At 43.2% G+C, this 120,454-nt stretch overlaps 2 protein-coding genes and 2 pseudogenes across 10 annotated transcripts; 2 read left to right on the top strand and 2 right to left on the bottom strand.

Moving 5' to 3' along the window:
- The first annotated feature begins 859 nt into the window (after positions 1 to 859).
- Positions 860 to 1,693, top strand: LOC110286098 (phytanoyl-CoA dioxygenase, peroxisomal pseudogene; annotated as a pseudogene).
- Positions 1,694 to 1,947: 254 nt separating this feature from the next.
- On the bottom strand, positions 1,948 to 3,255 carry LOC110285845 (tektin-5 pseudogene; annotated as a pseudogene).
- A 14,947-nt stretch (positions 3,256 to 18,202) lies between these two features.
- On the top strand, positions 18,203 to 70,259 carry Cdc37l1 (cell division cycle 37 like 1, HSP90 cochaperone). Of its 9 annotated transcripts, none has more exons than XM_029472789.2 (7): positions 18,203 to 18,518; positions 22,921 to 23,202; positions 27,105 to 27,195; positions 32,247 to 32,362; positions 32,849 to 32,971; positions 37,408 to 37,572; positions 70,136 to 70,259. In XM_029472789.2, the coding sequence occupies exons 1-7, from the start codon at positions 18,387 to 18,389 to the stop codon at positions 70,223 to 70,225; spliced, it is 999 nt and encodes a 332-aa protein (XP_029328649.1). In that variant the 5' UTR covers positions 18,203 to 18,386; the 3' UTR covers positions 70,226 to 70,259. The 9 variants fall into 9 exon arrangements, with proteins under 9 accessions (XP_029328649.1, XP_029328648.1, XP_085690386.1 ...); XM_029472788.2 differs by lacking the exon at positions 70,136 to 70,259 and adding an exon at positions 57,203 to 59,223; XM_085834260.1 differs by lacking the exon at positions 70,136 to 70,259 and adding an exon at positions 56,951 to 57,149.
- On the bottom strand, positions 46,426 to 73,977 carry Ak3 (adenylate kinase 3). Its single transcript, XM_021152180.3, has 5 exons — positions 73,653 to 73,977; positions 63,684 to 63,803; positions 52,812 to 52,984; positions 51,831 to 51,949; positions 46,426 to 48,544 (listed from the first exon to the last, which is right to left on the bottom strand). Exons 1-5 carry the CDS (start codon positions 73,801 to 73,803, stop codon positions 48,424 to 48,426), a joined length of 684 nt encoding a protein of 227 aa, XP_021007839.1. The 5' UTR covers positions 73,804 to 73,977; the 3' UTR covers positions 46,426 to 48,423.
- Positions 73,978 to 120,454: the final 46,477 nt, after the last annotated feature.

The following is a 120,454-nucleotide window of genomic DNA, read 5'->3' as shown; positions in this document are numbered from 1 at the left end:
CCTTGCCTACGGATTCCATGGCACACAAACACCATGCAAATGTGTCTTCCCTGTCTACTTCCAGGGCAGGGGATTGTGGCCTGTGGTCTCCAGATGTTTCAGGAGTCACACCCCCTGAAGTAGTGGGCAACCTTTCCTGTATGTTCAGACATGTGTTGTTCCAGAAGAGAGCCTGCTGCCATGATCAGAGAGCTGCAAAGAATTGTCACATCTGGGTTATAGGACCACTGTTGAGTGCTCAAAGAGCTAACAAACAGCTCCTGTGTGAAGTATGTGGAGTAGAGAGGCCACCTGGGTCATTGGACAGTGTTAGGAGAGAGGCCGTCTCTGTTCCATCACGTTGATAGCTTCTTAGTAGAACTTGATGTCTCTCTGGAGGCCATAATAATTGATTGAAAGACCCTTGAAGCATTGTTGCAATCCTTTTATGTCTGGACTCTGTGGGCTGATTTGTTAGGCCCCACTGTCTTCCGGGCCAGTGAATTATCCTGTGGTAAGCATAAATAACAGCAGAAAGCTGAATAATAATAATAATAATAATAAAAGCTATTATCAGTATTTGTGAGAAATGCCTGCTAGGAAGGAAGGAAGGAAGGAAGGAAGGAAGGAAGGAAGGAAGGAAGGAAGGAAGGAAGAAAGGAAGGAAGGAAGGAAGGAAGGAAGGAAGGAAGGAAGGAAGGAAGGAAACCAAATTAATGAGACAACCTGATAGATAACCAGCAAGCACCCTTCTTCCATGGCCTCTGCATCAGCTCTTGCCTCCAGGTTCCTGCCCTGTTTGAGTTTCTTCTCTGAGATTCTTCCATAATGAACAGTGATGTGTAATTGTATACTTTGGGCCTGGAGCAGAGAAAAATTTTATGAAGAAAATGGGTTTCTCGTCATTAAAAATCTGATATCTGGTGATATTCAACGTTTTTGAGCTGAGTTTGAAAGAATCTGCAGAAAGGAGGTGAAACCAACAGGGTCATTGTAATGAGAGCCATAACCCTTGCAAAACGGGATTTTATGCCAAGCGAAAGAGTGGTTATGAAGATCCAGGATTTACAAAAAGATGAGGAGCTCTTTAGATACTGTGCCCTCACCCTAGATTCTGAAATGTAGGGTGCTTCCTGGAACCAATATTATGACTCTGCATGGGATACTGATAAACTTCCAGATTCTGGCTAGTAGACGCCCTGCCCCCGCCCCTCCCCACCTCCCTGCCTGCATCCCTTGCATCAGAATCTACACTATTTCCCATTCCTATCCAGCGATCAAATTGTGCTTGGGCAGCCACGGTGCTCATTGACAGAAACAGTTGTCTGGTTGTGCTCCCAGGAACCCACAAACACACTCTGAAGCTACATGATTGCCTCAAGTGGGAGGGAGGAGTTAAAAAATGTACCATGGCATCCAAGACTATGAGCAGAACAACACCCAGGTGTACGCTGCGATGGAGAAGGGCGACACTGTTTTCTTCCGACCTCGGACAGATGTCCGAACAGAGCTCAAGGATCCCATAAAGCGATTTCCTGCCACTGTCAGTTCTGACTGCAAGTATATCAACAGGAAGGGCACCAGTCAAGAAAACATCACCAAGGGAGTTGTCAAGATAACGGAGAAACAGTACGGAGTTGAAGGAATCCTGGACTTTAAGGATACTTGGGTGTTTCGATGCCGACTTGTGAAAGGAGATAGAATAAACCTTTGAAACAGCCCTTCAAGTGTGAGGTTTGGCGGTGAGAGTCTGAGACAGGAGAATAGAGTTTTCAAGTGCAGCCTGGGCTACACAGCAATGTGCTATCTCCTCCTCTTTCTCCCATAAACAAAAGTGAAAAGAATTGGCTCTTCATTATAATTCTTTTAAAGAGAACATCAAAGCAAAGCAAGACATCGAAGGAATTTTTTTTATTGAGATGTTATCTTTATCACCTGTAAAGATCAAGACACATGTATTTGGGATGCATCAATTTAATTAGTGTGGGGCTATTGCTTTAATGGTGTGAAATATTATTATTTAAAAAAATAACCTGGGGTATAACTAATAAAGGTGACTGAGTATAAAAAAAAAAGAAGAAAAGAAAAGGGCTGGAGGTCTCTTCAGATTTGAACTACAACTGCTGGTTCACTAGTGTGGTTTCTGCCTTTCTAGAAGACTGCTCTGCAGCTGCTGGGTCTTATTTGGTGTTTGCCGCACCCCTGTAGAACTCCAGGTTGGGCAGACTGGTAGGCCAGGTTGATGTTGGTGAAATGCCTCCACACCTGGGCTGTCAAGGTCTCAAATAGGTGCTCTACCTCCTCCCGCAGCTGGACGGACTTGGCCCGCATAGTCTGAGCGTGTCTGATGTTGTTATTGCTGAACTTGGCCCAGGTTTCAGGAACGGAGACCGTTTCGTCAAACTTCTCCATGCCACGGAAGAAGTTGATGGATTCAGATGTGTTTTTTAGGTTTAAACATCTCTCGTCAATAGACTGTGCAGAGCTCTTGTCTGCGATGTCTTGCTCAAGGGCATGTTGAACATTTCGATTATCTTGCATCTGGGAATCAATTCGTTTAGCTAATTTTCTCATCTGATCTTGGCAACATTTTAGTAAATCTGCTTCCTGGAGAAGGTTTTTCTCCCAGTTGTCATGGACCAGGTTAATCCCGATCCTTTTCTCCTGACTGTACAGATAGTCCAGGGTCACCTGCAGGGGACAGTTCACCTCCTTAGCGGCGCACTCCAAGCGCATCTTGAGGGTTTTCAAGTTGTTGATCTCCGCCATCAGCATGTCCCGCTCATGGCACAACCCGGACTTCCAGAAGCGGATGTCGGAGAGCCTCTGGCCCAGGTTCCGGAAGGTTCCCTCTTGCATCTGGCGTGTCAGCTGTTCCTTATCCTGCATGATCCGCAGGGAGTCATCTGACAGCCGGCTGGCGCGGAGCCGCGATGCCTCTGCAATACTGATCAGCAGATCATTAGAGCGGTCCCATTCGCGTTGGGTATAACGATTGGAGTGCGGGGAGTGGAGCGAGGGCAGAATTGTGGACAGCCCCTGGTCGCCTGCGCTATCCTCCTGGCTTTTCTGGGTGGTGGCGACCTTGTAGAAGACTCTGGGTCTCCACGCAGAGCGGCAGCGGGGCAGGTGAAAGGATTGGTAGCACTCCTGTACCTCAGGGTCCTGCCCAGCAGGGGGCGGCCACTGCAAGCCACAGTCTTTCTTGGAGCCACAGTAACTCGCTGTCTGAATGGTTCCAAGAAATTCCATCTTTCCCCATCAGACCCACGCGGGCAAAATTTTGCCCAAGGGGTCAAGGCTTCTCAGGAGCTAGGAGCCGCGGGGCTTCTGTGACTCAGTGCTGGTGTCATAAAGCGCGGGGAAGGGTCTTTGTGCCAATTCAGCAATGATGAGTTTGTAGAACACTAATTTTGTTTGATTTTTGTGCACAACTCCCGGCCTTTAGAAACAAACAAACAAACCCAAAACTATATCTTATGTCTATCCTTTTCCAACGTCTTTCTTTAAAACTCTAACATTTCAGCTTTTGCACAGTTTAATATTTCAAGAAGAAATTGTACCTTTCTTTTACTAATAATGAATAAATAAATGAACTCTTCCCTTGTTTTTAACGAACCGTAAACATGACATATCTTAAAAATGACTAAAATTGCATCCTTTGGGGAACTCTCCCAAAAGGATCAGGCTACTACTATCTATATGGACCCACTGAACAACTTTAACTACATCACTATGGTAGTACTACATGCGCACTTGTATTATTCAAAAGATGGATCTGGAGGCATTTAAGACTAAAAAAAAAAAAAAGAAGAAGAAATTGACATTAAGTTCAATCAGAATACTGGTGTTGCATTGTCTAATATAGTGGCTACATATAACTAAGTTAGCTAAAGCAAAATAAATAAATAAATAAATAAATAATAAAGTCTAGCTCCTCGCTTGCTCTCGCCACATTCCTAGTGCTCAGTAGCTACGCATAGCTAGTGGCTATTACGCAGACAATGCAGAGATTGTTCCCATCATCAGAGAGTGTTTTAGGTTGCAATATTGCTCTAGATTTCACTGCTCTTCAAGCAGTTATGGGAGCTAAGCATGTTTTCATTATGTTTTGCTTTGTTTTACAGTGTCAGGGATAGGACCTAAGTCCTTGTACTCTACCACTGAGCTACACGGCCAGCTGAGAAACACACTAATGGCACCACGAAAAAGGCATCCTGTCACACATATGACGTTGAGCTTTCTACATGACAACCAAAAGTCAATGGCATTGTTAGAACAAAGGAAGAGTTGGCAGTAACTGGTACAGATCTTAAAAATACCAATCACCAAATATTATAGGTGAGCTATTTTTACACCTTGATTTTAACAAACCAACTCAGTGTTTGAGAATTACAGGACATTTTTATAATGCTTGGAGATTGACTATATAATAGCCATTGATTAATTTTGGTAGGTATGGAAGCTTTTTTTGTCTGTGTGGGGCGAACATTAACTTTGTTTAGAGATGCATATTAAGATGTTGCATTACCGTTTTATAACTGTGTAAGCACGTGCCTGCCAGAGTATGAGAGTCAGGCCTCTCAGTGGTGGGCAAGATGAGGCAGCAGGTGAGTGACCTTACTGTCCACTTTGCTGTGTCCACAGTCAGGAAGCTAAAAGAGAAAGGCTGGAGCTATAACCCCATTGCTAGCCAGCTTGCCTTGCCCAAATGAAGCTGTAGGTTCCTCCTCGATGGTCCCTGGGATGGGGCTGCCCACATCCAGTATGAATCAATAAAGGCTGATCATCATAGGTGCATAGTGGTAAAATGACATAATGCTTAGATCTTACTTTCAAATATTTCAAGAAGCGAGTGTAGCAAAATCCTCACCATGGCTGAGTTTGGGTGATGGAGTTTAGGGATCTCTGTAGCTCAACATTTGTGTGTTTAAAATATATACCTTCGCTGGACATGGTGGCCTTTAATCCCAGCACTTGGGAGGCAGAGGCAGGCAGATTTCTGAGTTCCAGGTCAGCCTGATCTACAAAGTGAGTTCCAGGACAACCAAGGCTACACAGAGAAACCCTGTCTCGAAAAACAAAAAACAAAAAACAAAAAAATATATATACCTTCCAATCTATAAGATGCTTAAATGGAAACACTACCACATGCTTACATGGGCTTCCTGTCCTACCATAGCTCATAGCTTAAAGGGATTCTTGGTGACGTCAGTCTGAAATCTTTCATATCAATCTCTCATTCATATAAAATGAAAATATGGTTATATATTCAATGAAAATGCAGACAATATAATTACCACGGGGTATAATTAATACCTTGCAATTATTTCAGAAGGAAATCCATAGAAAGGGGATACAGCCCTGCACTTTAAGAACAGTGTTCTCAATAAAAATAGACAGCACATTATGCTTTATTATTTTTAGCCTTATGAGATATTTGGGTCTATAAACATCACATTTATCTACCCCTCATTGAAGTGTATTCTGAAGGTTGGGGAGACAGTTCAGTCAGTAAGGTGTTTGCCAAACAGCATGAGAATCGGCGTTCAGCCCCAGAACCATAAAGAAGCTGCCACAGTGTGCAGTGGCATGTGCTTACCAAAGTCCCCACCACTGGAAGGTAAAGTCAGGAGGATCCCCGTGGTTCCCTGCCAGCGAGGCTCACTGAGCTGGCAAGCTCCAGACCAATAAGATCTTGTCTCAGAAAGCAAAGTGAAGGCTCTGGAGGTATGATGCCTGAAGAGTACCACACGCATACACATGTGCATACAAACACACATACACACACATGCACAAGCAAAAGGTGAAATTAAGCCTCGATTTTTTTGTTTGTTTCGAGACAGGGTTTCTCTGTATAGCCCTGGCTGTCCTGGAACTCACTTTGTAGACCAGGTTGGCCTCGAACTCAGAACTCTGCCTGCCTCTGCCTCCTGAATGCTGGGATTAAAGGCATGTGCCACCACACCCGGCTAAGCCTCTATTTTTGGCTATCGTGAAAAATATACAATTAACTCTCCTTACTCATATTTCCTTGTGCCCCTAAGAGTGCTCATGAGAAAGCAGAATCATTAACTTGTAAGTCTTCTTTATTTTTCAGAAACGTTTCTAATGAAAGGGCAAAAGTTAGAAGTTCATCTTAACCTTCAACAAAATGAAGGATGGCAATCAATTACAATGTCAGAAAAGATAATAAATTTACAAAAAACTAGTGGTCTCAAGCCGGGACACGGTAGCACACGCTTTTAATCCCCACACTTAAGAGGCAGAAGTAGGCAGATCTCTGAGTTCAAAGCCAGCCTGGTCTACAGAGTTCCAGGAAAGCCAGGGCTACACAGAGAAACCCTGACTTGAAACAAAGAACAGTGGTCTCAGTGGCCAAGCAGAACCTGGCAATCTGAATATTTAAGAATACATAGTTCTCACCCAGAGCTATAAAAGAGACCTAGTCTCAAAAAACCAAAACCAAAACAACAAAAAGGAATACTCAGTTGTTCAGATCTCCTTCCCCCTGCCCCAGTTTTGGGAATGCTTCCAAGGAAAGAGTAAATTAAAACCAAAAGGTTTTTTAACAACTTTGAAGCCATTTGGAATCTGAGCCTACACATGGGATCTATTTTATATAACTGCATTTGCATTTGGTTTTGTTTATTGGGGGGGGGGGTTGTTTGTTTGTTTTTTGGTTCTTTGTGTAGCCCTGGCTATCCTGGAACTCACTCTGTAGACCAGGCTGGCTTCGAATTCAGAAGTCCGCCTGCCTCTGCCTCCCAAGTGCTGGGATTAAAGGTCCAGCTCTGCATTCACATTTGTGAGGCAGACTAGTGCTGCTTGGTTTTGAGCTGGACTTCCTAGCATTTTGTGATCTCAACACTGGCACTGACAACACACACAGCGGCTGGGAATTTATAGAATATCCTGTTTCGGGAATATTATAAAACTTCATTACCATCCCTCGCTAAGGTCAGCTACTTTCTGCCCCAGCAGTCTCGCCGCCTCTAGACCAGCCCCTGGTAGCAGTCTTCCCAGCTCTGATTTGCCTGCCTAAGAGCTGCTTCTACCTTCTCAGTCATCTACCCACTGTGGTCAGCCGTCCCAAATCCCCTTAACCCAGTAAATCAAAACTCTAGAAGCTTATAATCTGACGGCAGCTTTACATATCAATACATTCTCAATTCACAAGATGTCCACACAATAAGTTCAGAGTCAATTGATATTGATATAAATTGCCCACCTAGATAAGACAAATTGTCCTGTAATTATCTGTCCCTTATATGAAATTCATAGCTACCTGTGGCTATTTAAAGCCACCCGACATCTGGATTGTCTTGGTCTTCCTTCCTTCTCCTCTCTGTCCCTGTCTTTCCCCCCACCTCCCGTCTTTGAAACTCTAAGCTCTGCTTCCCTTTTCCCTGTCCAATCACAGGCTTCTTGTTGTATTAACATTTAAATTAATTGGGGGATAATTCTGCTACACTATCTATACTATCCTCTGCAACTGGAAAGTCACTTCTTTCAGAAAAAGGTAGCCTTCTGATTAGTAGGCAAATCACAGCATAAGCCAATCTGTAACAGATATAAGGGAGTATGATGAGTTGTTTTATTCTTTCTTAAGTATTTATGGCTCGTGAGATGACTCTGTGGGTCAAGGCACTTGCCGCATGAACCTAGCAACTTGAGTTCAATCAATGGAACTGAACTTCTGTAACGGAGGAAGGAAAGAGCTCATTTCACCTTTGACTTTCACCTTTGACTTTCACATTTGCACATCTTGGCATACACATACATACACACACACACACACAGAGAGAGAGAGAGAGAGAGAGAGAGAGAGAGAGAGAGAGAGAGAGAAAGAAAGAAAGAAAGAAAGAAAGAAAGAAAGAAAGAAAGAGAGAGAGGATAATAATTTTAAAAATCACTATACTTAAGTCAGCAGTGGCTCACAGTGAGACTTCTCATCTGTCACAGTCAACTCCTTCATCGTTTAGGGTTTTAAATATGAAATGTCCCCTGACCGGCACATGCGTTGAAACCCCTGAAATACCAGTTGATTTCACTGTTTTGGAAGCCTGTGAACATATAGCCTAGCTAAGAGAACTGGGTCCCTGGGAGAGGGCCCTGAAGGTCATGCGTGTCTCTGGTTCCAGTGTAAGCCATCTGCTTCCTGTTCTGCCAAGATCTGAGGAATGGCAGCGCCATGCACCACCACTGCGTGCTGGTTCAATGTGATGGTCTGCTGCCTCCAAAATGGAACCAAAATAAACCCCTTCACCCTTCAGTTGCTTCTGTTGGGTATTTTCTAACGTCGATGAAAAAGTAATCCAGTCATCTGTCAACAATATAAGTCTTTATGTCTCTCTCCTGCCTCATTCATCTCTATTTAGGCCTGTTTCCATCCATCCTTTGCCATTCCCATTCATTTATTCACTGCATATGTACTCAACAGGCACAGATCTGATCCTTACAGGTATGAATAAGAAGCTCCACGTGTGGCCATGTGGAGCTTACATTCTAGTGAGAGAAGAAATAAGAACGGAAAAGATAATACAGTGAACAGCAGGAAATATCTATACCTATACCTATACCTATACCTATACCTATACCTATACCTATACCTATACCTATACCTATACCTATCTATATCTATCTATCTACACACACAAAGTGGTAAGATGGGGGAATCACAGGTTAGAAAGGGAGTAAGAACGTAATTTAGACTCAGTGGCTGGGCTGGGCTCTCTAGGTGAATGACATTTGACCAATGAGAAGCAGAGTTGAGGTGGACGGGTTTCCCTAGTGATTACTATCTTTGTCAGTTTGGGAGCCGGTACCTGTGAATCTTATAGCTTTTTGAGTCTTAGAACACACCTCCTTTTTTTGGAAGAAGGGAATATTTGAATTCTAAGAGAAGAGCTCACGTTTGGACATGTCAAATTTTAAATGTGCATGATACATTTAATGATGATGTCCAAACTGCAGGTACATGGTATGAGGCTGAAGCGTGGGGGTTTAAGGTCAAGGCTTAGATTCCAACTTGGGAAATGTCTATACCCAGACGTTGTTGAAAGCTACAGTAATTGACAAAGTCCTTCCCCCACACATAAAATCTGAAGGTTTATAACATTAGGGGTCAACAAGAAGAGAAGAGAAGTCAAGGAGAGCATCTTAGCAGTTGACATTGCTCTCTGTCTACATTGACATTGTCTACATTGACATTGCTCTCTGTCTACATTGACAGAGAGCTGGTTTCTTTGCCGGGTGGAGTGGAAACGTAAGGGTTCTTTGGAAAATCGGTTGGATGGCGGTTTGCTGGGGCTGCCTGGTGAAGGGCGTTAGGCTGACTCACAAGGAGAAATCGAATCTGATGACGGTGTAATTGAACAAGGTTGTGTTGCTGCTTTAAGGGCTTGGGATTTGGTTGAAGAAAACTGTGTGTGTGTTGGGGGGGGGGCGGGAATCTACCTCATTTACTAAAATAATACAGCGTTCTGGAGAAGCCGTCACAGAATTCTTACAGAAGTTGAGTTTAGCTGTGAATAGAGCCATAAGAGACGCTGAAACCTGTAGTAGGAAATATTTTTAAAAGCATCATCCCACACTGGCGCAGGCTACTCTCTGGCGATCTCTCTACTTCCATGGTGAGCCCCGTGTAGCAACTGCCTATCTGGCTGTTCTCTTGCGGCAGATCCTGCTCACATTCCCAGCCATCCACCCCCTGTGGTCAGTGGTCACACATCCTGGTAATATGGTAAAATCCAAATTCTAGAGGCTTGTGATTTATCAGTCAGATTTATATCAGTAAATTCTCAACCCACAAAAGGCCCACACAATGAACTCAAAACTCAATTGATACAAACACAAGCTACCCACCTAGATGGGGGCAGACACACCCTAATTATTATTTAATTATCTAAGAAATCCCCAGTACTTATGGCTCCCAGGATTGTGTGGTTCTGGCTCATCTTCCTCTCCTACAGGTTCCATCTTCTCTCTTCTTCTTCTTCACTTCTTCTCCACTCTCTGTCACTCTGTCTCTAAAATTCTCAGCCCGCCTTCCTTTTCCACTTCCCAAGCACAGGCTCTCATCTTATCTTGTACCTGCCTTCATCTGTATATATACAGCAACCCACAGAAACCAGACAGTCATTGATAGAAATTTTGGCATTTGAAAATGCAAACACTGAATGTAAGAGAGCAATCAGACCATTGAAAGCATGAGGAGCCCCCAGTAGATGAACGGATAAGGGAGACAATTGGTGCTGGTTCTCAGGAGTATAATGTCAATATCATAGGGTGAACCACAGCTAGAAATATCAGGAATCAAAATGCTTGATGTTTTAATTGTGGTGAATTTGATCATCCCTCCCCCTCAAAAAAAAGTAAGGCTAAAAGATTTGGAGCTCAAAGTAACATTGACACTAGGGAATTTGGTAATCGTAGGGGAGAACAAGCAAGTTCTGGTGGCTTTGAGCCACAAAGGCTTCCAGGGTATTCTAGCTGCTGTGGAAAGGGTAAACATTGGTCAACGGACTGCTTGTCTGAGATACATAAGAGGTAACCTCTTGTCATCAGGAAAGGCACCGAAGGGCCTGTCAGCTCGAGGCCCAACAGCAAACAATACGAGCCATTTTCCTTTGGTCAGTCAGGAGGTATCAATAGGCAAGAAAATCAAAATCAGGTATTTCTGATCTTATGCATGCTACAGAAGGAAGTGCAGCTTTGGATCTAACTACAGACACCTTTTTTTACATTATCCCCAAAAGTTGAATGTTACAAGTTAACCACTGGTGTGCATGGTCCCTTCACTTCGGGGAGAGTGGCAATCATCTTGGGAAGGAGTGGATTAACTTCTCAGGATTTATTGTGCATCCAGGTGCAGTAGATGGGAATAGCAAGGAAAAAAATAAAAATTATGGGGTATGTGAAAAAGGAGATGCAAATTGATCCAGGGGATAGAATTGCTCAGCTCTTGTTTCTTTACATCAAGGGCAAGGCTGCTCCAGTAGAAAGGACAGGAGCTTTTGGGAGCACTGGAAAATGTGTGTTCTGGCAATCAATGGTTAATGATCAGAGACCCAAATTAATGATACAAATGAATGGTGTTGACATAGAAGGTTGGGTACAGGAGCTGATGTTAGCGTACTTTCCCCAAAGTCTTGGAATCCAGATTGGCCACACACAATTTATAGGAATTGGAAAGTTATCAGGAATAAGACAAAGTGTCCAATGGGACCAGAAAGGCAAACAGGGAAGCTGATACCTTTTGTGGCTGACATACCCATAGACTTATGGTGAAGAGATATTTCACAATAATGGGGTTACTCAAATTAATATTTCTGCAATTCCAGGGAAAACAAATGAAGGATATAGAGGTGATCTTGGTAGATCTTGGGAACGGTATTGATGCAGGTGATAGAGAACAATCACAAGCTGTGCCCATGGTCAAAAACAGGGGCCACCGAGGACATACCAAGAGCTTTGCCCCTTAAGCGGTTATCCAACCAGCCTCTTTGGCAAGAGCAGCGGCCCATAATAAAAGAAAAATTGCAAGCTCTTGAACAACTGGTACAAGAGCAGCTGGCGGCTCAACATATAGAAGAGTCTACCAGCCCATGGAATTCTCCTGTGTTTGTGGAATTCTCCTGTGTTTGTTGGGAAAAAAGAAATCAGGTAAATAGAAGATGATAATGGATTTAAGAGCAGTTAATAAGGTAATTTTACCATCATTGTTACCAAAATCATGGCCTATAATAATAATAATTGACTTGACTTGAAGGGGTTTTTTTTTGGTTTTTGTTTTTGTTTTTGTTTGTTGTTGTTGTTGTTGTTGTTTTGTGTGGTAGTGCATGCCTTTAATCCCAGCACTTGGGAGGTAGAGGCAGGCAGATTTCTGAGTTCGAGGCCACCTGGTCTACAGAGTGAGTTCCAGGACAGCCGAGGGCTACACAGAGAAACCCTGTCTCGATAAACAAAACAAAACAAAAAGGTTGTTTTTCCTCAATACTCTTGCATGCTTGCATGAGAAAGATAAGGAAAGGTTTGCTTTCTTAGTATCTACTTCAAATAATAGTCCTCTACTAAAAAGATACTACTGAAAGATACATACCACAGGGAATGGTAAATAGTACAACTTTATTTCGTGCAATAACCATTAGAAATAATTTGTAAACATTCCCTCAAGCTATCATTTATCATTATATGGATGACATTCTGTTGGCAGATTCTGGCAAAGATGTTTTAAAAAATATGTTTAAGTTAACACAAAGAATTCTGCCATGCTGGGGGTTACAGATTGTTCCAGAAATACAGAGAGGAGAGATTCACTTAGTTACTTGGGTTATAAAATCAGTTAACAAAAAATTTGACCACAAAGGGTAGAGATCTATAGGGGACCAATTGCAAACTTAAATTTTCAAAATTAATGGGAGATATTAACTGAGGCCTACAATGGATTAAGCATATATGAGTTAAGTAATTTGTTTCAAATATTAGAAGGAGATTCCAATTTAGACAGTCCAAGATGTCTAATGGTCAAAGCAGAAAAAGAGTTAACTCTTCTAGAACCAAGTCTGCAAAGAGTAGTGTGTGGATAGAATTGATCCTAAACTCGAGTGTATTCTACTCATTTTACCTTCAACTCATTCTCCTACTGGGCTCATCATACAAAAGGAAAACAGTATTATAGAATGGATCTTTTTAGCTCATAAAGTAAAAAATTGAAGACATACATAGAAAAGATTTCTGAATGCATTATAAAAGGCAGAACGTGACTGCATCAGCTGGCAGGACCAGATCCAGCTGGAATTGTGGTACCTCTTACAGATGCTGAGATTAGGTCATTATGGGTGATTAATGAAGATTGGCAAAAAGCTTGTAGTAATTTCTTAGGAGAAATTAATAATAAATATCCAAAAAGCAAACATATACAGTTTGTGAAAAGAACTAATTGGATTCTTCCAGGTATAGTAAAGAGAACACAAGTCCAGAGACACCAACATTTTATACTGATGCAAAGAAGAAGAGGATGGCAGGTTCTAAGTCAGATAAAATAAGCAAGGTGATCAAGTCTGTATACATCGGTTCAAAAATCAAAATTCTATGATATCCTTACGATAGTATTAGATTATTCTGAACCTCTTAACATAATTACTGATTCTTTATATGCAGAAAGAGTTGTTTCCAATAGAGACTTCCGAATTTATGCTGGATAACTTGGAATTAACTTTGCTATTTATACAATTACAACAGGTCATCAGAAGTGGAAATTATCCATTATATATTACTCATATTTGACCTCATACAGGTTTGCCTGGTCCATTAGCTCAAGGAAATGACAAAATTGACCAACTACTAGTAGACAATACGTTAGCAGCTTCAAAATTTCATGAGAAACATCATGTTAATGAAAAAGGTTTAAAGAAAAAGATTTTCCATTACTTGGCAACAAGCCAAAAACATAAATTAAAAAAAAAATGTTCTACATGCTCTTTATACAACCAAACTCCATTATCTACTGGCGGTAACCCTAGAGTACCAAAAGGAATGACATCTGGCAGATGGATATTTTCCATTTTGCAGAATTTGGAACGCAAAGGTATATGCACCATACCATTGACATGTCCTCAGGATTTCAATGGGCAACTGCTATAAGGTCTGAGAAGGCTGATTGTGTAATTACATGGTTGTTGGAAATAACGGCACTTATCATGGGTATACCTACACAAATTATAACTGACAATGATCCTGCATATGTACCCAGTAAGATGAAGCAATTCTTTGCATAGTATAAGCATGTTATTGGTCTATCACATAATCCCATAGGACAAGCAGATAGAGAAAGAGCCAACTGTACCTTAAAAGAGATGCTTATTAAACAAAAAGGGAGAATAAAAACCCTCAGGGACAGACTAAATCATGCTTTGTTAACTCTCAATTTTCCTAATGTTGGTAAAAAAAAAAAAAAAAAAAAGGAACAACAGCAACTGAGAGACACTGGGTTACCAAAAAAACTGAGGAACTAAGCCAAGATGGAGACATGGATGTGGTTATGCTTATGTATCTACAGGGAATGAAAAAATATGAATACTTTTCCATAATAGATCAGACCAATAAAACTTGTAAAAATCAGATTTGACCAAAGAATCCCTCTTATTACTGGAGACATGAATGTCTTCACCAAGAAAATAATCCAAATAATTCACAGACTGTCTCAGTTACTGATAGCTCCACAAAAAAAATGCACACAAATCAACTTCAAAAGGGCTAGCCCAAGTGATCAATCACAAAGAGACAAAACATAGACTGGACAGACAATACAGAGACTGGATTGTTGTGGGAAATATTTTAAAAGGCACTGTCCCGTGCTAGTGCCAACTACTGTCTGCCCTGGCAATCTTGCCACCTCCATGACTAACCCCAGGTGGCAGACTAAGGCAGACTCCTGAAGGGATATTTAGCTGAAGCAGACACAGGAGAGAGGATTTTCTGCTAAAGCATGTGAAAGCACACGTGATGAAGGATTCTTTGCGAACAACGTGTACGTATTGGTCTGCCTTACATTGCATAGTTGAACTGCATTTGTCTTCATTTCCATAGAGAGAAATGCACCAAAAAACCTTCTGGTTGTGGTGCTGCAGTTTCTTGCTGCTTCTGAGGAGTTGGGCTGATTGGCAGAGTGAAGTCAGCTGAGACAGATGCACCGGACTGAGGCAAGACCCGTGGAGGACACAGGATGTTTGGAAGCTATAAATAAAACTCCAGGGACAGTGATGGGGCTGAGCTTGGCTTGCTTATAGAGCTATCTGTGCAATGCTGGTGGGTCTCAAGTCTTTGCTGATCTTCACTTTCTGGAGAGAGGCACAGCTGAGAACTTCTAGCATTCCTGCTGGTTTCTCCTGCTGCTTTCTCCTGCTGAAGCTGGAGCCTTGCTATCTCTGTTAGGCAGTGCTACCGCTGCTGATTCTTATTTGCTATCCCAACTCTAGCAAACTGGACTGCTGGTGTAGCCGTAAAATGTTTGCAAGCAGATCGAGCTGCCACTGCTAACCTGTGAACTGAACTGCCGATTTCCAGATGACACAGACTGGAGTTGCTCCAAAGAACCTTTCTAAGCAGGTCCACTTCCCCCATATCCTTTCTTTTCCAGTACCTCTGGAGGGTGGTGGGCCTTACATAGGAAGTGAAAGCATTGGAGAACCATCATTGAAAATAGGATTTGAAAAATTAAGTTTCCAGCCAGGCACCACTCAAAGCACTTTGTGGTTTCAAATAAAGAGGGGGAAATAAACTGTTTTCATTTTCTCTGACCTGTTACACTTCCCCCTTGACATTTACTACCTGACTGCAACAAGGGTTGCATGAAAAGCTTTTCAACTTTTATTTCTGATTATAAAGTTATACACTTGTAGAAAAATCTTCTACCAACTGTAATATTCCTCCTTTTAAATTTACTTAATAATTTATACCCATAAAGACACAGAAGGTGGGAGCTGTGGTAAAAATCTGCTAACTCATCGATGTAACTTTACTTTCTTAACAAAATCTCTATTTGCAAGCCTGATCTTACAACTCACCTGCTAGCTCTTTAGAAATCTCTTTCTATCTGTGTCATTTTACTGAGCTCATCTTCCTGTCTCTTGAGCTCCTCCAAACGCAAGAGAGCTCCTTAGCTCTCTTTCCTAGAATACTGTTTTACCTGCGTCCTCTGTTGCGTCCTCTGTGATTTCCAAGTCCAAAAAGAGAATCCCTATCTCTTACCCAGAGCTTCTTTCAGGAAGGCTCTTCCAAGCCATGAGAGAGCGCGCTCAAAGGTCCAATTGCTATAAAAGCAGTCTCCAGCTCCTCCCCCTAGAACTTGGCAGGCTGAACCACGTCACTATCATGGTGGGGGCTCCAAGCCAAGTGAGTAGGGGCTGAACCACTCCAGCTTTATGATGGGGCAGCTCAAGGCCACCCAGCCCACTTCGCCTCAGGTCATAGAGCAGATTGGGTCACAGAGCAAAGACCACTAGACCTCTCCCAAGCAACTTGCCTTACAGTAGGCAGAAACTTTTTATTCCTTAGCATGCTTATCTATTGAGACTTTTAGCGGCACATCAAACCGTATCTAATTAGGACACACCCAACAGCATCTAACAAACAGTATCTGTAACAATATGGGTGTTCTATAAGCAATCATCAAATATCCTGTAACAATCAGCACATTACGGGAAGGCTAAATAGAAATCAAGACCTTTAGAATTTTCCATCCCTGGCCTTAGCCACCAAAGTGATTATTACACTTCTTCTAGCTCTTCCAAGACTTTTGTAAAAGTATCTTTTTTTTTTTTTTTTTTTTTGGTTTTTCGAGACAGGGTTTCTCTGCGTAGCCCTGGCTATCCTGGAATTCACCAGGCTGGCCTCGAACTCAGAAATCCACCTGCCTTTGCCTCCCGAGTGCTGGGATTAAAGATGTGCACCACCACGCCCGGCGTAAAAGTATTTTTTATTCTCCTGAATAATTGTCATCTCTGAGGCTTACTGCCATCTGTTAACCCAGACCTAGTCCTGGAAGCTTCCAGCCTCCAGACAATCTAATCTAAGCTGAGAATGTTTTCAGCTTCTGAGACTTGCTGCTGAGAAAGCTCACTCTTTCTAGTTCTTTCTGAGCAGTGGCTGGCTGGTTCAGGACAGTTGTTCTGGCTCAAACACTTCTTCAAGCTAACTGACTCAATTGGACTTCTCTTTCAACCTCTGACTCTTTTGCTCTGCTGGGCCTCTAACTCTGGCAATATGCTCTAATTTTCTAGCTTGCTCTTTCTCTGCCCTGCTCCTTAAAACAAACAAACAAACAAACAAAAAAACCCAAATAAACTGTAACTTCTCACTTTACATAATCTAATTCTGTAATTTGGTTTCTTTAACCCAGTGAGTGCCCCTTCTGTATAGCCCAGGTTGGTGGTGAACTTGGAATCCTCATGTCTCAGCTTTTCCCAGGATTACAGACTTGTTCATTTCAGAGATATTTCCACATCAGCACGCTGAGATCTACTCTTCCATTGCTTCTACTTACTTATTTTTAGCTTTCTTTTACCACCCCAAAACCATCTTTGTATTAGATACCGCTGTAAAAATACTGTTGGGTATTTTCCTAATCATGAAAGAGCAGAACTGAATCACATAGGCTTTTCATGTCATCCCTCTTCCTTAAATGTTACACAGCATGCTTAACAGCATTTTTCTCATGTATCGCTCGACCATTAGGATTAACGAGCCTTTAGCGTTTGCCAGTCAGGGCTAAGGCAGATGACTCAGTAGGTAAGAATGCTAGCTGAGCAAGCACGAGGACCTCAGTTCAAATCCCCAACAAGCCCACACCTCTAACCCTAGCTCTCTAAGTGGGCTGCGACAGAAGACTTGGTGTCAGTTCTCCGCGCTCAGTGAGAAGAAACTTTGTCTCAAGGGAATGCTGTGAAAAATGACAGAGCGGGAGAACTGATGTGGTCCTCTGGCCTACCCCTGTGAACCTCACCCCCCCCCCTCAACCCCCTCCACCTACAGTTTGCCAATCATCAAGCAAAGCTTGAAAGACTGATCACTGTTGTCTTATCTGATCGCGAATAGACAACAAGCCAGATTGTTAAACGTGCAGGTTGTGAAGTTAGACTTTCCTAGTTCCTAGGTGTCTCTGTTTCCCTCTCCCTGGTCCTAAAAACTAAAATCAGGGCCTTGCCTGTGTTAGTTAGATGAGCACTCTACTGCCAGGGTACATTCCCAATCTTTGGGGTTTTCTCTTAAAATGTGTTCTCGGGCTATGGTGGGCCATTTCGTCTCAAAAAGTAAAGGGACAGTGAGCACACGGATCTTCACGATTCTAAAAAGACACGAGGAACAGAAAGCCCTCTGATGTGTCTACTACTTGTCTCAATTCTTTACAAATGTGCTTGCCCCAGTATTTTATTTTTAGTGTCCTCCTCCGCTGTAGCAGGGTTTGAAGAACAGTCTTGTCGCGGGTAATTTGAAGTTAAAGGAAAGTTGGCTGTGCTTTCTAAATCGGTCCCCCTCGACTCCGACTTAGACTGCTCTACACGAAGGAGCTGCAGTTTAGAAACAGAAGAGGGACAAGTCAGAATACCCTTTGACCGCCCGGATCCGAACCTGCAGAAACCCTAGTTAGCTTCCCTGGACTTAAACTCCAGACGTGGCCACGCCCGGTCACGCCCACCGGAAATGACGTCCCGGCCGGCTACTTCTTCTTCCGCAGTCCGCCGGCGGCACAGTCCAGGCCTGCTCCGGGGGTGCATCGGCTTCGCCAGCGGCAGAGGGATTCTGGGTAACGACCGTGGCCGGCGGGGCGGCTGGCTCCGCCCAGCAGGTTCCACTCACGCCAGGGCCGTTGGCACTGGCGGTTGTCGGGCCCGGACCAGTGGGACATGGAGCAGCCGTGGCCGCCACCGGGCCCCTGGAGCTTCCCGAGGACTGGCGGGGAGACCGAGGAGGAGAGTGACTTAGACGTGTCCCCCTCTTCGTCCCACTACTCTCCGGTACCGGACGGCGGCGCCCAGGTAAGAGCGGCCTGCGTTCTGCCGGGGGCGGGGGATGGGAAACGTCTGTGGGCATCGCGGGGGAGCCTGATGCCAAGCCACAGCTCTGGCAGCATCTTCCGCGAGAAAAGGAGGCGATCACGCGCGCATTCCCGACCTCCACGTCCACGCACACTTGTCCCTGCACTGGGGCTGGTTGCCCCTCACCTTTGCAAGAGGTTCCTCCTCCCCCTCTCTGCTGCTGTCTGCGTGGAGCTTTGGGGGCCGCTCAAGTGTATAACATTGACCCTTTGTCCTCTGGTGCGTGCTTTCATCCGAGCCTTTATTACGAGCTCCAGCTACTTTGTGCACAGTTGATAGGAACAGAGAGTGATTGTACTTCTAAAATAGTACACCGAGTCCTGACATAAACATCTCACGTGCTCTTTGCCGCGCTGACATCTCAGCAAATTCTGTAAGCCTTGCCTTTGACGCTGGCACACACCTCCGTTTCTATCATTGGTCCTTTGCTGTATTCATAGTTTGATTCCGCGTCAGTCTCCGGTGAAAACATACAGCCACCGAATTGGCTTTTCTTTCAGGCTTCTTCCCGAAGTTTCTGATAGTACATGTGTTTTTCAACCCAGCTTTCTTGCCTCGGAAACTGTCAAGTGTGATATGCCAGTTATGGCTTTTATAGGGGTGGTGTGCTATGCTACGAACATCACCTTCTCCCGACTTCTCACCTGGGTGTGTTTTGAACCAGATTTCAAAAGCATAGACTGAACAATAATCTTTTCAATGAAATTGATTGTAGGTGTATGATTTCCAGGCATTTTTGCAAAAATGTGGTCCAATATTATAACAGCTTTTCTTAAAGATGACCGGTTTGAATTGTCTGCCGGCAAGTGTGGGCCAATTCTGCCAGTCAGCGGAGTTGATTGGGCTCACCCACAGTATGCTGTTTCATAACCACAGACTATGGTCAGCCAACTACTCATAGGGAAAGTAAGGGAAAATGAGAATTGATGGGTCAGTAGTCACCTAGTTACGGGTCACTAGTATCATCTGTGTATACTTAGTATTGCCGAGGGAGAAAACGAAAAGTTGCTGGTGTCAATTTGGACAGGCAAATTGAGGAAACCGCCTCAATTTCAGTGCACTGTGCTTGACTCGAAGAAGTAATCCAAGAAACCCAGCATTTTAAAACGATTTTACCTGTGCATTTGTTTAGGTGATGGAGGTTAAGGAGGCTTCTATTGCCTTCACTAAAGGAGATCTCCCAGGGTCATCTAGTTAGACAGTGCAGGGTCCCCACTAGAACTCATGACTCCCAGTCCACTGTTCTTTTCAGGACGCTTCTGCACTGCCTATCCAGAGAAATACTATAGCATTTTATTTGGATGAGAAGGCTTTTAAATGGTGATAAAGTTTACAAAGTCATTACGTCTAAGAACATATAATTATTACAAGCCTACTTATATGTTTTGCTAGCTTTAGGACTTAAATTTGGGGGGAGGTTAGAATATTTAAAAAAAATTTTTAATCAATCAACAGAATTTTAAAAATTCATCTTAAGTTACTGGCTTAATTTTTATCAAATATGAGAGACAGAGAGCTATCTCAATATAACATGATGTGTGAAAAGGCAAGCCAGAATTTGAGGATTTAAAAAAAGATAGTTGTATTTTTTTAAAGATTTATTTTATTTATATGAGTACACTGTAGCTGTCTTCAGACACACCAGAAGAGGGCTTCAGATCTCATTTTAGATGGTTGTGAGCCACCATGTGGTTGCTGGGAATTGAACTCAGGACCTCTGGAAGAGCAGTCAGTGTTCTTAACTGCTGAGCTATCTCTCCAGCCCGCTTTTATCTTTTTTTAAATTAAATTTTCATACAATATATTTGCATCTTGTTTTCTACTCTCCCAGATCTTCCCCAACTCTCCTCATCCCACATTATGTTCTCCCCCTTTTAAAACAAACTACCCAAATGAAATAAAAATAAACAAGCAAAAGGCTAGTAAGACTAAATAAATAAATTTTTAGAATAATTAAAAATGCTAAAATGGAGCAAAAAGTCCACAAAAACCCCACAGAGTTCATTCTGTGTTGGCTAGCTACTGCTCAGCATAGCACCGCCCGCTCTGGAGTAGGAGCGATGGAACTTAGTGATTTCCCCTTTCTAGCAGGTACCAACTGCACACTGCTTCTTGGTTAGGAGTGGGCCTGTGCCCACTTGGCCCTCTCAGTGCTGGGATCCTGTGTGGCTGCTATTTGAGAGCTTTTGTTGTAAAGTTGCTCCAGTAGACTTTAACCATCATAGTTTCTTTGCAGAGTTTTTGTTTACTAAAATTATGGCCTTTTAAACTTTTATATGATCACAGAATAAAATAAGAGTTGATATGGGCTCAGAATGCAGCTCTGTGGAGAATGCGTGCCAAACATGGGCTCACGCCCCTGGGTTGCTTCTTTTTCTTAAAGACCCAATAGTATACTTAGTCATCTCTGTCCATGTTGGTCAGTATGACCAAATGGTATATGATAGTCTATGGGGAATAATTTAAATATACATAATTCTGGTAGTTGGCTTGATTTGAGAAATATTTGCTTTTGTATAATTAGAAAGGGTGAGATCCTGCACCCCACTTCTAATAATTGCCTTTATTGGAATAACTTTGTTTTTTACAAATTGTTTTACAGCTTCATTTTTCTCCTTTTTCTGGCTTTCTCCCCACTCCCCCCACCCCCCTTGACATAAAAGTTTCTCTATGTAGCCCAGCTATCCACTCTGTAGATGAAGTTGACCTTGAACTCACAGAGATGCCTGCCTCTGCATTCCAAGTGCTGGAATTAAAGGTGTGCAACAGCATTGATAATTTTTCTTTTTAAAAACTCAATTTATTATTTTATGTGTATGAGAATTTTGCTTGCATGCATGTGTGTGCATCCCATGCATTCCTAATGCCTGCCAAGGTCAAAAGAAGGCATTGGATGTCCTGGAGTTGCGGATGATTGTGAGTCACCATATGGGTGCTGGAGATGGAGCCCAGGTCCTCCTCAGGAGTAACAAATGAGCTCAACCACTGAGCCAGCTCTCCAACATCTTCATTTTCTAGTGTATCAAGAAGTAAAAATAAATGTTTTACTTGTTGTTTAGAGACATGGCAGTATATGGGCTTGAAACCCAAATAACTACTAAATAAGGAAACAGGAGAGCAATGTCCACAGACAGCCAGTAGAAATCGCAAATGTCCTAGAAAACTCAGGTTTACTCCTGTGCCAGAAGAGTTTGTTACTAAATTCTAACTCCTTACAAAGCCTGGAATCAGGGGAAAAAATAAGTATATATTAATGTTATAGTTATAGTATATAGCAATGTATATACCTTGGGTTTGGAGAGAGTGAATAAGAACAGACTTAGGGATTGGGCAGGAATCGGATAGAGGATAGAGCGTTATCAGTGAAAAGGGATAATAGGGTTCTGAGGGTGGGAAGAATAAGCCAGTAAGTAAAACTGACAGGAACTAAGGGGTCTGTGCTTTATAATAGACTCTTGGAAAAAGCATGACTGCCCCCTCTTTTTGAAGCATCATTCTAGTAGTGAATGGCTAATGAAGAACAAAAGGTATGATTATATTTATACAGTTGAGATGTAAATTTATAAAGGCTTCAATAATGATACAGTTCTGGCAACAGATTAAGAACAGTGATTCTTAGTAAGTAGTATGAAGTACATCTAACCAAGAAATCCTTAAAAAAATGCCCTCCACTTTTGTTGTTGAGACAAGGAATATAAGGAACTAAACACCCATTGCATTTACATGAGTAGTTATAGAAATATTGAAAGTGATTTCTCCTGAGGAGAGCAGAGTCACCAGTTGGCACTTTTCGATTTCACTATCACTGTTTCGATTAGGATTGAGGTAAGGTGTGCCTGTGTGACATAATCATTTAAGTAGCATTTTTTATTAAGAACTCTCACATCGTCACAGATTATGATGACACAAAGAAACTAGGAGCCATTAAATGGGTTCTTTGACGTGAAGACCGGTCACTGCAAGAAGATCTTACAGGTCAAAGCTCTGGTTTTCAGGATGAGGAGCCATGACTGAAGCACTGGATGTGAGCTTTGCTTTGCTTTCCTCCTCCTGGGGAAGGAAGGATTCTGGAGCCTGCACAGCTGATGTGTGTTGTCATCGGTCAGCTCTGTGAGAATCACTGGCAATTGCCAGCCTTTGTAGTGTTAGTTATCAGGGAGAGGTATCGATGAACAAAGAAGCTCAGAGTTGAACTGATGGATGCAAACTGCAATTGTAGACAAAGAATACAGATATGCTGTGTACCAAAACGTCCTACAGAGACCCTTTGATGGGAAACATTGAGCACTGTCATTGCTGCTGCCTTCTTTCCTTACTAATACAGTTGTTACTTTTTATTTAGATGTATAGCCACGGGATTGAGCTGGCTTGCCAAAAGCAGAAAGAATTTGTGAAGAGCTCTGTTGCATGTAAATGGAATCTTGCTGAAGCCCAGCAGAAACTTGGCAGCTTAGCACTGCATAACTCTGAGTCCTTGGATCAGGAACATGCCAAAGCACAGACCGCGGTGTCAGAACTGAGGCAGCGGGAAGAAGAATGGCGACAGAAAGAAGAGGCTCTGGTCCAAAGAGAGAGGATGTGTCTCTGGAACATGGATGCCATTAGCAAGGATGTTTTTAATAAGGTATGATCTTTGTTGGACCATAAAAAAAGAGGACAGGGGCTGGGTATGTGGTCAAAGGTAGAGCATGCAAGAGGCCCTGGGCTCCATTCCTAGCCCTGCAGATAAAAATGAAGAAGGAGAACCAGAAGTGTCTGTAAGTAACTGTTGCGAAGCACCAGAGTCCTGCTAAACAGCCAGCATCTCCAAGTCTAGCTGGGAAGAGGGAGGCAGGTAGGAAGACCCCAGCTCACAAGGTGATGTGATGCACAGGCCTGTGTGCTGAAGCTGAGATGTGAGTACTTCCTGATGTGGCTGGGCTGTCGGCTTCCTGTCGGTTTTGTAACACATGCAGTTACTGAATTTGTAAATAAAATCCTTCAGTTTACCAGCATGGATTTAGTAAACTCAGGAGAATCTTTTTTTTTTTTTTTCATTTAAATTTTATCATACTGGATTACATAAAGCCATTTTTGTGCAAGTATACAGTGCACTTTGAGATGTCCAGCCCCTATGCCCTTCCATTCTCCCTTTCTCACCCATTCCCTTCCTGTTAGTTGCCTTTGTGCCCCTCGATAGTTTCACATACTTCACATACTTCTATATTGTGTTCTCTAGGGACTTTGTGCATCTATAGAAATAGGATTATCTATATTGTCTGTTCTCTAGGGACTTTGTGCATCTATAGAAATAGGATTATGTCCAGGTGCAAATCATTTTTCTGCAAGTCACATAATCTCATATTTTTTGTGGCTACAAAATATTCATATGTGTGTGTGTGTGTAGTGATGTACATTTAATCTTACTTTGGGCATCCATGCATCCATGTTAGTCCTATAGCTAATAAAATAATGATGCAACAAATTTTGATGTGTAAGTATCTCTGATATGTTAACTGCCAGTCTTTCAGGTAAATACCCAGAAGTAGTATTTGTAGCTGGGCCATACGGTGGTTCTATTTTTAGTTTCTTGAGAAACATACATACTAACATTCATAGTAGACGGGCTCTCTTACATTCCTGCTAGTGTATAAGTGTGCCATCTTGTCGGCAACCTTGAGCATTTGTTATTTGGTTTTGTGGTGACTCCTATTCTGATAGTGGCAAAATGGAATCTCAGTGCAGTTTTGATTTGCGTTTCTTGGGTGGCTGATAGCAGACATTTTCCCGTATATCTATTGGCCATTTGTATTTAATGTTTGAGGATCGTCTGCTCACAACATTAGCCCATTTATTGAATGGATTGTTTGATTTCTCATTATTTAGTATTTAGCTTCTTTGTGTAGTGTAGTAAAAGATATTAGGGTAATGAGATGGTCCAGCAGGTCAGGATGTTTGCCACCAAGCCTAATGACCTGAGTTTGACCCTGAGGACCCACATGGGGAAGGGAGAGGCACTTGCAAGTTATCTTCTGACCACCACACATACTCTATGGTATGTTAACCCACAAATGTTCACACACACACACACACGACAGACATACACATCTGTACTCATGCAAACTAAAGAAGTAAATGTAATAAAACAGTCAATCTTAAGCAGGTATTAGAGGCACAGCTGACAGATGTTCTCTCACTTTGCAGGCCATCCTTTGGTTTTTGCTATGAAGCGACTTTGCATAAAGTCTCTGGTTAATTGTTGATGTTCTTTCTTGAGTGACTGGAGTCCTGCTGCTCAGAGTCTCTGCCTATGCTGTTATCGTGAAGCATTTTCTGGACTTTCTCCTTTAGAATACTGGAGTTTCAGGTGTCACGTTAAGGTCTTTGATGCATTTGGATGAGATAAAGATCCAGATTCTTCTGTGTGTGGCTATCCAGTTGGCCACTACCACCTGAGGAAGCTGCCTTTTCTCTGATAAATAATTTATCTTGACATCTTTGTTAGCTGTGGCTCTCTTCTACACAATTGAATTGAAGTCAAGTACATTGATACTTCTAGTATTTTCTTTTAGCTCAGCTTGTTTAAGCTATCTGTGGTCTTTTATGGTTCCATTTGAATTTTTTTCTTCCTGGTTTCTGTGAAGACACACCTTGGGATTTTGATAGAGATCACATTGAATCTGTAATTGGTTTTGGTATCATAGCCATTTTTGCAATATTAAATCTTGTCCATCAGCAATGGAGATCTTTGTATTTCCTATTTTTTATAGTTTAGTGTTTTTACTATAGATGTTTTTCACTTCCTTGCTAGAGTTAGGTTTATTCCAAGGTCTTTTGTTTTTATTTGTCTATATTTAAGGTAATCATGAATGTGATTTTTTTTATATATTTCTCAGCATGTTATTAGTTTATAAGCTACTGATATCTTTGTTAGTTTTGTATCCTATCACTTTGCAGAAAGTGTGTATCAGATAAAAGATTTTGTGGTGTAGTCATTGAGGTCTCTGGCCTGTAGAATTATATTATTTACAAATAATATATTCACTTCTTCCTTCCTATTTGTATCTCTTTTGTCTTGCTGCAGAAGTCATCAAGCACCATGTTGAATAAGAGTGAAGGAATCAGGCACCTTGTCTTGTTTTGGGTGCCAATCTTGTCTTTTAAATAACGGTATTGAAACATTGAATCAGTCCTTTAAATTAATACTCTAGAGAGTAGAGTCTCTTAAATAGTACAGTACTTCTGCCAGATTGATCGGGTTTTTGTTGTTTTAAAGACAATCAGTTTTGTTTTAGTTTAAGTTTTACTGGGGATCTCATGCAGCCCTGGCCCGTCTGGAACTTTCTTAGGTAGCCCAGGGAGACCTCAGACTCAAAGATCTGTCTGTCTGCCTCTGCTCCCCCCCAAAAGACATGTGGCACTGTGCCCAGGGATGCATGCCTGAATCTTGTAAAATATATACCAGATTCCATTACTCCATACCAAACACACCAGAAGGGAAGTACTTTGTTAATTTTGTGTGTGTTTCTTCCATTTTAAATGATATGTTCAATCTGCTATGAACTTCATCTGTATCTCTGCTTTTTAATGCTTCTACTAATGTTAGTAGAAAATTTTAAGGTATATTTGTGGCTCGAACAGTATTGATGCAGGTAACAAAGTACAAGGTGCTTTTATTTTGAAATGCAAGCTGGCAGGGAGCTAGTTTATTCATTTCATTTTTGGCAGTGATAATATCAATGTATAAGTGTATCGGAGAATACTTTGGCAAACTGTTCTGTTAGTTTTGCTGGTTAGATGAGAAACTTCTTGGTCTGTTTTATGACTTATTTCACACATGCAAAGTCTTCCTTACTAGAAGTTGGTACTTAGTTTTAAGGAGGATTAAACTTTTTTTTTAGAAATGCAATCAAGCTATATTTTTTGTTTTATCTCTTCTCAAAGAATTTATAGTAAATATATTTGACTTTTTATCTATTTTTTTTCTTCTTCTTTTCTCTTTTCTTTTTTTGAGACAGGGTTTCTCTGTATAGTCCTGGGTGTTCTGGAACTCTATCTGTAGACCAGGCTGGCCTCGAACTCAGAAATCCGCCTCTGCCTCCCAAGTGCTGGGATTAAAGGTGTGCGACACCACTGCTCGGCTATCTTTGACTCTTATGTGCTTGGATTATTGAGTTTGCGTCTATCAAAAAACCCAAAGAGTAGGCTGCAGTTGCAAGTATTTATTGGAAATGAATAATGCAGATGTAAATTAAATTATACATGGAAAGAATCTATTCTTGTCTTTGATAGGGTAATCAGGTTAAAAAAAGATTTCATTGAGATGTTTTTCTGTGTGATATCTAGATAAATTTGTATTTTAAAACTAATGAAACTACCAAATGAGAATGTTTACATTTTTAATGATGAGCTTAGCAGATTAATTTAATGATGTATAGTGCTTTGCCATAATTCTTATAGCATCATGTCTATAGGAAAGATTACTAAGCATTCAATATTTGAAGAGTTTTAGTTAAAATATTGATTTTAGTCACTTAATTTTTGTAGAGTTTTATTAATCAAGATAAAAGAAAAACAGAAGATGAAGATAAATCACAATCATTTATGCAGAAATATGAGCAAAAAATCAGACATTTTGGTAAGTCCACTACTTAAATTTTCTTCTTTATTGTGTTAGAGATCATTGGTATGTGTGTAACAACGGACCTATAAAATGAGGGCCCCAAACTACTCGTGGCCAACCTGCTTATGCTGTGCTTCTGGTCGTGTCACAGACCTGCTTCTGACCTCTCTTGTGTCAGGTTGTGAAGAGAAGTACTTCATTAATGACGGTATCACTTTTTTGTATTTCTTTACTGTTCAGGGATTTTCTTTTTTGATTCTTTTTTTTTAAACATAAAAAGGTTAGCACTCGTTTACAAATGTATCTCATCTATTTCATGTGCAGTGGGAGAGATCAGGTGCACATGCATGGGGGCAGGGTACAGCTTGCTGGAGTTCCTTCTTTTTCATCATGTCGGGTGGGGAGCGGGTTCTTTGTCCACCAAGCCATCGCTCCAGCTCCGATGCTCAGTTCCTCTTTCAGGTTTGCATATGATGCTGTGTAATTTGGAGTTCCTTGTCATGTTACTCAGATAATAGGACAGAAATGTACAAACATCTAAGCTCTTTATATATACGTGCTTGTGCCTGTATAAGTATATACCACGTCTATAGGAGGGCCATGGAGACCACAAGATGGTGGCAGATCCCCTGAGACTGGAGGTCTGGGTGGTTGTAAGTCACCCCAGTGTGGGTGCTGGGATCTGAACTTAGGTTCTAGAAAAGCAGGAAGCACTCATAATGGCTAAGCCATCTCTCCAGTCCCAGAACTAGCTGTTTCTAATGGGTGAAGGGGGTGAACTTGGTGTAAGTGAAGGATTCCTAGAGGAGGCAATGTCTGGGTTTGTTTAGGAGGGGCAGATTTTCAGGATTTTCCATAAAGATTAGGCAACAGCATGAGAAGTGCAGAGTCAGAAAATATATGCAAGGTGTATTCTGAGGCCTAAACAATGTGATGCTGTAGGACTGAAAATGCTCTGTGGAAGTGTGAGGAGCTGAGGTTCACACTTATTCAAATATCATGTGAATGAACAGACATGGCTCTTGTTTATGTTTTGTTAATCAGTGGCATGTTGAAACCTTTTCCCATTTGTGTTCTCTCAAAGTAGTTTTGCTTCAAAAGGAGAAATTGTACATTTAACTCAAGAATAGTACCCAAAAAAGCTGGGCATGTTCACACGTGCTTATAATCCCATCACTGGAGAGGCTGAAGTTGGGGGAATCGCAAGTTCAGGGTTAGTCTGGACTATGAGACTCTGTCACAAATAACCAAGTCAAAACAACAACAACAACGACGACGACGACGACTAGTACCTGAAGAGCTAAACACACAAGTTCACATTTCTACATATGTCATGTCGTCTCATACATAGAAGTAAGAGGAATGGGCATCCCTCTTTTGGGTAGATTTTAAAGTCTTTAAACCAGGAAGGACAGAAGGGATAGAAGCAGTAATTTGCAGATGAGTCCTGTGTTGTCAGTTTCCATTCCTTCCCAGTCCTTGTTACCACAGCCCATGTGTCCTCTGCGGGAGAATGATGCGCCGGCCGCTTGTACTTCTTTCTAGACACACAGAACATTTGGTAGAAGAATGGCACTAGTGCTCTTGGGTTTTGAGTTTGGTTTGGTTTTGGTTTTTGCCCACCTGGCATTCCATGTGCCAGTTGTTTTGGAGCCATGCCACCGAGTGAGAGAGAAACAGTATTTTCTTTTGTTGTAGAATGAGTGCTTCAGTTAAATGGCAGTTCTGTGTGAGAAAACATCCCAGTTAGTGGACTAATTTCCAGTTACATGGGATGATGAGGTATCAAATGTACGTTTACAAGTGATAGCACAGTTGATAGTGGTCTGAGATAAGAGTCTGAGGGTTTGATGTGATTCAACTTTGGATAAAGCAAATATCTCTGCTAGTGTGTGGTCATTTGTAAAGGAAAGAAGTATTTGCCAGACTGATGAGATATTTTGATAAACTCCTTAAAGGACATCTGTAATGGCAGCTATAATTAAAGCTTCCAAGTGAGACTTTCCAAACTTGGATTCCATTCTCATCTCTTGAAAAAGAGGGCCTGGTAGATGGGGACTGTCTGTGTAGGCTGCGGGGACTCCACACCATGTCTCAGGTGTGCCTGTGTTCTTCTCTACTCTCCATGAGTCTAGTGATGGCTCTTTTTCCTGTCCTTTACCCTTACACTTAAATGAAATTTACCAGTTAATGGTTGCAGTGTTACGGATTATTGAAATCTGATTTTCCTTTACATTTGTGTTGATTAGTGCTTTGGAAATATAAAATGCTGATTTAGACTAGACACAGAGCTCATTTATTTACTCTTAGACAGCCCCCACAGTTGTGTGTATCTTTAACATCACTGTGGTCCTATGGCTGCTGTTTGAATTGTGCAGTGGTCTTTCAGAGCTCGATGTTTTCCCTTTCAGCTGGAGTTAGCTTGGATTCTGCATTCTCTGAGTCTATGCAGGCTGGTCACTTCTCTGAGTCTATGCAGGCTGGTCACTTCTCTGAGTCTATGCAGGCTGGTCCGCTCTACGGAGGAAGATGCCGATGTATATGAAGGGACCTGCCCAAGCTGAAGCTGAGGTCCAGACCGAGTCTGTTTGGGTCTAGAGTCTGATTCCCTGTCCGTTAGCCTCGGCTATGTTCCTCTGTTTACAGATTTTTAAGTAAGGGTCATTTCAGATAGGTTCTACTCTTGTAACTGTGGGTTCTCTTTAGATATCTTCCTATAAAATCCCACACGGTTTCTCTTACGACCTGTATGGACTACTTCTTGATTTCATACTAATTCAAGATCTAATTTACTTAGATACAATCCATGGCCAGTCTCAAGTCCTAAAGTCTTAGGCATTAAAAAATAAAAACTTTGGCATGTAATCTCACCTGTGTGGCTGTGAACAAGTGTTACTTATGTTTTTCATATTATCTTTAACTCGGAATCCAAATGGAAGGGTTTTGTTCATTCAGTTATAATGCTGCCTTGTTGAGGTAAATAGATTATTGGAGATAAAAACAGAAGGGATTGCCTCTCTAGAAGTGTGAACAAGCCAGCAAAGGGACCTGGTATGTAGCTCATTTGGTAGAGTGCTTGACAGGTGTGCCTGGAGCCCTAGATTCCATCTCTCAAACTCTATAAATCAGGCCTGGTGGCTAAGGTCCTATAATCCCAGAAATGGAGAGAGATAGGAACAAAGCCAGCCTGGGTTCTCTGGGACCTTCTTAAAAGAGAGTATGGGGGAAGGGGGTGGGCCGAGGCCATGCATAGGAATCATTTTATGTCTTTAGGTATAAGAAAAGAGGATTGTGCTTTTATCAGCTCTGACTTTCAGCATTCATTCATTCATTCTGCAGGAAATAGTTTAAAATAAATTTGCATAATCACTCAAATGACCCAATTGTCAGAAAAATATGGTGCACACTTATAATCCTGGCACTGAGGGGCAGAGATTGAGGGATTGTTGAGTTATATAGGGAAACTCTGTCCTCCTTGGGATTTTTTTCTTAATTAAAAAAAAAAAAGCTGAAATTACCTACAACCCTTTTCTAAAGATAGTGTATTTTTAATTGGTTCCCATGTGTTGCTGTGTATTCTTAAGTAAGATATTTGTCTTTGGTTTTGATGACATGTTTGCATGTGAAATTTAGTATGTAGGAATTCATTTTGTGTTGAAAGCAAAGTTTTATTGTCATACTATCAAGAAAGTCCTGTGAAACACCATGATGGCTTAATCACATCCGTGCTGTTGGCTGCTCCGTGTAAATCTAAAGTTTGAAACTTCTGGCGTTGCAGTACTCAGTACATGCAAGGGTAACCCTGAGCAGCACATTGCAGATGCTGTGTGACTCAGTCATCTTTGCTTTGCTAAATTAGGTAAAGATGCAGACGTACGACTTGGTACTATTTGGAGTCATTTATTATCTTGAAATAAAATGGCAGCCTTTGAAATATGTTCAATTAGTTTTTAAAAGAATGGTTGTTTACTGTACACAACTGACCAGATGACAGCATTAGTGAATGGCTAGTATGACTAACATGACAAGGGTATCAGTGATTACAGTACCGGCTAGTGTTTCCCAGCCAATAACATTTCCTGAAGTGGTAAATTTTACTATATCCTGGACACTTTAAAAAATAAGTTAGAGCCGGGCGTGGTGGCGCACGCCTTTAATCCCAGCACTTGGGAGGCAGAGGCAGGCGGATTTCTGAGTTCGAGGCCAGCTTGGTCTACAAAGTGAGTGCCAGGACAGCCAGGGCTACACAGAGAAACCCTGTCTCGAAAAACAAAAAAAAAAAACAAAAACAAAAAATAAGTTAGAGATAATATAGGCCTCAAGCCTCATGCATAATAAGCAAATTCTTTATCACTGGACCATGCCCTAGTCTGTTTATTCGCTTGTTTTTGTTTTGTTTTTGAAACAGGTCTTGCAAAGTTGCTCCGGCTGTCATTGACCGGCCTTTGTGGCCCAGACAGCCCTTACATTTGCAGTCTTTGCCACAGCTAGGCAATGGCAGAGATTCTTACTCATCTCTTTATAAAACCCAAAACCATCCTGTTCTCTTAGTAAATGGTACTGAGTTGTACAAGCTTTAGGGGAAGATCAAGTGTCTCAGTGTACGTGGAACTTTGGGTATTCCTGTAAGCAGGAGACATCAACTGGCCACTCTTGTTAAGCCGGACTAATTATCTGAAATAAATCGTGCTGGCCATTGATTTTAAGAAGTTCAGCTTTCTTTTATTTATTTATTTATTTTTTCGGTTTTTCGAGACAGGGTTTCTCTGTGTAGCCCTGGCTGTCCTGGAACTCACTCTGTAGACCAGGCTGGCCTCGAACTCAGAAATCTGCCTGCCTCTGCCTCCCAAGTGCTGGGATTCAAGGCGTGCGCCACCACTGGAAAAACCAAAAAAAAAAAAAAAACAGGAAGAAGAGGAAGAAGTTCAGTTTTCTCAGCTTGCCCTGTCATGTATCACATTGGTCTGGAACTGAATTGTCTCTAAAGAGTAACATTTAAAATCTGTGTCTTGCCTCACAGGAAGAAAGGAAATATTTGACATTCGTGATTGAATTCTTTTTTACAGGTATGTTGAGTCGATGGGATGACAGTCAGAGGTTTTTGTCTGACCACCCACACCTCGTATGTGAAGAAACTGCTAAGTATCTTATTTTATGGTGTTTCCACCTAGAAGCTGAGCAGGTACTGTATTGAACCTTGAATGTCTGCAAACCTCAATAGACTCCTAATTTTTATTTTATTTTCTTCCATTATTTACCTTAAATGAGAGGAGGAAGGTTCTTAGAAGGAATTAGAAAGTTTTATTGTTTGTTTCCAACCTTCGCACTCCCTGCAGGGTTTGTGCTCGCTTGCCTCGCTCGCTCACTTTGCCGCCTCTGATCATCCTTCCTGTGTGCTGTGAGCACTCCTCTTCTCTTGCTTACTAGTTAGAAAGTCATGCTTTCAATTGTCCATAAAGCAGTCACAATTTGAACTCTGCCAGCAGTAGGTAGTTATTCTGGTCCATGTAATAGCATTAAGATGTTCACTTTATGTTCACAGAATATTTTACTTAACAGTAAAGAGAATAAAATTAAAAGTACTCTAAAGACACAAAGTTTGCGATCAGAGCCAATTCCGTCTCTTTGCAGAAGTGTTTTAACTTCGGTGCCTGCCCGTGTTTTTCAGAAAGGCGCTCTGATGGAACAGATAGCACACCAAGCCGTGGTAATGCAGTTTATTATGGAAATGGCCAAAAACTGCAATGTGGACCCAAGAGGCTGTTTTCGTTTGTTTTTCCAGAAAGCCAAAGTGAGTAGTGACCTGGTGCTGTTAAAGGAGAAGGTTGGGCAAAGCTGAGCTTTGTCCTGGGCTCATTAGCAGGCTGCTAACGTTGTAGCTTTTCTAGTGAAAGGAAATGCCTAGTGTTGGCACTTACACTATATGTAAGCTAGTATAGAGATTACGTAGTGTAAATATTTATGATGCAACATAGTTGTATTAGTTAGGGTTTGCTTTGCTGTGAAGAGCGGTCATGACCACATAAAGGAAGACATTTAATTGGGTCTGACTTACAGTTCAGAAGTTTTGTCTATTATCCTTCTGGGAACATGGCATCATGCAGGCAGTCGTGGTTCTCCATCTTGATCTGCAGGCAGCAGCAGAAGATTATGTACCACACTGGTGTACCTTGTGCATAGGACACCTCAAAGCCTGCTCTTACAGGGACACATTTCCTCCAACAAAGCCACATCTCCTAATAGAGCCACTCCCTATGGGCCAAGCATTCAAACACTTGAGTGTGGGGGCCATACCTATTCAAATCACCACAATAGAATTGAAATTTTCATGCTGATTGGCACTTAAAGGGTAAGAGGCTATACAGACCTTATATTTAAATGGAAACACATTCAAATTCATGTGACTGTTTTGAGTACTTCATCTTTTACCTGTTTACTGTATAAGGAGTATTTACTACCACAAAGCCTGGCCATTTCAATTGTTAGGATGCAGGGTTGAGCAAAACAGACACAGCATCCTCCACAGGTACAACTCACTGTTTAAGAAACCAAACTTGTAGCTGATCGGTGTTGGCAGCAGCAGTGGCGTTGGCGCATGCCTTTAATCCCAGCAGTTGGGAGGCAGAGAGAGGTGGACCTCTGAGTTCAAGGCCAGCCTGATTTACAGAGGGAGTTTCAGGACAGCCAGGGCTACACAGAGAAACCCTGTCTCACAAAACAAAACAAAAAAAGCAGAGAAGAAAAAGAAAGAAAAGAAACCAATTTTTTAAATGAAAAAGAAACTGTAGAAATGAGGCGAGTGGATATGAGTTGCGTTCTGAAATCGGCTCGGCGTGGGCTGCAGGAGTGAGAGCCTGCTGAGAGACAGCAGAGGAGGCAGGACAGGGAGGAAGAGGGAAGCCAGCAAACAACCAAAACACTTCACTTCGTATTCAAGGGATGACTTTCAGAAAGCACTGGGGGTCATGGGATAATATGTGGCTAATATCTATCTATGGAACATTTGTAATAATCTAAGAAAATGTTTGTTACAAGTTTAAAACAAGAGATGCATGTTCATATAAACATAAGAAACTAGATATGAACAGAGAGATTACTGTTTTGTGTTTTCTGAATCACTAATAATTAGAAATTTCCTAAAAGGCCAAGCAGCAGAGCAGTGAGGATCTGGGTCTGCTAGTGGAAGCGCACATTAGGGCAGCCCTTTGGAAGTACTGTATGGGACTGAGCAGTGCGCGTCTGGATGGAGAGCAACCCCATCGCAAGGGATGTAACACAGCACGTTCTCAGCGAGTGCGCAGGAGCCCTGAGAGTCAGAAGACCTCAGGAACACTCACCTCCATATCGCTGCAGTGAGATTAGTGGCGACCTGATTCTCATTCACTCAGGAGATGAGTGTAATTGATGCTGAGTCAGATGAAAGAACCTGTTCTCTTCTCTTGTGGAGATGAAAAGCAGATATCACTGTCCTACCTTTACCAGGAGAGGGGGTGCTTTAGAGAACAGTTTTGTCTTTTAACTACTATGTGTTGTGTGTGCACAGACTTACTTATATATGCAGTGTGGAAGGCAGAAGTTGATGATGAGTATCTTCTTTTATCATGCTCCATCCTATTTTCCAAGACGGGGCCTCTCAGTGAACTTGAAGAGCCCACCATTTTGGCTAGGCTGGCAGGCCTGCAGGCTCCAGGATCTTCTTGTTTCTGGCTTTCTTTCCCTCCTCAGTGCTGGGCTTACAGATGTGCCATTGTGCTGGGATTTTACATGGAACTGAGGAGCCCAACTTAGGCCCTCATGCTGCAGAGTATGTGTCACTGTTGCCCAGACTTGTCACATTCTCAGACTTTACGGGTCACTTTCTGAGTCTCAAGTAGTCATATTTAGCTCTGGAAACACAGTAGTGTAAAATTAAAGTACACTGCTAGTGGTATCGTGGAGTAGACTTGTTCCTGGGTCTTTTAAGTTTGTATTTCAGAATTCCAACACAGTAAATATTGACCCATGTAACCCACGTAAAGAGAGATTGCTGCGTGCATGAGTATTTAGAGTGTAGGTGAGGCTTGAGAGTTATGTCCCAAGCAACTCCTACGTCTGCACTCACTGCTGTGCTGTTTATAGATATCGCAGCCTAACCCTAAGAACAATCATCATTATAGATGAAAAAACAATGAATGAATGAATCAAGCTAGTTGTATAGCCAGCATCAACTTTAAATATATATTTTATAAGGATGGTAGTTTTAAATGTTTTATATTTTAATAAAGCATTTATAAAGGCAGAACTGCATATACATATTTTTGCACATTTTAACATATGCAACCGGAAGTTAAAAGGAAGTATATCAGAAGTTTAACTTTGATTATTCTTGAGTATAGAATTATTTTCATTTTTTTTCATGATACTCTACAATGAACATTTCCTATTAGAAACAGAAAACAAAAAATGAATTTTATTTTTAAATGTAAAAAGATGGTTACCTTAAATGCTATAACCTCTTTGAAGTTGTAGTCTAATCTTACAGTTTCCTTCAATCTCATCCTTCAGTTTCCAGTAGACTTTTAATGAACAAATGACTGAGTTATAATTTTAGCTAGGCTTATGCTAACTAAATTTTTACTTGATTCATCGAAGCAATAAAAAGTATACCTTTTGGTGATACCTTATTGGATGTGATTCAACTGATACTTAATTTGGTAATGGGACATTGCCACGCTATGCTTTGATATTTATCTTTGATAAAACAACTGACAATGATTAAAGTCTTTAACCTTAACAGTTTTAATATTAAAAATTAGGCAATAATGTTTGCAGATGTTTCTGCAATGTTTAAAGCATTTTGTACGGATTTGCTTATTAAATCCTTCTGTGTTGTAGGTTACTTCTTTAAACAGTCATGTCTCTGTTGATTTAAGCCTGTAGGCCTTAGGGTTACAGTAGAGTGTGCAGTCTGATGCCTTTGACAGCGTTACTTTTGGATGTGGACACTGCACAGTAGCATGGATTATACTAGTACTAGCTAGTACTAGAATATGATGTTACGCCTAACTGAGCAAGTTATTCAAGTAGATGGGATATCCCAGAACATAATTTTCATTATTTATGTAACCCTGAACTAATCTATAATTTCAACCAAGTTGTACAACCTAAACTCCCTTTACAAGGTCTTTCTAGCTCCTGAACTGAAAGCCAGCATACAGGGCGTGCACCCTGCTAGTTACACGTAGAAGAAATGTCTATAAAATGAGGCCTCTGTCAGTATAGAGGGGCTTTTCATGGAGAACTTAAGACTCCTACATCACTGAATGCCAGAGATCCCTTCCTTCCCTCAGTCTAAGTTATCATACTTGTTTGTTTCCAGATGCCACAAAGACACTTGCTTAGCTAGGGCACTGAGATACAATAATTAATTTGAATGCTGAGTTTGTTTCTTAGGACATTTACAAAGAGAATTGTACTGGCTGGTTTGGGGTGTCAACTTGACACAGGCTGGAGTTATCATAGAGAAAGGAGCTTCAGTTGGGGAAGTGCCTCCATGAGATCCAGCTGTGGGGCATTTTCTCAGTTGGTGATTAAGGTGTAAGGGCCTATTGTGGGTAGTGCCATCCCTGGGCTGGTAGTCCTGGGTTCTATAAGAGAGCAAGCTGAGCAAGCCAGAGGAAGCAAGCCAATAAGTAACATCACTCTATGGCCTCTGCATCAGCTCCTGCTTCCTGACCTACTTGAGTTCCAGTCCTGACTTCCTTTGGTGATGAACAGCAGTATGGAAGTGTAAGCTGAATAAACCCTTTCCTCCCCAACTTGCTTCTTGGTCATGATGTTTGTGCGGGAATAGAATCCCTAAGACAAGAATCTAAAAAGGCCTGAGGTGTACTAGATGGTGATATTGCTCCACTTCCGAGAGTTAACTTGAGAGGCTGGTGCTGCTGTTTTGCAATGCTAGGGACTGAGCGAGGGCCTTAGGTTGCCAAGCACAAGAACTTGGCTTTCCTCTTGCCTTCAACTCCTGAGTAAGTGATCTTATTAACTGTACCACCAGCTAACTCCTACTTTGTGTGTATGTATATGGAGTGTTGTCAGTGTCCCTGTAAAAGAAACAGCGTGTGCTGCTCTGCAGGGAGACTGCTGGCTCGTGCATTTGACATTCTTTCCTGCCTCTGTTCCAGCTCTGCTGGGTGCTTCTCAGAGTTGAGTGTGGTTTAGCTCATTCTGTTTGTTTTCATGTTCTAGGCAGAGGAGGAAGGTTATTTTGAAGCATTCAAAAATGAACTTGAAGCTTTCAAGTCAAGAGTAAGACTTTACGCTCAATCACAAAGCTTTCAACCTGTGACGGTTCAGAATCATGTTTCCCATTCTGGTGTTGGATGCATGGGCTCCTTAGAATCCTTATCACAGGTAAGCTGGGAAAAGGGATATTGATTTCATAAATGTAGTCACATAATTTTGTTCTTTAGGACCACTGTTGAATAATATTTTGTGACCACTTAAAATTTTCTCACCTCAAAAAATAAGTGTTGGCCATGGCGGAGGCAGATGAATCTCTGAGTTTGAGGCCAGCCTGATCTCTGTAGTGAGTTCCAGGCTAGCTAGGGCTATGTAGAGAGACTTTGTCTCAAAAGTAGTTAGTTGATTGATTGATTGATTGATTGATAACCCTTAGTCTTATTTCATGCTTTGGCATTTAGTTTCTTCTATTAGACACACCATATTCTCTCATTTTAATATGTAAAGGATAAGCTGTACAGTCTTTAGGTCAAGTGTCACTACCTATTGGTCATTTCAATTAAAAACTCAAGGTGGCTCCCCATAAACATGTCATTAAAACAACACTGTTGGCAGTTTGTTTAGCTTGAGGCTGGCCATGTGAGTGGTGGCTAAAGGGATCTGTTGCACGGCTTTTTCGTAGTTAATACCTTGTTAAGTAGCTCTTTTTGTATGTTATCTATCCAGTTAATGGTAGTCATAGTATTGAGAAAAAAAACAGTCACTGAAAGGAAGAGGGAGCCGAGCACTAGTGTTGCTGATAGAACGTTTTAGAGCTGTGAGATGTTTCAGACAGACCCTGCCCATTGTAACTTTAGAAGTAGCAGTTTAATAGAGCCCAGTTATCTCTCATTTCCAGGCTCCAAGATTTTAAGAGCAGCTTTAGCCAGTTTATTGTGTTGTCTACACTGGGACATGGGAAGTGTCATTCAGAAGACAATATGAGGAGAGTCCTGTATTTATCTATAAGCCTCATAAAATGGTAAAAAAAATTGACATTTTCAATTTCTTGACCTTAGGTCACTATAATTTTACCATTTTAGTAACATGTATTTAAAACAGCTCTTAAATTTACATTAACCTTTAACCTAATATAGTATATAAAGTAGTAAAGAATGCAGATGATCACATTTAACACAGCCAGCAACATGTTTAAGGATATAAATATCTACATTCTGGCTTTAAATAATTACTAGTGTTCTCTTTTAATTAGACACATTAGGAAATGCCCCCTAAAGAATGTCTGCCTGCAGGGCTCCTCTTTATTTTTAATTTTCTAAGATTTATTTTATTTTATATGTATGAAAATACTTTGCCTGCATATGTGTGTGTGTGTGCACCACATGTGTACCTGGTCCCCACAGAGGCCAGAAGAGGGCTTTAGATCCCCTAGACCTGTTCCAATGGTTGTCAGCTGCTGTGTGGGTGCAGGAATTAGACCCTAGACCTCTGTAAGAGCAGCAAGTGCTCTAAACTGCTGAGCTGTCTCCCAGCCCCCAGTCAGTTCTTTAATGCTATTTAAATACAGTATTGAAGCAGCCCATGAGAAAGCAGGTTTCCCAAGGGAGTCTTATGATGATGTTTAGAGCAATAAATATATCTAAAATTAGTCATCTGGTGCGTCCAGAGGAACAAGAGATTTGTAGGGTGTCATTGGTTCTTTACATAAAATGAGAACATTAAAATACAAGCAGCCTATATTATCAGAAAGATGCTTCTGGTTTGTGAGAAGTAAATTAAAAGCTGACACCAGTGGCCAGGCCTCCATTGCCATTTGTGGTAGAGAAGGCTGGAGTCATAGAATTTTGTCATTTGCATTATTTCTATTATGGGGAATCTTCATAATGAATCAAGAATAATAGACCAGTTGTTCCCTACAGGGTGAGAATTTAAGCTTCCTGACTTAGACAGCCTCAGGGGAGGTGTGGTGTTCAGGAGTCTTTCTAGTTACATAAAACTGTGACTAGATGAAGGCAGCGGGGCTAGGAGAGGCCACCTGAGGGACCAAGATGTCTGAAAACAACAATATTACTACATATTACTACAATAATGGTATACCATTTTTATATCACTTTATGAGTTATATAATATGTTATGTATCATTTAATCCTTATAAAAATGCTATGATTATATTAATCCATGTTTTCAGATAAGTAAATTGAAAATTATGAGGTTAAATTACTTTGCCTAAAGCCAACACAGTAAGTGATGGGGCTGTTACTCTAATTTTGACTCTCCTTTCCCACTTTCCCACTCTTGAGTCTTGTGAGTCATACATGAGCAGCAGTCAAGCGCTCGTGAGAACTGTGTGCTGAGAACTGCGTGCTGAGAGTGCTGGTGGGCACACACAGTCAGGAGGCTTTCAGCATCAGATAGGGTAAGGATGCTGATTCTCCATGACTGGTGGGTCTGTGAGCTCTGGAGAATCTCTTCAGCCAATACTTGATACTCAGAATTCTGTCATGATAGAGTTACTGTAAGTTTGATCTTGAAGGACCCTGAAATCTAAAATGGGTGTCAAGAAAAAGGACTTAGGACTACTTTGTGGAAGTAGACTAATATAACAGGAGTATTGATTGTTTTATAAAGCTTAGAATTTGGTAACACTCTTGATTTTAGTTTTCTTACTAGTGAAGAGTCCTGTGAAACACACTGTCCACACCATCCTTAGCCTGGATGAGACTCGGCGCTGGCTCCTGGGAGAAAAGGAGCAGTTGCTTCATGTTCACTCTCTGGCCTTTTCCTCCTTGAGTAATACCAATACTAAATAGAAACATTAAAACACAATAAAAAGGACTGGGAAATAATCAAATTCGACCTAGCTTTTGCCTTTTACTGAAGAAACTGCAGTGTGGCAGGGTTTCCTCCCTTTAGTTTTTGTTTGTTTGTTTGGGTTTTTGGTTTTTTGGCAACTTTGACTGTTGTAATCAAGGTTGGTCTTGAACTGCTAGATCCTCTTGCCTGCTAGAGTTATGGGAGAGTCATTGTACTTGGCTTGGAAAGCATTGTACTTTATTAGGATTAAGACAAAAACAGTTCCCCTGTGAGATGAGCCATTTACCATCACCTTTGTCTTCCCACTCTCGGGAGGCTCAGGCAGCAGGAGCTCAGACTAAAGGCCAGCCTGGGTGAAGGAGAAAAAGCCCATCTCATTTGGATAACTTTGTCACTAATGTTTATTAAAATACAAATGACATTAGGTAGAAAAAGTAAAAAAAAAAAAAAAAAAAAGTAGTTGCTGGAAAATGTTCAGAATAACTGAGTAGGAAAAAAGTCACTTCCAAAGGAGGCCATTGCCATGTAATGTCATGGGTTTTACATCTTAAACTCTTTTCCATGGAAAATTTAAAAAGAATGAATTTGATTTTGCATTAATTAGACAATATTTTATGTTATCTATTAGCTTTAGAAAATAAAATCTGATTTTCCTTTAGTTTTCTTTACTCAGTAAGTGTATTTTGCCTTCATCTAAATGTTTTACATTTATAGTTCTTAACTCTTGTAATTAGATGGTACTCTTAAGAATACATTGCTGGCTAAAACCTGTACTTTAACAAATGTAGTTTTGAAATTTTATGTGTCTTGAGTGTTTTGCCTCAGTCTGTATCTGTGTGTCATGTGCATAAGTGCCCACGGAGGCCACCTGTGTGTCATGTGCATAAGTGCCCACGGAGGCCACCTGTGTGTCATGTGCATAAGTGCCCACGGAGGCCACATGGCAGCTCTCAGGTCCCCTGGAACTTGAGTTTCAGATGATTGTGAGCTGCTATGTCTGTGCTAGGAACTAAACCCTGGTCTGCGGGAAGAGCAACCAGTGGTCTTTACTGCTGTGTCATCTCTCCGGCCTCCTAAAGGCATGCTTATTAAATGTAATGCTTATGAGGAAGTTTTACCTTGTATGGTTAAAGAATTCAAATTATAGTTTTGTTAAAAGAGATAAGAGAGGTATCTGTAACATTTCTGTTCCTGTATATGCACTCGGTCTGGATAAAGAATAACATTCTATCTTTAGTTCTTCAGGTTTCGGTCTGTGTGGACTCCACAATTCCACTTTCTTTCCTAGTATGCTCTGCTGCAGAGGAATAGAAGGTGAAGCCGTGTGCGCAGTTGCATGTGTGGTGTGAAGCTGCTTTTCAAGTGTTGTTCCCCGTCTGTCTTTCTTTCTCTCTCCCCCAGAATCCAGATTCTCTTCAGTGTTGTACCCCTGCCCCTCTGTGCAGTGTAGACTCAGTGGTACACAAAGAAGATGACGACAGAATGATGGACACTGTCTGACTCAGCTAGACTGCTGAGCCCAAGGACTAGTTTGTTACAAGAAAGGAAGAGCCTGGCTATTTTCTTGACACTTTTATGGGTGCTGCACTTTATTTTTGTTTGGTTTTATGGGAGGGAAAGAGTACTGAAATGTTTTGCAACTTTTTTTTATGTGCTGCTAGGGTTTTTGTTGTTGTTGTTTTGTTTCTGAAGGGAGGAGTGGTAACCATATGTGGCAGGAAGTCAAACTGGACGGACTCTCCCCCACCCCTCAGTTACTAAATTTGCCTTTAACTGTTCTTATTTTTGGAATCAAAGTATGAAAATCTGCACAACGCAATGTTTACAAGACTGGTTGACTGAGGAGATGTCTGCTACACGGTCTTTTTCTTACATGGATATACATGTCCTACTTCGCGGAAAGAATTCAAGATAAAAGTATGCTGTGTCCCACTGCAAAGTTCAGCTGTCAAATCTGGTATTCATCACATTAAAAGCAATAAATCCGCAGTGGTAACCTACTTTACTAATTAGTAAGCTGGGTGGCACAAATTGCTATTTTAAGACTTTACATTTGTATTTTCGGCACCACCAGTTAACTCCTTGGCTAGTATAAATTCGATATTAAAAACATTACATTTATCCCTAAAGTAGTCTCAAAACTGTTCAGAAGTTGACTTTGTCCTGATGACTGTTTAAATATTAAGCAGGCAGTGAGTGTAGAAAACGATACAGTTTTCTGTTTTTCCAAGAAGATAAAATGCAAGCTTACTCTAATCTACTTGACATAGTCCGGGACCTCTCAGGGAGTAAGTTTTAAAAGAATAGTAACGGCCTGTAAGAACAAACAGGAAGAGTAAGGTCCTTGTCCAATCACAGTCACTGTGTTCCATGTGGCGAAGCCTTGAGAAATGGAGAGCTGAGCTGCCAACCATCCTAAGGATTGTAACAGTCCCTTCAATGGCGGTGATGGGTCTCACTATCTGCTACTCGCTTCTAGCTCAGTTACTAGAGGATGCTTCTGAGTTTTACTTCTTCCTGTGTAATTCATTGCAGATCCACCAGGATGTTTGATTATTCTTTTATTTAGAATTAGATGACAGTGCCAATTATGATATCCTTATTATTTGAGGATTAATCTTCCAGCATACAGGAGCACTAGCTTTGGTTATTTTTGAGTGTGATTTTTGGCTCAGTACCCACTTCAATTTGTAGCAAATATTTGGAAAGTGGGTACCTGGGGTTTGGAAATGCAGGTCTCAGTTTGAGTTAAGAAATCATGCTAAGGGGCCATGGGGGCTCAGAGCTGTGGCCTCCGCCTCAGCTGTCCTTTTCAGCCAATGGGGCACCTAACTCTGTGGAAATGGACTGGAATTGTTGAATCATACTCCTGTAATGTCACAATCTTCCTAGTTCCCAGAATAAAAGTCTTTTTGTGCTTTTGATATAAATATATATACTCTATAATAAAATGTCTGACTAATTTATATGGCAGTGCTCACTGGCCTGTAAGTTTCATTTAAATCAGTGACCTAGTCATTGAAGTTATTTGTTTTATTTTTTTCTCTCTTCCTTTTTCTTCTTGTCTGGAGCATGCTCTGAGTTTCCCTCTGATACCAAGTGGACAGAATATAACATAGTAAATCCCTGATTTCACAGAAGTAGCACTTGACTGACCACTTTCCACTTCACTTCTGCCCATGACTTGTCTATGGTCACCCAAGTGGCCGTAGCTTTCATTTTGTCTTCTATAATTTAAAGCTCTTAATGGCCAAAACAACAACAACAAAAGTATTAGCAAAGTAAGTATATAATTTTAAAGTTTATTTTGGTTTTGTTTTCTAAGACAAGAATTAAGAAAACTTTTTTAATACTCGGCTGGAACTTTTTTACCAAAGGAACCACTGATGGATGTCATAATTTGCACTTAAGGATGGGAACTTGACCACTAGCAGGACTTTAGTATGAAGGTGATATGTTAGGCTGTGTGTGGTAGTGCATGGCTTTAATCCCAGCACTTGGGAGGCAGAGGCTGGTTTATCTTTCCGAGTTCAAGGACAGCCAGAGCTACATAGAGAGACTGTCTCAAAACAAAATGACAGTCTATTGGAGTCCTTCTATTTCCTTGATTTGAATGCCCTCTTAGTATTGAGCTAGCTATCTCCAGCAAGAATACTCCTCTCTTTTCTTAATAAAGAATAATACTACTTAGCAAATAGATAACTCATATTTCAAGTGAAAAAATTTTCCCTATCTATGAGAAATTCAAACTAATCAGTTAATCAATGAAAAATAGTTGACATCAAAGTTATTTAACAAAGACTATTGTGTTTTTTCTTTTGATTTTTAATTTATTTATCTGAGTACACTGTAGTTGTCTTCAAACACACCAGAAGAGGGCAATGGATCCCAGTACAGATGGTTGTGAGCCATCATGTGGTTGCTGGGAATGGAACACAGGACCTCTGGTAGAGCAGTCAGTGTCTTGACTGCTAAGCCATCTCTCCAGCCCCCAAAGACTGTTGTTTTAATGAAATAGCTGAGGGCTTAGAATGGTTCAGTTGGTAGAGCTCTTGCCTAAGATTCAGTGAGCCCTTGATTGCATCTTCAGCACCACATAAACTGGGCATGGTGGCACATACCTGCTGCCTTAGTGCTGGGGATGTGAAGACAGGAGGGTTAGAGGTTCAAGTTTCCCTCAGCTACATAGCAAGTTTCACAGCCAGCCTTCTGCCTAGATGAAACTCTGTCTTAGAAGGAGAGAGACAGAAAGAAATAGCTGTAACTCCATGTGTCCTAAGAGCTGTTGTTCCATCGAATGGTAGTGGAGAAAATACTGGTTAGAATTATTACTCTGAGATTCGCTTTTAATTACATCATCCATGGTTCTTTCAAAATTTTTGCCTAAGGAACTTATAATAGCCTTTAATTTCTCTTCAGAAACATTAGGCCTTTTTTAGACTAGCATGCATATTATTTTAAAAGTGAGTAAGAGCTCTTGAGATGGCTCACTTGGTAAAGGTGCTTGCTGCCAAGCCTGCCAATCTCTGGGACCTAAATGGTGGGAAGAGAAAGCCAGCTTCCTCAAGCTTCATCAGACCTTCATATATGTACAGAGCATACACACACGAGTTTTATCTTTTAAAAAATGTATTAAGTAAATTAACATGCTTCCCCCGAGAGCACACATCTCTGTTAATAAGTGGTGCTCCTTACAGTGGAAATGTCAGCAAGGTGTTCTCAGAGAAAAGTCAAGTCGACTTACTGTTCTCAGAGGGAGACACATTTCAGTTCTTAAATTGGTGAAGAGCAAAAGTGGTACTTGTCTGGACTGGGGTGGGTTTTTACTTCCATTTTTCCAGCATACCATTCACATTTTAGCAAGAAGATCCTTACATCCTGCAGCATTCTGATTCCCCTCTATAATGGGTGGTGTTGTACTATTTCATAGCTTGTCCAGAAAAAACTGATCTGTATTAGTTTGCTTACAGTGTCATTTAATGGGAAATTACAAAGAGAATTAAATTTTGACTATAGATTGGTGCTGTATACAGAGAACCCCATGATGTTAGGGAGCTATAAAAAGTAGGGGCTATGGGTGGAGAGATGGCTCAGTGCTTAAAAATGGTTAAAAAAAACTCTGGCTGCTCTTCCAGAGGTCCTGAGTTCAGTTCCCAGCTATCACATGGTGGCTCACAGCCATCTACAGTGGGATCTGATGCCCTCTGCTGGAGTGCAGGTGCACATGCAGATAGAGCACTCATACATAAAATTTATAAACAAATTTAAAATTTATAAGCAAATCTTAAAAACTATTAAAAAGGAAAAACCAGCAGGGGCTAGAGAGATGGCTCATTGGTTAAGAGCACTTGCTGCTCTGGCAGAGGCCAGAGTTTGATGTCCAGCACCCCTGGCTGATGGTTGACAAGCTCCTGTAACTCCCATTCCCTCCACCACCCTCCCATAGCTTCTGCAGGTACCCATACATATGCACAGAAGCAAATAAATAATAAAATCTTTTTTCAAAAAAATTGTAGGGGAATGCTAAAACCTTATTGGCTTTTACTAATACTTTTTAAACCCACCTAGACGATCTTAATTGTTTAAAATAAAGTAAAATAAAATTGAATCCAAGCTGTAGTTATGATTTTGTCAGTGAGAAGGTAACAGTGCTCCTGCCTGGGGCCTTCAGCTCCATGCATATTCCATGGGACATGAAAATAAAACTCTCACTGGCCGTCACAGCATTTTGCTGCTTAGCAGAATGTATGCAATAATGATCCTTTTTTTCTTTTAAATGTTGTGTGTACACGGGTGTTTTGCCTGCATGTGTGTCTGTGCCTGATGCCATAGAGGCCAGACACATTGGGTTCCCTGGAACTAGAGCTACAGATAAGTTCTGAGCTGCCGTGTGGATGCTGGGAATCAAACCCAGGTCCTCTGGTAGAGAAGCCAATGCTCTTCTTGCTGACCCACCTCTCCAGCCCCAGCAACGATCTTAATCGGTGTCTGACATAAGCCTATCCGGCAGCAGAAGAGAAGCGCCTTTTGTTGGTTTTAATAGAAGCCATACAAGTTTCCCAAATGGAAAATCTTGGTTGATCTGGTCACAGGGGAACAGTTTGTCACTTCATGTTCTCTAACCCTCTTTAACCTCCATGTCATGTAACAGCGTCTAGAAAGTCTGTTGACTCTTTCTAAAGCCGAAGATCAAAATGGAGGCAGCCTGGGTACTGTTTGAAAACCATTTATTAGAAAGAAGCCAGTGAGACATTGTGGCAGCAGACAGGATGGGGGTTTGTGAAGGGCCAGGGGTAAAGGGCAACAGCCACAGTGCTGAGATCGCCCGCAGATCAGGCCTAGCTTTAGGTAATTCACAACAGGTTTTAGGAAGTGGTTATCAGCATCCAAATAAGGCAGTAGAGAAACGTTGACAAAGGACAAAGTTGTTCATTGTAATCCTAAGGCCTAGTCTATTTGAAAGATCAACAGTGAAATTTAAAAATCAAACATTCCTTCCCGCTCCCAAATATATAACAACCATTTGCTGTCTGAAATAAAATAGGCCAAAATTTCAAAGGCTTGAACAAAGGCTTGATTCTTTGATTTAGCACCAAGTAAAATAAGAGAACATCTTTCCTGAAAGGGGGAATTGTCTTTTCATTGATCTTCTCATATTTTTTCCCTTCAGGCCACAATATGTAAGGGCAGGTCCTTGCCCCACTAAGAAATCTAAAGTGACTGACATTTGGGTTCTTAGGGTTGGTTTAATGGTACACACCTGTAATTTAAGCACTCAGGAGACTAAACCAAGAGGATTGAATGTGAGGCCAGTTTGGACTACATAATAATCCAAAGCCAGCCTGAGTGTGGTGGTGGTGCACACCTTTAACTTCAGCACTTGGGAGGCAGAAACAGGTGATCGCTCTGAGTTTGAAGCCAGCCTGTCTACAGAGTTCAGGACAGTCACAGTGATATCCTGTCAAAGCAACAGAACCGAACCACCACCACCAGCAGCAGCAACAGAGGGGGCTGAAGATAAACCACAGTATAGGGTGCCTGCCCAGCACACAGGCTGGCTGGATCCCACTGCTGTAAGTAGAAGCGGAGGCTGCTTAGATGGTACCAGAAGAATCGTTTCCCCTTAAATTAGGGTGGGAAGTGGTAGCACGCAGTGATCCCAGCACTTGAGAGAGGCCGAGCGAGACAAGAGGATCTTTAATTTAGAACTTCAACACAGGTATAATGTTCTTAAGGGAACTCCCTTACAGTGCTTTTGAATCCACCATGCAAAATCCTATGACTACACCTGTTGTGTAGTGGATTAGTCAGTCTTTCTCCTGGGGGGCTGTCCCCAGCATGTCCCGTCTAGTTGCACAGTGGCAAACTCCCATGGGTGTCGTGTCACCCTTTAGTTTTCTCTTTACTGTCTTGCTCATCAAGGCAGACAGTCCATTTGGATCAAAGAGGGAAACAAACAAGCAGGGCCTAAAACTTGGTCCTCACGCTGAGTGACACGGGAGAACTTAGGACTTAATGCCATTGTCAGTGCCAGTGCTCCTCCTAGAACTTCAGTCAGTTAACCTAAGTCATACACCTCGGTCCATAGCCAAGTCACACGTCCCTACATGCCAGTGGCTGCATTTTTATAGCAGATTGGATAAGTAGAGGACACACAGCATGGTGGCCTGTGCCCTGGCTTTTCCTGTAAAGGTAGCAGTGAGTTTACATTTAGCAACATCTGTAAAGCCTGTTGCTTTCTTTCTGGAATCTATAGACAGTGTCTTCTAATACCACATCCCTTCAGGCCAGAAAACATCTTCCTGGATTGCAGTGGGCATTGGTTTATTGAAAAGCCTCGAATGAGATTATCTGCCTTGAGTGGTAATTTTTTTTTAACTTTTCCAGAAAAACATGAAAATGTGATCAACCACTTTGACTAACTGAACAGAAGGTTAGATGGTCACCAGTTGCTCGCTTAATTGTGCTCTCAGTTAGTTTGTTTCAACATGTCTGACGTTTTCGAATTGCACGTCCACAGAAGACAACCAGGGCCTAGATTAAACATATGAGGCTATTTTAACAGATCAGGCTAAGTATCTGACTCATTTGGCTTAGCCATTAGGAATAAATCATAATTTTTAGAGAAGTCTTAGGAAAAGAGCTTTGAAATACAGAGGCAAGAAGAGGTGAGGAGGCCCCGCCTCATCCTGCCAATTGCTGTCCTCTTCAGGGAGTAACAGAGGCCTTTTGGGTAGTTTCTGGAACTTTCGTCTGTAGGAAGGAGTATACGTGGGGCCAGATCTTGTTGGTTTCTGTTCCGGAGAATGTTTCCAACACCCCTTTTTTCCTAAAGATGAAAAACAAAATAGGTAGGTAGATTATACAGGTCTGACTGTCCTAATGCGCTTTCTCCAGACAGTTTGTAAGGTTCATGTGAGCTTAGAAGTCCTGATGTGTATTTAGGACTCTGATCCAGGGGCAAGAAACTTGACTGGACAATGCAAACTGTAGACTGCAGTTCATGTTTTGCCTTCTGGCATCAAGAAAGGGGCTCTTTAAAAGGCTGTCAGCTGTCATACTGAGACTTTGTTGTTGGTTAAGCCTATACTAACACTTTACAGCGTGCCACAAGTCCAGATGCTCCCTCCTGCTGGCAGATACACTTGTCTTCTGGGAAGGTACTCAGCCTCAGTCCCCAGGTTGGCGGATTCAAAACAGGGCCACCAGCCACCAGGACATCACCTTGGCCTTGCTTTGTCTCTAACACTCATTATCCTATCTTTGACCGAGTTCTCTTTTCTCCACTGTTCTGCCTTCCTGTCCTGTTTTTTTCTGTCAGGGTTCTCTGTTTATTCTTTCGGGTTATCTGACTTGTCACTATACAGACCAATGGTTGAATATTTATTTTGTTCCAGTGATCAATAGGGGAACGGATGAAGAGTGGTGCTCAGAATCCCGGGATTTGCTTCTCAGAACCACCTTAAGGTTCTGAACACCCCTAACCCACACACATTTCTTGGGTGTACACACTGGTTCGCAAGTCACCCATGGGCCAGATAAAGAATGCTTGATTTATTACTTTCCAAAACCAGGCTGGGATGGCTCTGCTGCCTTTCTCACTGGGCTTTCACTTGGACAGAGGGGTCCCTTTATTGACACCTTGTAACATTTGTGTGGTTAACTTAAATAATAGCAGCTGCTTTCTAAGTAAACTCAGTAAGCATTGCTTACTGAGAAGAAATGCAAAGGGGTTATTTGCATAGTAGTCGCCCTTTAGCATGTAAAGTCACTGGCAGTTAGAGCTTTCAGAGAGAGCAAGCTTTGAAGGGGAAAGCCTCAGAGTGACACTTTAGTCCTGAGCACTGGGGCCAGGAGTGCACTGTTGCCTGACTGTTCGATCCTTAAGATGTACCACGTGAACATTTGCCAATTATGATTGCTCTGCAATGGAATGGAACCAGCTACAAAAAATTAGCCTTCTAAAGAGTAAGAACATCTCCAATCAGATGAACATTCCAGGCTGGAAAGAATAGGGCTTTAAAAAAAAAAAAAAAACAAAAAAACGTGGTTTAAAATAACAATACTGGCTACTATGTAGCTTCTTTTTAAGGCTCTTCCTGTTTTCCTGTAAGCCCAGAGGTAAATGCATGGGATCTTAGGCAGAAAAGCTCGAATTTGTATGGAAGAAGTGGCAAGAGCCCAAAAAGAAAGACACCCTCCACCCAACCGTGGGCTCCCCAGTCGCTGGTTTCTATAGTTTTTCTCAACTTTTGCCACATTTTGACAGAACTAATCCCTACGGGTACTTCCTCTCTTCACAGACCCTTAGTGGTGCTTTTTATCTGCCCAGACAAAGCATTCTCTGTTCTGTGTCCTGTGAACAATCACGCTGACCACACTTGGTACATGAGGTTCTAGTGAGATTGTTCCCAAGCCTCACAACAGTGCGTGGCTGGAGCTAACCACCATCAGCCCCATGACTTTAGCTGGGCCGTGGGGAGGTGGGGCGGACTGTCCCTACTGTTCAGTTAACTGAAGCTGGCAGGAGCTGAGCTAAAATCAGAAGACACTGCAACCTCTGGTGACTGAAGTCCCAGGGCCACCCGGCTGTATTTGGAGCCGCCCCACCACCACCACCACCATTTGCTTAAGCCAGTGTGAGCAGTTTCTGATGATAATAGGCACATGTTGTATCTCACTGCTGATAAATCTTGTTCGCCCAGTTCTCATTCTTGGAGGCTCAATGGAACTGAGTCTGATTGTCTGCATGGACAAGGACCTGGCACAGCGCCAGCAGAGCACCCAACATCGATTCAGTAGCCGAGGATTCCTCAAGCCTTTCCCAGGCGTCTCACTTCAAGTCTCTTCTGGTTCTCTAAAGCAATACACTATATACCGACTGACGTAAGTAAGGAGTCGGTGACACGGAGATGAAAAGCCTTGTCCTAGAGCTGCCAGTCTTCAGAGACAAACTTGACAGACAAACACAAACTTAAGTGATGGCTGCTGTAGAAAGTGAATTGGCAACTCTTGTAATTTCACCCTCCAGAAATAAATTATTAGAAGTATTGGGACAATTCAGAGGCTGGCTATGAATTTTCCTGCATACTTATCCCAGTGCAGCAGTAATGGCCACAACAACAGCTAATATATGTCCAGTGCGTATTGTGCACCCGGGACAGCTCACTTTCAAGCCTCCAGCCTCACCCACGTTTCATGAGAGAGAAATGAGACAGAGATTAAGCAAGAAGTGAAGGCCATGTTTGCTAAATACCAAGCTGGGGTTTGAACCTAGGCCTTCTGACTCTGGCATCAATGCTAGTTTTGCAACCGCTGGTACTGCTTTGTACGGCAGTATCGTTAGCAGGATACAATGAAAACAAAGAGCAGCAGGCATTTCCTGGAAGAAGGAAGGGCAGAGGAGACCAAACTGCTTCTTGGCCTGAGTCAGGTATCAGCTCTAATAGTTCTCATCGTCTCTAAGATACAGCTGTCCTTGTAGAGCAGACAAAAATGTAAGCTTTCAAAGACATTTGACCACATACGTGATCCTAAGGCTTGCTGCCATCTGAAATTCTATGCTTCAGCGTCCTCTCAGCACACTTGGTGGGCACTACTGTACCTGGTGCCCAAGCACTGCTTCCAGCCATCCACTCCATGACAGAATGTGGGTGGAAATGGAGCCTCCAAGCCTTGGATGTGGACTAGTCTGTACCGACCCTCCCAAGCCCCAGGACTGATGTTGAAACTGGCAGGAGCCCAGCCCTGCAACAGTAAGTATGAGGTGTCCTGAGCGTGGCTGTTCTGTCTCATATGAATGATGTTCAAAGCAAAAGTTTGTTTACTTAATAAAAGGTCTACTCAGCCCTTCACAAAAGAGGATGACATGGTCTTTCTGGCAAAACCAGCAACCACGCAGGAATGAGGAGGACAAAGCCGGTACACAAAAGCAGGCGAACCTAGGAGACTGAAGCCCTGCCTACTTTCTAGTCGTCTTTTCTTTACAGAAGCCTAGAAATGTCCTTATTGCTTAAACCAGCTGGGATCAGGTCCTCTTGTAGCTTAGTATTTCAGCTGTGAAGTATGGAAAGTCAAAACCTTGCTTGTGCAAGCTGAGAAAAGCAAGAACTCACTGGTAATACTGCAGGACTGGCTCTGTCTGGGCTTCATAGGCCTTTAGTCTCTTGATCACTGTCTCTGGTTTGTCATCCTCGCGTTGAATCAGAGGTTCTCCTGTCAGGTCATCAATGCCCTAAGCAGCAAGCAGAAGAATGTCAGCTCGGCAGGACAGAATCCATTCAAGCAGATCGCTTCTGTGGTCAAGCACCAATCACAAACCTGTGCTCAAAGCAAACAGGATCCAGTAAACAGGATCCAAACTAAAGGCAGAGCTTTGCAGCTGTGATGAGACTCCAGAGTCATTTCCATAGTGCTGTATGGTTTGGATTTGGAAGCCTCTTCCTTCCCCCATCCCTCCCCACCCCCAGGCCCAAGTCCTCAAGGGTTGGCTCCCAGACATGGGATACTGGAAGAAATCCCAACTGTGAGCCAGTGTTGCAAATCCTCACAGCCTCTGCCCTTCACTCACACTCTGGCACAGAGTAAAAAAAATAATATATGCTTTTTTTCTGTGTTAGGTTTCTCATTGCTGTAATTAATACCTGAGAAACACAACAAGGAGGGGGGCAACTGTTTATTTGGGCAGATGGTTTCAGAGGGTCCAAATCTTGGCTGCTTGGGCTCATTAGTCATGGTTGGAGTGGGTGTGGGGTGGGGTTTTATCACAGGATGCACAAGCAGCAGAGTGGAGAAGGGACTAAGGGTCATTCATAGGTTGCAGATGTCCCAGTGACACACTTTTTCCAGTTGTGATGTACCTCAAACATTATGCCACCATCTGGAGACCAAGTGACACCACACTGAGCTGTTGGGGCCATTTCCTATTCCAACCTTAGCACTTCTGAATGACTAACAAGCCTATTAGCACAGGAACACCTCTTACCACCAGACTGCAGGAGATAGGACCCGTGCAGTAATCTTGGTCAGATAGGATGAGAAGTTCACAGCTATGCCTGTTAGAGTGGATGTCAGCTCAGCTCGCTACAGTCACTTACCACAGTCTTGGGAGGGTTGAATTCAATGTTGTATACTCGACCACTGGCAGGATGTATCCATCGAGCAGTAAGGCGCTGTTTAATGACCTCAAAGGGCACGTTGAGATTTATCACTGTGTCTATCTGATAAACTTTATCCAGGGCTTCTGCCTGTGGAAGTGTCCTTGGAAATCCTTTATATGAGGCAAGAGAGGAGACAGGCCAGCAAGAAAGAAAAAGTGTTAGGCAAATTGAGCCCAAGGAATGACACCAGGCATGTTGACCAGGGCCGTAATATAACTGAAATCAAATTTATTGTCTACTTGACTGGGCTGTAGAGTACTCAGGTATTTGGTCAAACATTCTGAGTGCATGTGACAGTATTTCTGTATCAATAGCACATTGCCCTCCCAGGGTTCTCTACTCAAGCCTGAGTAGAGAAGGGAAGACGGTCTGCCTGCCATCTTACTAGAATCTCCGTGTTTCCCAACCAAACTGAACTCCAGTCAGGGTTGATGGCATGCCTGTAATCCCAGCACATAGGAAGTGGAGGCAAGAGGTCCCAGAGGTCAAAGCCTTGGCTATACATTAGTGGGGTTAGTTAAGGGCCAGTCTGAACTACAGGAGATTCAAAAACAAACACAAGGAGCCAGAGAGATGGCTCAGTGATTTAAGGCACTTGCGGCTCTTACATAGGACTCAGGTTCAGCCCCTGGCCCCATATGGCAGCTCAAAGCCATCATAACTCTAGTTGGAGAGTTCTGATTTTACCTTCTGGCCTCTGAGGGCACCAGGAACGCACATGGTACACAAGCATAACATGCAAGCACAACATTCAGAAAACGCATCTCAGGTTAAGACTCATCTCAGGTGAAGTCAGAGTTCTAGGCTTGGTTCTCTAAAACAACAGCCAAATACAAGACCAAAAAAATGCTACAAAATAACAAAAACCACCCAAACACAAAGTACCCTCATCGTGTGGCTCACAACCACCTGTAACTCCAGGTCCAAGGGATCTGACACCTCCTAGCCTCCAGCAGCCCACACACGCACAAAATAAGGCAGGAATGGTGACTGACTCCTTTAATCTCAGCATTCGGGAGGTAGAGATGCAGACTGATTTCTGAGTTTGAGGCCAGCCTGGTCTACATTGTGAGTTCCAAGCTAACTAGAGCTGCACAATGAGACCCTAGCTTAAAAAAAACAAAACAAGAACAAAAAAAGGATGAATCAGGAGGACACTGTCAGTTCCACTCAAAACCTCAGGAGGCTGTGTTCAGAATATGACAGCAAAGTACAGGGCAACATGGCAGCCTGTAAAACAGTTCTTGCAGTGTGAACATCCCTAACCCAGAAATCTAGATTCGAAGACATCATAAAATGTCTGATTTGCGATTTAGGGTGTTCCGAAATGTTCAGCCGGTAAAGTCTACACAGCCCAAACAAAGTATGAAAACTCTGATAGGAAACGTGTGCTCTGAGGCATTTGAGAAATAGGATACTTGGCCAGTGCAGCTAAAATAGTTTAAACAATGTGGTTGAAAAATAGAAAAGCAACTAGAACTGATAGCTGAATCCCCAAGTACGTTGGGGAATTTGAAATAATATTCTGATCCAAATATTTTACTTTGTAATGCTATGACTCGGGACATTGTGTCCAGAACACATGGAAAAGCTAACACTGACAGAAATAATACATTTTTTTCAAAAGTGATAAAGGTTAAAATGCATTTGCGATGATTTATTGGAGCTAAAACCACATCTTGCTAATAAGTAAGCAGGGAAGCTTTGTTCACGACTTAGACCTTATAAGGTGATAAAATAACAATTAAGAAACCTGGGTGGAGAGAAAATTGCCTCCAAAAGAAAAGACGTTCAAACTGTAACTTTTTATATAGCCCCAAGTTGAGGGGAAAAAAAACAAGTGCCTACTCTAAATTTTGTAATAAAATAAGTCATCTGAGAGAAAAAAATGCAATATGTTTAATAAGAATAATAGACTATCAATCCACAGAATGCTTTCATATGCCAATACATATTTTACAGGGACCATTTCTTTCAACTGCCCTAATAACCATAAGACAGGTGCTGTTACTATCCAAATTTACAAATGAGGAGAGGTGACAGAGCAGCAGCAAACGCCTTGCTTTAGCTCCTAACGTTGTGCAGCAGTGGCAGTGAAATGTGAACACTGGCTGCCTAACCTAATGCCTAAACCCTTGTAACCAAGGAGCTTACACTGAAAAAGGCCTAACAAATACCTCCCTGTTGGCCCAGTTCTTATTACAATGCCCATACTGCTGCTCTTGCAGAGGACCCAGGCTTGGTTCCCATCACCCACATAGCACCCACAACTACCTGTAACTCCACTTCCAGGAGCTCAGACACCCTTTCTAACCTCTAAGAGCATCCCACACATGATATACATACACAGGTTCAGGCAAAGTGCTCTACACATTTTTTTTAATGTTTATCTTCAATAAATCAGAACAAAACATCCATTGGGATAAAAGACCTGAATCAAAATACCCTGTTACAGGAGAAGAACCATTCTTTTATATCATCATTCCAAACATTGAAAACACAGCTGCACCCCAAGCAGTAGCCAGGTCAGCCTTGGTGAGCTGAAGTACATGTTATTGAGCCTATGCATAAACTCAATCTCTGCCACCATGGCCACTTTGTTCATGTGCACATCGGGCAATAACAGAGATATGGAAAATGTAAATACACACACACACGTATTACAAGGGCTTTTAGACTATGTTCCAGCTAGTCAAACAATGGCTGTCAACCAAAGGAAGGTCCAATAATCCAATAGTTGTTCAGTTCATGAGGCTAGATGTCTCACTCTTCAGTTTATGCCAACTAGGCTCCAATGCTAGTGAAGGAATGGACTTGCCAGTGGGAGAGCCAGGGCAAGCAGGCAAAAGAGAGGAAGCTTCCTCCTCCCATGTCTTTTATATAGGTTGCCAGCAGAAGGTATGGCCCAGATTAAAGGTGGATCTTCCCACCTCAAAAGATCTGGATTAGAAGAGGGTCTTCACACTTCAAATGAAGCAAGAAAGAAAAAAAAAATCCTTTGCAGGTATACCCAGCCACTTGGGTTTTAGTTAATTCCAGATATCATCAAGTTGACAACCAGAATAGGCATCACATGTCTACCCTTTCTCAACTTTGCATCATGTTTAATTTCCAAATGAAAACAATAACCAGGTCATAATAATGCCTAGACATAACTATCCCACAAACACACTATATATTTAACCAGGTCATAACTAACACAATATAACTATCCCTCACACAACTGCAAACACATTCTAAATTTAGAACAGGTGACAAATGTCCCTTAAGGGACATTTTAGTATCTTAAAACTTAAATGTGATAACCAGTGGTATTCTCTTAATGATGTTATATGATAAAATGGAGGAAAGAAAACAAATATCTGTACAAACATTCTTAATAAAATTTTATGGGAGCATTCATGTCAGTTATAATCCTCACTTCTGTAACTGGTCACGTGGCTTTAGCAGGTATTTATTACCACTTCCCTCTGCCACCCATTCTATCTCCTCCTCCCTCAGTAAGCACCTCAGCAGGTCTTGGCTCTTTTCCTGGAGTAGTGATCCATACCTCCATTCCTGATGGGTCTGTTGTGCCCTTTGTCATCCTGCCTGGATTAAATTGTTGGACTTTCCCCTTGGCTTTAAATACAGGACATGATGGCACCAAGAGAGCCCTAAGAAGGATCTCCAGCATTCCAGACATTTTTCTTACCTCTATTGTGGAGAAGCAATCCAATTGCCCCATGGTAATCTGGATCAGTCACCCCTCCTAACACAGTTCTTTAGCCTGTTGATTTAAGGACATCAGAAACCCAAAGTGGCCAGGGGGGAAGTCTGAGCTTCCAGTTCAATGGAAGGCTTGTTTTGTCTCCTGGCAGGAGCACTCCCCCTTCTGGAACCAAATCTTCTAGGCCAGGAGAACTTAAGATCATAGGAACAGGAAGCAAACATTTTCCTAGTGGGTCACTTGGGGTGATAGTGGAACTATCCCCTTTTCCACCCCTTGATTCCTGGGCCTGTGGATCCTGGCTATTGGGACTCCTAGCAGAAAGCAGCTGTCATCTCTGCAGCCATCTCGGGCTATTTACTTACAGGTGCTACTTTTCCATCCTGATGAGAGACTTGTTTTCCTAGCATGATGTTTTTGCAAGAAGCCCACCACAGATGAACACATCTTGTTTTTCTCCTATACATCCTGGACCTGTGGCTAAGTGTCTCCAGCTGCACTCCCCAGCAAGTGCATATATATCCATCGTTGCCTTTCAATAAACAAGACTCGAGCAGATAGCCTGTGTTGTCTCCATTCTTCCAGTCTCTTGCCCCTCAGACCCCACTCTCTCTTGCAGACCCTGTTGACTGACCCGTGGACTGGGTCACCTGGCTATGGGAGAAACCATACCACATATTGGACACTGATTCAAAGCATATACTGCCTTCCGGAGAACCCAGCCCAGCCACCTAGGCTGCTGCCACCTAGCTGACGTTGTGTCTTCAAAAGGCCATTCCATCTTTCTATCTTCCTAGTCGCTTCAGGATGGGGGGAAGCATGGATTCCATGATTGTGAGCCCACTAGTGCACTTCTCTGCCTGTGAAGTGAGCTCCTAGTCTGTTTGGAATACCATTGTGGTGGGTAAGGATTCTATCTGTTTGGAATACCATTGTGGTGGGTAAGGATTCTATCTGTTTAGAATACCATTGTGGTGGGTAAGGATTCTGTCAGCCTTTGGATAGTAGTTGTGGTGGAAGCATTGCATGCAGGAAAAGCAAACCCATAACCAGAATAAGTATATTCCTGTAAGAACAAAATGTCCTTTCCACAGAGGAAGTGATCCAGTGTAGTCAGGCTGCCACCGGGTAGCTGTCTAGTCACCCCTGGGAATGGTGCCATATCTGAGGATCAGTGTTGGTCTCTGCTGTTTGCAGATCCGGCATTCAGCAGCAGCTGTAGCCAGGTCAGCTTTGGTGAATGGAAGTCCATGTTGTTGAGACCAAGCATAACCCCCATCTTTGCCAACACGGCCACTTTGTTCATGTGCCCATTGGGCAATGACAGGGGTAGCTGGGGAAGAGGTTGACTGCCCACAGAACGGGTCATCTTATCCATTTGATTATTGAATCTCTCTGCTGAAGTTCTCTTTTGATGAACATTTACATGGGACACAGTATCTTCACACCCTTCATCCATTTGCAGAGATCTAGCCACATACTTCTTCCCCAGATGTCTTTCTCACCAATCACGCCTTTTTCCAATCCATGACCATCCAGCCAATCTGTTGACTACAGCCCATAAATCAGTAAACAATCATACATTTAACTACACCTTCCAAACAAAATGTATGACCATGTGTACTGCCCTAAGTTCTGCCCACCGTGAATATTTCCCTTCACCAGTTTCTTTTAGGGTTGTCCCAGAAAAGAGCTGTCATGCTGCAGCTGTCCATCTCTGGGTGTATAATGTGTCCAGTTCTGCCCCTATAATGTGCAGAACCAGTGGTAAACTAGGCCCTAGTCTTTTCTTCCTTAGTCAACCAATCATATGTCATACCCCATGAAGCAACAGGTGCACGCTTAGCAGCAGGCAGCATTGTTATGGAAGTAGAAACCATAGGCATTTGGACAACTTCTTCATTTAACTTGATTGTGCCTTCAGGACTGCTTGGGCCAGATGACATATAAACCACTTCCATTTGATAATGGCTTGCTGCTGGCTGTGCATGTCCTACTTTATGACCTGGTGAATCAGATAACACCCAGCTCATGATGGGCAGCTCAGGTCACATGGTAACTTGGTGGCCTACTGGCAAGTGTTCAGTTTCCACTAAGGCACAAAAGCTCTCTCTCTCTCTCAAAGGGGGAATTGTTGTCTGAGATGATGCCTTGCTCTAAAATCCAAAATCTCTTCTGTGATTCACCTAGTGGGCCTGCCAAAGCTCCAAACAGCATCCATATCTGCCACCAACACCTCAAATACCATCAAGTCCAAGTGGTGGAGCATCCTACACAGCAGCCTGGACCTGCTGAAGAGCCTTCACCTGTTCTAGGTCCCATTCAAAGTTAGCAATTTTCTGAGTCACTTGGTAAATGGGCCAGAGTAACACACCCAAGAGAGGAATGGACTGTCTCCAAAATCCAAATAGGCCCACTAAACGTTGCACTTCTTTCTTGATGGTAGGAAGGGCCAGGTAAAATAACTTACCTTCCACCTTAGAAGGAATATGTCTGCATGCCCCACCCCACTGGACTCCTAAGAGTTTCACTGGTTGAATTTATTTCCCATCCTCTGATATGTATGTATGTTACCAACAAGTCCAAAGTGGTTTATTGCAGGGTATTTAATCACACTGAACACTAAAATTGTTATTTACTGAAAAACAAAAAATCGGACTGGTGAGATGGCTCAGTGGGTAGGAGCACCCGACTGCTCTTCCAAAGGTCCGGAGTTCAAATCCCAGCAACCACATGGTGGCTCACAACCATCCGTAACGAGATCTGACTCCCTCTTCTGGAGTGTCTGAAGACAGCTACAGTGTACTTACATATAATAAATAAATAAAATTTAAAAAAAAAAAAGAAAAACAAAAAACCAACTTTCAAGTTGTAGTGTGGCTTAGCCCTTAGCACACACCTTTAGTCCTTCTGGCTGGAATACAGGCACACCCTTAGTATACACTAATCTCAAACAATGAAGGTAAATTAGTAGAAGGAAGCACCCTTGTTTGAAAGTGATGTCTAATTGAGTGGCAGAAAAAGTGATGAATCAGAGAAAGATTTAACAGAATGAGTCAAAGATAGGATATGCCCAATGAGAGGGGAATGGGGGGGGGTGTTAATGTGGAAAGAGAAGCTGCTTAAGAGAGCATTGCAGAGAGAGAAAAAAGAAGAGAAGGAGGCAGTCTTGCCCAAAGAGTTTTACAGAAACAGGGTGAAGACAGAATGAGCCAGAAGGTTAGAACATATTGCCAAAGTTACTATGAGGCCAAGCAGAGCAATTGAGAAGAAGCCCAGAGAAGCCAGAGTTGAACCAGCCAGCCAGAGATCAGAAAAGAACAAGAAAGGGGTGAGCTTATTCAGCATGAAGACTCAGAGGCTGAAAACATTCTAGGCCTATATTAGATTGTACAGAGGCTAGACACTACCAGAACTAGGACTAGGTTAGCAGACAGAGGCAGTAAGCCTTCAGAGATGACTATTATCAGGCACATAAAAGTTATTTTTATGGGCTGGAGAGATAGCTCAGTGGTTAAGAGCACTGACTGCTCTTCCAGAGGTTCTGAGTTCCATTCCCAGCAACCACATGGTGGCTCATAGCCATCTGTAATGAAATCTGATGCCCTCTTCTGGTGTGTCTGAAGACAACTACAGTGTACACAAATAAAATAAATAAATCTTTTAAAAGAATGATTTTTACAGTGGTTGCTACCTCCTACTCTCTTGGTTTAATCACCAAACTGTTGTAAACCAATAGTCACATTTTATGGATGGGACATACAATCAGGGTCCCTTCAAACTAAGTTATGACACATGGCTGGAGAGTTCATCTGTCCTTGGGGTAAAACTATAAAGATAAATGGCTAGTCTTGCAAATGAGAATAGATTTCTTCTGGTAGCCCTTACAAATGGGTGCAAAGAAAAAGACGCATCTGCTAGATCAAGAGCTGCATACCATGTACCAAGAAATGTCTTATTCTGTGTACTGGATGGTTTTGTGTCACCTTACACAAGCAAGATTCATCAGAGAAGAAGGAGTCACAGATGAGGAAACGCCTTCTTGAGATCCAGCTGTAAGGGCATTTTCTTAATTAGTGATCAGTGGTGGAGGGCCCAGCCTATAGTGGGTGGTGCCATCCCGGGCATGTGGTCCTGGTTCTATAAGAAAAGCTGGGCAAGCCAAGGGAAGCAAGCCAGTAAGCAGCACCCCTCCATGGCCTCCGCATCAGCTCTGGCCTCAAGGTTCCTGTCCTGCTTGAGTTCCTGACCTGACCTGACCTGCCTTTGGTGATGAACATTGATATGGAAGTGTAAGCTGAATAAACCCTTTCCATGGTCATGGTGTTTCCTGGAAGCAATAGAAATCCTAAGACAGTCTGCCTAAGTAAGGACACCACATCTGGTACAACAGCTGCAACTGGAGTCACTACTTCATTTAGTTTTTGATAGCAGTCATTCTCCATAATCCGTCTGTCTTCTGCACTGGCCAGATAGAGTTATGGGACGTGTGATGGGACCATCACCCCTGCCCCTTCCTAGCCTTTGATGGTGGCACCAGTTTCTGTTATTCCTCCAGGGTGTGTTACTGCTTTTGATTCACTGTTTTTCCTGGGAAAGGCAACTCTACCATTTACCCTTTGCAGCCATAGCATTCCTCAGTCTACAGGTAAGAACAAGGGGCTCTGGGTCTGCAAACTGCCTCAAGTCTGAAAACTGGTTCACGGTCCAAGAGTCTCTTTTGCCATCAACCAGTGTAGCCTTTCTTATTGGTTTGAGAATTTTTCCAATTATACAGATCAAACGAAAATGCAGTAGGTTTCTTACCTATTTCATACCTGTAAACCCTGTGATTGATTTGCCAGCACCAAAGGTCTATCTGAGTCATGCCTCCATAAGTCACTTTGCCTGTGCTGGTCCTAATAGGTCAGCCATTATGGGCATTGCTTTGCCTAGGCTGCCCATCACAATAACTATGACCACCTTGCTATTGGCCACTCAGTGCTGCTGCCTGACTGCTCTTACTTTGGGTCCCAGTTAAGTCCACTGCATTTAATTCATACAACTCAGCAACAGCATCTCCAGCCCTAAGGTCTGGCACAAGGAAAAGGGCAACAACAAACCTCTTCAAATATGCTGGCACCCCTCTCACTATTTTGCAGCTTACAGGATTGGTGAAGGGCTTGTCTTCTGGGCCTTCCCATTGTGAAGGATTAGGTTTTATACAGTGTACCCACTCTAGCATTCTAATTTCCCTGAGACTTAAAATCTTCTCATTGACACTAGGCCAAAGGCACCTCTAACTTCTTTTTAGTAAGCTATTGTTTGAGAAACGCTGCAGCCAGCCATTCAAATAAATGTTGACACCCTTTTCTACTGTGCAAGCTCCCATATTTAACCTAGAATCTCTCACTCAGAGGGCCCATGCCAACAGGCTCAGCCTGATCCAGTGTTATGCTCCTTCCACCATTATCCCACATGCTTCAAATCCATTCCCATACATATTCCCCAGCCTTCTGCTTGAATGAATTAACAGGTTCATTAAGGTGTTCAGTGGTATGGTGTACCTCCTCACAGACTACACTTCCTTGTATCTCCAGGAGTCTACTTAGCCTTAAGTCTGGTTATAGGCCTAGCTATATAGTTGTAGGCCTAACCCAGCTGTGTGGGTTTTGGATAATTCCAGATATAGTCAAGTTGACATGCAAGAATAGCCATCACAGTTTCTCTCTCTCTCTCTCTCTCTCTCTCTCTCTATATATATATATATATATATATATATATATATATATATAATTTAGGTAATACGTTTTACTTCCCAAAAGCTTATGTGTTGAAGTCTTGGTCCCCAGTTGGCAGATCCAATCATTGAGAGATGGCTGTGATTTCATTCATGACGTAATCTAGGTGCAGTCAATGTAAGAGGTAGGACCTGCTTGGTGTCACTGCGGTCGTGCCTTTGAAGGTTGTACTGTCCCTAGCTACTTCTTGTTTCATCAGAGCTTCCTGGACACCACGAAGAGAGCAGGCTTGACTCAGTCACACTCTCAACAGGGCCCAGAGACAACGGGCTGCGTGCCACATGGACTGAAAACTCTGAGCCAGGAGCCCAAATAAATCATTCCACTTTCCAGTTGTGAAGTATTTGTCACACCAGAAAAAAAACAAAAAAACAAAAACCTAACAACCTAACTAACATACTATATAAAGAAAAACAATATTAGATATTACTTCATAGGGAGAGAAAAACTTATATCTAATAGTGAATGGAAGTTTATATATGTTACATGTGTGTGTTTATCACTGTAGAGAATGCCTGTTTGAATTAATAAGAGGCAATACAAAGCAGTGCCGGGGAAGGGTGTGATCACTGAGGACTCCCAGGCTGCTTCTCTTATACATTTTCATCCGCTTCAGTTTTTCTAAAGGAAAAGGCATTGTTCCAGTACAACAATGAAGAAATAAAAAACAAATATTCCACATTCCAGGCCCTTCCCCCTGGTGCCCTGTCTTTGGCCCAGTCCCCAGATATACTCCCTTGGTGGCCATGGGTTGCTCTCTTGGAAAGTTTGCCGCTTCCCTGTGCTGGGCAGCGTCTATACTCAACCTTCAAGCACCACATTCCTTCAGCTAAACAGGCTGCCTATCACCAGGAACGCTTCTAAATCCCAATATCTCACAGAAGCAAGGCTTCATTAAACCCGAGAATAAAATGTTGACCTATGTATCCATAGTTTCTCTCAGAAAAGGAAGCAAGCAGCTACCTGCTCAAACACAGGTTTGGGTAGAGCTCAGTTGGTAATATGCCTGCCTAGCATGCAGGCAGCCCCGAGGAATCACAACACCACATATGGCCACCCCTTCCTGTGATGCCAGCACATGGGAGGCAGAGACCAGAGGATCAAAAGTTGTAGTTCACCATGAGCTCCATGGCAAATTGGAGGCCAGAGTGGGATACGTCATACCTTGTCTCAAAAATAAAATAAGTTGGTCGGTTAACTAGTTAAATTTTAAAGACAGACTCATAGGTGACTGGCTGCCCATTGTCCCAGCTGCTCATTCTCCTGCCAGCACTCATTACACCAACTGCAGAGATGCTCAGGGCACTGCACTTCACTTACCATCCAACAGCCAGCTACACTGGGTAAGGGTTTTGAGTTCATGAAGGGCCAGCCGAGTCATGACATCATCTGGGATGAGCTTTCCTTGGTCAATGAAAGTCTTGGCCAACACACCGATTTCTACAACAGAGGGAAAAGCCATTAAGTGTGTTTACTGTATCCCATTTCAGGTCTCAGGAATTAGATATCTACAGGATGCTTCTGGACCCCGGGTCCACGGTAAAGTGTGCAATCAATGGCTTTTTTGCTATAAGCAGAGGCTATGATGGACATGTAGTACCAGCAGGTGGGGGGAGGAGGATGAATTCAAAGCCAGCCCTGGGCATCTTAATAGGTTTGAGGCCAGTTTGTGCTACAGAAGACCCTGTCTTAAAACAAGCAAACCAAAGAGAACCAAAGACAGTGGGATTACCCCACACTCAACACCCATGTGTTCTTCAAGGCCTAAGCTATTCAGAGCTCTATAATGAGATTTTATCTCAAAAGAACAACAAAACCAAAATGGAAGTGGTACAGTCAGAAGGCCAAGGCAGAAGGATTTCTGCAAGTTTGAGGCCAACTTCAAATACACGGTGAGTTCTAGACAGCCACAGATACATAGAAAGACCATGTCTCAAAAAATACAGAACCAATAAAAAAACAAACAACAACAACAAAAACCTAAGAAGCAGGAAGAGGTAAGGGTGTAGATTTAGCTGAGTTTTAAAAGTGTTTGCTTAGCGTGAGTGAAGCCTTGGAGTAGCTCTCCAGCTTAAGACTGACCGTGGTAGGTGAACAAGCCTGTAACCCCAGCATCGGGGGTAGTGGAAGCAGGAGGGTCAGAAGTTCAAGATCACCCTCAGCCACAGAGCTCAGGACCCACCCAGGCGACAAGGGACCCCGTCTCAAAAAGATTTTTTTTTTTTTTTTTTTTTTACAAAAGGCTTTTCTTTTCTTTTCTTTCTTTCATTTTCCGAGACAGGGTTTCTCTATATAGCCCTGGCTGTCCTGGAACTCACTCTGTAGACCAGGCTGGCCTCGAACTCAGAAATCCGCCTGCCTCTGTCTCCTGAGTGTTGGGATTAAAGGCATGGGCCACCACTGCCTTGCAAGGCTATTCCTCATCATATAGGGTCTACAACTATTATTTCATTTTCCTACAGCTTCTAAAAACTTTTGGGAGGCAAAGATTACAGAAGGGCTAAAGAGGGTGGTGGCTCTGTTGGTGAGCGCTTGCCTGGAAGGCATGAGGGTCTCAGTTCAGTCCCCAGAATCCACACAAAACAGAAGCTGCTGTGGTGGTTTGGGCACGTGATACAGAAGGGAGCCAGCAAGAGCAGGTGGATCTCTGGGTTGCTAGCCAGAGAGCCTGCCTCACTTGGCAGGAGATCTCACCCCAGGCCAGGGAGAGGCCCCACCCCAAAGAAAAAGGTGGCTGATGCCTACAGTATGAATTTTAACCCAGAATTTATCATTGCAATATCAGCTGCCATTTGACAAGCAGACCATCAAGTTTATAAAACAATGGCCGGGTGTCTGAGAGTGTTTTCCAAACTTGTAGGCAGCCGCGCCCTAAAAGATGGCGCCGGCCTGCAGTACACGGCGCCATAAACAACGCCATTGGGCAGGCACTAGCCCAAATGTGGCGCTAACCCCACCCGAGGAGGTGCATACGAATCAAAATGCCGACAGACTGACCAATCCCAGGAGGACACATAGCTCTCCCCAGTGCTGGGGTGTATATAAGCAGTCCTCCCGGGGTTTCCAGAGTTCCCCTGTAGCATGGAGGTGTTCCTAAAATAAAAAAGGCTGTTGAGAAGAATCCGACCGTGTTGCGTTTTTTCTTGCTGGATGAGTTGAGCGCAACACAAACTCATTAAAGTAACTCTTTTTCTGGTGGGGGTGGGGGGTGCCTGGAATTGTGGATCTGCTATTCAGAGCACTCAGTTCACAGCACCCACACTGAGTGGCAAAAACAAAAAACAAAAACAAACAAACAAAACACCCCAAACACTTGTAACTCCAGCTCCCAGGGATTCAGTGCCCTCTTCTGGGCAATAAGGGAATTGCATTCACATGTACACACACACACACACACACACACACACATAAAAATAAAAATAAAAAATTAGAATAACTAAATAAAATAGACTTTAGAAAGGTCCATGTACATAATATATGTAGACCTCATTTGTCTCTTTTGACTATTCTTTTTAAAGAGGGCCTCAGATCCCCTGGAACCGGAGTCACCAATGGCTGCCATATGGAGCTGGGAATCAAACTGGTCCTCTGGCAGAGCCGCAGTTCTCTTACTCACAGAGCCATCTCTCCAGGCCCATGAATGTTCCTTTAAATTTCACCCTAACCCTACATAATTATTATAATTCTTCCAGGAATTGAGTATTTCATGAGAATTACATTAAAAAAAAAAAGTAACAAACACAAAAATCTCCCTGGGCCATGGTTCCTCCCTCCAGCTGCTATACGCCCTCTCCCCTCAAAGATGACACAGCTTGGAAGGCTTCTTCTTCCAGACCTGTCTCCTGCTTCCTCCTCGCTGTGCTTCAGGACAGAATTTCTCCCAGTTCCACGGGTCTGGCAGTGGCATGATGCTTGCCTTGCATGCCCATGGTCTGTCTTCATCTTACCTCTTCCCTGGCCCTCAACCCCTTCCCTCCAGGCATACCCCTTACCAGGAGACTAACACAATCTGGCCCTCCTAACCTCTGCACAATTAATTCCCTTGCTCCTTCTTTTGATAGATAATCCGATTCATAATCATGTGGTATGCCCAGAATAAACAAATCAAAACACACGGATATGTGTTGGGTGGCCAGACGTTCATGAGCCAAAGCTCATAAAATCTGATGCCCAGAGAAACAATGTTGAAACCTTTGAGAGGTTTGGTCCTAAGTCCACCCTCATACAGAGATGAAGGATGTTGGATGACTTCTAGGTGACTGCTTATTGTGGTTTCTCTCTTCTTCACTCACCCACTTGCCTACAAGGTATAACACAGCACAAACCCAGGTACAGTCCTGAGATTGTAGGACTTCCAATCCCAATAAGTGTGCACTACATAAACTTTGTTTTTTTATATATATGAATTATTCAGTGTCTAGTCTTTGATTACACCAATGAAAACAGACATTATTTTAAAGGACTTTGTCTTAGTGTTTCCATTGCTGCAAAGAGACACTATGACCCAGGTAATTCTTATAAAGGACAACATTTAATTGGGGCTGGCTTACAGGTTCAGAGGGTCAGTCCATTATCATCATGGCAGGAAGCATGGCAGTGCCCAGATAGGCATGGTGCTAGAAGAGCTGAGAGTTCTACATCTTGTTCTGAAAGCCAACAGGAAAAGACTGTCTCCCATGTGGGTAGAAGGATGGTCTCAAAGCCCGCCCCCACAGTGACACACTTCCTCCACCTAGTAATGAAACACCCCTAATAATGCTACTCCCTGGGGCAAGCATATTCAAACCACCACAGACTTATGGTAAGACATCCTCGACTTCCTAGGGAACCAAAAGTTCTTTAGGCTTCCATATGCCACAAGCTCCTCTCTCTGTCTCCCCTCTCTCCATCTTCTGAAACCATCATGTCTACATTCTGCTATGGACTGAGATATTTCAGTCCCAAGTCCATATACTGAAACACTAACCTAACGCCTAATGTTTCACTATATTCATAGACTGTATTTACCTCAAGAAGAAGGTAATTCAGGTTGAATGGGGTCATAAGGTGGGGCCTCAATCTGACAGGAATTGTAAACTCTGAGGAGACAGTGGGAGTGCCTGACAGAAGAAAGGTCGCCCGAGGAGAAAGTCAGAAGGTGGCGGGTGACCTGCCTGACAGGCAAGCCTCGACAGGAACCAACTCTTCCAGAGCCTTGATCCTAGACTTCCAGGCTCCAAAAACAATGCTATTCCAGCCTTCCAGTCTGATGTGCTGTTATGACAGCCACTGTGACTAACATATCCAGATGCCTGCCTGACCCCATGCTCCTACTCCCATTGTGAGCACCTTCAATGGAATCTCATATTCTGTGTGTCCACCTAATGGACCCACAGATCACTGGGTGGGTGGATGGATATGTGATCAGACAGACAGACAGACAGGGGTCAGGATTCTCCTGAGTTCTAGCTGTGGTGTGTTTTTTTTTAAATGATCTATGAAGGGGGTGGGACATGTGTTGTGGGGGGTGAAGGAGAACAAAGAACAGTGACATATGCATAAAAACACCAAAGGAAACACATTGTTTTCTGTACTAAAAATGAAAAAAAAAAAACCCTAACAATTTAGCCTAAGCTTATTTTTTGTAGTAGCAGTCATAAACCAGTCTTTTTTTTTTTTTAAAGATTGCTCTGAATTATTTAGATACAAAATAATGGAAAAAGAGAAGCTAATTCAAACATCAACTGAACATTTTAACATATCCACATAATACAAAAAAAGTAATGAAGTCCTAGTGCTATAATATGACAGAATCCTTGAAAGCCTAAGCTGGGAACAGTGCCATTCACCCCAAGTTTCAGCTACCCAGGAGGCCGAGGTAAGAGGGTCACCTGAGCCCAGGAGTTCCTATCTGCCTAGGCTACACAGTGAGACACTCTGAAAACAGCAGATACAGCTTAGGGTCAAAGGCTCTTATGACTGAGCATTACAACCTGATTGGACCCACGTGATAGAGAGTGACAATCCACCCACTCTCAAGTTGTCCTCTGACCTCCACATACACAGTGTGGCACGTGTATGCACACATACACACACACACTCACACACACATACTTGGAGGGAGGTAAGAGGCCATGCCTCAAAACTCTCCTCCTTAGCATTCCCCAAGTAGCCCTAAGAACATGCTAGAAGTAAATATGACCATGCTAAGTCAAAACCCACAGACCGTCATTTCATTTCTGCAACATGTCCAGAATGTGGGCATTGAAATATACAGCAGTGTTGCCAGAGGCTTGGGTGGGGTGGGTGGAGATGGGAGTGTCTCTTAGGTATGAGGTGTCTTTTGTGGGTAATAAAAATGTCCTAAAATCTGTTGTGGTAACAGTTACCCAACTCTGCGGCATACTTATGCGCTGGATTTTACATACACTTTAAATGTGGACGTTGCATGAATCATCTCAACAAGGCAGTGCTGGGGAGAGATGAAGTGAACTCCTGGAAGGCACGCTGCCAAGGGTTCTGAACATTACGGACCTGTGCTACCACTTACAGAAAAACAGTGGTTCTCAGCCTTCCTAGTGCTGTGACCCCTGGATACAGTTCCTCATGTCCTCCTGGTGACCCCAACCATACAATTATTTTTGTTGCTTCTTCATTACTGTAATTTTGCTACTGTTAGGAACTGTAATGTAAATATCTGTGTATCCCAATGGTCTTAGGTGACCCCCAGTGAAAGGGTCACTCAACCTCCCCCAAGGGGTCTTGACCCACACAGGTTGAGAGCCATCATACTAAGGGAAGACAGATTAGCATCAAGTCATGTGTGCATAAATGTTTGTTTGTTTGTTTGTTTGTTTAGTTAGTTAGGTTTTTAAAGACGAGGTCTCTTGTAATCTTGGTTGTCCTGGAATTCGCTTTGTCACCCATAAGTTGAGAACCTGCCCACTAAGGGAAGACAGATTAGAACCAAGTCATGTGTGCATGAAAAGAGTTTTTAATTTTTTTTTTTTTTTTAAGATGAGGTCACTCTGTGTCGTCTTGGTTGTAGTGGACTTGCTCTGTAGACCAGGCTGACCTCAGAGTTACTGAGATCCACCTGCCGCTGTCTCCCAAGTGCTAGAATTAAAGGCATGCGCCACCACCACCTGGCCTGTGCATGAAACATTGTACAAAGCTCTCATGGCTAAATATTCATTTAGATTTTTTTTTTAATTTCAAGCCACGTAAATGTGTTGACTATTACAAATTACCTTTATAAAAACCACCTGTTTTACCCTCAGTCTGAGCTAGTTCTCCACACTTACACTTCCCAAGATGACCTACTGAGTTAGACTCTCCCTCCATACAGATGATAGCAAAGGAGATATAAAGGGTTGGCTCTCTAGTCTGGCGTTACAGATGAAGCACCCACCAAGGAGCTAGACTAGATTCTGCGCTCACACGCTGAGGCTACTATGGCTGCCATAGATGAAGTATTTCTATTACTATTTCCCTTACGCAACACACCTTTTAAATAAGTAAGCTAAAATGTTCATAAAATAATAAGTTTTTTTTTGCAAATGCACTTTGAAATAAATTTTTTAAAAATCTACCTAAAATTACATTATGAACCTCAATTCTGGAAGTCCTGATCTGTGGGGGAAAATGCATAATTGACTCTCAGGGCCTGGGTTTCCACCCTGGTACCTCAGAAAATGCAATTTATTCCCATTTTGGTTTTTGTGTATATGAGAGGGATTTGAATCGCACCCTCGTCTAGGCCCATACTAATGACCCTGTATCATCCACTTCAGGATATGTGCTGCTCGGGTCCGGTGAACACAGAAAGGCTGTTTATCACTACGGGAATTCTTCAACCTCTGTGGAACTCGGTTTTCTCATGAAAGGAATGAGAGGATTAAATTTCATTTAAACCACGTAAGTCTCGATTGTAGTTCTCTGACTGCTCGGTCCTGATTGGTAGTCTAAAGTCTACAGGTCAACTGCTGTCAACAGGGCAACTGGTGTTTCCCGAGTCATTCTCAACTCTTCCGAGATGACTGTTTTTCTCACATAGACTTTTTATCTTAACAAATACTATTCACATCTTGCATGTTAAACCCAAGTAGGAAATAGTGATGTGATTACTGCTGGAAGGAATGGATGCTATCACCATGGCCACCGAACACATGCTAAACTGTATGGTCAGGGTTATAAAGAACACTTACTAAATGATGAGGAGTTTCCAGAAATTCCACCCCTGGAATTTACTCAAAGGAAAATAAGCAAAGTTGCCGCCAGCTCTTCTGATTCATAGAACTATTTATTATAGCAAAGAACAGTGAGGAACATAAACCCCGGCTGATAGGGGTCCAGGGTACAGTGCTTGATTCGCATGCACAGGGCTTGAGATTCAGTTTCTGGCACTGGAAAAAAATGGAATAGCCGATATCGGGCAAAATATAAATGTCTTGTTCAGTCTTGGTGAAATTAAATCTGAGATGATCTATAAGCATGCTCACAACTCATGAGGATACAAAGCACTAATAACAATTGTACAACTGCATACAAGCACAACAGAAAGGGAAAGGAGAACACCAAGGGGTTAATCCATGATCTCCAGGTGAGGCCCGTCTATGCAGGATGTCAGTTCTCCTTCTGTATTCTTCCGTCTTTCCCTCCTCCCTTCTCTCCTTCATTCGTTCGTTACTTTGTTCCTTCCTTCCTTCCTTACGATTTAGTATCAGAAAACATGAAGCACTTTTTCAGAATTTGTTTTCGGGTTTGTTTTGTTTTGTTTACGATTACACCTCCTTTGCTTCATTCTGTGGGAAATATCTAATCCATTCACAAATATTTATTGAGAATATATTCTCAATGTATAGAGAGAATATAGACTATATTCTCAATATAAATTTGCAAAGGCCCTACATGGGACCGGCCAGACGCCACTTAGTAAAGACTACTCTACATGATAAACCATTAACATCTGTGGGAACAATCTCACGATGCCTCCCAAGCTTTGTGTTCTGCCCTTACTAAGGGATTGTTGTTACTTCTTTGAAGAACAAGTGGCCCCGACATCCCAGGACCTGCAGGATTTCAAGTATCAACTAGCTGAGCCAGGCTCCGTGGAGAGCATCCCAAGGGGCCTGGCTGGGGCTTCCCTCTGAGATCTGTAACTTTTCCCAGCTGAACAAAGACCTAGCTGCCTGTGTGGACCTTGAACTTTGACCTGCAAAGACTTCTCTCATGAACTTTATTTAGTTCTAGCAGAGCCAGAGCATTTGCAATTCCAACCCTGATGAAACTGAGTCAGGAGGATTACTCCAAATTCAAGACTAGCCAGAGCAACTGTCTGAGACCCTGTTAAAACAAAACAAAAACAAAAAACCTACTTCCAATAATGAATCTTCAAAGTTTGTATTAAGAAAGTATTTGTCTTTCTGTGTCATAAAAAAGAACTGACCATTAAAACTGCCGAATGGGTGGCTGAACAACTTTGTGTGTTCAGCTCCTTGGTCTCTGTAGTCTCTTTCCATGTTTCAGAGATGCAGTCCTGGGCACCCTGAGGCTTAACAGGGGTTAACGTGTAACTCGAAGCATTGTTTCTTCATTTTTTCATTTTTCAGAAATGTATTTAAATACCCTTTCATTTACTCTTTTCAAATGTTGTGTTTTCCTACCCATGAGCATTCTTTGCCACCCACAGTCAGGCCAGCTCTGAGTCGGGTATGCAGGTCACCCCTAAAGACTTCTTCTGTACTTTGGATAGCAGCAAAGTCTTCAGGACTTGGGACTGTTTGCAGTAACTCACATTGCAATCTGTTGCACTAAGAACATTTAGCAAGAGTCAAACAACTTAACCTTTCGATAAAGTTTAATTAGCTGCAGCCTTTATTATTTCTTAAGGTCAACATTAGACGAGAACAAAAACATGCTTGAGGGGTGCAAAGGATCGAGCCAAAGAAAAGGAAAACAGTGGGTTTTCACACACCCCCACCCCCACGCACACACTTGAATATCAATGTCTTTTAAACAAACAAAAAACACCCTTTCCTAGAAATTAGCTATACACCCACCAGGAGGGAGTGGACAGGTAAATAAATCGAGGTAGATTGAGCAGACACATGGTAAGCAGTGCAGTGGGGACAGGACAATGTCTCCATATGGGATGGTGGGCTGAATGCATTTGTGCGAAAACACCCATGTGGAGTAAGTAGATGGTAACTTGATACACTGAGGTTGTACTAAAGAGCTTTACCCAAAGACATTTCCAGAAGGAGATAGACTGTTTCTCTCCGAGGCTCTGGGCTGAGGTAGGGACTAAGAGAAAACTTTGCTTTTTACTCTATGTATTTCCATCTTCCCTCCTCTCCCGGATCTTTACTTTCTTTTTTTAAACCTTGAACAGGTATTATTTCTGTGTTAATAACCTTCAAATGAATTTTCAAAATAGGCACTGGTTTGTAATTGAAGGTCAACACTATTGTGGAGAAACACATCTGGTGCAAGCTTTTTAAAAATAGTTTAGCTGTTAGTTGGCTGGCGCCTGGAATCCCAGCACTCACTAGGGAGGCTGAGACAGGAGGATGTCAAACTTAAGTTAAAGTTATCCTTAGATACATCGAATGACACTGTCCCAAAAAATAAATGAAAAAAAAATGCTTTTCTTAAAATAGAACTTACCACAAACCCACCCTTTGTAAAGTGTTGGCTAGCTTTTTTGTGCTGAGTTAGAAGACTTTGGGAAGAGAAACACAGCAATCGTTTATGTAACTGTTACAAGGACAACTTTAGTGCCTAAGAAATGTCTGGGGGCATCAAAATCTAAGCCAACTTTGTGACTGCAATGAAAATAAGTAATACTTGACCTTGCAGAGAGAAAGGTCAGAATTACAAGATCCCATGGAGCTTACCATGAGCGGGAGGGGGTGTAGGAAAAAAAAAAAAAAACAAAAAAGAAGCTAACCCTGGCAGAGCCAAAGCCTGCCTTCTGCATACAAGGACACGTGGAGAGACAGGCACAGCTCCCCCCCCCCCCCCCCCCCCCCCGGCTGGACCCCCACCGCAGCTGCCAGCTGTGCGGAATGAGCTTCTAAAAACAAAGCCAAAGGCTTTCCTTCAGTCTTTGAACTTCCTAGTCCTTTCCTTCCCCCTCCCCCCATCTACCCGAAGCTGCCCACGGAGGCCAGAGGATTCGGGGCGCAACGGCTCTTTCCCCAGGCGAGGTCGGGGAGCTCTGCACCCGCGTCGCAGGACCCTCGACCCCGGCCCGCAAAGCCCAGCCGGGACGATCGCACGCCGCCAGCCCTCGGTCTCAGCTCCCACCTGTGCCCTGCAGCATGTTCTGGCGGAGCAGGTCCCCGCTGGAGAGGTGCTTCAGCTCGAAGTGTTTGGTGATGCGTGACGACACGGTGCCCTTGCCGGAGCCCGGGGCCCCCATGATCACGGCGCGCAGCAGCCGCCCCGACGCCCCCATGGTGGCTGGCGGTGGTCCGAGCTGCGCAGACGCTGGTCTGTGGCCTGGCCTGCGCGCTCACAGGCTCCGCGGCCCTGGAGGGCTGGCAGCTGCAAGCGGGCGGTGGCCAGGACGCCCGGCTCTCCCGGAAGTGAGCGACGGCCACCGGGGCCGCCCCGCCGGCTGCTGCACCGCCCCTCCGCGCCCCTGCACCCCACTCCCTTGAGCTCCACCCGGCGCCTCTTGGCATCCCCAGACCCTCGTGCCCTGTGCTGCCTGGTCCCAGCCTGCAGGCTGCGCCCGTCTGCATTCTCCCCAGTGGACAACCTCTGAGCAAGCCGTTCTACTTCTAGTCTCCCGCTGGCATCTCTGAGTGCCTGGATTTCTTTCTTTCTTTCTTTCTTTCTTTCTTTCTTTCTTTCTTTCTTTCTTTCTTTCTTTCTTTCTTTCTTTCTTTCTTTCTTTCTTTCTTTCTTTCTTTCTTTCTTTCTTTCTTTCTTTCTTTCTTTCTTTCTTTCTTTCTTTCTTTCCCCCTCTGTGTTCATCTTTTCACCCTTAGTCTTTTCTAAGAGCCAAGTTATGTCCTGCTCAGACCCAACAGGAAGCAGCATGCCCCCATGTTGTGTCCCCTCGGCTCCCCTGGTTCACCAGGTGTTCCCCACCTTTTCACACCAATCCTCCCTTGACCTTCTTCCCTCTGCCTTTTCACCCCATTTCCTTCTCCTCCAGGGGTGACCTGGAACCCTCCTCACTGAAGTTTTCATCAAGTGAAATATGTGTCTCATCTCCCTAAATCCACTTTCAGAACCAAAAATAGCGGTCACTGTTAACTTTCGCAGAGGTCAAACATACTAGCTCCTTCAGAAATGCATTCATTTCAGGAAGAGCTACCCAGTGCCTACCCACTGTACTTAGAGGCCTCCGAGAATGCTATGCTGAACAAACCCGAGTTTCTACTGCTGTCGGTTTGTTTTCTTGCTTGTTTGTCCAGGGGTGAAACAGTACTGTGAATAAAAACAATAACAAGCCAGCAGGCAGCGGTGATAGACGCCTTTAAACCCCGCACCCAGGTAGAGGCAGGCAGATCTCAGGATTCCTGGCCAGCCTGATCTACAGAGTGAGTTCCAGGACAGCATGGGCTACACAGAGAAACCCTGTCTTGAAAAACCAAACAACAACTAAGCAGAAGGTGTGGGAGGGAGCAGTGATGCCCTGGCGTGGGCTCTGAAAACTGAAGTACAGAGGGAGAGTGAGGTACGAACGGATGCAGAAGAGAAGCGATTGAGTCTTATTTTATCTGTAAAATGGACGCAGGAGATTAGTGTAGAGTAGAACGGTGTGTGGATTGCCTATACAAGACCAACTACAGGAAAGTGCTCCGTAAACGTTGCCCACTGTCCGCCTGATACGGTTTCCTTGTGCCAGGCACGGGGAAAACAGAAAACTGTCTCTAAAGGAAACACCATGTGTGCCCCCTCAGAGGCTGCCAAATGACTGGTTCAGAACTTCTTGCAGTTTCCAAGTAATTATTTCGGGGGTGATGGAGAGGGTGGCAAGGTGGCAAGGTAGGTTTGCTTGCTCAGAGAGAAGACGTGGTCTCTGTGGCAGGGTGAGGCAGACATCCCTGTACTTAAAAAAGCAAATGAGTGGCTCTCCCGTTGTTATTGCTGCACAAGAAGGAGTTAGTAAATAAGTAAATTACACAGTCAGTGCCTGTGTGTGGAGTTAGGAGGAGAGCATGAGGGTACCCCGAGGAAAGGAAGGGAGGGAGGGAGGGAAGGAGGAAGGAAGGGAGGAAGGCAAGAATGGAAAGGTCTGGGCAAGAGCAGGTTACGCAACACCAGAACCAGAAAACCTGGTGGTGGAGAAAAGCATTTCCAATCTCCGCAGTCGGGAACATTTGTGGTTTCAGCCTTGAAAATAGATCTTTGGAAATTTCGATTATGGGGGTGGGGTGTTCAAACAATCTTGGAGCAGCTAAGAATCCCCCTCCCAACACCACAGCAAGCAAACACACAAACCCGAACAGAGAGGTCCATTGCTTGTTCTCTTGGAGCTAGCGTTCGTTCTACTGGGGAGAGAAGGCAGAAGCAAACACATGAGTATGTAAGACGTAAGGTGCTTAGAGACTTAGGGTGGGAGGCAGCAGGGTGTGTGGTCACTTTAACAGGCCCACGGGAGCTGGCCAACTTCGGCTTCGCTCAAAGCTGTTGATTACAGAGGAGTAAGAGGCTGCCAAACTGGGATGTCTCTTGGCAACAGGGCCCAGGGCAGTCATTTCGACACACACAGGTAGTTATTTGTGTGAGGTTTTGTTTTCCTGTTTAAGTTACACTATTGATAATATTGGAACACAAAGTTAATTTGAATTTTAATCTCACAAGGGTGCCTGAACTACCCATGGCCAAATGTTTATACAGGTCCATTTGTATTGAAGAAAGCTCAGAGGAGTGCCCTGTGTGTAGTAGGCAGTCAGTCAGTAAATGCCTGTTGGTGAGACACTAAGAAGTACTGTTTTGTCACATTAAACTCCAGAATATTTTAAGTCCTTAGAATGGACAGAGTGGATCAGGGATTATAGGTATGTGGCGTAGGTTGAACTGTCTCCCTAAAAATGTGGGGGTGTGGCTGGCACTAGGTCTCAGTGTGTGACCTTATTTAGAGAAGAGCTGTTACAGGAATAGTTAGGGAGGTCACGTTGGGGTGATCAGTCATCGTCTTTACCAGATGTGATATGAAGACACGAATAGTGTGTGGTAACAGGCCAGAGACTGGAGCTAAAAGGCTGCAAAAAGGATGCCTAGAGAAAGACAAGGCACTGTTCTCTCTTAGAGACCTGATGAGAACTCCCAACCCTGCTCATTCCTTGTGTTTGGCTCAAAGTTTCCCAAACTATAAGAGAAACCATCCCTTCCCTTTAAGCTCGACATTCCTGGCTGTTTGTTATGGCAAGGCCTGGGAAATGAATATACTCTTCCAGAAGTCTGCCTGTGTGCGCATTGTCTCAGCATGAGCTAGGGGAGTGAGAAGGGAGGCTAGCTGGAGTCAGTGTCTGGGAATCCCTGACTAGCATTGGAGTTGGGAAAAGACAAAAGAACCCGGAAGAGAAGGGCGTGTCTGGTACCTATTGCAGTAGAAGTGGCCCAAGCCTTTGTTGGCTTAGTACACACAGCGTGATTTAGCTTCTCACACTGGTTCCCTATGACTTACTCACTGGGCCGGATGGCTAGAACAGACTGGAAAAGTGGGTGTTTGTCCATCTGCTCTTCAGTCTCCTGATCTGCAGATCTAGGGCACCGGGTTCCTGGAGGGGAGTGTTTTATGTAAATCCTTATATCTCTTCCTGCCTGACTCTTGTGACACCTCATTGGCCAAGCAAGTCCCATGACCAAGGCTGTGTGTGTGTGTGTGTGTGTGTGTGTGTGTGTGACACTTTATAAGAAACCAGTAGTAAAATAATCTAGCTTAGAGATTATTAATTACCAATTACAACTTAGCCAATTATCCCAAAACTTAGCAACTTAAAACAATAATAGCTATTATCCCATAGTTAGCATCCATCAGGAATGCAGACACCAGCGCAGCTCAGCTAGGGGCCTGTGGCTCACGGTCTTAGAAAATGCTACCGCAAAGGTATTGACTGGAACTACTATCTTCTCCAACCTCAACCCAGAGAGGATTTACCTCCATGCTCCCTGATGTTGCTGTTGGTCAATCTCAGGTCCTTGGTGATTGTTGGCCAAAGAGTGCTGCTTCAAACCTAAAACGGGAACTGAGGATGTAGCTTGGTGATAGAATCTTTATCTGGTGAGGATGAGGGCCTGGATTTGACTCCCAGCAGCACAACAGACAAGCACACACCTAAACAAAGGAGATGCATTGCTTGAGCTAACATTCCGCTGGGGAAAGAAGATGGACACAAACATAAAAATACATGGAATGGCGGATGTTCAGTGGTGCCACAGAAAAAAATATAGAAGGAGAGGAGACGTGGGTGTTATGAAACGAGAATAGGAGGTATTGTCACACAGGTCAACATTTTGAGGCTTGAGAACAAGCCATCCAGATAACCGGAGGAAGAATGTTCTGGAGAGAGAAAGGAAAGATCCGAAGAGAAGGCGCTGAGGGGAGGAATGCCGGGAAAGCGGTCTGAAAGTCCCGGGTCTGGAGTAAACAGGGGAGGAGATAACTGGAGAGCGTGGGAGGTCGAGAGCGTCCATGTCCCACAGGGCCTTATCAGCTGCTGTGGCCAAGTGGGATTGTCTAAAGATGGCAGCGGCTCACACCCAAGTTAGAGACTCTGTGATCTTCCCGAGTGCTGTTTCGAGTGCTGTTTCTGCGTGCTGTTCCTGTCACTTCCCCACCGAAGAAGCCAGTCTGTGTTGTGTTCCCTCAACCTCTGAACTGGGTAGGCTCTTGTGACTGTTCTAACGAGCTGAGTAAGGGTAGGCCCTGAAGAATGAAGCAGCTCTGGTTTTCTGACTGTTGGCTGCAACACTCAATTTGGAAACCTGCAGTAGCTGCGGAAGGCATCTGACTACCCTGGGACACAGCAATGTAAGAGCCTAGCCCACGTGGAGAAGCCGCTTAACGAGAGTAATACACAAACCACCTCTCGTTTAAAGCCATCCAGCTGAACCCTTCCCAAACGACCCGTGATAAAAGAAAATGATCGGGATGGTTTTAAGTATTAATGTCAGCAAGAGTGCAGCCACACAGGTCGTGAGAACTGGGTAGCCAGATGCGACAATACCCACCTTTAATCCCAACACTTGGGAAACAGAGGCAGGCGGATCTCTGTGAGTTCCGGGCCAGCCAGGACTACATAGTGGGATCGTGCCAGACAAGATGTGCTCCTGGGACAATAATGGAATAATTGTTGTGGAAGGAACCAACTATTTAATGTTTGATTTTGAGACTAACTCTACAAGGAGGGGATTCATGCCTGCTTCTATAAATCTGGTCAAAAGCCCATGGCCGAGGAGGTTATAGGCCCTACTTAGGGAAGCTACTGCTGCTCATTTGGTAAATGGACATGTGATCAAACTGCCTTCTAAGTACGCTTGTACTCATAGATTAATGATGCTCTCACCATTGGTCAAAGAAGTGTCTTTGTGCAGTAAGCAGCAGTCCATGCCAGCACGAGTAACTACTTAAACGTGCTGAGGAAAGGTGTGTTGGGTGCTCACCTCTAATGATGACCTCCTCAAGGCTCCAGGAACATCGTGGAAGACAGGAGAGAAAGCACGTCGCAGAGCTGGAGGGTGGGGAAGAATGCTACAAAACGCTGCCCTCTGGACACAAAGTGACCGTTGTACTCACAAAATGCACAGCAGCTGTGCTTATCTGCGTAAGACCTGCTCAAGATTAAGCCAGTCACAATGAGCTGGGGGAGGGGTCATAAGCTTCAACCCCAGCTAAGAAACTATTAACAGTTAATGCGGGGGTGGGGGAGTGCATGTGGTGGGGTGGAGGGTGGGCAGGGACTTTCTTTTTTTTTTTTTAAATGTTTTTTGAATTTATTTATTTATTTACTTATTTCATGTATGTGAGTACACTGTAGCTGTCTTCAGACAGTCCAGAAGAGGCATCGGATTCCATTACAGATGGTTGTGAGCCACCATGTGGTTGCTGGGAATTGAACTCAGGACCTCTGGAAGAGCAGCTGGTGCTCTTAACCACTGAGCCATCTCTCCAGCAAGGGGCAGGGACTTTCTAGTAGGCTGTTGTCCATACCTCTGGTGAATGGCCCAACCCCCAGGCATTTTCGGGCAGTACTAATTGAAGTCTGCGGGGGCCATGAAAGTAGGAAGGGGACATGTTAGTGGTAGGAGCCGGGAGAGGTGGGAAAGGGGAGTTAGTTGTTCTAAGATACATTCGAGATTCATTGTAAAACATCTATAACGTCATCAAAGCACAGATTTAAAATCTTCTCCCCGCCCCATCCCCCTTTTTGAGATAGTTTCTCTGCGTAGCCCTGGCTGTCCTGGAGGCAGGTTTATCCCTGGATATTGCTGGGCAGTCAGCCTACTTGCTACTTGCTGAGCTCCCAGTCTCAAAAATAAGGTAGACACTGTCACATAAGTGATACCTGAGGCTGTCCTCTGCTTCCATCATGTTCCTGCACAGACGTGTCCACGAACACACACACACAAATGCACACACACATGTACACACACACACACACACTTGCACATACTTAAAATGAAAGGTAGAAAATGCTCTCTTTGGGGACAGGCTTCTCTGAAGATGGAATTGATACGATGTAGAATCAGAATTCCAGGGATGGGAGGGACAGAGAATGTATACATCAAAGCAGGGGAGCAGAACAGAGGAGGCAAACCCCAAACGCAACAGAAGGGGAACCCAAGAAATTAGAGAACTTTATCTTAATATTTACCTGAAAGGATAAATAAGTAAAAATACATAGGCAATTACTAAAATATACAAAAATGAAAAGAGGTTATGAAAACATTAGGAATTCTGTAAGATAAGGTAGTGTCGGCACACCTGACACTATTTTGTGAGGCTATAACATACTGCTTGAAACTAGATAATTTATAATGAAAAGAAATTTGTTGTCTCACAAATCTGGAGATTGGGAGCTTCAAAAGAAAGATGCCAGCATCTGGCCTGGGCCTTCCTTTTATATCTTGCTCTGGTAGAATGACTGGCAGTCCACACAGCAGTTGCTCTTTATTAAGACTTTAAATTCACCTAGAGAATGGGGTCCCGCAGCCAAACCAATTCCCAGCACCATCACAGTGGCAATTAAATCCCAATGTGAGTTCTGTGGGCAGAGCCCTTCAAACCATGGCACGCCGTCTGCGTGTTCTGCGCCCTTCTGAAAGCTCAGGTCCAAAACGCATTCATTCCCACCTAAGTAGCTTCAAAAGCCTCAATTCATTTCAACTTCAGCTTTCCCTCCAGCTCTGATCCTGTGAAATCAGACAAGTTACAAGCTTTCAATGCTCAGTACTGAGGCAGAGATGAGGTGAGTTATTCTCATTTCAAAAAGGGAAACACAGAAAACAAGACAGGGTCAACAGGTTCCACGTAAACCCAAAACCCCAAAGAGCAAGCCACATGAGATCTCAAGGCCTAAAACTAATCTTTGGCTCTAGGTCTCACTGTCCCACCATGGGACAGCAGCACATTGAGACTCTGGACGGCTCTTTTGGGTACAGTCCGCACACCTCTCTTGGGCTGGAGTCAGGACTGTGGCTTCTCTAGGTAGTCATTTCCCATCCGTGGGTCTGTAGGTCTGGGGTCTCAGAGAGCGGGTCTGATTTCACAATCCCACTATGAGTTCTTCTAGCAGAGGCTCTAGTCTGAGATGCTGAGGCAAGCTGGAAAGACAGACAGAATTCAGAGACCATGAGAAGGGCCCAAAGCTCCTGGCTCCAAAATCTGGTCTACATTTCTCACTGGCTAAGAGTCAAGAACCACAACACAGCTGACCAAGTCAGGAGGATTGCCTCCGAGGCAGCCATGCTTTCTCCTCAGAGAGATCTCCAATAAGAAAGTTCAGAAAAACAAATGCACCACTGCTGGTTAAGGCCAAAAATATCCTGTGACCTTTGAGTTTAACTTTATCAGCGTTCCCCATGGTCCTTAAACCTGAAAATCCACCCCAGAAACCTCCTCGGGATTGCATTTAAATTAGGAAATTCTTTACGATAAAAGGAGGATAGAAGCCAGTTCATTTTCTACCTTAATTTTAAAACTTTACTACGTTTTAATACCTCTTAATCTTTGAACCTGGTTATAAGCTGGTTGTCAATTACATCCTTTGAGCAACGTCACTTCCAAAACCACAAGATCATATACATATGCTCAGATACACATAAACACATACTTAAGATGATCAGAGACATATATTCAGATATACATACAATACTTAAGGTGCTTCACTCTAAATGCTCATGCTTAAATTTAAAGTGCATACTGCCATTGCCTAATAAATCCGACTCTGTTTCGTGCTGACTCATATTGAAACACTTGGGTTCAATCCCTGAGACCCACATGGTGGAAGAAGAGAAGCGAGTCTTAGAATTTGTCCTCTGATCTTTGAAATGTTGGTGAGGAAGCTCTGCCTTGACAGCATTTGCAGCCTGTGAGCCTGCAGGATTGGCACCAAGTGGCCATAGAGGTTTGCCATGTGTGTTTCTGCAGTTGTGGCTAGGACTACATGTACCCCAGCTGGTCCAGGAGACCCGGCTCAGAGTCATGGCACTGCCTTGGGCAAGGAGCCAACCATTCTACCCACAGGAGCTTGCTCTGGTGAAGCTGTGACGGGCAGGGCACTGGTCACCTCTGTGCGACTGTGTGTGTGTGGGGGGGGGTGGAGGGACACTGGTCATTCTCCCAATGCAGGGGGGCTTAGCAACTGCCTTCCTTCTAACCCTGGCACAGCTCTTGCTCACCCCAGACCCACTTTTTTTTTAAGCTTACTTTTCCATTCCTCACTTGACTAGGCTGGCAGTTTGCCACATCTCTATGGCCTGCCTCTTTTTCTTTTCTTTTCTCTGGCTTTTTAAAATTATTTTATATATTCACTTTACATTCTGCTCACTGTCGTCGTCCCCCCCCCGACACACACATGATCCTTCCCCCTCTCCCTCTTCTTTTTCTCTTCTGAAAGGATGGACTCCCCCTCCCATCCTCTCACCCTGGCACATCAAGTCACTGTGGGGCTAGGCGCATCCTCTCCCACTGAGACCAGACAAGGCAGTCCAGCTAGAACAGATCCTACAGTCAGGCCACAGCTGGCTTGTCTCTTATTAAAAGATAAATTTCCCCCAGCGATGGTAGCCCACACCTTTAAAATTTTTATGTATTTATTTGTTTGTTTGTTTGTTTGTTTGTTTTGAGACAGGGACCACACCTTTAATCCCAGCACTCAAGAGGAAGAAGCAGATGGATCTCTGAGTCTAAGGCCAGCCTGATCTAGAAAGTAAGTCCCAGGACCAGCTAAGGCTATGCAGAGAAACTCAAGCAAGCAAGCAAGCAAGCAATAAATTCCGTATTTAAATTGCTTTTATTTTCCTCTGTTTCACCTTATGAAGTTAAAAGAAGTTACACAGCTCCCCAAATGACTGATGACTCTTTTGGCCGATCCTGGGACAGAGGTGCAATTCAGCTAAGTTCTTTGCCACTCGATAAAAAGATGGCACATCCTTCAGTTTACAATATGCCTTAGTGTGTGGCGCCTCGTCCAAGTAGTGTCTCCTGTCCGTATTTCCACTTAATCTCTGGTCACAACCATTTAAGGAATCTCCAAGAAGAGTAGAAGTCCCCGACACCCTCCTCTTATACTCAGGTCTCATCACAACCATTACAGCAGGACAGGCTTTTCCTAGTGTTCACCGAAACAACCCAGCCTCCACCATCCAGTTCCACTCGGTGCGTGTCCGCTCCGTGGTACCTCTGGTCACCTTAGTCCATCCATTTCGTGCCTCCATCATACAGAATCTGAAACTGGGCTGCTGTGACTCAAATATTGTGGTGGCCCACAGCTCTGGAGGCAGGGAAATCCAAGATTAAAGTGCACAGGACAGATAGTGCAAGGGCAAGGTGGTAGCAAAGAGGCCGTGGGGAGCACTGGTTCGGAAGCCCTTATAAAGGCAGCAAGCGCATCCGGAGAGCGGAGCTTCTATGGGCCAGCAGCTTTGGCATTTCCTTCCCCCAAAAGCCTGTAATCTTAGCACAGAGAGGCTGATGGAGGGCAATCTGCATCCAGCTTGTGCTACATGGCAAGAGCCTGTCTCAAAATAAAATTAAATGGTGGCGCACACCTTTAGGAAACCAGGACTTAGCAGAGAGATCCTGTTTGAAAAAAAAAAAAGTTGTCATGTTTTTTTTTCCCCCCTGGGACAAACAGTCAACACACATGAATAAAGGCATAGGAAATTCAAAAGTTAAACTTAATTAAATCTGGAAATTTAATATGTGATAATGGCAGTAATATATCTATGGGGCGAGGAGGCCTTAATAAACCTCGAGTGAAGGGGCAACTAACAGAAAGAAGCGGGGTTTTTTTGGGGGGGGGTTGGGGGGGTTGTTTTGTTTTGTTTTTTGAGAAAGGGTTTATCTGAATAGTCCTGGACTCTGTAGACCAGGGTGCCCTTGAACTCAGAGATCTGCCTGTTTCTGCCTCCTGGGTGCTGGGACTAAAGGCGTGTGCCACCACCACCCAGATAAAGAAGTAGTCTTATCTCATTCTCCATTATAAAATGAATTCCAGTGAATCAAAGACTATATATGTGTGTATATATATATATATATATATATATATATATGTGTGTGTGTGTGTGTGTGTAATATGTATGCAGGTGATTGTGCACACACAGGAACATGTGAGGAAGAGGGCATTAGGTGTCAAGCTCTATACATAGCCCTTTGAGAAAGGGTCACATGCTGTACTTGGAGCTAGGCTGGGTCCCAGCAAGCTCTAGCAATCCTCATGTCTATACCGGCTGCAGCTCTAGGATCACAGCTTGCATGTAGGTATGCCCAGGTTCTTATGTGTGTGTGTGTGGGGGGGGGGAGACTAGGATTCGAACTCAGATCCTCATGCTTACATAGTGTTTGCTAACTGAGCTATCTCCAGAGGCCCCTTATTTTTTTTAAGACATGAAATTACATAAATAAGAAAAGCTAATGAAATAAAATTTCTAGGGATGGGGTAAATGGTCAAAATTTGAAGTATAAAAACCAACAGAACAATATAATTTTTTATAGCAAAATACATCCTAAGCAAAATCAAAAGACAGGAAAATCTGGAGGAAAAAAAATTCCAATGTATGTTATAGAAAAGGGGTTAAACATCCAGGGGTGTGGTCCTAGTAGGGGCCATTATCGTTTTCCAACCTCCATAGAGTAAACAGTCCCACCACAGGCAACTGTGACTCAACACCAACTCTACTGGTGCTGCAGGAGCTGGAACAAAGTCTCTGAAACTGTAAAAGTGGCCCTCGTGCTCTGGCACGCCGGGTCCAACACACTGCTGCTGCTGGCTCTAAACAGGGCTTTAAAACCTGGGAGAAAAGAAAAGGGAACACAGCTGTGGAAAGCAGACCAGAGAGACAAGCCACCATCTACAATCCAACTGAAGAAAAGGAAGAAGAGGAGAAGGGGAAGAAGAAGACAAGCCAACAATCAGGAAGGAAGGAAGGAAGGAAGGAAGGAAGGAAGGAAGGAAGGAAGGAAGGAAGGAAGGAAGATTTCTTGGGGGTGAGGGTAGGTCAGTTGTCAGAGGGCTTGCCTACTGCGCATGAAGCCCTGGGTTTAATCCTTAGTGCCACATGAAAACTGGGCATGGTGACACACAGAAATAAAGGGGGTCAAAAGTTCAAGGGTTACAACTGGAAAAGATAAACTCTGTGGTTAAAAACACTGGCTGCTTTTCCAGAGAAAGAGGACCCAGGCTCAGTTCTCAGCACCCACATGGTGGCTTACAAACATCTAACTCCAGTCTCAGAATGACCTAGAGCTCTCTTCTGGGCAACTTGGCACTGTATACACAAGGTCCACAGACTTATCTTCAACCAAAAGGCCCATGTAAATAATAATAATAATAATTTAAAAATAGGGGAGGTTCAAAGTAATATTCAACTACAAAGAAAGAAATGAAGGAAAGAAGGGAGGAAAAGAAAAAAATGAAAGATTAAAAATAAGCTCATATATATGTATATATGGAGTTCCATATCTCTATATGGACCCAGATGGCTCAGTGGTTAAGAACACTGGCTGTTCTTCCAGAGCATCCAAGTTGGTTTCTGAGCACCCACATTACATGCATGCCTGTAATTCCACAATTATATAACAAAGAGTGCAACGCCCTCTTCTGGCCTCCAAGGGTAACCTGTGCACACGCTCATATATGCACATAAGTAAAAATAATAAAAATAAATATTTTTATTTTTTATTTTTTTTGTTTTTCGAGACAGGGTTTCTCTGTGTAGCCCTGGCTGTCCTGGCACTCACTTTGTAGACCAGGCTGGTCTCGAACTCAGAAATCCGCCTGCCTCTGCCTCCCGAGTGCTGGGATTAAAGGCGTGCGCCACCACGCCCGGCTTAAAAATAAATATTTTTAAATGGTGCTCAGTTGTGTTCATGATAAAAATAAATGCCAATCAAACCTATAGTTGAGTAATGATAGAAAAATGGGAAATTATAGGGACATGGGAAGAAAATAACCTTTACTATGGAGGTTTGTTGAAATTTCTCACCAGCTGAGAATCAAGAATTCCAGCCACCATTCACCTTTCCGTTGAAATCTAAGTGTACTATTTCTTGTATCTAAAAGTATTTTCAAATGAAATCGTTGAAATAGCAATGAGCTGCCTGTAGACTGTGAGCCTGTGTAAGCTGCGAAAATGACCCTTTTCTCTCCCAAATATTTTCAGGACCGCTCACAAACCAGACAATGTCGCAGTGAAAACATTTGAACTTCCCAAGCAACTCTTTTACCTCAGCAGCTGCGATCCTTTCCAGAGCCTCGGGGAAACAACCCTGTGGTCTTATTAAAATTCCTTAGTGACGCCTTAAAGATAATGTCAAAGGTCACCCAAATCTGGCCAATGAAATGGCGCAGCAGACGAGGAGGCTCTCTCCTGTAGTCTGAAGACCTGAGTTTGACCCCCGCCACCCCCCCCCAAGATCCGCATGGTGGAGAAAGAGAGCCCACTCCTGCCCCTTGCACTCTGACCTCCACACACACTTCAGCACACGTGCACCCCCACCCCTCTCCCCACTCCCATCCCCACCCCTACACATTAACTTTTTTTAATCACCAAACTCCTACACATATATAGCTGGTATAAAGACAATGACTTCTTTCAGAAGGAGACACCCACATTCTTGGGTGTGTCTGTTTCTTTCTCTGAACTTTCTGTTACCCCCCCCCCCCCACACACACACACAACACTTGTTTTAATCTATATTTAAAAATCTCTTCTAGGGCTGGGGATGTGGCTCAGTGGTGAAACGCATGCCTAGCCTGTGTGAAGCCTTAGGTTTTCTCTCTAGAATGATGGGGGGAGGGGAGTAGGGGAGGGGAGCGTCTTTTAATAAACTACGGCTCTGTTTTGAATAGACTCATTCTGAGATCGTTTTCTGCAGCTTTACCTGGGAGGAGAGAGGCCTCTGAACACCACTGCCCAGGCTACAGAAGGCAGGAGTGTGGACCTGCTGCCACTCACAGTGAATTATACAGTGAATTATGTCAGCTTAGCACAGACCTGAAGTGAAGGACGCCGTGTGAAGAGAATGCAGTGGAGAACGCATGCTCATATTTTATTAAGGGAAATGAAAAATGGTACAATACACAGAGAGGGAGATTTGACAATATTTAGTACGATTTCATAGGTACCTATCTGTTAATACAGAAATCCCATTTCTAAGACTCTCTTCTCAAAGATATTCTAGCAATCTCAGCACGCTGGTACAGTTTGTAACTAGCACTCGGGTGACTGAAGCAAGAAGACTGAGAGCTCAGGGCTAGCCTGGGCTACATAGAGAGTATGTATGTAGCCTGTTTCTGAAAGATAAGAATCTTGGCAAAAACAAAAAACAAAATAAAACAACAACAACAAAAGCATCTTTAAAACAAAAGAATTCAATGAACAATGCTTGAGACAATGGGAGACCTGGGGAGGGGGTGGGGGGAGAATCCCCAAATCTATTCATCATAGATGGCTCTGAGTAACTGTGACAGTTTGTGTATGCTTGGCCCAGGGAGTGGCACTATTAGACAGTGTAGCCTTGTTGGAATAGGTGTGTCACTGTGGGCAAAGGTTTAGGACCCTCATCGTAGCTTCCTGGAATCCGGTATTCTGCTAGCAGCCTTCAGATGAAGATGTAGAACTCTCCACTCCTCCTGCACCAAGCCTGCCTGGAGGCTGCCCTATTCCCACCTTGATGATAATGGACTGAACCTCTGAACCTGTAAGCCAGCCCCAATTAAGTGTTGTCCTTATTTAAGAGTTGCCTTGGTCATGGTGTCTGTTCACAGCAGTAAAATCCTAACTAGGACAGTGATCTATTTATGACCTATGAAAACAGGTAAGAAACATCCCTGTGTACCCGTGTATACCATATATACTTAAAGTAGTAAAACTGAAGAAGAACTAATGATCTTGGAGAGTGAGACTGTTGAGGACCAGGCACTGGGGAGATGTCTCTGTGCCTGTCTGGGGGTGGGAGAGCAGCAGCTATACAACCTGAGGGCCTGAGTTCAGAACCCTAGCACCCACTGAAAGAGCAGGTATGGCCACTGGCACCTGCAGCCCCAGCACTGAGGAAGGGGGAGTGAGGCGTAGAGACAGGGTGATCCTGGGGCCTGCTGTCCAGCCAGCCTAGTGAAAACCACAGTTCCAGGTTCAGGTTCCTTTATCTTAAGGGAATAAGGCAGAGAGCAAATGAGGAAGTCATCTGTCACCTGACCTCTCCCAGTTGGCCTGGCCTTTGTGCACCTATAAGGGCATCTTTATACACACACACACACACACACACACACACACACACACACACACAAGCACACCCATCTACACACCCTCACATACACAAAGACTGTTACAGACCCGAGCAAAATATCTTTGAAAGCCATGCACTGCCCATCCCTGTGTCTGACCCAGGATGTATTCTTAACAGACCACTAGTTTCCACCAATCCAGAAGTTAGGATGTTAGCGGACCACATCTGGGACCCATAACAAAGGTTCCCTGCTTTGCTGTAGCCTGCCTAACTGTTGTCTCCACCAGTGTATTTGGTAACTGCCTTGACTTATGACTTTGTTCCATAATTAATACATCTCATGTGGCCCTTTGCAGTGGGATCTATCTTTCTGGTCTGCTTGGATCCGTGTTCCTGGGCTGTGGTCACCCACATTTGGCTCCAGAATAAACTATCCCATTTGAGGCAAGAACTGTGTTTTGTATCAACAGCAGAAGAACAGAGTGAGAAGTTTCTCCATGCCTCTTAGGGACAAAGAGTGGACATCCAGAAAAAGTCTGTTTTTGACTCCAAATAGCACCCACGGACATATATCTGTGGAGAAAGTTACACAGATATAAAAGGAATTCCAGGGGCTGCATCAGATCAGCTGTGGGCATGGTGTGATGTCATATAAAGAACGGGCTAGTCTGGGGCTCAGCAGGAAAGCTATGTTCATTCCGAGCAAAGCAAAACCAATACAAAACAAAAGGACTTAGGCGTCCAGGGGTCTGGCTCAGTGGATGAAGACGCTTGCTGACAGCAGTGATGACCTGGGTTCAACCTCCGGGACCCACGGGATAGAAGGATGCTGAGAAGGGGACCTATAGGACCTATACTTGTTGCTTATATTCAAAACCAAGTCGATTCAGGATATGAATGGGAACCCAGGGCTCACCTGCAGCCAGAGTTTAAAAATAGGGCAACAACATTCATATCATACTCACACCCCCATCTTACACTAGTAATCAAACCTAAACCTTCAGTTGCCTACAACTGCTCTGGGATTTTTGGCTGTGGATCCTCGTGCTACCTGCGGAAGTAGGGGAGTCCCAGGCCCCATTGCCTTTATAGATTTTTCGGCTTTTCTCTAAATTTACTTTTTCCTCATGGATTTCTTGTTCCTCGGAATCACCTAGATGAGTCGTTTTCACCCTTCCTAACGTTGTGACCCTTTAATATAGTTCTTCATGCTGTGGTGATCTACGACCATAATTTTTTTTGTTGTTGTTGCTACTTTATAGCTGTAATTTTGCTACTATTATGAATGGCAATGTAAATATCTGTGTTTTCTGACGATTTTAGGCAACCCCTGTGAAATATCCCCAAAGGGGTCGTAATCCACAGGTTGAGAACTGCTGAGCCAGCCATCCTGTTTAAAATACAGGCTCTCAGGACCTATTCTAGTCCATTAACTACAATCTTTTTAGAGGAGAGTCTAAAAGTCTGAACTTCATCTCAGGATGATTCCGGCTTGTGCCTCGTTTTAAGAAGTACGGCACTAGACAGGGCAGTGCTGATATTCCTTTCACTGAGGACACAGCGCCTGGCACTTCACCACACACCTGACTGCTTTCAGAATGAATAGGTGGAATGAGCTGCCCCGCCCCCACTCTACCCACGTGGCGGTGCCCGGCCAATGAACATTCAGTTGCTAAGATTCCACCTACCGGCAGGTGGCGCTGAGTCGACGTAAATGCCGTCCCAGGAAATGTTTTGCTGGAAATTCAAGCCTCAAAGGCAGCTCAATTGGATTATATTTTTTCGTATTTACTTTGTCTGTAACTCTCACTTGTATGAGTAATTTGGTTTCTGATGGCATGCTTTGAATGAGAGAAGCCAGGGAGCGCAACCTGACAAGACCTGGGAGGTAATGAAGGGACTGGATGGACACTCCTAATGGTCCTAGCTTTCATTCTCTATGAGCAAGCGCCGTGTGTTATGAAATTACTCAAAGACACAAATGAGTCTGCCATTTCAGTAAGAGTGCAGCTAGCCTGTAATTTCTGTTAGTCATCTACTGTTTCCTTTATGGGTGTTTAATTGGACTAACCTTTTAAAACCATTTCCCTCACAAAGCTGTCTGAAGGGCTGTCTTGGCAGTCTTTTGAGATGTGGGAAGTCAGCCCACAGTTAAAGGCTGGGGCTCCGTAGCCAACGCCTCTTCCCCTTCCCCCAAAGGGCATCTGCGTGCAAGTGACTGATAGGGCTGGCCTGAACCAACAGCCAACTATCAGGCAAGACCATGGCCCCAGCTGAACTGGTTTCTTCTGCCAGCAGACCTTCAGCCAGGGGCCCTGAAGGAGGAACCATCCTGAGGCGCTTGCCGTCTTCCCAAGGCTCCAAGCCCAAAGCAGAGAGAATTGGGACTTGAAGGAGGAAGCAAGGAGTCTACAGCACAGACTCCGTGCACAAGAGGGCGTAATTCAAGGGAATCACACAGTTTAGGTCACACCATAGCATAGAGTTCCTGGGAAAGAGAGGAGTGCAGGGAGGGGAGGGGTGGAAAGGGGAGGAGAAGGGAGGGGAAGGGAGGAAAAGGAGAATCTACTAAATTAAATGCTTTAATGGCTGGGTGGTGGTGGTGCATGCCTTTAATCCCAGCCCTTGGGAAGCAGAGGCAAGTGGATCTCTGTGAGTTCAAGGCCATCCTGGTCTACAGAGTGAATTCCAGGACAGCCAAGACAACACAAAGAAACCTTGTCCCAAAAACAAGCAAACAAACAAATACTGTGATGACTAATACCTTGTATGATAATTTTTTTAAACAAATACTATAAAATAACAAAAGAATGGATACAGTTTCTCATTTTCTTCCTTGAATAACCTGGTATACAGTTAGATAGGAGCCAAGCAAAACAGGCAGCCAGAAGCCAGTGTGACCCGAACTGACTCACAGGGAAGTGTCCTGTTTGGAGGTGTCTGGTATGAGCATAGGAGCCCAGGTGGGATGAAGACTGCATACAGATGTGTTTGGGTTAACGGGGGCAGAGCTTCCCATTCCTGAAGGGCTAACATGCAACTAGAGAGAAAACTCTAGGGAAAGCTGCATGGGGAAAGCCCAGAAGCATCAAGTCCACTGCGCGTGCATGGAATAAATCTAGAGGAATGCCTGAGGCCTTACATGGTCTCGTCCACATAGCCCCAGTTTTCTGCACTGGAAGGGAGGGAGATCAGCTGTGTTCTGGTTTTCTAAACAGAATCGTTAAAAGGACCAAGATCCCTTAGGTTAAACGAATGGCTGACTGTAAGACTAAGAAAAGTAGCTGGGTCAGGTTCTTCAGAGCACTCAGGCAGGATTGCAAGTGCAAGGTCTTCCAGGACTGTAGTAGGAGACCTTGTCTCAAAGTGAAAAGTAAAACAGAGGCTGGAGAGGTGGCTCAGAGGTTAAGAGCACTGATTGCCCTTACAGAGGTCCTGAGTTCGATTCCCAGCAACCAATTCCCAACTCAGGACCATTCGTAATGGAATCAATGCCCTCTTCCGGCATGCAGGTGTGTATGCAGACAGAACACTCTTTTATGTTAAATAAATAAATCTTAAAATAAATAAATAAATAAGACAAGAGCCAGAGATATGGTTCAGGGTGGGAGATCTTCAAGCACGCATGAAGCCCTTGGTTTAAGCTCAGCTTTGTAAAAATAAAGAAAAATTAAATAAATCACCAGTACCGTAAGTAAAATAAAATAAAAATGAGCCTGGAAAATCTTGTGCCAGAAAGTAAGACAGTGAGGAGAGAAGGATGCTTAAACTAGCTTAAACTAGCCTCAACTCTCTTTTTTTTTTTTTTTTTTTTTTTTTTTTTTTTTGGTTTTTTGAGACAGGGTTTCTCTGTGTAGCCCTAGCTATCCTGGAACTCACTTTGTAGACCAGGCTGGCCTCGAACTCAGAAATCCACCTGCCTCTGCCTCCCGAGTGCTGGGATTAAAGGCGTGTGCCACCATGCCCAGCTTAGCCTCAACTCTTCCTGCTGGCCAAAGCTGGGTTAATCTGAACATCCACGGAAGTGATTTTGTAATTTACAACCAACATTTATATGAAGCCATGTAAGGAAATAGAGAGACGTTTTGATTTATAGTATCTAAGTTCATTTACTACAAAAGGAAAAAGTGATTTACAATCAAGAAGTCTGGTGGATGTCACCTTAATGACGTCATTGAAGTACAAAGCTCAGTGGTCTGACCTTTGAGAACATGCTCACTTCTTTAGTGGTTCAGACACAGAAAGATATAGCACAAGAGTCTAATCATGATAAAATTCCAAACTGTGGTCTCAAAATGATCAACGTCAGGAAAGACCAGAAAAAAAAAAAAAGTTAAGGACTTTTCCAGATTGAAGGAGACTAAAGGACAAATGACAACCCCAGCCAGTGTGTGATCCTGAACTGGTGTCTGCGCTGTGACATATGATAGGAACAGTAGATGGGACCAGAACGAAGCAGAGCTATATCACACCGGTGCCTGGCTGTGATTTTCTCGAATTTTCGTAGAATTGACACAAAAACAGAACTCTTGCCTCAATGGTGGTAGATACAGTTTGTGCTGAACTGACCAGGACCTGGGAATAAAGACTCAGGTTATACCAAATCCCTGTCCCACTTAGAAGGAGTTGCATAGTTTGTTTGTTAGCAGAACAAAGAACACAGTCATACATAAATCAAGGCCCATTTCAAAGGTATTGGTGCTCCGTTAAATAGGCAGTTACATCCAAGCCTGTGGTCTTAGCTGCAGGCCTCAGATGCAATGGATGAAACTCAGGGAGACCGTGACCTAAGGGACCTAAGGGATAGTAGGGAGCCTCCCTTCTCACAGCTCTTTGCAGGGTTGAGATCCAGGGACATCCCATCCCCTTCCTTATAAGGTACAACAGTGAAGCCCTTGGTTTCTGTTCTCCGGCTCCTCTTCTGTCTTTCTTATCTCAGTAACTGGCACTGCCTTTTGCTCAAATTGTTTACTAGAACACTGGGCGTGGTCTTCAGTTCAGCTCTTCTCACTGGCCACTCAGTCCATCAGCCAGCCCAGTCAGGTCAGCCTCCCAACTCTGTCTTCACTATGACCTTCTTCCCCCCTCCATGTAGTTTAAGCTGCTGCATAGAGCGTTGAAGCAGTCTTTTTCTGCTGCCGGCCAAGCTTGTCTGTCTCTCTGCCTTTTCCACACTGCACCTCACCCAGCAGTCAAAGTAGGCAGTCCCTCGGATTCCTACCGCAGTGCTCTGGCTCCAGACAGTCCAGAGCTCTTGTTACATATGTATCTTATTGTGATTTTCTTCACCTTGTTTTCCGACTGCTGGACACCGGTGGGACAGCGATTCTTGGCTGTTCCCCTTCAATCTCTCTGGCTTACAAGAAGAGGTAAGTTAACAGGTTTGGGCTTTTTGTTTTGTTTTCATTTGGATTTTTGAGACAGGACCTCTTTATGTAGCCCAGGGACATCCTGGAGCTCTATATCCTGGAACTCACAGAGATTCTCTCACCTCTGCCCCGAGTGCTGGGATTAAACGTGTGCCACCACGTCCAACAGTGAATAGATTTTTTAAATATACATATCAGGCTAAGGAACTTTCATTTGAGTCATCAAACAACGAGGACCTGACACATATCAGAGAAAAAGATGAGGAGGCTGAAGAACATGATTTTGGTCTCCCTTAAAAAAAAAAAAAGATTTATTTATTTAATGTATTGAGTACACTGTCACTGTCTTCAGACACACCAGAAGAGGGCATCGGATCCCATTACAGATGAATTTGAGCCACCATGTAGTTGCTGGGAATTGAACTCAGGACCTCTGGAAGAGCAGTCAGTGCTCTTAACCTCTGAACCATCTCTCCAGCCCTTGGTCTCCCTTTATTGACCATTCTCCAGTTGACATAAAATTCTAGAAGTCAGGCTGGGATCGCATAGAGAGCATTTCAAAGAAAACGCCACAGACTTTCCTGTCTTTTTCATATTTTGTGCCTGTTGCTGGAGGTTGACTGTAGGGCCTCATTCATCTTAAGGTGCACTCAGCCCCCAGCCACCCCTTCATTCCGCCCCTGAACGTCCATCTTCTTGAACACGATTAAGTTGGGTAGACCAGAAAAAATGTTGTGTCTTCTCTTGATAAAGACGGTGCATCGAGGAGGAACCTCCCATTGAAGGGAAGATGGGCTCCATTTTCAGATACTTGGAGTCTGAGGTGACTCAGATGTTCCCTGTGGAGTGTGGGCACTGGGTGGTCATGCACCTCCCTTCTAATGCCCTTGTTCAAAGGTCAACAAGTTGAAATGAGTCCCACAAGTCTACCAGAAAGGAGAGCCCTAAAGTTCTAAAAATCCTAAAGCCTGTTAAACAAAATATAAGGACATAGCCAAAGGAGTTCTGAATTATACATTTTAAAATTAGGTATGACCATTAATAGGTATGCTATTTAAGAAGTATTGTCATGTTAAAATTTCTACTACCTCCCCTTTTATTCTTTCCAACTTATGTTGCCTCTATTTTCACTGGAGCATTATCAAGCTCCCAGTGGCCAGCCCCTTAAAGAAAACTGAGTCCTACCCCACCCCTAATCCTGGAGCTGTTACACTTTGGCATCTTTATCACAGTCTTTAAGGATTCTCTTCAATAGCTTCTGGTCTAGACTGTTTCTTTCTTTTTTTTTTTTTTTTTTTTTTTTTGAGCCTTCAATGTCTCTCATTCTTGGTTACAAATCTTCAGTCATTGATACTGCTGCAGAGGAGCTTCGTCGCCCATAGCCGCCCGTGGCTACATAGATCATGGGACTTCTGCATGGTTCCAGGGCGGGCAGCTTGGATCACAGACATCTACCTGGTCTCCGGCAGCAGCAGGAACCATGAACATCAACAAGGCCTGCTGCGGCAGGAAGAATCGACATGGCCTCTGGAGGTGGCTTGGACCACGGACGTCTTTCAAGGAAACTTAATCCAGAAAACGGAGCACTCCTCTCGGACAATCTTGTTGTTCAGAGTCAGTGCAGTTGGGCCGTGTGGCTGGGGGCAGGACCTGTGTGAAATCTAGGCTGCTGCACAGCACTCTGCCCTTAGCTGCCCTGTCAACCATCCTACCTGCAGCACGAGGGCAGTGAGGTAGCCCTGGATATCATCCCCACAGCAGGGCGAGCAGCCAGAGAAGCTCCAGCTGCTATAATGTAAACAAATAACATGTCATAAAAAAAGAAATAAAAGTAATTTTTAAAAAAGTATTAGCTGGCTAGAGACTAAACTGGATGTTCAGGGTGGATTTTAAGCGCACACACACACATACACACACACACACAAAAATCATATTCTGGCTCGGTGTACTTCAAATTAACAAGAGCAGCCAGAAGCAGAACTACAGAAGCCAGAAAACAAGGTTAGCACATTTCGAGGCTTTCCCACAGCTTTGACCTGGATTTTGACGGACTTTGATGGATCAGGTCTGTGTTTTTATTTTGGCAGGTGGGGCTGTCTATGGGCTGAGTTTTATGGCCCAAATGGCACTTCCATCATGGAGTCAGTTGTGCCAAAGTCTGGGGGCATAGTAACTTCTGGGGCCCTGTTACATTCCCCACTGGTCTTAGAGAATGAGTTAAACCACAGGCTTATCCGATTTTAGATGTAGGAACCTGTTATTAATCTGATTAGAGTGAGAATTAAGGGCCCAGCCATTGCTGATAGCAGAGCAGTTAGCCAGGGGACCGAGAGGACAGAGGCTGGTATCAATTATTTCCCCAACCATGGCAAGATTTTCTCAATTGCACTTGGTCAATTAGCATGAAAACAACAGGTTTCTCGAAAAGTCATACCTAGGGTTTTTTTTTTTAACCTTGTGAGAAGTCTAAGCCTCTCCAGTTTTATAGGACCATTTCTGCGAGGGAATCTAACTGTTGTTTTAATTCAGAAATGGAGACTTTTAATACCTCTAGGTCCTGTTCAACCTATCTGTTTAGTTTGGAAAACATCAGAAGAGTCACATTTAGTCAAACCACTAGTACACACTTACCAAGTAGCCTCAGAGGCCCAGTAATATTGTTGTTATACATATAAATTAACCCATAAGGTAGACTACCAGGCGTCAGAATAAGGGGAAATGCCTATGTTAAAAGTTCTGGATATTAGACAAGTTTTAGCCCCTTGTAAGTCCCTTAACATTAACTTGGGCTGCCCCCAGCTTCTTTGAGTTTTGTTTGTCAATGGGCTGACTATCTGGTCAGTCCCTATTCCTACGTAGTAGAGGGACTGAGTGTCTAAGCATAACCAGCAATTCTAGCTGGTGTCTGGCTGGGAATGATTAACTCGATCCCCAGGGTCCCTTCCTGTGGCATAAAGTCTGATTCATTAGTTTTTTTTCTCATTTGCCAAAGGCCAGGATCTTTAAATGAAATTTTCAGGAAGCCTCAGTTTTACAACCCCAATTTTTGCAGTGGAAACTCCCTTGTTTCTGGCAAGCAGGGGCCCCCGTTGAAGGGCATACATAGCATTGTAAACTTTGTATTTCTATCTCAAAATATAAATTCCTGTAATCTTTTCCATTCTGTATACATCCAGACACTTAGAGTAGACATCGGCAAATCAAGGTCACACTAGCTAACCCCTTCACTGTACCTGCCTTTCTCAGGTTCCAGTCCAGGCCTGAGGACAATGAGTCTTGGACCATGACCTTGCATTCATATCCATGGTGCAAAACTCAAGACTCAGGAGGAGGGAGACGGGCAGGGAGTGGAAGGGCCTGGGCCTCCATTAAACCTTAATTGCAATGGGCCCATAGTCCAGAGACAGTCAGTTTGTCCACTTGGCAGCAATTGCCCGTGGCTTCTTCTTTCTTCACCTGGGTGTGGCAGACCAATGGTGTAGTGGCAGCCATCTTCACTGTCGTAGGAGTGAAGAGAATCATCGTGCAGGGTCCTCTCCAGGTTAGCCTCACACCCTCTCGGCTACTCATTTGATCCAGACGTATCATCGGACTTGAACAAGTGGAAACTGCTGGTGAAGTTGGAGGTTGGCTGGGTCTCTCAGATAGTTAATGAATAGCTTGTATGGGGGGCACTGGTGGGCCTGTAGTGACTTGAAAAAGGAATGGTTAAAGAATTCTGCCAACTCATGGTTTCTTAGCCTGGGAAGCAGTGGGAGATGTCTTCCAAAGATAATCTCAGAGGAGGATAAATCCCTCATTATATGGGGTGCAGTGGGCTGAAGCAAAGCAAAGGAAGGTGGCCTGTCTATCCTTTGCTGGACTCTAGTGAGAGTTTTGTTAGGGTTTCTTTTTATGTTCTGTTTATTCTTTTTGCCTGGCCAGAACTCTGAGGTCTATATGTACAACAAAGCATTTAATCTGTGTCTAAAAGCTTTAGCTATTAGTTGAGAGGTTTTGGTTATGAAAGCCAGGCCATTGTCAGACCCCATTGCTGGGGGGAGGCCAAATCAAGGGAACAAATCCTGGAAGAACTTTTTAGCTACAATTTGAGCAGTTTCAGTCTTGGTGGGGACACTTCTAGCCATCTAGAAAAGGTATCTAGAAAAACTACGAGCATTGGTGAGTTTCTGTCTGTTGGTTTTAAAGTTTTTCAGTCTTTTCATACACATTGAAATGGTTTTAGAAGTCCATAATAAGAGACAATCTAGGAAAATTTTGGTTTATTAGTGGAAAGTAGGAAGAAAAAATGAGATTGTGATAGGGATTTATGTGTCTTCTAGAGCAGGCTGGATCTTGATGAAGTCAATTTTCCCAGAGTTCACTGGGGTGTTGACCTCTCATTTGGACCCCTATCTGGTAAAGGGCTTTTTATTTTTGATTCTCTTGAGCACAAACCTGGCATCTGGCTGAGACACTAGACTGTTCAGTCTAGGTATAACATACCTTGGTCTGAGCAACACAGAAAGTTTTTTGGACCCCAGATGAATAACCCGGTGAAGGTCAGTTACCAACAGTTTTGCCTGTTGTTTCTGGGAGAGTGCTCTTTCCCTCTGGTGTCCTCCATTAACCTATGGGTTTGAGCTATCCATTTTTTTCTTTACCATAGAGTCTCAGGCAGTACCAGGACATGGTATATTATCAACCTGCCCAACTGGTCTTAGGGCTGTTCCTTGTGTGGCCAGGTCAGAAGCCCAGCAGTAGAGGATAGCAATTTATAGGGGAAGCCAGATGGCCTTTAGGAGGGCCAAACAAGATTTTTCTGGGTTTTGTTGTTGTCGGTGGTGGTGGTGTTTGGTTGGTTTTGTTTTGTTTTGTTTTGTTTTGTTTTGTTTTGTTTTGTTTTGTTTTGTTTTGTTTTGTTTTGTTTTGTTTTGTTTTGAGACAGGATTTCTCTGTGTAACAGCCCTGGCTGTTCTGGAACTCACTTTGTAAACCAGGCTGGCTTTGAACTCACAGAGATCTGCTTCCCTCTGCCTCCCAAGTGCTAAATTTAAAGGCATGTGATGCTACTGCCTGGTGAGCCAAGAGGTTTAGATATCTTTTTCCCAACAGTGAGAAGCCCACTTTATCATAGATCATACCATGGACATGCCCAGTAGTCTGATGGCCTGTGTATAGTCTGGTGGACTTACCTTTTCCCCACTGAGAGTCTGGGTCAGGTCAGTCAGTTCTGCCCTCTGGGCTGAGGTACATGGCTTGGGCTCAAATAGTTTCCACTAAAGTAGCTATTGATGTTCCCAGGTACCTGGTATCTCCTGACAGTCATGGATGAACAACTGTGTCATCAGACAAGAGGGTAGCTGAATTTATGACAGGGAATGGGCCAGGAGTAGGTTCTGGTACTGGGTCACACAGATGTTAGATAGATAGGTGTTCCTCAGAGGGGGGACCTCAACCATGCTTTGGGGTGCTGTGTGTATATGATCTTGACCCAGAGTTAACTCGTTTGCTTTTCTTCATTAAACTATCAATAGCCATCACATTTCAGACAGATGGAGCATCCTGTAGCTACAGGGTCCAACCCCTTAGACAAATTTGTCACAGGGTGGTGTTTCCATGCCCCCAAAGTTTGGCTTAAAGCCACTTTTGTCTTCTGTTTCATGGACAAGTACATAAAAAGGTTTTAAGGAATCTAGGAATTCTAGGGATGGAGTGGAAGTCAGAGCTGTTTTTAAAGCCTCAAATGCCTTTTGTTTCGTCTGAGTCCCAGTTCGGGACTCAAAGCCCTGCTTTGTGCTGGTGTCTAGACTCTTGTTACTTCCCTAAACGCTGGTATCCAGAGGCAGCCAATATCCAGCTGCACCCACCAGCTCTCACACCGGCGTCTTATTGTTTGGAGATGGGGTCTGAAGGATGGCAGAAGTCCTGCTCTGTGGCAGACACTGTTGGCTTCCCCTTAGCTGGTTGCCCCAATAGGATGCCTTTTACAAAGCTGGGCTTTCTTACCTGGCATTCTGTAGCCCTAAGGTTGGCTGTAGGAGTAGCCTTAAAGAACCCCACCTGATCGCAGCTTCACTTTGCCACTCCTAACCAGGGATACAGACTCCAAGCTACAGGGGATGAAGCACTTCTTCCTTCCTTCCTTCCTTCCTTCCTTCCTTAGCTTCCTTCCTTCCTTAGCTTCCTTCCTTCCTCAACTTCATTAGCTTCCTTCCTCCCTCCCTCCCTCCCTCCCTCCCTCCCTCCCTCCCTCCCTCCCTCCCTCCCTTCCTTCCTTCCTTCCTTCCTTCCTACCTTTTATTTTTAAACAAGTTCTTATTATGTGGTCCCAGCTGTCCTTGAACTCTTGATCCTCATGCCTCAGCTCCTCTATGCTGGGATTCCAAGTCTCATGTTGTTCTTTCAGTTACAGAGTTGTGACCTGGACCGTGCCTCTGGATTTCTTCACAGTTAGCAATCTTCTAGTGTCTTCAACTACACTGAGGTGTCAGGTCTCCACAATCTAGAGCTGCATTAAGGATTCTGTTAGGCTAGGCCTATGGTTCTCAACCTTCCTAATGTGGTGCCTGTTTAAAACAGTTCCTCCTGTTATGGTGACCCCACCACCACCACCATAAAATTATTTTCCTTGCTACCTCACTATTATAATTTTTTCTAACTGTTATGATTTGTGATGCAAATATCTGTGTTTTCTGATGGTCTCAGGAGGCCCTTGTGAAAGGGCCATTCAACCCCCAAATGGATCTCACCCCACTGGTTAAGAACCATTGAGCTAGACAGTGCTGGGTTACAACTCCCACATCTCTGCATCTTGAAACAGCCAGGATTCATCTCTTACTCTGCTTCTATGTCCATGGTAAATTGTTTGCTGCACTAGGGTGGGTTTTACTGCAGGATCCAAGCTAATGGAGCAGCTTCTAACCAGAAAAACACTGGTCACCGCAGCGGAAGGAAAGTTTTTCAGTCTGCAAGTGACACAGGTAACTTCTGCTCATATTTTAGAAGTTAAAACAATGCATGGTCACAGTCTTAGTCAGGGATCTCTAGAGGACTAGAACTAATAGGGTGAATCAATATATAGTAAAAGGGGATTTGTTAGACAGACCTATAGGCTATAGTGACCTATAGAGCCATGGCGACCTATAGGCTAGTTCCAGGGGGTCCAGATATGGCTGTTACTTGACAGAAAGGCTTCACAAGGCTGAATTTTTCAGCTGGCCTTTAGTATATGTTGGAATCCCAAAGAAATAGGTTCTAATACCAACAAAGGAATGCCTCAGCAGCAGGATAGATGAATTTGCCTGGAGGAGTATCTGGGAGGTTTCTCTGTTCCCCTTTGCTCCCAGATCTCTGCAGAGTGTTTCTATGCCCACTTTATCCCCCATAGCTCTCAAATAAAAGGCACAGAGACCTGGTGTTTTTATTAACAAGCTGCTGGCACTATGCCCGGCAGGTTCTGAGTTATTTTAACCCTCTAATCTATTAACACCCAGCTAAATGCCCTGTTGCTTGTCATCTGAGTCTCGCTCTGGCCTGCTCTGTGCTCATAGCTGCTCTCTCAAGGAGACCTCATCGCAAATCCTCCTGGTGTCTCCATGTGGTCTCTCTTACACCTTTCTTCTCTCTGCTACTCTCTCTCCCTACCTGGGACCCTCTCACTGGGATCCAATCAATGTCCCACTTCTACTGTGCTCTCCTGCCCAGTCATAGGTTGATCAGCTCCTTACTAACCAATTAGACATGATGGAAAACAATTTTTACGTAACACTGAGACCAGAGATGCTTGGCTATGCCATCGTCCATACTGTAGCCAGATGTTTAGGCACAGAAATCAGCATCTGGATATCCAGCACACAGGACCAACTCCCCGGTGTTGCCAGGGAGGTGAGGGCAGGCAGACAAAAAGCAAAAGCTCCCTTCTTCCAAGTCCCTTTATGTGGGTTGCCGCCAGAAGGTGTGGCATAGATTTAGGATGAACCTTGCCACCCCAGATTTAGGGTGAGCCTTTCTCTGTCAAATGCTCTAATCAAGAAGACTCACAGATGTGCCCAGCCGCTTGGGTTTTAGTTGTGAAAGGACAATATAAACGCCATTTGTCTCCATTTAAGGAGCAGGCCTGATTTAGAAAGAAGCTCGGGGACAGATGTCAAATTCAGAACAAGATCATAAAACCCCTTCCCAAAGAACGGCCTGAGGATAATCACAAAAATCTCAGGACGGGCCATCTGTGCTTTGAAGCCCTCTCTCATCCTACGGTTAAACGTACAGGACATAGGAATGCAAACCACTGACCACCTGTGACCCCCCCAGCATCCACCAATGAAATTCTACATTACCCAATCCTTCTATAGAGTTCCCCTGGTTCCCTATAAAAAGGCCTGCCTTTGTCTGGGGTTACCATTTAAAAAAATAATAAAATAAAAGATTGACCCCCCCCTGCCTGCTGGTTCTTTCTGCAGAATAAACACTCTTTGTCTTTACCTATTATCTGTGTCTGAGGTTATCTGTGTCTTCAGCAATTTTCGGACCCATAAGATTGATTCCAGGTGTAGCAAGCTGACAAGCAAGATTGATTAGTTGTGCGTCTGGAGAGCTGGCACCGTAGGAACAGCGCTTGATGTTTTTGCAGAGGACCCAGGTTTGATTCTCAGAGTTCACATGGTGGCCTAGAACTAACTCCCTGGAACTCCAGCTCCAGGGGGTCCAACACCCTTTTCTGATCTTGATTACCAAGTATGCATATGCTGTTCAGACAGAGATGCAAGCATACACTCATACACATAAAAATTTTTTTTTAAAAACCCTGATGAATAGAACTTTTGAAACATTTCATTGGGCTTTGGAACAATTTGTTCTTTGTTCTCTCAAGTAATTTCAACATTATTTCAGTTAGAGGACAGAAATTGTAATCCCTAGGGAAGGTAGTCTTAACTCGATATTTATGGCGGAATTCAATTTTAGGAGGCGGAAACTAACAAGAATCCATGTGTCATGGATTTTTTTTTAAATAAATTTTGATTTCTTTTAGGTTATGAGTAGAAGCTTGCCCATTTTTACAAACTCTTTGAGGTTTTGCCCTGTCCCGTGCAGCTGTGTTCAGACACAGGGATGCCTCTCTAGCCTGCATTCAGTAATAAAGATGCACAGAAAAGACCCATGGCCAACTGCCTACTTGGATCATACAAGTACAGGAAGAAGAGAGGATAGAGCACCTTTGCTGCAGAAACAACCAATCCCTGTTCCCAGAGAATTGTAAATACTTTTTTTCTTAAAATGTATAAAACATATAACATGGGGAGTGCTGTCTTGAATTATTATTGTTCTAGTTAGGATTACCATTTCTGGTATAAAACAAACAAACAAACAAAAACTATGACCTGGGGCTAGAGAGATGGCTCAGCAGTTAAGAGCACTGACTGCTCTTACAGAGGTCTTGAGTTTAATTCCCAGCAACCTTCTGGTGGCTCAAAACCATCGGTAATGGGATCAGATGCCCTCTTCTGGTGTGTCTGAAGACAGCTACAGTGTACTCGTATAAATAAAATAAATAAGTCTTTAAAACAAAACAAAACAAAACAAATCACTATGACCCAAAGCAAGTTGGCGAAAGAGTCAGAGACAGCCCACTCCCACTGTTAGGAGTCCCACTAAACCTCCAAGCTAGACAACCATAGCTTGTATGCAGAAGACTTAGCGCTGACCCGCGCCGGCTCCATGAGTGTTGCTTCAGTCTCTGTGAGCCCCTATGGGCCCTGTTTTGTTGATTCTGTGGTCTGTGTTCTTCTGGTTCACCTCAAACCCTCTGGCTCCCACAATCCTTCCTCCCAGTCTCCTGTGCGATCCCTGAGCTCTGCCTTATCTCTGGCTGTGGATCTCTGCATCCAGTCCCATCAGCTGCTGGAGGAAGTCTCTCTGATGAGGATTGGGCTAGGCACTGATCAATGAACATAGAAGAATATCAGGAATCATTTTACTAACTTTTTTTTTATCAGTAGTGTTTGGTTCTACCCTAGGTCTCTGCTTCCGGTTCAGCTTCCCATTCCTGGCTCTCCCGGTACTGTCTCCCTCTCCTACTGTGGGTCTCAGGTTAGATCAGTCATTGGTTGGCAACTCCCACAAGCTCTGAGCCTCCATTGCCCCAGCACATTCTGCAGGCAGGATAGGTTATAGGTCAAGGGTTTTGGTGGCTAGGTTGGTGTTCCAGTCCTACCACTGGAAGCCTTGCCTTGTTACAGAAGAGGGCCAGTTCAGGCTCCGTATCCTCCATTACCAGAAGTCCTTGCTAAGAACGCCCTCATATATTTCAGGAAGTGTCCACTGAATTCAGTTTCCACATTGCCCTCTAAATGCTCCTCTATTCTGGTCATCTCTCCCCATATTCTCTCCCTTTGTCTATCCCTTCTCCCTCCTGTTCCCACTTCCGTCTGCTCTCAGCCAGCCTACAAAATCTATTGCCCCTTTGAGGGAGTTCCATGCATACTTGCCCCCGCCTCCCCCGCCTCCCCCTTTCCCGAGTCTTCCTTGATACTTAGCCTCTCTGGTCTGTGGATTGTAGTGTGATTATCCTTTATGTAACAGCTAATATCCATTTATGAGTCCATATCATGTTTGTCTTTCTGGAGCTGTCAACTCTCTCAAGATGATTTTTTTTCTAGTTCCATCCATTTTTCTAACCACTTAGTACTACTCCATCGTGTAAATGTACCGCATTTTCTTTATCTATTCTTCAGTTGAGGGACATCTAGGTGGTTTCTCATTCCTGGACATTGTGAATAAAGCCACTATAAACACAGTTGAGCAAGTGTCCTTGTGGTAGGATGGAGTACACCCAATAGTGGGTCATGAGGTAGACTGAGTCCCAATTTTCTGAAGAAACACCATATTGATTTCCATAGTGGTTATACAAGTTTGCATTCCCATCAGCAATGGAAGAGTGTTCCCCTTGCTTTATATACTCATCAGCATGAGCTGTCGCGCGCGCGCGTGTGTGTGTGTGTGTGTGTGTGTGTGTATTTTTTATCTCAGTCATTCTGAAAAATAAAGGATGTTGAAATTTCTTTAAGTAGTCTCAACCATTTGAGATTTCTCTATGAGAATTCTCTGTTTAGCCTGTACCCCATTTTTAAATTGGATTATTTAGTTTTTTAATGTCTACTTTCTATAGTTTGTTTTAAATATGTTTTGGATAGTAGTCCTCTGTTGGATGTGGGGTTGGTGAAAATCTTTTCCCATTCTGTAGGCTGTCAATTTTGTCCTATTACAGTACACTTTGCCTTACAGGAGCTTTTCCGTTTCATGAGGTCCCATTTATTAATTGTTAATCTTAGAGCCTGCACTATCAGTGTTCTGTTTAAGAAGTTGTCTCTTGTTAGCAGAGGAGGCATTCAAGGCTACTCCCCACTTTCTCTCCTTTCAGGTTCAGGAGTCTTTAATCCACTTGGACTTGAGTTTTGTTCAGGGTGGTAAGTAAGGATAATTCTACATGCAGCTGTCCAGTTAGACCAACACCATTTGTTGAAGATGCTTTCTTTTTTCCAGTGTGTATTTCTCACTTCATTATAAAAAAAAAAAAATCAGATGTCAATAGGTGTCTGGGTCATCAATTCAATTCAGTTGATCAACCTATCTGTTTTTGTGCCTTTTATTACTGTTGCTCTGTACTACAGATTAACATCAGGGATGGGGATCCTCAGAAAGGTCTCTTATTGTTCAAAGTTGTTTTAGCTATCATGAGGTTTTTGTTTTTCCATATAAAATTGAGTATTGTCCCTTCAAGGTCTGTAAAGAACTGTATTGGAATTTTGATGAGGATTCTCTTGAATCTGTAGATTGCTTTTGACAGGATGGCCATTTTTACTATGTTAATTTTACCGATCCATGAATATGAGAGGTCTTCCCATCTTTTGATATCTTCTTCAATTTCTTTCTTCAATGACTTGAAGTTTTTGCCATATTAGTCTTTCACTTGTTTGGTTAGGGTTGCCCTAAGATGTTTTATATTATTTGTGGCTTTTGTGAGAGGTATTGTTTCCCTGATTTCTGTTTGAGTCAACTCCATTTTCTGTTTGTCTATAAAAGGGCTATTTATTTATTTATTTATTTTTATTGATCTTGTACCCAGCCACATCACTGAACATGTGTATCAGCTGTAGGAGTTTCCTGCTAGAATTTTAGAGTTGCTTATGTCATCTGCAAATCATATCTACAAGTAACAATACTTTGACTTCTTCCTTTCTAATTTGTATACCCTTGATCTTTTTCAACTGTCTTATTGCTCTGGTTAGAACTTCAAGTACTATATTGAATGGAGAGAGTGGACAGCCATGTTTTGTTCCTGATTTTAGTGGAATTGCTTTGAGTTTCTCTTCATTTAGCTTGATGTTGGCTATTGGCTTGCTGTATATTGCTTTTACTATGTTTAGGTATGGGTCTTGTAGTCCTAATCTCACTTAAGACTTTTATCATGAAGGGGTGTTGAATTTTATCAAAGGCTTTTTTTGGCATCTAATGAGATAATCATGTTTTTTTTTTCTTTAACTTTTTTTTAAAAAATGTGGATTACATTGACCGATTTTCATATGTTGAACCATCCTTGTATCTCTGCAATGAAGCCTACTTGATTATGATAGATGCTCTTTTTGATGTGTTCTTAGATTCTGTTTGTAAATATTTTATCAAGTATTTTTGCATCTATGTTAATAAGGAAAATTGGTCTGCAATTCTCTTTCTTTGTTGAATCTTTATGTGGTTTGGGTATCAGGGTGACTATAGCCTCATAAAATAAATTTGGCAAAGTTTCTTTGGTATCTATTTTGTGGAATAATTTGAGTAGTATTGGCATTAGCTCTTCTTCAAAAAGTCTGGTAAATTTCTGCACTAAGTTCATCTGGTCCTGGGCTTTTTTAAGTTGAGGAACTTTTAACGACTGCTTCTCTTTCCTTAAGGGATATAGGACTATGTCAGTTCCAGCAGTCTGTTCAATGATCCAAGGAGGGGATGTGCGGTCAGAGATTAATGTAAAGTGGCCACACACTCACACACACTTAGTGGATGAAGCAAGCCCAACAAGTTCCAACAACTTGGTTCTTTCTCTTAGTCTTTTTACACTACCTAAGACAAAAATTCTCTTTGTGAGAAAAAAGATTACCTCATAGCTACAACTTACACATTCTTCCAAAAACAACCCCTGTTGGGGTTTGGGAATTGCTACACAAACCACTCAGACATCCATCTCAGTCAAATAGGGATGGTTTATTGAATGCCACACCTCAAGACTGATCGATAAGGGACACAATTTAGACTCAGGAGCTGAACTATGACGCGAGTTAAGGTCCTAGAGGGCTTTTCAAGCCCGAGAGCTACAAATATTTGTGCCAAGTTATTCCATTCATCAGGACTTATGGATAGGGGTACTTCCTTTGGATCATGTCTGTGTTGTATACTTATCCTGTTCCCATTGGTTGGGCTATTCAAGTGTGGCAGGGGACTTGCCTTATCTAACATTCATGTCTTAACTTGTTAATCAGGATGGGACTTGTCTAACATCCATGCTTTAACTTGTTAACCAGGATGTCAGTCACCCAGGTACAAGTAAATCTCGTTCTGCCAGGTAGAATGTCAGTTCCCAGGGAGGTCTTGAGAACTTAAACTTTCCTTGACCCCTACTCAGATTAGAAGTCATATTCCAAAGAGTTTCTTATATCTCTTATGTTGGGGTCCATCCCAGATGCAGATTATAAAAGCAAATACCATAAAAGCTTGGACACAGGTGCAGGGATTGCCGCTGGGTGGTTGGTTCTGGTCCAGGCTTACTGTGGGTAACTATATAGAGCAGTACTACTGACTTCTATCATGATTGATTTCCAAGAACACAGAACATAGCAGACTATGTAGTCAAGTTGGGGAGGAGAAAGTTTCCTACTGACAGCAGAAACATAAGAAAGTTTTCTTATATGCAAATTGATTCATTCTTATCTCCTCATTGATCTTATGGCCTGTGTGGCCTATGGTTGAGCATAGGGGCTCCACCTAAGTTGGGGGCTGAACTTCAGCTGAGGGCAGGCATGGTCTCTTGCTGAGCAGGAGTTCTCTGACCAAACTGGGAGTTGGGAGTTCTGGCAGCCTATATGGCCTCTGATCTAGCAGGGAGTCTCTGTGCAAGTTGGAGGCTGGTGTGTGGCCATGAAGAGGGAGGAGGGATTGGGGATAGTGTTGGGCTCAGACATCAAGAGAGTGGACGAAGTCTGTGGGTGGGCAGCCTACCTGGAGGTCTGGTGGCTGCTGTGGCCTCTGGTTCAGCAGAGTGTTTTACCCTGAGTTGGGGGCTGGAATATGGCAATGAGGAGCAGAGGAGGATTGTGATATTTGGGGGTAGGAACCAAGAGAGTGGAGAAGGTCCATGTGTGGGCACCTGGAAGGCATGGCCTGCAGGGATGTCTGCCCGGGGAACCAGGACATCAGGAAATGATGTGGTAGCTGGACAGCCTAGGTTCTCTAGTCATTCCTTTTTCTTCTCTTCTTTCTCTTTTATCTTCTTTCTTTCTTTTATCTTCTTTCTTTTCTTTTTTCTCTTGTTTCTTCCCTCCCCTCCCCTCCCCTCCCCTCCCCTCCCCTCCCCTCCCCTCCCCTCCCCTCCCCTCCCCTCCCCTCCCCTCCCCTCCCCTCCCCTCCCCTCCCCTTTCCTTCTCTTGTCTTTTCTCTTCCTTTCTCTTCTTTTCGAGATAGGGTCTTACAATGTATTCTGCCGGTTTGGAACTCTCTATGTAGACCAGGCTGGCCTCAAACATACAGACCCACCTGCCTCTGCTTCTTGAGTGTCCTATATCCTATCCCTCTTCCCATAGACTGGCCTAGCTTTGAACTCACAGCAATTCTCCTATCTCAGCCTTCCCAAATCTGGAATTACAAGTGTGAGCCACCACACCTAGCAGATTTGGACTATGTTCAATCAAGAAATAATGTTATCTGTTAGGGTAAGGTCCAATGAATGACTTTGGTCGTATGAATACTTAATAGTCATACTCTTGATATATTTTATCCCTTATCAAACCAATTCATGAATAGTTAAAATGTGTTGTACTTCTGATTTGCCATCTAATAAAGAGATGTTTCAGAAAAAGAAAAAATGGCTCTGTATAAAAGTATAACTGTGACAATTTTTTTTTGTCTTTCAAATTTATGTGTATGTGCAAGTGTATGCCACACATGTGTGGGTGCCCATGGAGACTGGAAGAGAGCACTGGCTCTCCTAGAGCTGGAGTTACAGGCAGTTGTATGACATTCCACTTGGGTTCTGTCAATCAAACACAGATCCTCTGCAAGACCTCTTAACCCCCCTGAACCATCTCTCCAGCTATGCTCGTGGAAAAGTTCAGTAGCGGATCCCTCATTTCCCTGGAATGGATTAGATCCCCCCGATCTGAAGGATATATAGCAATTCTCCTTCTGTGCACCTCCTCTTGTGGCTTTGGAACAATTTGTTTGTGTTCAGTGAGGATCATTGTAATGTGGCTGATGCCCCGGGGTTAATCCAGCTATGAGCTCTGTAAATTTGGTAATGCATCTTAGGTGATAGAATCAAAGATAAAAGCATCATCTAAACTCTTAAGCTCAGCATGACTTTCTGCATTTTAAAGCATGTGCAGCAAAAATTCAGCACTCTTTTTGTGTGCCACCACACCTTTAATCCCAGATGACCTTAAACTCGGAGATCTCCCTGTCTTAATCTTCTGGAATTTGTAGCCACTATGCTTCAAGATCTCCATACCAAGATCCAGATCAGAAACTTCTATCTCCCAGCCTCCAGATTAGAATCACAGGTGAGCCTTCCAATTCTGGATTGTAGTTCATTCCAGATATAGTCGACAACCAGGAAGAGCCGCTACACATACCTACCAACTCTACCATTGTTTCTTTAAAATGACATCTTTCAGGGCTGCGAAGCTGGCTCAGCAGTGAAGGGCATTGACTGCCCCTCCAGAGTTCTGTTCCCAGCAACCACATGAGAACCCATTGCCCTCTTCTGACCTCTGAAGGCACCAGGCACACACATGGTGCACACACATGTGCAGGCAAACACTTATACTGCAGAGGCAGGTGAATGAGGCCTGCCTGTCTTGTCTCAGGAAAAAACCAAACCCTTTCAGATACTCGGTGGCTTTTCAGATATACATACACTTGAAGGTTTGAGCAGTTTTATGGGTGTTCTTAAAGTGAACACCGATATTTGGACTTCTTTATTGGCTTGGTTTTGTAGGGTTTTTTGGTTACAGATAATAGTGAGCACCATCTTTGTAGGGCTGGGCCAGGCCTCTTACAGGAAGAGCTGTTCTTTTTCTTCTCATCCTTGTCATAATAGACATGACCTAATAAATGTGACTCAATGCCACATAAAGACTAGCAGAACCCACGATGTCTGTGGCAATGCGAAGTGTAGCAACGTCTGGAGATGAAACAAACACTCACCAAAGCAACGATGATGTTCCAGGGCTCACTGACTTAGCTAGCAAATGTCGTAGCATTTGTCATGTTTCTTCTATTAGACTGTTCTTTTCGTGGTTTTATTAATGTTTAACCCAGTTGCGCACATTATCGAGATAAAAACCACATAACATAAAATTTCCCAATTTTTATGATTTCGAAGTGCACAGTTGAGTGGTTTAAAAATGTGTATTCCCAGTGTTGTGTAACATTTATGGTTTTCTTAATTCTGGAATAATTCTGACACCCCAGAACCAACTTCACACCTCCCATCTCTCTCAATGTATCCTCTGGGAACTACTACTGCTGTATTTTCTTTTCATGTGTTTGTTCTGTTCTGTCTGCTTCCTATAAGTGGAATCATAAATCTTGTGGCCTGTTCTATCTTGCTTCCCCACCCATCTCTTGCCTAAGGTTTTCTAGATTCATCGACGCTGCGGATGTGGCAAGACCTCATTTCTTTATCATTATACTGGACAGCCCCTGTCTGTTCACTAGGAGATGGACATTTGAGTTGCTTCTACATTCTGGTTTTGACAAATGACATGTGTGGTGTTTGAGATTGAACCAGGGTCTTGCACATCCCCCAAAGTTGCTCTTCCACTGAGCTGAAAGCCAACCTTTGACTCACACTGCATCTCAGATTAGCCTTCAACTCAACTCATGATCCTTCTGCCTCAGACTCCTAAGTGCTGAATGATAAGCATATGTCACTGTATTCTGCTGTTTTGTTGGTTTTGTTTTGTGCTCTTGACAAAGTCTATTATGTAGCCCTAGGTGTCTTGGAGCTTGCTACATAGACCAGGTTCACTCTGAATTCACAGAGATCCACTTCTCTCTGCCCCCAAGTCCTGGGATTAAAGGCAGGCACCACCTCATTTGGCTGTGTTTAACTTCTTAAAGAAATACCAGGCTAATGTCTACATTAGCTACACTATTTTATTGTCCCTTCAAGGGTGTCTGAGTTCCAACTACTTTGTATCCCTGCCAGTGCTTATGGTTTCTTTCTTTTCTTCTTCTTCTTCTTCTTCTTCTTTTTTTTTAAAGATTTGTTTATTTTCTATATGTGAAGTACACTGTCACTGTCTACAGACACACCAGAAGAGGGCATCAGATCCCATTACAGATGGTTGTGAGCCACCATGTGGTTGCTGGGAATTGAACTCAGGACCTTTGGAAGAGCAGTCAGTGCTCTTAACTCTGAGCCATCTCTCCAGCCCATGGTTTCTTAATGTTACATAGTAGGTCACTTACTAGATGTAGGCATTTCTGAGTGTCGACTTTCCTCTGAGTACTTGTGTTCTCTCTCATACACAATAGTGTGTTATTTAATGTGAGACGTGGTGCCGTTATATAGCCTAGACTGTCTTCAGCCTCCTCAGTGCTTAATGACAGGCGTGAACCATACATAGTGCCGGGCTTATTAGGTTGTTTTAGTCCACATCTATTTCAAAGTATTTTCTAATTCCCATCATATTTTTTTTTCCTGACTGATTAATTATTTAAAAGTGTATGGTTGGTGAGTTTTTTTCAAATTTTCTTCTGCTTTTGATTTCTAATTTCAGTTTATTACTGAGTAAAGTATTGTTATCGTTGAGGACACATCATGACCACCACATTTAATTGGGTTCAGCTTATAGTTCAAATAATTAGTCCATGATCATCATGGCAGGAAACATGACAGTGCACAGGCAGACATGATGCTGGAGAGGTAGCCGAGAGTTCTACATCTGCATCTGCAGGAAGAGTGACAGTGGGCATGGCTTTAGCATTTGGAACCTTAAAGCCTACTCCTGGTGACACACCTCCTCCAACAAGGCCACACCTACTAATAGTGCCACTCCCTATGAGACTATGAGGGCCATCTCCATTCAAACCACCACAGTCATCATTAGAAAAGATACTTTGTGTGTGTGTGTGTGTGTGTGTGTGACTTCTTTATTTTTTACATTATTGAGCAATGGTTCTTGCTCCACAGAAGGTTTATCTTGGAGAATATTCCAAGTATTAAGAGGGATACATACATACATACATACATACATACATACATACATATTATATATGTGTTGTAAATGCATTTTCCCCATAGGATAAAAACCAGGGCATGTACAGTGTGCTCTATCACTAAACTATTCCACCAGCCCTACTCTATCACAGTTGTGTGAAGCATTCTACATTCTCATGCATCTGTTGGTTCTGCTTGGTTTAGTGTATTCTTCATTTCTTTGACATAGAGTCTATGTGGCCCAGGCCAGCCTCAAATTCACTATGTAGCTCAAGATGACCTTGAACTCATGGTGATCCTCTTGTCTCAGCCTCCTGAATGTTGGAAATATAGGTAAGAATTACTAAATCAACTTCCATTTTCTTATTTGTTATAGAGAATAGAAATTTCTGGATCCAACTGTCTCTTTGTTTTTCGAATTCTGTATCCTTTCGTTTCATGAGTTTGGGAGCTCTGTGGTCTGTTGACACATACGTATTCTAATTGTTACGTCTTTTTGAAGTGTTGATCTTTTATCTTTACATGTCTAATCTAATCATGGAGTCCTAGGTCTGGGTAGATAACATGTCTTATTCTGTAAGTTTCTATGTTTAAGTAGAGAGTTCTATGAATTTGTGTAAGTGTAGGCATGTGTATGCCACATGTGTATGAAGGTCAAAGGTCAACCATGGGTATCAATCAGTCTTTGCCTTCTACGTTGCTTGAGACAGGATCTTTTTGTTGCTTGCCATCCTGCGCTCGTGAGCTTCTGGGGAATTGCCTGTCTCCACTGCAGGAGTTCTGGAAAACAGACACATGCTATTGTGTCCAGCTTAATGTGTGCTCGGGATTGGAACTCGGATCCTTACCCTTACACCACAAGAGCTTTATCCACTGAGCCATCTTCATCAATACATTTTTGTTTAGCACAATTACTCGACAGAAAGCCACATGTTTCCTTTTGTTATGTTATCTGTATTTCTCTTAGCTTCCCCTTCACTCCTTAAATTAATATCTAATTGTTTTACATTGATATATATTCTATCATTTTAATTCTTTTTTAAGATTTATTTTTTATTAATTATTATTATTATTTATTATTATTATTATTATTATTATTATTTTGCTTTTCAAGACAGGGTTTCTCTGTGTAGCCCTGGCTGTCCTGGAACTCACTTTGTAGACCAGGCTGGCCTCAAACTCAAAAATCTGCCTGCCTCTGCCTCCCAAGTGCTGGGATTAAAGGCGTATGCCACCACCGCCCGGCAATTTATTTTATTTTTATTTAAGTACACTGAGCTATCTTCAGACACACACCAAAAGAGGGCATCAGATCCCATTACAGATGGTTGTGAGCCACCATGTGGTTGCTGGGAATTGAACTCAGGATCTCTGGAAGAGCATTCAGTGCTCTTAACCACTGAGCCATCTCTCTAGCCCTCCCATTTTAATTCTTTTGGCATTTACTAATTTTGAGTTATTTTCTTAGTGGTTGCACTTGAAATCAACATGAACATATAATAACAACCTACTTCAAATTAATTATAACCTAATTTCAGGAGTATACTATATTAGTCAGAGCTCTAGAGAGTAACCGAACTTATATATTAAATCTTTGTCTCTACATAAAGGTATTTTGTTTTGCTTTGTTTTGTTTATGGTTTACAGGCTATGGTACAGCTAACCCAACAATGGCAGGCTATGAATGGAAAGTCCAAGGATCCAGTAGTCTCTCAGTTCATGAGGCTGGATGTCACAAATGGTCTTCAGTATCACTGGGATCGTGAGGAAGTAGGCTCTAATGCTGGTGAAGAAACAGACTTTCTAGCAAGGTTAGAGCAAGCAGGCAAAGACCAAAAGCTTCATGAAAGTCTTTCATTCCCTTCTATTAGGCTTCCAGGAGAAGGTGTGGTCCAGATTATATACCGATTAAAGATATGGATTCAAGAAGTGTCTTTCTACTTTAAAGATCCATTTTATAAGGAGATCAACCCACTTCAGATTAAGCAGAAATCCCTTAACAGTTATGTACTCCTGCTTTGGAGTTTTAGTTAATTGTGGTTGTAGTCAAGTTGACAACCATTGCATATAGACAACTTTACATCTACCATTTTCTTCCGCTTCTCTCTGCTGAAATTATTATAAACCACAGCTTTATTCACTGTATGCATATTAACAGATATTCATAACTACCATTTTCTTCAGTTGTCTTTTAAAAACTATTAGAAAAAAAAACACAATGGCAAGCAAAAATACACTAATGCCATTGTCATTACTTATGCCCTTCTGTCATCTGGTTTGGGGTGTCATCTACTATTATTCTCTCACTTCAGCCTGAAGAACTCTGATTTCAGGTAGTGTGGCTCTCCTGGTGACAAGCTTTCTTGGCTACTTAGATTTGTAGTAATTTTGTAGGATATAATTTTCTTCAATTTAGTTTCGTTTTGTGTATGGGTCTTTTGTCTGCATGTGTGTCTATGCATCACATGCATGCTTGGTGCTCCCTGAAGTCAGTAGAGGGTGTCAGATCCCCTGGAACTGGAGTTACACACAGATGGTTATGAGTCGCCATGTGGGTGCTGGGAATCAAACCTGGGTCCTCTGTAAGAGCAGTCAGTCTATCTTAATATAAATTTTATTGACAGATTTTCCCTCTTATCACTTTGGAAATTTTCCAGTTTGTGTTTGGTCTTGATGGTGCATCATGAGACAGCAGTTGTTTGTTTCAGTGAAGGTCTCCTGTAAGCCATAAGTGTCCTCTCTTTTGCCACTTATAAGGTTCTTTTCATAAATGTTGTCATAGTTGGATGGTGTTGCATCTTGATGCATGGCTCTGAGGACATTCTACTTTGAATTGGTTGATCTTTGATTTACGTATTTAATCAAAATTGGAAGCTGATGCCCACTGTTTCCTCAAACATCTGTTCTTCCCTCTTTTTTTTTTTTTCTTCACTCACAAGCTCAGTTATGTGTAGTTTAGAAAATTTTAAGACAACTGATAGGTCCTTTTTTTTTTTTTCTTTTTCTTTTAGCACTTCTCCAAGTATAGTCCATAGTTCAGAAACATCAATATCTCCTGGGAAATTATTAGAAATATAAATTCTCAGGCCCTAACCAGACATACTAAAGAAACTTTGGATATGAGACAGCCTGTTTTTTTGTTTTGTTTTGTTTTTTAAATAAACTTTTCAGGCATATATTAAACAGTGCAATCAAGAGGTACAAAGGAGAGATAGATCAGTAAAAGCTAAAGATTCCAAATCAGTGACTCTTAAACATCAGCATACATCAAATTCCCTTGAAGGGAGAGCTGGGAAGACGGCTCAGCAAGAAAAGGTGCTGGGCAGGAAGTCTGGTAACCTGAGCTTAATTCCTGGGACTCATAGAAAGGTGAAGGTGAGAACTAGCTCTACAATACTGTCCTCTGACTTCCACATGCATGTTACGCACACACACACACACACACACACACAGTTTAATAATTCTATTCAAGTCATATTTTTATTAACTCACTAAGTTTTGAGAATACAGTAAAATATTTCTCTTCTTATTGTCATGGAAACCTGTCTTATAAGAAACTTCTGCACCTGTCTTCATTGGATGCAAAGTGTTTTCTTACACACTCTGGACCCACCCTGTACTGGCTAGTTTTGTGTCAACTTGACACAGGCTGGAGTTATCACAGAGAAAGGAGCTTCAGTTGGGGAAATGCCTCCACGAGATCCATCTGTAAGGCATTTTCTCAATTAGTGATCAAGGGGGGAGGTCCCCTTGTGGGTGGTGCCATCTCTGGGCTGGTAGTCTTGGGTTCTATAAGAGAGCAGGCTGAGCAAGCCAGGGGAAGCAAGTCAGTAAAGAACATCTCTCCATGGCTTCTGCATCAGCTCCTGCTTTCTGACCTGCTTGAGTTCCAGTCCTGACTTCCTTTGGTGATGAACAGCAACATGGAAATGTAAGCTGAATAAACCCTTTCCTCCCCAACTGCTTCTTGGTCATGATGTTTGTGCAAGAATAGAAACCCTAACTAAGACAGAAATTGGTACCAGCATAGTGGGGTATTCCTGTGACAACCTGACCATGTTTTGGGGAGGACTGTGGAAGAACTTTGGAACTTTGGGCTAGAAGATCTATTCAGTATGAAGAATTCTGTGGGATGTTGTGTAGTAGTTTGGAAAATAATGTTGAGAACAGTGCAGAAGATGAAGGCCTGGCTTGTGAAATTTCAGAGGGAAGATTAAAGACTCTTTTCAGGGCCATTGCTATTTTGTTTGTGAAGATTCTGTAGTTCTGGTTAGCTGGGGGTGAAGAATCAGCTGTGATGAACAAGATACCAGAACTACTAAAGCAAAACCTTTGCATTACTGGGACCATTGATGCTGGTTAGCTGGAGCTAAGAAATTAGCGGTGATTAAGAAGAGACCAGCATCACTGAGGTGACATCTTCTGAGAAGTGTTTTCTGAAAGCACAAAGAGACTGTGTTCCAGAGATAGCCAAGGTTGTACCTTGTGCTGCAGCAGGACTTGGTAATGTGTAAGAGTCACCCAGATGGTACTGGTTTTGAAGGCATGAAGGGGTCACGCAGAGCAGCTGAGGCTCAGCACTGTGAGAGGCCATGGAAGGCCATTGGTGAAGGTGTAGCCTCAGTTGCATTTGATGGACCAGGACTAAAGGGGTCATGCAAAGGAGTTGAGGCTTGGCACCATGAAGAGAGCCTATGAGAGGCTATTGTTGAAGCCAAGTTACAGTGGAAGTCAGCAGCATTTTGGAGATGCCAGTACCATGAGATGACCACCAAGAACATCAGCAGCAGTGGACTACAGGCAGCTGGAGCCTAGAGGAAAAGCTGTGTGCTACAAAGAGCATGGCTGGAGAAGTGATTCAAGCCCTTGGAGGAGCCCAGAAGATCGTGAGTTGGATCCCAGACATTGGATGGTTGGAGATTGATTTTTGCTTTTGATTATGACTGTGCCCTGTTATTTTTCCCTCTTGAAGGAAGTTTTTTAGTGAAGCCCACTGTCTTAGTCAAGGTTTCTATTCCTGCACAAACATCATGACCAAGAAGCAAGTTGGGGAGGAAAGGGTTTATTCAGCTTATACTTCCATGTTGCTGTTCATCACCAAAGGAAGTCAGGACTGGAACTCAAGCAGGTCAGGAAGCAGGAGCTGATGCAGAGGCCATGGAGAGATGTTCTTTACTGGCTTGCCTCCCCTGGCTTGCTCAGCCTGCTCTCTTACAGAAACCAAGACTACCAGCCCAGAGATGGTCCCACCCACAAGGGGCCTTTCCCCCTTGATCACTAATTGAGAAAATACCCCATAGCTGGATCTCATGGAGGCATTTCCTCAACTGAAGCTCCTTTCTCTGTGATAACTCCAGCTCTGTCAAGTTGACACCCAAAACCAGCCAGTACACCCACCATTAAGAGACTTTGAATTTTAAGGTACTTTGTATTTTTAAAGATACTGGATATTTTAAAGGGGTTGAACTTTTAATATGTAAAGACTGTGGGACTTTTAAAGTTATTTAGATCTTGGGGATGAATAAGAACTAAGGGTTGAGGCTTACTAGTGATGTGTTTGTGTGTCAAGTTAACAAGGGGTCAATTGTACTGGCTAGTTTTGTGTCAACTTGGCACAGTCTGAAGTTATCACAGAGAAAGGAGCTTCAGTTGGGGAAATGCCTCCATGAGATCCAGCTGTAAGGCATTTTCTCAATTAGAGATCAAGGGGGAGGTCCCTTGTGGGTTGTGCCATCTCTGGGCTGGTAGTTTTGGGTTCTATAAGAGAGCAAGCTGAGCAAGCCAGGGGAAGCAAGCCAGTAATGAACATTCCTCCAGGGCCTCTGCATCAGCTCCTGCTTTCTGACCTGCTTGAGTTCCAGTCCTGACTTCCTTTGGTGATGAACAGCAGTATGGAAGTGTAAGCTGAATAAACCCTTTCCTCCCCAACTGCTTCTTGGTCATGATGTTTGTGCAGGAATAGAAACCCTGACTAAGAACACACCCTCATTGAGTACAAGGTCATTTACACAGAAGTGATGAAAGTCTATACCGAATCTGCCCAAACATAGTTTTGAGTAGTCATTGTAAGGGCTTGAGGACATAGAAACTCATGGTTAAACTGGAACAGAATAGTTCCAGACTTAGTCAGAGAAAATGAGCCTTGGGATCCCTGAAGACTGAGGAGGGAGGATGAGAAATGGCAGGAGGTGTGGTTTTTTAAGAAGCTTTGTCTATGTAGCAGGAAAAAATTCTTTCTCCCAATGTCCTGCGGCTTAGTCAAGTAGATTTTTTGTCCTTATAAGCAGAGAAGTGTTACAGAAGCAATCACGGAGTGAGACACATTTCATTTACCATTTAGTTAGGCAGAAGGTTCTAGGAACAGATTAATAAATTGCACAGAATGTAAACATAGGCGGAATTCTACAGAGCTGTGCTGTAAGCTTCTATTCACTTACAGTCCAACTTGTGAGCTATCTTGGTGTGAAGACAAAGTAAGGTCCCATATACAAGACTCTCAGTGTGGTACCTGCTGGCACTCACTCTGTAATATTATGCAAACATTTGTTGTGGGTTGCTAATTCGTTACTGCCCAGGGATGTGTAGTCGTAGCATATCTAAACTAAAACAGCAATGTCTGTACCACAGTGAATGATTTTCAGTTACTTATTATTGTGTAACAAATCACCCAACCCCGTAGCTGGCACTAATTTGTGGCTATGCAATGTGGGCAGGACTTGGTGAAACAGCTCATCTTTACCTCAGATGGCATTAGTGAAGGTGCTACCAAAGACCAGTCAGGGAGTCTACGGGTGATGAGTGAAATTATCTGCTGACTTACTTGATACCCTGTCTGGCACTTGATGATTCTGGCTACTGGGCCAGTTAGCTCTCTTCTATGTGGATTTTGCTGCATTCCAACTATGCTGAAGACGCTTCTTCCCTACCCCCGCATCCCCCCCAGAAGGTTTAGAAGTCTAAAAGAATAGCTTAGTAAATGGAGTTGTCATTGTGATTCTGCCATTTACTGTGTTGCTTACAACAAGCTCTCCCTCCCTCTTCTACATCTCAGTTCTCAGATTTTATAAGTCAGGACTTATTCTCAATTGCCCAGAAGACGCTGAGGCAAAAATCAGAGTGGACATAATTTATTTGAGAGTTATTTCTAGCACGTATCAGAGAGAAGCTGGGAAGGGATACAGGGAAAGAAGCCAGGAGATGCTTAACCAAGAGGATGCCACAGCCAGAAACTGGAGCTGAAAGGACACCCCAGAGTTACCTTCTGGATGCGCAAAGAGAGCCTGGGTATTTCCATGTCAGCTCAGGACAGTCATGGCTTGAAATACCTCAGTACTATTGGCCTGCAATTCCAGGTAGGTTTGAAAACTCTAGAAGCAGAGGTGAGACGCTGATGGAATAAAACTCAGAAGGTCTGCATTGAAAGCAGTGAGCCCTGAACGGATGTGAGCATTCTTTATTGAATAATATTTTTTTCTAAAGACTATTGAGTAATTAAACGAGATAGAATTAAAAAAGAAAATGAAAAATCCATTCCTGATGTGAAAGTACCCCTGGTGCTTTAGTATTCTTCACAACAGCGTTTAGAGGAGAGCCTAGGGGTCCTGGAGCTTTTCCAAAGAACGCTGCCTGTCAGATGCCGCTTAGCTATGTAAAGGCAGCCCTTAACAGAATGGCGTTGTGGTAAGTGGGTTAGCTGCCTCAGTGGATTTCAGGGCTGATCCGTAGACTCTTCACTGATGGCCACCTTTAGATGCTCCTCGGGGTTTCCTTGGCATTCTCACCCGCTTAGGATGGCCCCCTTTTTTCTTTCTCCAGTTTCTACTCCATCTTTCACTGTGCTTTCTGGGACTTAAGGTCTGGGGTTACAGCCCGTGAATGGCTGGCTGTAAACCTAACACTAAGACCACTGCATTCCTAAGTTAGTAGTCATTTGATTGTTTTTTTAATGAAGGCGTGAAACAGTACAATATTTAGAAAGGTTTTGTAGTGCAAGCTTGGATGACAGGACAGACGGAAGAGCAAGATCCCTATCCACCCATCCCCCGTGTATGCATGAGCATGTATAGACGTCTTGAAGTTATTGCAACTGTCCATTTTGAGTCATGCGAGGTTACAGATATGTCTTGACACCAAACTCAAAGAATATGAACGAAGGGGCAGCTGAGAAAGGGACAAAGCGAGGCCCCTCATTACAAAATAAGCAGTGGTCTCTTGTCTAAAGGCTCGGGTCCTAGTTCAGGCAGCCTCTGACAGCTTGGCAATTTCCCGGGAGTGAGTGAAAGATTGCAGGCTGCACCTCAGAGGATTTCGGCTCAGACCCAGACAAGGCGCCTACAACAGGGTAAGCGTGTCAATCCTG

The sequence above is a fragment of the Mus caroli genome, unplaced genomic scaffold (genome assembly GCF_978045245.1).
Source record: "Mus caroli unplaced genomic scaffold, Mus_caroli_1 scaffold_20, whole genome shotgun sequence".
Lineage (NCBI taxonomy): Eukaryota > Metazoa > Chordata > Mammalia > Rodentia > Muridae > Mus > Mus caroli.
This window is presented reverse-complemented; position numbering and strand designations above follow the sequence as displayed.

Excerpts from the sequence above, each read along its gene's own strand:
- Cdc37l1 (XM_029472788.2), top strand. The coding sequence starts at position 18,387 with ATGGAGCAGCCGTGGCCGCCACCGGGCCCCTGGAGCTTCCCGAGGACT. Across the intron at positions 27,196-32,246 it reads GCAAAAAATCAGACATTTTG|GTATGTTGAGTCGATGGGAT; the intron begins GTAAGTCCACTA and ends TCTTTTTTACAG. Across the intron at positions 37,573-57,202 it reads CCTTAGAATCCTTATCACAG|ACCCTGTTGACTGACCCGTG; the intron begins GTAAGCTGGGAA and ends TCTCTCTTGCAG.
- Ak3 (XM_021152180.3), bottom strand. The coding sequence starts at position 73,803 with ATGGGGGCGTCGGGGCGGCTGCTGCGCGCCGTGATCATGGGGGCCCCG. Across the intron at positions 52,985-63,683 it reads GTGTAGCTGGCTGTTGGATG|GATTTCCAAGGACACTTCCA; the intron begins GTAAGTGAAGTG and ends CCTCATATAAAG. Across the intron at positions 48,545-51,830 it reads CCAGTCCTGCAGTATTACCA|GAAAAAAGGGGTGTTGGAAA; the intron begins GTGAGTTCTTGC and ends TTTCATCTTTAG.